Here is a 144,179-nt window from a genome sequence, read left to right on the forward strand (position 1 = left end):
TGTGGATGGACAGGTGTGTATGCGCAACTTACACAGAGAAGAGATGGCACCAAGATGTAGTATGGGAAGAAGGCAAGCCAGCAGAGACAGTGTGATGCTTTGGCCAATGTCCTTCTGGGAAACCTTGGCTCCTATCATTCATGTGGATGTTACTTCACGTGTACCACTTACCTAAGCATTGTTACTGAGCAATCACGCTCCTTCATGGAAACAGTATAACCTGATGGAAGTGGCCTATTTCAGCAGAATAATGCACTGTAAAAATGGTTCAAGGATGGTTTAAAGCCTCGTACATGCAGCGTCCCACTCATGACACGTGGGAACTGCAAATGTATTATTTCTTTGTCATCGCTGTATTGCATGTCATTTTGCATTTGACATTTGTTAATCCCTGTTCATAGGCTGGTCAAGTGTGCTTCATACTTCCCACCACAAGATGGGGATAGCACCACTCTGGGATATCTATCCCAGCTCAGGTTTATCTGTGGTCAAGTGTTCAGTTCAGGAAGTGAGTGTACAGAGAAGAATGCAGAATGTAGAGGTTAGTGAAGGTCAGTCCTAAGAAGGGACAAATTGGAACTGCTAAAATCAAAGGGTAAAAGCCACCAAACGGCAGCAACTGACCTTTGAGAATAAAGGTGAAGGATTTCTTAGCCACTGGCAATCTCACCAATTTCACTGGATTCAAAAGGTACCAGAAGCCAAATCAGAAACAAGTAAGCATTATACTGAACCACAGCCTGAGACAAGACCTACCAAAACCTATTAACAGTGGATCAGCAGAATTCCTCTATTTACCCAGAGACTGTATTCTATCTGGATGTTTGTACTGCAATCAAAACCAGTCACAGTAAAAGTTGTGAGTTGTATCTTACCACTGTCTACCTCATTCTTCACTATTGCTATTACAACTGGTTGTACCACCATTAACGGTACTGGCGTCACGACAAATACCAACAAGGGACCCAGCCACCACAAGCACTCTAAACACCCCTGTCATCACGGGCACCTCAACCACCATCTTGGCTGGCATTTCCCTATCACAGAGTGTGCCCCGGAGGATTTCGTGCTGTCTTCCTCTTCACTGTGCGACCGGCCCAGGGAGGCTTTCTGCTAACCGTGAGTAAACCGATGAACTGTATTATTGCTGTCTCTCATCGGCCAACCGTGCACCTCACGTGTCACCCCTGTGGTTCTGGCTCGTCGCATAAAAATTTGGCGTCACGAACAGGATATTAACCCCTGCGCCTTATCTAAAAGACTGTTGCATCAGAATAAGCCCCTTTGCTTTATTGAGAGACTGTTTACTTATTGCATGCTGTGTGGGGCCACAGAACTGTTTAAACTGTTTCAAAGTCGCATGGAAGTGTTTTCCCAGTTATCAGCATAAAAATCGCAGCATCCAAAGTGAGAAAATCAGACGTTTGTGTCAACAAAACTGCTTGCTGTATTTGAATTGACTGTTTCTATTCACTTAAAATGGCCGCCGGAGGCCTTCTTCTTCAAAAATGTCTGTGCCATCACTGTGGATAAGTTAGTGACACCCCCTGGAAAGCGGGAAAGTTTGGTGCCACCCATTTATGCAAAATTGTCCAGCCAGCCCGCCTTACCTTTGCTGTGTCAATCCTGGGAGTAGAGTGTGACAAGCGCACGCCACAGAAGTCGCGAGACTTCGCATGCGAGCAAAAGAAGAGAAAATAATCGCATTGCTTGCTGTCCGAGCAGTAATCGCAACCTGTCAGCTGCCTCTACTAACTATAAGGAGCACTAATAGCAGGAACTCTGCCAGAGACCCAAAATCAACATTGCTGCAGCATTATATTGAGCCAGCATTCAATTCTTAAAGGGCCATACACCCGCAAGACAGCAGTCGCCCATAGCAACACCTTGCAAAAAGTGTCTAAAAACGCATTTGACTTACCTAACTAGAATTCACCTGCTGTTACCATGTCTGTGCAGGAAGATAACATGCAGCCTGACCTCAGCGGACCCCCTGCAGCAGCCGCAGTCGGTCCCAGCGCAATACCAACTGCTGCAGCACCAAGCTTAATGCCTTTAACCATGCCTTATTATTTTGGGGCCCCCTGGTTCCCACGATATTCTGGAGAAACTCATACTTTAAGGGACTTTAAAGAAAAAATTCTTGCTGTGTTCAGATTGTACCCTGTATCCTCAGAGCAACAGATGGAGATTCTTCTTGCTCAATTGGAAGGAGCTGCGCTCAGAGAAGTGAAATCTTGGCCAAGCTCAGAGAGAAAGACCATGGAGCAAATTTTTGAACGTCTCTACACCACCTTTGAACCTAGAAACGTGTCAGAGGTCAAGATGAGGTTCTTCAGCAAGAAACAGCAATCTGGTGAGTCACTCAGAGACTTTGCATTATCTTTGCAGGAAGCCCTTAGAGCTGTTGTCCAAGTAGACCCCCGTGAGGCAGAGAATCAGGACAAAACCCTAAAAGAACAATTTATTGAAGGCGTCAATACAGACAATCTAAAGAGCCAACTAAGAATGTTAGCCGCCCAACATCCAGGAGCTACCTTCTTAGATTTTAAAGAATTAGCTATCAGCATACTGGGAAAAAGCCCACCAACAGAACCTGTTAGATCTGTTGAAGTGCCTGTATCACAGCTGGTTACCCCTGTAAAGTCCTTACCTATAGTCAGTCAGGCAACCCAAGCTCCAGTTCCTAACGCAGTTGCCGCCTTGACTGAGCAAGTCCATTTCCTGACTAAAAGTCTGGAGAAAGTCCACCAAAAGTTGGAACAATGGGAGAAACCATTAATGCTAGAGGATGAGAAACCTGTGTCCAGAAGACTCTTCCCCTCTAATTATAGAGAGACTTATTCCAGAAATTTTGGCGGACGCCCCCCTGACCGCACTAGTACCCCTAAGCGGCCTATCTGCACATACTGTCACAAGCCAGGCCATACAGAAGCAACCTGCTGGCGGTTAAACAGGGAAACCCCCGAGGCCAAAGACCACCCCTCGGGAGGTGAACCAATAGGTCCAGAAGATCCCCACTGGATGCCAAGATACGTAGGATCCCGTCCAGAAGTGACACTTCAAATAAATGGAGTTCCTTTTGTTGCCCTACTTGACACCGGATCCCAAGTCACCACCATTCAACAAGCAGCCTTTGAAAAATACTGGGATCAAAATCAGCTTACTCAGCCTCCAGAATCCTGGCTGAGTCTCATAGCCAGTAACGGCAAACCCGTACCAGTCCATGGTTATTGGGAACCTACCATTCAAGTAGGAGGAACTACACTACCTCGACAAGGCCTTATTGTGGTACGAGTCAGAGACAATAACAACAACCCACCAATTGTCCTAGGAATGAATGTCCTCAGGAACTGTTATGTTGAGATGCTAGAAGCCTTGAACCAGTTAGTGCCTACTGCCTCTCCTGATTCTAAGAAGGTGATCCAACAAACCATCCGTGTACTAAATGCGCAACAGAGATTCACCAACGAAAAAGGAGAAATTTGCTGTGCCCGCATCCGGGATAAGCAACCTGTGATCCTCAAACCCAACACCGAAACTCTCTTGTGGTGCCGAGCCGTAGTCGGAATTCAAGGTCAAGACTACCAAGCCCTGGTAGAGCCAGTTGTTTTGGAAGACTATCCTCTAGTTAGAGCTGCAAGAAGCCTAGTAACCGTCTCTGAAGGTAAAGTGCCTATACGACTCCTAAACTTGAGTGATAGCAGTGTAACACTAACAAAACACCGTCCTATTGCACAGCTAATCCAAGTCACTTTTCAAGATGTCATCAGTGTGGCTACAGCTACCACAGAGCAAATTACCAAGAGCCAGAACCCACAGGACCAAAATGTAAACACATCCTGGTGGAAAGAACTTCATGTGGGAGATGCTTCCACACCAGCAAACCAAATTGAGGGAGTACTAAAAATTGTGAAGGAGCTTCACTGTGCCTTCAGTAAGCATTCCACAGACTATGGAGAAGTGGATATCATCAAGCACTCCATCCCTACAGGTTCACACCCACCGATCAAGGAAAGATATCGGCCTATACCACCAACTATGTACCAATCCGTAAAGCAAATGATCCAAGAGATGAAGGACTCCAATGTCATTAGAGACAGCCATAGTCCATGGGCTGCACCTCTAGTCCTTGTCCGTAAAAAGGATGGTAACATCAGATTCTGTGTGGATTACAGAAAAATTAACCAAATCACCCACAAGGATGCTTACCCTTTACCACGCATAGAGGAATCTTTGACAGCTTTAGGATCTTCAGCCTACTTCTCTACCCTTGATTTAACCAGTGGATACTGGCAAGTACCAATGGCACCTGAAGATCGTGAGAAGACTGCATTTACCACTCCTATGGGCCTATTTGAGTTCAACTGCATGCCTTTTGGACTTTGCAATGCGCCCGGAACTTTTCAAAGATTAATGGAGCGTTGCTTAGGACACAAAAATTTCGAAACCGTCCTGTTGTACTTAGACGATGTCATCATCTACTCCAAATCTTATGAAGATCACTTGAAACATTTGGCCGAAGTTTTTCAAATCCTCATTAAACATGGACTCAAAGTCAAACCATCTAAGTGCTATCTACTAAAGTCAGAAGTCAAATACTTAGGGCATATTGTAAGCTCTGAGGGTGTTAAACCGGATCCAGAGAAGATAGCCGCAGTCCGAAATTGGCCTACTCCTACTACAGTGAAAGAAGTGAGGAGTTTCCTCAGTTTCGCAGGATACTACAGACGCTTTATTCCTCATTTTGCCCAAATTGCGGGGCCAATACTAGAACTTCTGAGAGGACATCCTAAGAGGTACCAAAAGTCTCCAATACCAGTTGAATGGAACACAGAAAGAGAAATTGCCTTCCAGCTCCTGAAGAAGAAGTTAACAGAACCACCAATCCTAGGCTATCCAGATTACCAGCAGCCATTTCATCTTTACACAGATGCTAGTAAGAAAGGTCTGGGAGCTGTCCTGTCGCAAGTACAAGAAGGAAAAGAAAGAGTTATTTCCTACGCTAGTAGATCTCTTAGAGGTACTGAAAGAAATGACCAAAACTATAGTTCCTTCAAATTGGAATTCCTCGCACTCGTGTGGGCTGTTACAGAAAAATTTAAAGATTACCTTGCCGCAACACCATTTGTGGCCTTCACAGATAACAACCCGCTAGCACATCTTAATACCGCTAAGTTGGGAGCATTGGAACAAAGATGGGCCTCGCGCCTAGCTAACTACGATTTCACCATAAAATACAGAACAGGAAAAGCAAATGAAAATGCGGATGCATTATCCCGTCTGCCTACCCAAGAAGACACTACTACACAGGAAGATGTTTGGGAAGAGGTAGAAATGCCAGCTTTTTACAAAAATTTTGCCCAACAAGACATTATCACCATCAAAGGAAGAAAAGTTCTTAACCTTCAACAACAAGTGGATCCAAGATCCCAAGTGGACAAAGAAAGGTGGATCAAGCTGCAAAATGAAAGCAGAGTGTTGGGAGAACTGCAAGATTTCTTCACCAGCGGAAGAACACCTGAAAGAATTCGCAGAAGAAATGCTGATCCAGAATTGTCAAAACTATGGAGGCACAGAAAACATCTCTTCCTACAGAAGGGCCTACTATTAAGAAGAACTTTAGACCCAATTACCTGGGATCGTCTATACCAAATCTTAATACCACGCCGAGATGCAAGAATCATTCTTGAGATGTATCATGACCAATCGGGACACTTTGGTGTGCAGAAGACAGAAGCTACCATCCGTAGAAGATTCTATTGGATTGGGATGAGAGGAGACATTGAACAGTGGTGTCGAGAATGTTCCACCTGTGCTGTTGGAAGAAATGAAAAACATGACCAAAAAGCACCCTTACATCCCATTGTAAGCCGAACACGGCTAGAAATAGTTGCAATTGACCATGTGAAGCTGGAACCAAGTCGCTCAGGTTACACATACGCCATGACCATCATTGATCATTATACCAAATTTGTTGTAGCCGTACCTGTCAAGGACTTGACTGCTAAGACAACTGCAGATGCCTTCTGGAAACATTTCCTATTGCCATATGGATGCCCAGAAAAAATCCTTACAGATCAGGGATCTGCCTTTGAGTCGCAACTCTTCAAAGAACTGTGTACACTTCACAATTGTCAGAAAATCAGGACCACAGCCTACCACCCCCAAGGGAATGGACTTTGTGAGAAAATGAACCAAACTTTAATTGAGATGTTAAGAGCAGTACCTCCTGCTACAAGAAGTGATTGGCCTACTCTATTGCCTCAATTGATGTACACCTACAATAACACCATTCACTGTTCTACTGGGTATACACCTTACTATCTCATGTTTGGCCAACAAGGTAAACTACCTGCTGACCATACTTTGGGCGTACAAGTGCCTGATGCAATCAACCCTCTACCAAAGACTGATTGGGTGAGTGAGCACCAAAGACGTCTAATTGATGCACAAGAAATTGTTCAACATCGCATGGAACATGCTCATGAAAAGCAACAAAAAGATTATAACCAATCTGCCAAAGCAGAACCTCTCAAAATTGGTGACCATGTATGGTTAAAAAACGACCATCGCACCAGCAAGTTAGATAGCAAATGGGAGAGAGAACCTTACACCATTACAGCTATTCTCAATCCAGAGACTCATACTTATGAGATCACTAAAGAGAACAAATCACGTGTAGTACATCGCAATCGCCTTAAGTTATGTCTCAAGGAAAGTACTCAAGAAGAAACTCTTCAAGAAGAAGCTGTCCAAGAGGAAACTCAATCCATAGAACCAGAGCCTACAAAATCATCTGATTCAGAGAATCCACTACAGTCTTTTGGAAAAGCATTATTAGACTCTGATCCTTTACAGTGGTTCCTTACACCATGGCTCAATATCTTAGTGCCTGCCAAGACCAATACAACCACACTTCAACCAGAGGAGCTATCTCAAGAAGTGTCTACTACAGCTCAAGAGACACCAAGTTCCCTTGAAACAAGGCCTGTAGAAACTCAGCCGCTACGAAGATCCGACAGGACTACGAGAGGACAACCACCTGTCCTTTTTAAGGATTTCCTACACCAGCAGCCGAGAAGACAACTACCAGCCCTGCCATCTCATCGTTGAATGCATCCTTACATCGTCTGAAGTTCCAAAGTGAGAAGACTTACTTGTGATGTCATGTTCATTTCCTTTAAAGGACTTTTTAAAAGGACTACTTACCTACTGTTTTGCAACGTTCAAGCTTGCACCCGGAGATAGACTTTCACGTACCTGAGCCTCTGTGATATTCTTCTTTTGACGTTTTCCTGTGCCCAGGGAACGGACTCATACCCTGTGAGCCTCCTGAGATGTTATTTTTGTTTTGTTTTTCCTTTTTCCATCTCATCGTGGACTATTCTGGTTTTGCCATACATCACCAGTCTTCAGAGGAAAAGCTACACCCCTTTTTGTCACCTTTTGACACATTTCGTTGTTGCCTGAGATATGTTTGCCTAACCCATTTTACTTGCAGATACAAGAAATACAAGATTTGGGTTATGTTGTTATTTCCTATGCATGCATGCTTTTCCCTTTCTCTTATATCTTACAGGAAGACACAACATCGAGTCAAAAGTGTGTCGAGGTCGACACACGTTTTACCATGGGGGTATGCAGCGTCCCACTCATGACACGTGGGAACTGCAAATGTATTATTTCTTTGTCATCGCTGTATTGCATGTCATTTTGCATTTGACATTTGTTAATCCCTGTTCATAGGCTGGTCAAGTGTGCTTCATACTTCCCACCACAAGATGGGGATAGCACCACTCTGGGATATCTATCCCAGCTCAGGTTTATCTGTGGTCAAGTGTTCAGTTCAGGAAGTGAGTGTACAGAGAAGAATGCAGAATGTAGAGGTTAGTGAAGGTCAGTCCTAAGAAGGGACAAATTGGAACTGCTAAAATCAAAGGGTAAAAGCCACCAAACGGCAGCAACTGACCTTTGAGAATAAAGGTGAAGGATTTCTTAGCCACTGGCAATCTCACCAATTTCACTGGATTCAAAAGGTACCAGAAGCCAAATCAGAAACAAGTAAGCATTATACTGAACCACAGCCTGAGACAAGACCTACCAAAACCTATTAACAGTGGATCAGCAGAATTCCTCTATTTACCCAGAGACTGTATTCTATCTGGATGTTTGTACTGCAATCAAAACCAGTCACAGTAAAAGTTGTGAGTTGTATCTTACCACTGTCTACCTCATTCTTCACTATTGCTATTACAACTGGTTGTACCACCATTAACGGTACTGGCGTCACGACAAATACCAACAAGGGACCCAGCCACCACAAGCACTCTAAACACCCCTGTCATCACGGGCACCTCAACCACCATCTTGGCTGGCATTTCCCTATCACAGAGTGTGCCCCGGAGGATTTCGTGCTGTCTTCCTCTTCACTGTGCGACCGGCCCAGGGAGGCTTTCTGCTAACCGTGAGTAAACCGATGAACTGTATTATTGCTGTCTCTCATCGGCCAACCGTGCACCTCACGTGTCACCCCTGTGGTTCTGGCTCGTCGCATACACATGCAGCGAATTTCCGCTGACCGGTCGTCCGTCTTTTGTCCAGAGTGGTGTCTGTTGGTTGGAATGTGCTCTAGACTGCACACAAATTTTCCCACACGCCAGAATTCTACTTCAGAAGTGATGTCATGTGTTGGATTGCTTTGTATGTGTTCTTTCATCTCTGAGCATGCCTAGTCTTGCTCATAAGATTTTTCCCCATCGAAATCTGTACTGAGACGAAAATCGGACGTGTTTTGACGGTCGACAAAAATTATATAGCCTGCACACCAGGATTTTTTCGGCCAAAAAGTCGGAGTCAGTTGTCGGAAGCATCATACTAACAAGCCGAAAATCGGCAGATCGGTCGTCGGATGAAATTTCCCGGCCGAATTTCTACTCGTGTGTACGGGGCTTAAGGAACACAACAATCGAGGTGTTGACTTGCCCTCCAAATTCTCCAGATTTCAATCCAACCAAGCATCTTTGGGATGTTCTGTGAAAATCAATCCGATCCATAGAAGCACCACTTTGCAACTTACAGACATAAAATATCTGCTACTGATGGCTTGGTGCCATACCTTCAGAGGTCTAGTGGCATCCATGCCTTGATGGGTCAGACTATTATGGGTGCAAAAGGCGAACCTACTCATTATTAGATGGGTGGTCATAAAGTTATGGCTGATTGGTGTCTATCCTAATCCTATTTAAAAACTATTGAAAAAATATTTGTTGGGAGAAAGCAAACCTCATCATATCAGGCAGCACGTATATTGAAGTTTATTATACACAGTGACAACAGGCAGAGCTACAGTATTAGTTCATCAGTACTGCAGAAAGGAAAGGGATCCTGCATTGAACTATACTATACTAGAATAGAAGTTACATGTATATATATTATATCAAATTGTATATAACTCTTAGATTTAAATGCCATTTAACATATGTATATTCATTTAAAAAAATCTTTACATTATGTTGCTGAGATAAAGAATTTGTTTCTCTAAATTCTCAATTTTTTTAATTAAGCACTCTTTTTCAAAAAATAGTGCTTTTAAATGATACGAATGTCCCTCTGAGTTATTTTGATTCTTCTGTGATTCAACTTCTTTCTCCAAGATTGCAGTCAGTTCAGTGTTCAGTTGGTCTAATGCCCCATGTAGTTGCTTCATGGTCATCCCATCCTGATTGTTTTCTTGATTTGTGATTTCACTAAATGAAATGAATATTTTTAATATTATTACAAGACATAACCAACTTTAATGGCTCGTTTCCACTGAGCTTTCTGGTGCGGTTCGGTTTGGTACGGTACGCTATTTATGCCGTTTCCATTATGAATGGTACCCTAATTCCGAACCGTACCGTACCACTTTTTGGTACCCTTTCGTTGGGGTACCAAGCACATTAGTACTGTACCAACAGGGTGGAGCTACACTCTGCAGAACTTTGATTGGTTGACAGAGAATCGTCTATCACAGCTTTCCTGCTACACCACGCCTATCATGAAAGGGTACTGTTGGCAGTGGAAACGCAATGTGTACCGTTCCGAACCGTACCGTACTGAACCGAACCGTACCGTACCACTCAGTGGAAATGAGGCATTGGTAAACAGAGATTGCAGAATAGCATTAGCAGAATATATGTAATAATAAAGGACTATGCAGCAAGAATTCTCTATCGGGGCTTAAAATGTATTTTTTTTCTGTTTTTTTTTTTTATAGGCTTGGATATTGTGTGTACGTTTAGAGTAATGAGGCTGCTTTATGAATATTCATAGGGGGTTGATTTCATAAAACCAGAGAGTGTAAAATGTGGTGCATCTCTGCATAGAAACCAATCAGCTTTTTTTGTCAATGCTTAATTGAACAAGCTGAAGTTAGAAGCTGATTGGCTACCATGTACAGCTGCACCAGGTTATGCACTCTCCAGTTTTAGTAAATAAACCCCAGAGTGTACATGGGTACAATATGAAAATGATGTATATCAATTATATGGCAATAGCAAATGAAATCCGGTATAAACCAGATGTCAAAGGATAAGTGAACTGGGGAACGAAATGTGATAGATACAGTACATACAGTATATCATTAGAAGGAGACTTTAAAACTATATATATATATACTGTATTTTCTGGCGTATAAGACTACTTTTGAACCTCAAAAAAATCCCCCAAAAATGGGGGGTCGTCTTATACGCCGAGTATAATATCTCCAAAGTAACCTAAGTATAAGTTTGACCGGTAGATGTAATCTCTCAAGACACTGGCTGTGTGGGAATCCTGTACCGCTATACCGTATGTACCGTAGCTTCGACTACATACAGTGTACCGCGCTGAGCCAATCAGGGAGAGCGATGTATTCTATTATTGAATGCAAAGCCTGCTCAGATTGGTGGAGTAAGATCAGCCCGCCTCTCTGACTCTGCCAATTCGAGCGGGCTTTGCATTCAATAATAGAATACATCTCTCACTGTGATTGGCTCAGTGCGGTATACTGTATGTAGCCGAAGCGGTACCGGTACAGGATTCCAACACAGCCAGCGTCTTGAGATTACATCTACTGGTAATACTTACACTTAGGGTACCTTGGAGATATTATGAGAGATTACATGTATTACAGTACTTGGGGTACCTTGGAGAGCTATGAGAAATCTGATGTTTTTCAATGGTGTGGCCTTGCTTCGGAAGGGGGGTAGTCTTATATGGCGAGTATAGCCCAAAACCCATGTTTAAACTTGAAAATTAGGGGGGTCGTCTTATACGCCCAGTCGTCTTATACGCCGGAAAATACGGTATATATATTTTTTTTATATATCTATATACAGTGCCTTGCGAAAGTATTCGGCCCCCTTGAACTTTTCGACCTTTTGCCACATTTCAGGCTTCAAACATAAAGATATAAAACTGTAATTTTTGGGAAGAAGCAACAACAAGTGGGACACAATCATGAAGTGGAACAAAATTTATTGGATATTTCAAACTTTGTTAACAAATAAAAAAACTGAAAAATTGGGCGTGCAAAATTATTCAGCCCCTTTACTTTCAGTGCAGCAAACTCTCTCCAGAAGTTCAGTGAGGATCTCTGAATGATCCAATGTTGACCTAAATGACTAATGATGATAAATAGAATCCACCTGTCTGTAATCAAGTCTCCGTATAAATGCACCTGCACTGTGATAGTCTCAGAGGTCAGTTTAAAGCGCAGAGAGCATTATGAAGAACAAGGAACACACCAGGCAGGTCCGAGATACTGTTGTGGAGAAGTTTAAAGCCGGATTTGGATACAAAAATATTTCCCAAGCTTTAAACATCTCAAGGAGCACTGTGCAAGCGATAATATTGAAATGGAAGGAGTATCAGACCACTGCAAATCTACAAAGACCTGACCGTCCCTCTAAACTTTCAGCTCATACAAGGAGAAGACTGATCAGAGATGCAGCCAAGAGGCCCATGATCACTCTGGATGAACTGCAGAGATCTACAGCTGAGGTGGGAGACTCTGTCCATAGGACAAGAATCAGTCGTATACTGCACAAATCTGGCCTTTATGGAAGAGTGGTAAGAAGAAAGCCATTTCTTAAAGATATCCATAAAAAGTGTTGTTTAAAGTTTGCCACAAGCCACCTGGGAGACACACCAAATATGTGGAAGAAGATGCTCTGGTCAGATGAAACCAAAATCAAACTTTTTGGCAACAATGCAAAACGTTATGTTTGGCATAAAAGCAACACAGCTCATCACCCTGAACACACTATCAAACATGGTGGTGGCAGCATCATGGTTTGGGCCTGCTTTTCTTCAGCAGGGACAGGGAAGATGGTTAAAATTGATGGGAAGTTGGATGGAGCCAAATACAGGACCATTCTGTAAGAAAACCTGATGGAGTCTGCAAAATACCTGAGACTGGGACGGAGATTTGTCTTCCAACAAGACAATGATCCAAAACATAAAGCAAAATCTACAATGGAATGGTTCACAAATAAACATATCCAGGTGTTAGAATGGCCAAGTCAAAGTCCAGACCTGAATCCAATCGAGAATCTGTGGAAAGAACTGAAAACTGCTGTTCACAAACGCTCTCCATCCAACCTCACTGAGCTCGAGCTGTTTTGCAAGGAGGAATGGGCAAAAATGTCAGTCTCTCGATGTGCAAAACTGATAGTGACATACCCCTAGCGACTTACAGCTGTAATCGCAGCAAAAGGTGGTACTACAAAGTATTAACTTAAGGGGCTGAATAATTTTGCACGCCCAATTTTTCAGTTTTTTATTTGTTAAAGTTTGAAATATCCAATAAATTTAATTCCACTTCATGATGGTGTCCCACTTGTTGTTGATTCTTCACAAAAAATTACAGTTTTATATCTTTATGTTTGAAGCCTGAAATGTGGCAAAAGGTCGAAAAGTTCAAGGGGGCCGAATACTTTCGCAAGGCAGTGTATATATATATATATATATGTATATGAGTAGCTGATAATACTGTGTTATTTGACCTGTGTTTTACCTTTTTCTTGACTTTAGGCCCCTTGCACTTGAATCTATCCAGTTGCAGTTCGTTCCTCCTAATGTTTTATTTCACCTGTGCAGCATCCCTTCCCACTTGCGGACAGCTTGTCCAAGACTATGGCAGGCAGAGGCTGGATTGGCTAAATGCTGTACTGATGTTTAGGGCCAAGTTCATTTAGGGACAAAAGTCCAGAATGCAGGAGACGTGTTTCTGGCCTGCATTTCTGAATGCACAGTGCCCTAAATTCCAGTACCATTTGCTACAGTATTTAGCCCAGGCCAGCCACAGCCTGCCATGGACTTTGACAAGGTGCCTGCAGCAGGGCTGGACTCCCGGGTGAACTAAAATGGCAGGAGGGACGCACTGCAGTTGGATGACCCTATGTGCAATGGGAATTAAATGGATACACCATAGTAAACCTATTCTACATTATAAGTACATTTAGTTTAATTATTTAATAAATGTAAATGGTGGTAATTTGATAAATGTTGCCTATCTCTTCTGCTGTGATAAAGAGAGACCAGAACTAAATTTAACAAGTGAACCCTAAGAGGTAGAGTTGATCCAAAAATGCTGAGGATGTTAAATTTGGACAGAATGTCATTGCTATTGTGGTTTGGATTTCAAAAGGCTTCTTGGAGCAAAAAAAAAACAAAAGCCGCTTTAACCTTTTCACTGCCAGGCCTTGCGCTAACCTTTTAAACTCTTTTGGCCAGACCATGTTTGCTAATTTTCCATTGCTTTTTTATTTTTCCTTTGAGCTTTGAGAGTTTGTGAAATAGCCCCCAAATTAAACATTTTTCTGAAAGCATAAGACCAGTAGAATAAAAAGAAGGCGCTACTGATTTTTTAGGCCCCACAACATTTGGGCAAATGTTTATCAAAATGCTATTTTTGCTAAAAAAATACACTAAAATTATTAGTGAATACTTACATGGCAAAATTTACAAAATTCCTGGTAAATTCCTACTAAATATAAAAGTTAAACTGTATCGAATTAATTAATAACAAATATATGTACATTTTATTTACGTCTTTTTAGGAAATGGTGAAAACGGTAGGTGCACAAAACAGTGGATAAAAACAATTTACTCTAAAAACCTGGAGGTTATCATTTTTCCCTTACAGCTTTTAAAGTTTGAGAAACACCCCCCAAACCATACATTTTCTGAAAGCACATGACCTTTAGAAAAAAAAAATGCTACTGATTTTTTAGGCCTCGCAATATTTGCGCAATTATTCATCAAAACGCAATTTTTACTAAAATCCTCACTATAATTTTCACTAAAATTATTAGTGCACATAAACACAACATACCTTACAAAATTGCTGCTAAATTGCTACTAAGGCCTTATTTACATGGTGCGAACTAAAGTGTATGCTTGTGGAGGGCGGTATATACCTGCACGGGGATGCACAAGTGTCCCGTGCATCTCAACGCAGGCAGTCCTATTCATATCAATTGGGATGCAGCAACTGCAGGGCATAGCCACTGCTCCCAATCTGACATCCATGTGGGTATAGGTGCATGTTCCTGAACACAGACCATATGAGCTCAGGACATGCACACGGACCCACATGGATATCAAATTTGGAGCAACGGCTGTGTTTGTACAGTTGCTACATCCTAAATGACATCAATGGGACTGCCTGCACAGGGATACACAGAACACCTCTCTATCTCTGTACAGGTAAACACGGCCTTGCAGAGCATATGCTGTAGTATACCCTATGTAAACTAGGCCTTACTATGTTTTATTTTATTTAGTGAGATATCGGAGGTCTAAACAGAACCTTTATGTCTCTTTTTTGAGACAAGGAAAGGGACTGAAGACAGTCCCTTTCTCTGCAGCCTCAGTTGCATTGTACATAAACGAATAGGAGTCTGTATAGGGATTTCTATTCATTCACAAAACTGAAGCATAGTAAACACTGTTTACAGTGCCCCAGTGATGAATAGACACAGGAACGATTGCTCACTGTGCCCATTCAAGGAACAGAAGGGGGATAGTAAACACAACTGAAGTGACCATGAGCTTATAGCAGAAGGAGGAATGTCAGGTCCTGGCCAGCTGGAAACAATGCTGTAGGTCCGTACGCCAAATGGTCCTAACAGCGACAGGGTTAAAGGCTGTTTTGCCTTGTATCTTTTGCTCTTGTCTGAGTACCCTTAGCTTACAGCCAGTGCCAAAATGTCTAGTAGAATTTTTCTAAGAACATTACTCCAGCTCATCATTCGGGGCTGCCAGGAGCTTCTCAGACTATTCTGAACAAATTTGCATCATTTGATGCTCTGGAATACAAATTTCTTTGGAGACTGGCTTGAATTTCAATTGACTTCAATGGTAGTTCAAGTTCAAAACCTCAAAATTCCGAAGGTTTTACTAATTTTTTAAAAATTTGGTCTGAACCACAACTTATCATACATTTCCAAAGTTCACTTGTCTTTATTGATAGGTAAGGCTGTATTTTAACAATTCAATTCAATGCCTATGGTGACTGGTTCTCCTTAATACTGTTCTACCATGCAAATACACATGTGTGACCTTACCAGGTTATCTTTCTAAAGCTGTCATTGAAAAAGTCTCTTTTCTTTTTAGCCAATTTCTCCTTGAGTATTGCTTCAAATTCACATCCATACAACATTTCGTCTGTCCTCTGAGGTTAGAAAATAAAAATTACATAAGGATTTTCATAAAAGCAGACCCAAGGTTTTATCCTTCAGAACTGTGTTTCTTAAACTGGGGTCAGAACCCAAAATGTGTCCTGATGTGTTGGAGATGGGTTACCATATGACTGTATAAATGTAGCCTAGTTTGTCCAAGCACACAATCATTGGCAAGTGATAAGTGATATAGCACACTTCATTTATCTATACTTCAAATCATAAACTACTACAATCTGAGATGTAGCATGTAACCTATGTGAAAAAATATAACAGAGAATGTTAATTTTTTTGGGGTATAAAACAGAATAAATATTACTGACCATAACAACACCAACCCACTTAAAAATATTTAAAACAATTAAACTAATATGATTGACAGCACAGACAAATATGGGGGGGGGGGGGGTGACAAAGTGTGTGAAAGGGGGGGGGGGTAGAGAAGGGGTGAGGACAATACACAGACAAATAATTATTCAACTTTTTAGGTAAATATTTTCTTTGTATACCTCTTTAAAACAAGCATGTCTGTTTGATGGGGTAAATTTCATTGATATAAACTCAGGAATGAAATTCTGGTTTTGTTTTTTCTTTAAATGGTCTTCTGCTTTTGTCAAAATACCATCATTTGCTGAGCTTGCAATATTAGACTGGGAAGGAAATGATAATTCATGTTGGGTAAAAAAGCCTTCAGTGAAGCAAACTTTTATTGCCTGAAAAAAAAAAAAAAATAGAAAATTTTTATTAACCACTTAAGCCCTGGAAGATTTTACCCCCTACCTGACCAGGGCCTATTTTGCGATTCGGCATTGTGTGACTTTAATGGACAATTGCGCGGTCGTGCGACAATGTACCTAAACTAATTTGGCATCCTTTTTTTCCCACAAACAGAGCTTTCTTTTGGTGGTATTTGATCACCTGTGTGATTTTTTGATCATGCGCTATAAACAAAAAAATAGTGTCAATTTTGCAAAAATAACAATATTTTTCACATTTTTTTTATGAAATTCCCCCCAAAAAAATGTAATAATCAAAATTTTTTAAGGTTTTAGGCCAATTTTTTTTTTTACCATATGTTTGGTAAAAAAAATCGCAAAAGGCGTATTTGGATTGGTTTGCGCAAAAGTTATTGCGTTTACAAACAAAGGGAAAGATTTTTGTCATTTTTGTTGTTTTCTTTCTTAGCGCGTAATGGCGGCGAACTGCAATTTTTTTGCGGGACTGCGACATTGCGGCGGACAGATCGGACCCTTGACTGACATTTTTGACACTTTTGGGGTTACCAGTGACATTACTACAGTAATCGGAAGGAATTGTGGTGGGGGACACAGTGGTTATTTAAATAATCGTCTATTGGCACCTCCCCCAAAAAGAACAAAAATTGTATGTAGGGAGTGAAGGCATGTGCTGGTCTACACACAGAAAGGGTGCAGTCCAAGCATCAGGCCTGGGGGTTTAAATGTGCCACATATACTAACAAAGGAAATTATTTTCACACTTCCAAACCATGTAAAAGGTAACAAATATAATTTTATTGGGTTTATGTTGACAACAATAGGAAATGTAAGAATAAAATGTGGTACAGCAATCATAAATACATATTATTACATTACATAAAGCCCCAAAGTGTCCGGGCTACATAGATAGAATGAAGAGCTGTTCCAGCTCTTCATTCTATCTATGTAGCCCGGACACTTTGGGGCTTTATGTAATGTAATAATATGTATTTATGATTGCTGTACCACATTTTATTCTTACATTTCCTATTGTTGTCAACATAAACCCAATAAAATTATATTTGTTACCTTTTACATGGTTTGGAAGTGTGAAAATAATTTCCTTTGTTAGTATATGTGGCACATTTAAACCCCCAGGCCTGATGCTTGGACTGCACCCTTTCTGTGTGTAGACCAGCACATGCCTTCACTCCCTACATACAATTACTACAGTAATCAGTGCTATATATATATGCACTGTTACTGTAAAAATGACACTGACAGTGAAGGAGTTAACTGTATTGGAGAGGGAGGGGTTAAGTGTGTCCTAGGGGCGTGCTTCTAACTATGATTGGCTGTGGCTTGATGTGTAAGAACAGTGATCAACGGTCCTACTTAGTAGAACCGTTTGATCATCATTCTTACACAGGGAGAACTGACAGGTGGCTTTGTTTACATTAGCCGCCTGCCTTTCTCCCGCTGTCACGGACGATCGCGAGTGCCCGGCGGACATCGGGTCCGCCAGGCACACGCGCGAGGGGGGTCCGTGACCGCGCGGGAGCGCGCCTCCGGCGGCGCGTGCTCGCTCCCAAAACCCTCACAGGCTAGCGACGTAGATCTACGTTACTCTGCCTGTGAGGGGCTGACTGCCGACGTAAATAGTCGTGCGGCAGTCGGCAAGTGGTTAAGGTCATAATTCTATCCAGGAAAAAAAATCAAAAAGTAAGCACCACTTTACGTAAAAAACAACATGGGTACAGAATTAAAATAAAGTTAAAAAAATTAAGGTGACCTGAGAGATTAGCATTTTATCTAAACTGATTATTTTCACTTAGTTTAGATATCTATTCATATTTTTTTTCAACTGAAAAGTTTTTATTTATCTCAAAAAGAGAAAAACAACACATATATAAAAAAAAATAATAAAAAAGGTACATTAAGGCACAAAGCTCAGTTTAGTACAATAGATATAGAAAATAATTCAAAATAAGCATTTTTACTGTATATTATGGGCTTCATCCAGAGATTATAGTATAACAATATCAAGTATGATCACCCAATTAGGTAAATTAAGCTAATCAGTATAGCTAGCTATGGGTGGTGGAGGGGGCAATAGCCTCATCAGGAAACGACTGTACCGTGTGTCGTAGCTGCAGGTAGTAAAGGAACATCTATGAGCGGAGTTGAAATGTGGCTTTTATACTATCAAAAGGTAGCAGACTTCCTTCTAGCATAATCTGCTGTATCTATTTAATACCATACCTGGCCCAAAGGCTGGGGTAAGGGATGGATTGGGGATGGATTGGGGATGTGGGGACCTAGAATTACCCCAGAATGGAGTGGCCCCACTAAGCACTGCAGTCATCTGTCCCCACATCCCAAAAGTTGTGCGCATCAGAGATGTCATCTCAGGGCACACCCTCGGGCCTCTAAACACCAAATTGCTTAATGCAGAGTATGAGCCCAGGATAGCTGCCTCTAGGATTACTATGGGATTTGTTTGTGATCGGGCAAACCACCAGCGCACCGTCACCAACCCAATAGTATTGACGAAAGCATGGTAACGCCAGGCCTCCAGGAGACAGGGGCAGTTGTAAAGCAGCTTTGACAATTCTAGGGTCAAAAGGAGGATTGAGCCAATGGAATATGACTTACCCTGACAATGCTCCATGTATGTAAATGTGGCATCTACTGCTCCATGTATGTAAATGTGGCATCTATTGCTAAAATATATAAATCTGCAGTGTGTGCTGCAGGTTAATGTATATTAGGTTGTCACACAGAGTGTTACTCTTCTCCAGACTTACAAATTTGTGGGGAAACCTAATACCTTGAGAACAAGTATTGTCTGTTTGCATGACAATGGACAAGGTAACTCTATTCCACCCAGTGGGAACTGCTTCACTATAGGTTGTGGTGTTTACGTGGTCAGAGGCATCCTCTTGGATGAAATAACTATTGACACATTTCAGCTTAAAAAATGTTTATGCACATCAAGAGAAAAGTGAAACTGCAGACTGGCCCAGGTCCATCTGTAGTATTTGCAGGATTAGGAACTGAGGCCTCTTCTTCTGAGCCAGACTTGCAGGATTTAGTCTACAAATACATTTTTTATAGATGAGAGACTCTACTCTAGTCTCTGCCAAGAATCGAGTTACGGTGTCAAACAGTAACACTGGGCGGATGTGCAGTTCCCCCATTTTGCTGTGAGTCATGATCTGTGTTACAGAGTCATCAAAAAGCATGATGAAGGGATTGAACAAGTGGTGGTATCTCAGTCTTTTAGGCACAAAGTGTTACATTTGGCTCATGCTCATGTACCGAGGAGTCATTTAGGGGCAGTTACAACTAGGACTGGATTTGCAAAGGTTTTATTCCCTTGGGGTAAACCAGGAAATTAGGCCTTCTCTGAGTCCTGCCTTACCTGTACACTGACTGCCCAACATCCCATTTTTGGAGTCCACTGGTAAAGCTTCTGATTATAAAAATACCCTTTGATCACATACCCATGTACTTGTTGGAACCCCTTACTTAATTAAGCTAGGGGGCACCAATACTTTTTGGTTCTTGACTTTGCCATCGGATATCTATCCTTTTAAGAAGTACCTCTTCCAAGGATATCACATTTGAGTTGTTTCCCATGTTCATGTGAACAGGGCTAAAGTTCAAGATCCTGATCTTTCAAGGCACCCTGTTTTGTCTAAGGTGTTGAATGAACTCAGAAAATTCTTCAAAATTAAGCAATTATAAACTTCAGTTTATAATTCACAAACTGATAGATTAAATAAACAGTTCAACTAAACCCTAAAGATGATACTCAAAAAAGTGGTTAAAGATTTGAATTGTTTACTGCCTCATGCATCCATGGGGTTCTGACCCTTTGAGTTGGTTTATTGGCAAAACTACCAAGGACTACTGGATGTTGATAAAGAGACGTAGGAACGAGATGACTATGCCCTATTGAAAAATAGTGGAACACATTGCACAAGTGCAAGACTGAATGGCACACATGATGCACATAGCAATGAAAAGGTTAATACTAAAGTCTGCCAGCCCACAAGGAGTAAGTCTTACTTAAACTACTACTACTTACTCACCTGATCAAAACCTGGATGGAAAGAGAGGCTTTCACACTAGACCAGAGAATGAGAGAAGATCCCGATTCCCAGATTAAAAAGTAGAGATAGCAAAGACCATCTCTCCTTCTCAAAAACAGGAGTTCTGGGAATTCTTGCAGAGAAAGCCAAAAAAGTTATTAAAGTTGCCAAGCCTAAACCCTGGGGTCCACGTAAATCTTAAATCCTAAGTAGGGATGAGTTTAAGGTTTGTTCAAGCTCAAGTTTAAATTGAATATTGGCTTTTTGGGCTTTTGGGGGGACGCCCAAACATTTACCTGTTCAGAAATCTCCTGCCATGTAAGTAAAGGGGAAGGGTGGTGGTGACATCACTGACAAAATCTTACCATAGCTATACACCAAATATGGTCATGGTCATATTTGGTCAGTATTAATTTCACCACAGTTCTGTCCCCTTGTTTACCTAATGATAGCTCCAGAGAGTTGCATTAGCGTGGTAGCCACAAGAGAGCTGATCAGCATATCGATGGGCTTTTTCTTTTGGTGATTGAGACATAATGCTGGATTTTTTTAATTTTTAATAAAAGACCTGTCAAAAATGAGTATGTGCTTATTTGGAGCTGAATTTTTTTGTTGTGCATGAGTAGGGACAAGTCCCAATAAGTACCCCCCCCCCCCACCCCCCCACACACACACCCACACCCACGTCCTCCTGGCTTTGGGTTGTAGGAAAGTGGTTTCTTTTCTCATCAATGAGGGACCCCCCCCCCACATATTGAGGGCATGTGGCCTGGTGTGGTTTCAGGCCTGTCAGGCTGTATGCTTGGATTAAGGGTTTGGTATGTAATAAGGGGGGACCATACCCATTATTTCTTTGCGCGGGGTTCCTACCTAAAATCTGAACCAGATCTGAAGGGTTCTAGTATGAATTTTAGGGAGGATCCCATGTCATTTTTGCATTGTTGTCCCTTATATCTATATCAGATCTAAAATGCCTGGTATTGATTTTGGGCGGATCCTATGTCACTAAAAAAGCCATTAATTTACTTTACCCTGGCAGCTTCCTTCATTTTTTAAATAATCTACCCCTTACTCATTCCAGATTTCAATAAGCCTTCCCTTACCCCCACAACCACTGGGTCAGGGTAGTGGGGAAGAGGTCCCTGTTTAGGGGATGTATCCCCCACATATAGGTGTGGTTCCTAGCTTGTCAAGCTGCATACTCGGATTAAAGGACCCTTTTTTTCCTTAGATTTCACACTTAAAATATGTATCTGAAGGGTCTGGTATTCATTTTGGGGGACCCCATGTCTTTATTTTTTCCCATAGTAGGGCCCACCTACCAGAAGGGACTGGTATTGATGTTTGGGTATTTCATGTCTTTTGTTTTTTTACACATATAGCAAAAGTGACACATAGAAAAAAAAAAAGCTGTTAATTCACTTTCACGCTGCAAACGGCCTAGTTTTTGGAAATAATGCAAAGGGTATCCCCCAAATATGTACCAGACCCTCATGCTCCTTGATAAGTGATTAGTGGATGTTTTGGGGAGTCTCCATTGCACTATTTGCTAAATAAAGGAAGCATATGGGGAAATGTGATAAAATGGCATTTTAAACAGCTTTTTTCCTTTTGTAGATGTCACTTTTGCTATACATCTTTACTAGTTTATGCGCAAAGCTTTGACTTTCGGCCCATCACAAAACACAATTTCCGGCAATGAAAATTGACCAAAAAAACAGCATGGGGCCCACAATCCTTTTTCAGCAATAAAACAGCGAACTTGATTTGTGAAACACATTTGCTGTTTGAGGCTTCTGTCTATTGTGATGTCATATTTATGGAGAAATAAAGACTTTTTATCCGATGGCACTGGAGTGCTGTCAACTAGTGTTGAGCGAACACGGACTGTATTATTCGTGTTCGTACCGAATAATTGGATTTTTTGTACCCGAACACGGACACGGACACTTTACTGTATGTTCGGGTAAAAATCCGTGTTCGGTCGTTTTATTTCCGGGTTTTGCATGCTTTGGCGCTCTTTTCATGGCGGGCTTTCAACAGCCAATCAACAATCGTTTAACTGGTGTGCCTTAAGCCATCCCAGCCATGCCTGCAAATGTCTCAGTAGCTGTGATTGGCCGTCTGAAGCATGTGACCAAGTCTTTATAAGTTCGAGGCAGCCGCAGCGGCGTCATTATGCTGCTTAGATTCAGGGACAGAGCACACATCAACGTGCTGGCTGCTGATTAGGGAAAGATAGGCAGGAAAAAACCATTTGTGTCCGGATAGAATTGAGGGACAGGTCGGAGTGTTTAGGCAGGGCGAGTTGTAGGCATTTTAGGGATAGAGTCTGCTGAATTATATAGGGTCAGTGTCTTCTACAAACTACAATCGATATTGCTGTGTGGGGGGTGGGGTCTGCACTCAATCCTGATCTACGATCTCTTCTCAATCCTGTTAGGGACAGAGTCTGCTGAATTTTAGGGAAACTGTGTTCTACAAACTACAATCGATATTGCTGTGTGGTGTGGGATTGGAGATAGGCAGGTGTCAGTGATCCACATCCATTTTTCTGTGTGTGAGCTGCAGTGAACACAATCTTTTTGGGCTGCAGTGAACACAATCTTTTTGGGCTGCAGTGAACACAATCTTTTTGGGCTGCAGTGAACACAATCTTTTTGGGCTGCAGTGAACACAATCTTTTTGGGCTGCAGTGAACACAATCTTTTTGGGGTGCAGTGAACAAAATCTTTTTGGGGTGCAGTGAACACAATCCTTTTTGGTGTGCAGTGAACACAATCTTTGTGGGGTGCAGTGAACAAAATCCTTTGTGGGGTGCAGTGAACACAATCTTTTTGGGGTGCAGTGAACAAAATCCTTTTTGGGGTGCAGTGAACAACATCCTTTTTGGGGTGCAGTGAACACAATCTTTTTGGGGTGCAGTGAACAAAATCCTTTGTGGGGTGCAGTGAACACAATCTTTTTGGGGTGCAGTGAACACAATCTTTTTGGGGTGGAGTGAACAACATCCTTTTTGGGGTGCAGTGAACAAAATCCTTTTTGGGGTGCAGTGAACAAAATCATTTTTGGGGTGCAGTGAACACAATCTTTTTGGGGTGCAGTGAACACAATCTTTGTGGGGTGCAGTGAACACAATCTTTTTGGGGTGGAGTGAACAACATCCTTTTTGGGGTGCAGTGAACAACATCCTTTTTGGGGTGCAGTGAACACAATCTTTTTGGGGTGCAGTGAACACAATCTTTGTGGGGTACAGTGAACACAATCTTTGTGGGGTGCAGTGAACACAATCTTTGGGGGGTACAGTGAACACAATCTTTGTGAGGTGCAGTGAACACAATCTTTGTGGGGTGCAGTGAACACAATCATTGTGGGGTGCAGTGAACTCAATCTTTGTGGGGTACAGTGAACACAATCTCATACTGAAGGTTTGAGGGTGCTGCCTGTTCCATACTCCCCCTACTCCTCATCTAGCCTTTTAGGGGTACAAACAATAGTAATTGGGGCCTAGTGTGGTTGTGTACGTGTGATATACATACACTTTTTTGGGATCATATTTTCTATTCCGCTATTTAATCAAAAACCTTTGGGGATCAGTTAAATTGGGGGATAGTCTGTGTTGGTACGTGTGAGAGAGATCCACCTTTCCAAGTTGTTGGGGTTCATCTCATACTTCTGAAGGTTTGAGGGTGCTGCCTGTTCCATACTCCCCCTACTCCTAGCCTTTTAGGGGTACAAACAATAGTAATTGGGGCCTAGTGTGGTTGTGTACGTGTGATATACATACACTTTTTTGGGATCATATTTTCTATTCCGCTATTTAATCAAAAACCTTTGGGGATCAGTTAAATTGGGGGATAGTCTGTGTTGGTACGTGTGAGAGAGATCCACCTTTCCAAGTTGTTGGGGTTCATCTCATACTTCTGAAGGTTTGAGGGTGCTGCCTGTTCCATACTCCCCCTACTCCTAGCCTTTTAGGGGTACAAACAATAGTAATTGGGGCCTAGTGTGGTTGTGTACGTGTGATATACATACACTTTTTTGGGATCATATTTTCTATTCCGCTATTTAATCAAAAACCTTTGGGGATCAGTTAAATTGGGGGATAGTCTGTGTTGGTACGTGTGAGAGAGATCCACCTTTCCAAGTTGTTGGGGTTCATCTCATACTTCTGAAGGTTTGAGGGTGCTGCCTGTTCCATACTCCCCCTACTCCTAGCCTTTTAGGGGTACAAACAATAGTAATTGGGGCCTAGTGTGGTTGTGTACGTGTGATATACATACACTTTTTTGGGATCATATTTTCTATTCCGCTATTTAATCAAAAACCTTTGGGGATCAGTTAAATTGGGGGATAGTCTGTGTTGGTACGTGTGAGAGAGATCCACCTTTCCAAGTTGTTGGGGTTCATCTCATACTTCTGAAGGTTTGAGGGTGCTGCCTGTTCCATACTCCCCCTACTCCTAGCCTTTTAGGGGTACAAACAATAGTAATTGGGGCCTAGTGTGGTTGTGTACGTGTGATATACATACACTTTTTTGGGATCATATTTTCTATTCCGCTATTTAATCAAAAACCTTTGGGGATCAGTTAAATTGGGGGATAGTCTGTGTTGGTACGTGTGAGAGAGATCCACCTTTCCAAGTTGTTGAGGTTCATCTCATACTTCTGAAGGTTTGAGGGTGCTGCCTGTTCCATACTCCCCCTACTCCTAGCCTTTTAGGGGTACAAACAATAGTAATTGGGGCCTTGTGTGGTTGTGTACGTGTGATATACATACACTTTTTTGGGATCATATTTTCTATTCCGCTATTTAATCAAAAACCTTTGGGGATCAGTTAAATTGGGGGATAGTCTGTGTTGGTACGTGTGAGAGAGATCCACCTTTCCAAGTTGTTGGGGTTCATCTCATACTTCTGAAGGTTTGAGGGTGCTGCCTGTTCCATACTCCCCCTACTCCTAGCCTTTTAGGGGTACAAACAATAGTAATTGGGGCCTAGTGTGGTTGTGTACGTGTGATATACATACACTTTTTTGGGATCATATTTTCTATTCCGCTATTTAATCAAAAACCTTTGGGGATCAGTTAAATTGGGGGATAGTCTGTGTTGGTACGTGTGAGAGAGATCCACCTTTCCAAGTTGTTGAGGTTCATCTCATACTTCTGAAGGTTTGAGGGTGCTGCCTGTTCCATACTCCCCCTACTCCTAGCCTTTTAGGGGTACAAACAATAGTAATTGGGGCCTAGTGTGGTTGTGTACGTGTGATATACATACACTTTTTTGGGATCATATTTTCTATTCCGCTATTTAATCAAAAACCTTTGGGGATCAGTTAAATTGGGGGATAGTCTGTGTTGGTACGTGTGAGAGAGATCCACCTTTCCAAGTTGTTGGGGTTCATCTCATACTTCTGAAGGTTTGAGGGTGCTGCCTGTTCCATACTCCCCCTACTCCTAGCCTTTTAGGGGTACAAACAATAGTAATTGGGGCCTAGTGTGGTTGTGTACGTGTGATATACATACACTTTTTTGGGATCATATTTTCTATTCCGCTATTTAATCAAAAACCTTTGGGGATCAGTTAAATTGGGGGATAGTCTGTGTTGGTACGTGTGAGAGAGATCCACCTTTCCAAGTTGTTGGGGTTCATCTCATACTTCTGAAGGTTTGAGGGTGCTGCCTGTTCCATACTCCCCCTACTCCTAGCCTTTTAGGGGTACAAACAATAGTAATTGGGGCCTAGTGTGGTTGTGTACGTGTGATATACATACACTTTTTTGGGATCATATTTTCTATTCCGCTATTTAATCAAAAACCTTTGGGGATCAGTTAAATTGGGGGATAGTCTGTGTTGGTACGTGTGAGAGAGATCCACCTTTCCAAGTTGTTGGAGTTCATCTCATACTTCTGAAGGTTTGAGGGTGCTGCCTGTTCCATACTCCCCCTACTCCTAGCCTTTTAGGGGTACAAACAATAGTAATTGGGGCCTAGTGTGGTTGTGTACGTGTGATATACATACACTTTTTTGGGATCATATTTTCTATTCCGCTATTTAATCAAAAACCTTTGGGGATCAGTTAAATTGGGGGATAGTCTGTGTTGGTACGTGTGAGAGAGATCCACCTTTCCAAGTTGTTGAGGTTCATCTCATACTTCTGAAGGTTTGAGGGTGCTGCCTGTTCCATACTCCCCCTACTCCTAGCCTTTTAGGGGTACAAACAATAGTAATTGGGGCCTAGTGTGGTTGTGTACGTGTGATATACATACACTTTTTTGGGATCATATTTTCTATTCCGCTATTTAATCAAAAACCTTTGGGGATCAGTTAAATTGGGGGATAGTCTGTGTTGGTACGTGTGAGAGAGATCCACCTTTCCAAGTTGTTGGGGTTCATCTCATACTTCTGAAGGTTTGAGGGTGCTGCCTGTTCCATACTCCCCCTACTCCTAGCCTTTTAGGGGTACAAACAATAGTAATTGGGGCCTAGTGTGGTTGTGTACGTGTGATATACATACACTTTTTTGGGATCATATTTTCTATTCCGCTATTTAATCAAAAACCTTTGGGGATCAGTTAAATTGGGGGATAGTCTGTGTTGGTACGTGTGAGAGAGATCCACCTTTCCACGTTGTTGGGGTTCATCTCATACTTCTGAAGGTTTGAGGGTGCTGCCTGTTCCATACCCCCCCTACTCCTCATCTAGCCTTTTAGGGGTACAAACAATAGTAATTGGGGCCTAGTGTGGTTGTGTACGTGCGAGATACATACACTTTTTTTGATCATATTTCCTATTCCGCTATTCAATAAAAACCTTTGAGGATCAATTGAATTGCGGGATAGTCTGTGTCGGTACGTGTGAGAGAGATCCACCTTTCCAAGTTGTTGGGGTTCATCTCATACTTCTGAAGGTTTGAGGGTGCTGCCTGTTCCATACCCCCCCTACTCCTCATCTAGCCTTTTAGGGGTACAAACAATAGTAATTGGGGCCTAGTGTGGTTGTGTACGTGCGAGATACATACACTTTTTTTGATCATATTTCCTATTCCGCTATTCAATAAAAACCTTTGAGGATCAATTGAATTGCGGGATAGTCTGTGTCGGTACGTGTGAGAGAGATCCACCTTTCCAAGTTGTTGGGGTTCATCTCATACTTCTGAAGGTTTGAGGGTGCTGCCTGTTCCATACCCCCCCTACTCCTCATCTAGCCTTTTAGGGGTACAAACAATAGTAATTGGGGCCTAGTGTGGTTGTGTACGTGCGAGATACATACACTTTTTTTGATCATATTTCCTATTCCGCTATTCAATAAAAACCTTTGAGGATCAATTGAATTGCGGGATAGTCTGTGTCGGTACGTGTGAGAGAGATCCACCTTTCCAAGTTGTTGGGGTTCATCTCATACTTCTGAAGGTTTGAGGGTGCTGCCTGTTCCATACCCCCCCTACTCCTCATCTAGCCTTTTAGGGGTACAAACAATAGTAATTGGGGCCTAGTGTGGTTGTGTACGTGCGAGATACATACACTTTTTTTGATCATATTTCCTATTCCGCTATTCAATAAAAACCTTTGAGGATCAATTGAATTGCGGGATAGTCTGTGTCGGTACGTGTGAGAGAGATCCACCTTTCCAAGTTGTTGGGGTTCATCTCATACTTCTGAAGGTTTGAGGGTGCTGCCTGTTCCATACTCCCCCTACTCCTCATCTAGCCTTTTAGGGGTACAAACAATAGTAATTGGGGCCTAGTGTGGTTGTGTACGTGTGATATACATACACTTTTTTTGGATCATATTTTCTATTCCGCTATTCAATAAAAACCTTTCTAGGGCAAGATCTTAAATTACAGAAATATGAGGAGACCGTCAAATAAGGGCCGTGGCCTGGGTCGTGGTGCTGCTGGTAGAGCTCCTGTTGCAAGGAGAGGACATGGTCGATCTGTGCCAGCTACACGCACAAGTGAAACACCTTCCTCAAGTGTGAGTAGGCGACAGAACCTGCATCAGTATTTGGTAGGGCATCAAACGCCCCTAGAAGTGATGAGGCCAGAACAAGTTGAGGCGATAGTAGATTGGTTTGCTGCTGACAGTGCCTCCAGTTCCTTCACATTGTCTCCCACCCAGTCTACTGCAGAAAGGTCAGAGTTGGCACCTGCAGCCAATGTCCAACCGTCTTTCACCTCACCCCCTTGCAAATCAGGCCAGCAGTCTGAGCCCCAAGCCATACAGCAGTCTCTTATTCTTTTTGAGGACTCTGTCAGCAGGGTTTCCCAGGGCCATCCACCTAGCCCTGCCCCAGAAGTGGAAGAGATTGAGTGCAGCGATGCCCAACCACTTATTTCTCAAGATGAGTACATGCAAGGATCATCGCAGCACGTCTCCGATGATGACGAAACGCAGGTGCCAACTGCTGCGGCGTTCAGCATTGTGGAGACCGACAAGGAGGGCAGGGGTGAAGACTGGGTGGAAGATGATGTGGAGGACGATGAGGTCCTCGACCCCACATGGAATGAACGTCATGCAGGTGAACTGAGTAGTTTGGAGGAAGAGGCGGTGGTCGCACAGAGCCACCAGCACAGCAGAAGAGGGAGCAGGGTGCAGAAGCGGAGCGGCCGTGCCCTAGACACTACGCCCGCTACTGCTCAACGCAGCAAGGGAACGAGCGCACCAAAGTCAGCTCAAAGGAGTTCTCTAGCGTGGAAGTTCTTTAGAAAATGTGCTGATGACAGGACACGAGTGGTTTGCACCCTGTGCAATCAGAGCTTGAAGCGAGGCATGAACCTTCTCAACCTGAGCACAACCTGCATGATCAGGCATCTAAGTGCAAAGCACGAGCTGCAGTGGAGTACACACCTTCAAAACCAAGAAACGTCTCTGGCTCATCCTGCTTCCTCTTCTGCTGCAGTCTCGGCCGCTCCAGCCACATCTGTAGTGATACCGGCACCTGCCACCCCGCAAACAGACGATCTGTCAGCAACACCACCACCTGGGTCACCAACAACCATCTCCACAATGTCCCGTGGAAGCGTTCAGCTTTCCATCTCCCAAACACTTGAGAGGAAGAGGAAGTACCCCCCTACCCACCCGCGATCCCTGGCCCTGAATGCCAGCATTTCAAAATTATTGGCCTTTGAAATGCTGTCATTCCGTCTGGTGGAGACGCACAGTTTTAAAAACCTTATGTCGGTGGCTGTCCCACAGTACGTCGTGCCCAGCCGCCACTACTTTTCCAGGCAAGCCATCCCTTCCCTGCACAACCAAGTGGGGGAAAAAATCAGGTGTGCACTGCGCAACGCCATCTGTGCCAAGGTCCACCTAACTACGGATACGTGGACCAGTAAGCACGGTCAGGGGCGTTATATCTCCCTAACGGCACACTGGGTAAATGCAGTGGCGGATGGGCCTGAGGCGGATAGCAATTTGGCGCATGTCCTTCCACCACCGAGGATTGCAGGGCGCTTCAGTTTGCCTCCTGTTCCTAACTCCTCCTACTCCGCTTCCTCATCCTCTACCGCCTCCTCATCCGGACAGCGTAACACCACCAACTTCAGCACGGCCAGGGGTAAACGACAGCAGGCAGTTTTACAACTTGCCTGTTTGGGGGACAAACCACACACCGCGCAGGAGTTGTGGAGGAGCATGGAACAGCAGACAAATGAGTGGTTGCTGCCAGCGAGCCTCAAGCCCGGCCTGGTGGTGTGCGATAACGGGCGAAATCTCATAGCAGCTCTGGGCCTAGCCGGTTTGACGCACATCCCTTGCCTGGCGCATGTGCTGAATTTGGTGGTGCAGAGGTTCCTTAAAAACTACCCCGATATGTCAGAGCTGCTGCAGAAAGTGCGGGCCGTTTGTGCGCACTTTCGGCGTTCTCACCCTGCTGCTGCTCGCCTGGCAGCGCTGCAGCGTAACTTCGGCCTTCCCGCTCACCGCCTCATATGTGACGTGCCCACAAGGTGGAACTCCACCTTGCACATGCTGGAAAGACTGTGCGAGCAGCAGCAGGCCATAGTGGAGTTTCAGCTGCAGCACGCACGCGTGAGTCGCTCTGCGGAACAGCACCACTTCACCACCAATAACTGGGCCTCCATGCGAGACCTGTGTGCCTTGTTGCGCTGTTTTGAGTACTCCACCAACATGGCCAGTGGCAATGACGCCGTTCTCAGCTTAACTATCCCACTTCTATGCCTCCTTGAAAAAACAATTCGGGCGATGATGGAAGAGGATGTGGCACAGGATGAGGAGGAGGAGGAGGATGAAGAGGTAACATTTCCAAGGCTTTCAGGGCAGTCATTCGCAAGGGGCTCCGAGGGTGGGTTCCTGCACACGCAAACGCCAGGGACGCAATTGTCCAGCAGGGGCACAGTTCTGGAGGATGAGGAGGATGAGGAGGAGGAGGAGCTGGAGGAGGAGATGGAACCATGTTCACAGCAGGGTGGCACCCAGGCCAGCTCATGGCCATCACTGGTGCGTGGCTGGGGGGATACAGAGGACACGGACCATACACCTCCCACAGAGGACAGCCTTTCGTTGCCTCTGGGCAGCCTGGCACACATGAGCGATTACATGCTGCAGTGTCTCCACAACGACCGCCGAGTTGCCCACATTCTAACTTGTGCTGATTACTGGGTGGCCACGCTGCTGGATCCCCGTTACAAGGACAACGTACCGTCCTTAATTCACTCACTGGAGCGCGATCGCAAGATGCGCGAGTACAAGCGCACGCTGGTAGACGCCATGCTGCTGGCATTCCCATCTGACAGCGGGGCCACAGTGGAAGCACAAGGCAGAGGAGGAGGAGGAGGAGGTCGCCAACGCAACCAGGGCACCGCCAGCACCTCAGAAGGCAGGGTTAGCATGGCCGAAATGTGGAAAAGCTTTGTCAGCACGCCACAACAAACAGCAGCACCAGCAGCTCAGATGGAACGTCTTAGCAGGAGGCAGCATTTTACCAACATGGTGGAGCAGTATGTGTGCACACGCCTACATGTAGTGAATGACGGGTCTGCCCCCTTCAACTTCTGGGTCTCCAAATTGGGCACATGGCCTGAGCTTGCCCTTTACGCCTTGGAGGTGCTGGCGTGCCCTGCAGCCAGTGTATTATCTGAACGGGTATTTAGCACGGCTGGGGGCGTTATAACAGACAAGCGCAGCCGCCTGTCCAGAGACAATGTGGACAAGCTCACGTTCATTAAAATGAACCAGGCATGGATCCCACGGGACTTTTCCGTACCTTATGCAGAATAGCAATGGATACCGACCTTACCCACCCATTGTTCCATTTTTGCTCTTTCTCACTCTTTTGGGGTGTACCCTCATTTAAAATTTGTGAAAAGAAGCAGTGTTGGCTACCTCGTCCTCCTCCTCAGGGCCAGATTAATGTAGGGGCTATTGGAGCTGCAGCTCCAGGCCCCTACCTTTTATATAGGCCCCGGGTTGGCCATATTCACTGTTACCGCTCTTCTGTCACTTGTAAACACAGAAGTCTGGCTTCTATGCTCGCTTCCCCAGGCAGCACCCTCAGAACCTCCCCACACAGCGTGAAGGCCGGACAAGGAGGGACAGTTGGCGATGCATGGATGTGTTTATGGGCTTCAGAGACAGCATCCCATGTTGAATTAGGCATGCATGGCTGCACCCTTCCTCCTCTGGGTGCATGGCAAGGCACGGCCCTAAGGCCCTTCAAAATCCTCAGCACCAAGCCCATGATGCTGTTAATCCGGCCCTGGTCCTCCTCCACCGCCGCTTCCACCTACACCGCCCATAGGTGTGCGCAGCCTATTGCATTAAGGTGTGCACCCCAAAGTTGAAATACACATGCATGTGTTTGCCAGCAGGGAGAGTAATGTATCGGGGCCATGTACCTGTAGGCAAGGAGAAATAGAGCAGAGCAGGTCCCAGGGAGATCTTTCCCATCTCCTCACTGGCAATGCTATGTGCCCTAGGTGATTAGGGTGTGCCCAGGCACACCCAGCACACCCTGTGCGCACGCCTATGTCACCGCCACATCCACCACCACCTCAACCTCCCTCCTACTCCATATGGGCCTCGTCCTTCAGAGATGAAGAAGAACATTGTTTTATTTTTCTGTTTTTTTTTGTTGTTTTAAGTTATTTCCCTATCCACATTTGTTTGCAGAGCACTTGCCATGCTCTTAATTACGTTTTGCTGCCATTTGCAGCACTCTAGCCCTTTCCTTTGGTGTTTTAGAGCCATTTTAGTGCCTTAAAGTTCGGGTCCCCATTGACTTCAATGGGGTTCGGTGTCCGGGAAAAGTTCGGTAAAAGTCCGGGACACGGACCCGGACTTTTTTTTAAAGTTCGGCCGAACCCGTCGAACACGGACATCTAGGTGTCCGCTCAACCCTACTGTCAACCCATTTTCTACAAAGCCCCCCAATCCAAACTAGGCCCTTTGGGTCTGGTATGGATTTTAAGGGGAACCATATGCCAACAATAAAAAACAAATGGCGTGGAATTCCCATCAAATCCATAGCAGATCTAGGACTGGTTTGAATTTTGAGGGGAACCCCCACACCAGAATTTAAAAAAATATGGCGTAGGGCACCCCAAAATCCATACCAGACCATACCAGACTTATCAATGCATGCGGCCTGGCATGCCAGGAAAGGGGGTGGGAACGAGAGAGCACCCCCCCTCCTCAACCATACCAGGCCAGATGCTCTAAACATGGGGGGGGGGGGTGTTTCGAGGCAGGGGAGTCTTTGCCCCTAGCACCTTTCCCCATGTTGGTCAGTGCATGCAGCCTGGCAGGCCAGGAAAGGGGGTGGGAATGAGCGAACACCCCCCTCCTGAACCATACTAGGCCAGATGCTCTCAACATGGGTGGGTGCTTTGAGGCAGGGGGGTCTCTGTCCCCCCCCAAGCACCTTGCCCCCATGTTGATGAGGACTGTGGCCTTTTCCCTACAACCCTGGTGTGGTGGTTGTGGGAGTGCAGGGGGTGCAGGGGGGGATTTATCAAAATCTGGAAGCCCCCTTTAACAAGGGGAGCCCCTATATCCCAACTCCCCACTATGTGAATGAGTATGGGGTACATTCACCAAAAAAGTGTGGAAAAGTAAATAAAAACAAGTTCTGTATTAAAAATACTAAAAGCAATACCCCCCGGAGTTGATTCATCATTAATCATGACTGACGTGGGCTGCTGACCCGAAAAAAAAAAAAAGGTTGATAACGTCAACACTTTGTTTGTTTAGTGGAGAGCGGCGGCGGAACTGTCAAACAGCAGTAGCCTTCGTTTTCAGGGGTCTTTTTTAGGGGTCAATGGCCAGCGTTCATCATGATTGACAAAAGATCTTCATCAAGGGGAACATTTTTTTTTGTTTTTTTTGTATTTTTTAATATAGGACTTGTCAAAAACTGTGTGCATGTTTTTATTTACTTTTTAAAAAATTTTGGGGGAATTAATAGGGGTAAAATGTACCCCATGCTCATTCATATAGGGGGGATTGGGATCTGGGGGCTTCCAGATTCCGATAAGTCTCCCCCCCGCTTCCCCATGCTCACTCGTCCCCCCTTTCCTGGCCTGCCAGGCTGCATCCTCAGACAAGGGTCTGGTATGGGTTTTGGGGAGCCCCAACACCATTTAAAAAAAACATGTGGGGGTTCCATATGAGGGTCTGGTATGAATTTGGGGGGGGACCCCACGCCATTTGTTTTTTTTTTTCTTTTTGGTGTGGTGCTGTTTTTTCTCAATTTTTTAATTTTTGCTGGCAACTGTGTTTACATTTAGCTGTCAGCGGGGAACCCCACTGACAGCTGATAAATCATCTGTTGTTAAGGATGCGGCTTAACAAAAAGACTACCACTCTAAACACTTTTAAAAAACGCTCCTAAATCCTGCAAAAACACTGGCAAAAAATTCTAAATATAAGCGTTTTTTTATCCAGCATTTTTTTAGCTGTTTTTGAGCATCTAATGTGCATGGAGCCTAACTGTCCAACCCTCCCTACACTTTTTTGCCAATCCCTTGGCAATACTAGTGTTCAAAATTGAGAAAATGTATTTAACAGATTAAGTTCCCTTTGACTTCAGTGGGGATCAAATCAAATTTGAAACTTTGATTTGTTCACCCCAGGTGTGTTCGGCTCATCTCTAATCTTAAACCATACTATATTCCAAAATCCAATTAAAAGATTGTATCAATGGAGCTTAAAAATATGTTGGGCCTGGGAATTGATGAAAAGTCCTTAAGTAATTGGTCAAATTCCTTTAATCGTAGTCCCTGAGCCAAATGAAAGCTGGCGGTTCTTAATGATTTTTGAAAGTTAAATAAAGTCTTCACGCTGGATGCCTATCCAGTGCCTCAGGTAGATTATTTAACTGAAACATTAGCATGGCATTTGCCACACCAGTGGGTTTGTGACACTATGCTAGAATGCAATTTGGATTGCATGAGCCACTGGCCGTCTTTCAGACACCCATGTTCAAATTCCTGAAACCTCATAAGGAATTCTTACAGGCTTACCTTTATAACATTTTCATTTTTAACCCGGGGCTGGGAAAGTCCTCTAAAAAGGTCAATCCTGGATGCCCTGTGGTGCCCTACACTCTATTGTTAACTTTGAGAAAAGCATGACTGGACTTGAGAAAGCCAATCATTTGGGGTATGTGATAGACAGAGGCATTGAACAAAGTGGAAGCCAACCAAAAATGTCCCTTCCCCTCACAAAAAAAATCAGGTGCACTCCATTGTTGGCATGGTGGGATATTATCTCTGTATTATATCTCTCACCATCCAGCATCTTCCTGGCTGATCTCTGCAGAACACCAGCCGTTTGCCTGCTGATCTCTGCTAGAGATGTCAAGACCTCCACAGATGACAAGCTGATATTTCCTCCATTATATGTAAGTGCAATATTTATTCATTACCTAAAAGCTATTCCCAACACTCTACACTCAGATAGAGATGCCCTCTGTTTTTTTCTGTTTTCATATATTAGGGCCTACATGGGGGAGCTGCCTCTTCCCTCTGAATGTTGATCTTTTGAACTGTTTATTCCCCTTTCATCCCTCACATGTATTTCTGGTCTGGCTACAGCAGTGCCATAGTGTTTTCCTATGGAAAGTGAAAAGTATGTAATGAGGTACAGCGCCAAATAGCAAATACTGAAAAAAAACACAGATTATAGGTTTTGCAAAGTCCAAATAATTATGTGAGAAACATATGGTATCCTTCATCAAACAAATGGTAATAAATGGCAGCCCTCATGCAGACACGCCTCCAGCCGCGGCGACTACAACTGGTATTACATGCTGTTTTCATTTGATGCCATGTGAGTTTTATTCCTTGTTTTTAACCTTTCAATAAATGTACATACTTCACCATTGTAGCCTCATTTGTTTTTTGGAGGGACTACACCATCCATTATCCAAGGCCATTAAACCTTTGAGGATACCATTTGTTTGATGAAGTTTACTGGTGGATCTGGTGCAGGATTCTGAGTGGACCTATCCTGGTGGTTATTTCTACGTTTCTGGCTTGGTTGACCTTCCTTAACAGGGGGTCTACAGTTTTGTTAAGAGCAATACCTCATTTGTGCACGTGGTGACCGTCAGGATTGTGTTCCTGTCTATGGTGTTGGACTTTCCTGCATTCTTTTCTGCATCTCAGCAACTGGTCTCACATAATTGGACTTTGCAAAACCTATAATCTGTGTTTTTTCAGTATTTGCTATTTGGCGCTGTACCTCATTACATACTGTTTCTTTGGTTTAATATCACCTTTGTACTGGCAGCCTATATTATTTATTTGTGTATTGTAGCGCAGCTATCTTCCTTCTTTTTTATGGAAAGTGAAAAGCCTTTACTGTCATTCACTGGAGTTCTGAGCCAGAAGCAGCATTCTGGCAATTGAAGCAGACTTTATGCCAGGAACCAGCCCTTAAAGATTTTCAGAAACGTTTGTGGTAAAAACTAATGTTTTAAAACAGGGCCTAGATGTGCTCATGACCCAGCTAAATGTAGAAGAGTGGTACCCAGTTGTGTTCTTGGCAAATTACTGAGGCAAACAGACAGACACCGTTTGTGTGACTTTCAAGATGAGCATAAAGTTTTTACTCTGGATTTATTTTTACCTTTCTAATTTCTTCATTGTTTATTATTTTTAAAATCTTAACATTAGACTTGGATATTGCTTTCTTATTTTATTTTGACATCTTCCCTTTCCCTTATTAGTTTTCTTCACCATGTATGATCACTATTTTTTCTGTTTAAAGTTGTCTGCACATTTTCAAAAATGTAAATTTTTTATGCGAATATCTAAAATATTTCTGACATAAACAATATATTATATACATTTTAGGTGAGCTAAATGATTATGTAGTTTTACTCTATTAGAAATGTATATTATAAACCACCACTGGTAACATGAAAAGTACCTGGTAGAAGGTCCTCAGGAAGAAAGGATTTGAGTCATCCTCAAATCCATCAGAAAGGATGTGAGATATGCAGTGAACAAGTAGAAGAGTAAAGCTTCCAACAGATTGAAGGTACTCTCGAGGAACAAAGAGTTTGTTCTCAGCTCTCTGTAAAAAAAAAAAAAAGGATTGGATCTTATAGTTATGCATAGTCTTGCGTTAGACTTACAATTTCTGTTTTTATTGTGTCAGAAGTACAAAGATAGAAATAACTAGTCTTGTTTAATTGCCTGTGCCTGAATTCTGAGATCAAATAGTTTTAGTCTATTAGCAAACAAATACATTTATTGTATGTAGCTTTCTAATGCTCAGCCTAAAGCTGGCCATAGATGGATAGAATTTCAAATAAAAATTCTAAGGAAAAGACTTAGGAAAATTTGTACTAAAATTCTCAGAACATTTAAATGTAATTTGAAGGATTTTGTTTGCATTTAACATTTGATTATGGAATAAATTGACTTTAATTTTAGAGGATTTGCTTTGTAAAGTGCTACGCCAACTGTTGCTGCTAAATAAATCCTGTATAATAATAATGATGAAAAAGTGTGTGTATCTTTGGAAAACATGGGCAATGAAGTAGTTGTGAGCTTGAAATCCATTTTTGAGTATTGCATCATGCTTCACTGTATACAGTTTTTTTTTTTTTATTTAAGTAAATAAATTTTTGTGAATCTGTTGCAACATTTGTTTTACTAGGGATTCCTGCAGTAAGAGCACATTCTTTGCTGGCAACACTAAGCAGCTGCCTCTCAATTAATAGCAGTTTTGTTTAGTCTATCTGACCTGCTTTGGCCTGTGTGTGAACAACATGGTCTCTGCCCATGAAGCTTAAAATGTAAAAATCATCCTTTAGTTTTTCCAGGTTGGTTTCCTGTTCTTAACCCCTTAAAAATGATGTGTTTCTCAAATAGCCCAATTACGTTGTAAGGAAATGTGTGTGGGTGCATGTATTGTATGTGAGGGGGGTATGTGGGGCATTTGCACTATGTTACATGTTACACCCTATATACGGGGGTAACAGGTAACATGGTGCAATAGGTGAACTTATCCTTTAAGCAGAAAATTATAGTAGTTTGTTTCATATATCTAAATTTGTTCAGAACTGAAGAAGAAGCTGCAAAATATCTTCAAATTTACAGAACAAGTTCAGCTATATGTGACTAACTACTGTTCCCTATACCATGACCTGGATGAATGAGAACCTTCACAGACATAAAAGGGAGGTTCTCCATGAAGATAGAAGGGGAGTTTTAGAAAAGGTGAATATGAGATACATTATAATGTAATGTATGTACTGTAAGTGGCAACTACATGTTTTTAGGGCAGTTCTACTTTAAAATATTAATAAAAGTGGGGGTTTTCCTAAAAATAAAGTTCTTACACTATGGAATTCTGTACAATAAGTAAGGCATCATTTATAAGTTAAGTGCTCTAAAAATATTGCGGAGTTACTTACCAGATAAAAGAAAGATTGAGTGAAGGCATTGCCTTGATAATTATTATTTGGCAAAGAAGAGGCCATTTGCAAAGAGAGATCTCCAATCTGTAGAAGTAATTACATGCCATATTAATAAACTACACCGATTCAGCCAAAAAAAAAACTGAAATCCTAAGCGTCACACGCACGCCGGGACGTAGCGGCCATCTTTCTGGTTAGAAACAATTGGTTTCTTGGAAACCACAATGCTTTTATGCTGTGCTTAAATGTGAGTGTATAGATTCGATGACTTTTAATAAATGTGTTTTGGCTTGAACGTACTATCCCATGAGTATCTCCTCGTTGCACTTTTAAGATAATTTCACTTCTGGATTCCTACGAGGAGACTTTGTGCAATCTGAGGGAGTATTATCATTGAAGAATCAGGCTTGATGCTTTAACCTTTGAGGATACTATTATGCCAGTTTGATGTGGCGTTTGGGTAAGAGGCAGTGTGTTCGGTGTTGGTGGTGGCTTTACCTGAATTTCTGCCTGACCGACTGTAGTATGTGCACCTCTGCTTGCAAATTAATTTTAAGAGACTTTGGTCTTTTTATTTATTTATTTGTTTCATCTATAGCGCTGAACTTTCCTATATATTTTTTTTGCAATTTATGTTATTAATCCCACATATATGTGCTAGCAGCTTACCTTCAAAGGTTATTGTGATGATTGAATTTTATTTTGATTTAATTTATTCAGGTTAGTCTAAGTGCAGCTTTTTTGATACATTTATTTAATAGAGAAAAATGGTCATGAGCAGTGTTGGGATCTAGAACACTAGGCAAAAGATGCAGGGCTTATGCCCAGGTGTGTGGCTTGACACCAATGGAGGAGGTGGAATTTGGACCCCCTTTTTCCTTTCCCTTATCTATGCCCCAGTGCTCAGGAAGCAGTTGCTGCACATAGAGAATGGGTTGATAATCATCTTCCCTGTGTAAGCTCCAACTGGGACATAGCCCACACAGGGCTTCTTCTTCTCACTCCTGGCATTGAAAGGAGTGGAAGGAGAGTGAAGGATAGATAAGTACAAGATTTTGCTTATAAGTGAATCTGTTTATTTGATCTTCAAGACTTTCCACTTTAGGTAACATTAAGGGTAATGTTTGCTTCACATTCAGAAAATGGTTACTATTGCTAGGTATAACGTTCCCTATTTGATCACCATAATTTTGCAGTAAATTTCTTCCAGTGGCCCTATTGGGGGAGCATAATGCAAAACCCATATAAAAACATGTGGCATATACAAAACAGAGACACTTACATTAAAATGTGATTTTAAGAGCTGTAAGATATGAATCCCATATTGGTATATTACAAACTCTCTGCCTGATAGATCTTCAAGCTGAACAGGACTTAGATCTCCTTCACAGTTTACCTGTAAATCCTCTCTATCTCTGAATGCATTTCTCAGCAATGAATTCTTATCTGTAGAAATAAAATAAATGTTTGTGATATGTGGCTTGACCACATGGCAATAAAAAAGTAATATTCTACTTCCAAAATATACTATTACTTTCTTAACATAAAACAAAAAGAGTTTGTAACATACCATTTGCTTCAAAACTAATAGTGCACTTTAAGGGGTGTATCTAGTTTATAACCCTTCTGCATAGCTGTTTATCCATTGAAACTGCATGTAAATTTGTTTTGTGTGAATGGGGCAAAATCAAATTCTTTTAGGCTATATTCTCTGCAGCTAATATGTTCATTATAACAAAAAGCAGTGTGAATGGGGAAATACTGCATTATGGCCATTAGATGGTCGCTGAGTATCTTAGGAAATAAGAATGCTTTACTGACTATAATGTGGTACTTTCCCCATACACATTACATTAAAATAAACATACGAGCTGCAGAAAATATAGCCTGAGAACATTTGATTTGAGCATTGAATAACATTCATTTGAACAAATAATAACATTCGGTTTGCAAAGAATAAAGCGTAAGGACATTTGAATTTTTACATGCAGTTTTGATAAAAAAAACAGCTATGCAAATGTTATATAAATACACTCCATTGTGATGCTACAGTTTATTCATAAAAACATCTGATAAAAGCCTAACTCAAGCTTTACATAAAAATAAAAACATAAAGTGCTCAAGATCTAAAATAAAGATTACTATTGTGGTTGATCCCCTGGTCAAAGAACATTTCCTGTATTTTTCCTCTCAGGTTCATCATGGTAATATAGTTGATTTTTGCTATTGCAAGGGAGCTTCAATCTGCCTGGTCCTTGGTATATTTATTTAATAATTAAAAGGCACATCATAATACATATGATACATCAAAATCAACTTTCCTACCTAAGCTATTGTTGACTCCTGTTAGCTTAGTACTCTGAACATTGGCTTTCAGCTGATTGTCTATTTCCTTCAGAAGAGTTAGCAACAGTGAGGATTCTTGAAGTTTGCTTGTATTTTCATCTGTTCAACCAGGGAAGGAGGAGTAATGATATTTAATTAGTGACAGATATTGCTATTACTATGATAAATGTATGAAACTTTTTGATAAAATGTTTTACACACAGAAAACACAAAAGTAAAATTTAAGCTTGTTGTGAACATAGTCATATAGAAAATCAGTTAAATTGTGGACAAGATCAGATCTAAAGGTCCTAGCTACATTATGCTAATTAAACTGGAAAAATTTACAGGAAGCAGACATCGGCTGCATTTGAGTGTTCCTTTACACAGCAATGATATAATATCAGCTATGTATTGTGATCAACCCAGAGCTCTGTAAGATCCAGGTACTTTCCACAGTGTGATGGACCAGATGCTAGAAGAATTCTAACAAAAGCCTAGTGGCACATAACCATGACTATCTTTGCTAGAACCACTCCATTAGTCCAGTCCCCCCCCCCATCTTAATAACTCCCTAAGCCCTCATTCACATTAAATGGGGCTTTGTCCACGAACCAAGGCTTAACCTACTAAAGATAGTGGAATGGGAAGGCACTGGACTCTTATAGGGACCATTTGGGATGAAAAAGAGAGAATAAGTTTGTCTATAAGAAGCAGTTGCTAAGATATTGGCTCTCACATCCTGTACCACATCCAGGTGAGGGAAGTAAATTTCCCTATGATTAACTGGAGCAGGACAGTGGGACAGAAAAATTGTGTCCTGGACGAGGGTAAAGGTTAAAACCACTTAATGAAGTCTGGGCAATAACACCACATTGCCCTTGTGCAAGACTCAAAAGGGTTCTTAGCAGTATAAGAACACTACTTTAGACACTTGCACAGGTGATAGCTACAAGAAACACCACCTGTGGGTGACAGTGGAAAAAGGAAGGGGGATTTATAAAGGGTGGAGTGAACCAGATCCAGATCCTAAAGAGTTACAGGAGTACAAACAGGGTAACCACATGAGAGACACCCTAAACAAAAGTCATAATCAAGAAAAGAAAAGCCAATGGTCTCTGAGGCAAGATAGCAAAAGTAGAGATCCGACAAATACTGTACAAACCCAGCTGCAGGAAGGAGAGCATTTGTCCCTCAAAAAATCCCCTATAGTAGAAACCCTAGGTTCATCCTAAGTGAAATATGCCATCCGCATATGATGATAAACTTTGAGAGAAGTTGAGGTCCTAGCTGTAAGCAGGATGGTAAATCAGTCCTTGAGAAAGAAAAACCCAATGATCTGAAAGAGCCCTTGAAGAATCTGCCAAGAGCCTTATCGGGTCAGAGTACCACATCTACCTGTGCCAATCCTGAGTGATGAGAATCACTGGATCACACTCCATTTCAAATCTATGAAGGAAAGAAGAAGTTTTAAAGGGAGAAATGCTCCAGAATGTTGCTCAGGAGATGAAATTCCACTGATATCCAAGTTCCCTGCACAGGGAGTGCTTAGGACTCTATTCCAGCTCAATGGTCTGGCATCTGTCTTGACTGTCTTGAGGATCTTACACAAGATGGGAAGGAAGGACTTGCCTAATCTAAGGGCCAGACTCCTGAGCCATCAAGCCAGGGACACTTGGTTCATGATACCAGATGAATTGGCCAGTCCAGAAAACAAACTGCCCCACAAAAGTAGAATGTTGTGTTCTAGGGGGTCTGACATAAACCTGGGTAAATAAAAGTGCCTTGAATGACGCTACCAAAAAGCCCCTGGCATCTCCTTAAAAAAAAAAAAAAGCAAAGGCAGGCAATTCATGAACTTAACCACTTGCCGACCAGCAACGTACCCGTACATTGCTAGATTTCAACTGATTATACCTGGATGATGCCTGAGGCATCATCCCAGCACCGTTTTGAGTGGGTGGTTGGCTCTCTTGTAAAAAGAAGTCCTAGCAGCTTCGCCTTTATTCAGGTTGGCTTTGTTTGGCTCCTGGCTTTGGTGACATGGCATCACTTCGGGTTTACCCGGATGTAAAAGCCACTATTTAAAAAAATCAAAAAACATTTAATCACACCAATCTTGGTGTGATCAAATGCTTATAAGGGCAGAGGAGGGATTTTGGGGTCTTAGAGACTCTAGATCTCTCAATAAAGAGTACCTGTCACATGCCTATTGCTGTCACAAAGGATGTGTACATTCCTTGAAACAGCAATGAAAGTGATAGAAGAAAAAAAAAATGAAAGCGACATTGTAAAAAAAAAAAATTAAAGTGCCCTTGTTACCCGTGCTTGCGTGCAAAGTTGAATGCACACATTGATCCTGCATGCACTCAAACAGCAATCCTCCCCCACGTGTGAGTTATCACCACCAATGTAAGATCATTGGCAGTAATTCTAGAACCACACCTCATATGTACATCTAAAGTGGTAACCTGTAAAGGTTTTTAAAACGTCATCTATGGATAGTAAAATTTACTTTGTTTGTCACCATTGAATGTGACATGTTTGGTATATTTTTACTTGGCATATCACCATCTTTAAGATTTTAACAAAAATTGGGTTATGTATTGTGCTTTTTTGCTTAAAATTCATATTTTTCCCCAAAAAATTGCGTTTGAAAAACTGCTGCGCAAATGACGTGTGATAAAAAATTGCAAAACCCACCATTTTTTTCTCTAGGCCCCCATATATAATGTTTGGGGGTTCTACCTGATTTTCCAGCAAATAATATGTGTCTGCATAAGAAGATGCAGCAGCATCCTTGTGGCCTCTGTGCTTACCATCAGCACACAACTGAAAGATTTGGGACATAAAATCATGCATGACTGAAGTAAAAACCTCCTTGGACAGAGCAGAGGAGACAGTCATGCCTGACAGAGTTAGGGAAGTCTAAAATATGGCACAAACTCTAGGAGAAGATGGCACAAAGATTTAAGGCTACCGATGCTGTTCGCATCAGTAGGCACACTGCAAGCAGCACTGGAGTCTTTAGTGGGGTGTGAGATGGAGGTGTCTGGAACTTCTCTGATGCTGTATATAATCAGATATGGGGCAAGCACTTGGCAGTGAAGCATGGTAACTCCGGATATGTGGCAAGGCCTGAGGTACTCACAAAACTAATAGCAGGTAGCAGGTATATGGTCAGATTGCTGAAGGTAACCAAGTCAATGCAGGCGAGCAACAGGAATGAATCGAGGATTGGAGTTTTATGTGGTGGAGCAGCAGTGGGGATATGCTTCCTTAATGCTGAATGCATGTGTGCACAACAATCTATCCAGTCATTGATGTCAGTCCCTCAGTATTACCCCTTCTGTGGTAGGAACTGGGGATTCAAAGGTGCCAGTGATCTGAGCCCAGTGCCCCAAGGTTACTTTCAGTCTAGACAAAAATTGGTTATGCAGTTTCTGGCAGAGCCAAACAAAAGATGTCCTTACTCATAGGACACTAGCAAAAAAACTGAGGCTTGCTGGTAGTAGGAGTGGGTTATCCTAGGCTGGGTTACAATTTTTTATTGTTTGTCAATGTCCATTCCTTCTTGCAACTTTATCTATCTTTAAAACAAAAGAAGCTGTTCTAGTATTTTCCTGTGTTGCCATGCGATGGATCACATTATGCGAATAGTCATGTATGAGCAAAGAACAGTGATGATATGGTTACACTATATTTGGGGGAAAGTTAAGACTTCTGAGTCTTTTCTTGTGGTTGGTTGTTTTTTGGTGTTTGGTCTAGGAAATGGTTAACGAGTATCTATTGTCAAACTATAAACGCATACATTTATTTTCACATTGTATTTCAATTATGTCTAGCCTACTCCTATTACTATCTAAATGATCTTGAGGTTTGTAAACTTAATTTGTGAAGATACCCACATATTTACTTTATTGAATTCTGTGACACATATTCACTATGCCCTGCGGGTAGGCACTGCTGTATTACATAATTCACTAAGTCTGCCTTCTGAACTGAAGATGTGCTAAGAGGAGGAATCTCAGGAGGCAGAGTCAGTACAGCAATCATTGATTGCAAGGTACCATGGGATATGTAGTCTTAGTAAATGGAAAGTGAAGAGCAGAGGAGAAGCTGCAAAGCATGTAGGGAATCCAAAAAGTAAAGTTGTGAAAAGAGAGTGCAGACGCACTTACAACATTAAAGGAGATTTTTAACGGAAGGTATGTAGAAGAGAATAAAGGGCTAGCCGACTGCCTTAATGAATACTTCTGTTCAGTTTTTACAGAAGAAAAAGAAGGAAAAGGACCTCCACTTGAAAGGATGACTAATGAATCGTTTGATGCATGTGTCTTTACAGAGGAAGACGTTCTAAGATTGCTGTCTAAAGTGAAGACAAATAAGTCACAGGGTCCTGATGAGATACACCCAAAATTATTAAAAGAGCTTAGTGGTGAGCTGGCAAAACCATTAACAGATTTATTTAACCAATCATTAGTAACGGGAGTCGTCCCGGAAGATTGGAAATTGGCAAATGTCGTGCCCATTCACAAGAAAGGTAGTAGGGAGGAATCGTGCAACTATAGACCAGTGAGTCTGACATCAATAGTAGGCAAATTAATGGAAACCCTATTAAAGGATAGAATTGTGGAACATCTTAAATCCCATGGATTGCAAGATGAAAAACAACATGGGTTTACTTCAGGGAGATCATGTCAAACAAATCTTATAGATTTTTTTGACTGGGTGACTAAAATAATAGACGGTGGAGGTGCAGTAGACATTGCATATCTAGATTTTAGTAAGGCTTTTGACACTGTCCCACATAGAAGACTTATCAATAAGCTACAGTCATTGAGCATGGACTCCCATATTGTTGAGTGGATTAGGCAGTGGCTGAGTGACAGACAACAGAGGGTTGTAGTCAATGGAGAACATTCAGAACAAGGTCATGTTACCAGTGGGGTACCTCAGGGATCTGTACTGGGACCAATTTTGTTTAATATCTTCATAAGTGATATTGCAAAAGGCCTCGATGGTAAGGTTTGTCTTTTTGCTGATGACACAAAGATATGTAACAGGGTTGATGTTCCTGGAGGGAAACGCCAAATGGAAAAGGATTTAGGAAAACTAGAAGAATGGTCAGAACTCTGGCAACTGAAATTTAATGTGGATAAGTGCAAGATAATGCACCTGGGGCGTAAAAACCCAAGGGCAGAATATAGAATATTTGACACAGTCCTGACCTCAGTATCTGAGGAAAGGGATTTAGGAGTAATTATTTCAGAAGACTTAAAGGTGGGAAGACAATGTAATAGAGCAGCACGAAAGTGCTTATGCCGCTGTACAGAACACTGGTGAGACCTCACTTGGAGTATTGTGCGCAGTACTGGAGGCCATATCTCCAGAAGGATATAGATACTCTAGAGAGAGTTCAGAGAAGAGCTACTAAACTAGTACATGGATTGCAGGAAAAAACTTACCAGGAAAGGTTAAAGGACCTTAACATGTATAGTTTGGAAGAAAGAAGAGACAGAGGGGATATGATAGAAACTTTTAAATACATAAAGGGAATCAACTCGGTAAAGGAGGAGAGCATATTTAAAAGAAGAAAAACTACCACAAGAGGACACCGTTTTAAACTAGAGGGGCAAAGGTTTAAAAGTAATATGAGGAAGTATTACTTTACTGAGAGAGTAGTGGATGCATGGAATAACCTTCCTGCAGAAGTGGTAGCTGCAAATACAGTGAAGGAGTTTAAGCATGCATGGGATAGGCATAAGGCTATCCTTCATATAAGATAGGGCCAGGGACTATTCATAGGATTCAGATATATTGGGCAGACTAGATGGGCCAAATGGTTCTTATCTGCCGACACATTCTATGTTTCTATGTTTAACTATTGTTTATATTGCTATTACAATTCTGATGATAAAATGAAAGTGCATGCTTTGATCATAGATTTCCATTATGTGTTAGGGTCATTTTACGGATCATGTTAAGATTAGGAGTCAGTGACAGACCATATTTTTGTCTTTTTAATTTACTTTCAGCACTAAATGTCCTAGAACTACAGTAATTACCTAAAAACCAACGTGCCAAGAGTTAATGATTCATGAACACGCCCACACGAAGTAGCTTCTTAAGTTTTACATTAAACCTCAATTATGCCAGAGTAACAGAAAAAAAAAATCATACTATACCTGCAGGAAAAATTGAATTATACATATGATGAACTAAAAGTGTAGCTCTGGCAGCTGCAATTTGGTCAGCTTTTTGAAATATACTTATATCTGCGCAATACAAATATAGACAAAAGCATGGTTAAGTTATTTAGAAATGAAATAGTGACATATTTTAAAAATATACAGTACACACAAGTAATGAAAAAAAAAAGCTAAGGAAAAAGGAGGATGAAGAAATTAATATAAACAATTTACCTCAATAAAGCACTTTTTTGTGAAAAAAAAAAAAAAAAACAATTTGGGTTAACTAAGGATTAAAAGGAGGTTACGTAGAAACTCCTTATTTAATTAACTGTATTTTGTTTAACTTTTTCAGAGTTGCTTAAACAGGCATTAAAGCCTGTTTTCATTTTGGATAGAACAAGGTAGGACTATACCCACTGTCAGATTTTTTTCCACCATCTATGTCCCATTTCAAAGATTTCCCTTGACTTCCTGTCCCATTGCAAACAGGAAGTAAGAGGAAATACTTGAAAATTATGGAAAATCCTTTTGGGTCCCCTATGTCACTATAACTAGTGTCCTTATTGGAAGATTTCCCCTCCATTACTTTTCTGTGGACAACCCCAAAATGTGGGATTTTCTTTACTTTCACTTTCAAAAAAATGTTAAACAGGACAAATAGAGAGGCTGACGTTCCTTAATGGGGCACAAATAGCAATAAAAACTGAAAGGGGTTCGAATACTTCTCTATCCAGAACTAAACCAAAATATTTGCCTTTAGTTATACTTTAGGTGCAGATTAAAGAACAATACTTTGATTGCATAAAAGCACTTGATTATGAAAAATGAATAGCATATTCACTTTGCAAGGGAGTTTTTCCTCAGCTAATAGTACAAATGTGATTAAAGGTCAATCTGCAAAAATACTCAATTACATGCAGGGAAAAATTAAAATAACAGTGCTTTTGCTTGCACATAATTGGATGATAAAAGTCAGCAGAGCTTCATGTCATTCACTAAGGAACAAATTCCCTAATAAACTGAAAATTCACTTTGCAAAGTTTGCAGCCTCTTTGCCTTAAGTAAAATAAACTTCTATGTTAATTGCAGCTGTCAGAAGTCTTGATACACAAAGCGGCATGTGGTCTGGTATGGTTCATGATGAGAGGTTCACGATCATCCTCCCTTTCCTAGCCAGCCAGGCTTCATGCTTGGATAAGGGTCTGACATGGAAAGTACCCCACACTTCTGTTTCTTGTCTTTTGCTTGGAGTTTCTCTTAAACTCTATACAAGACTCTAGACTTGTTTTGCTTAGGGTCTTCTTTGAAATCCATACAAGACCCTCATTAAGTATAAGGCTGTGGAATGCATTTTTATGGGGAAGCCCATGCTGTTTATTTATTCATTTATTTTTGTGTGTGGTGTCCCTCATTAACATCTTTACCAGACCCTCATTAGGGATATGGGTCTGGTATGGATGAAAAACGTGTAATATTCCCATCGCACATATTCTTGGAGCAGATACCAACTGAAGAGTGGTGACACCATGGATCAAAGTATATATAGCAACCACACCATGGATCATCAAAATTAATGTCCAAATATTTATTTAAGAAGGTCACAAGACAGTGGTAAAGTGCAGCGTTTTAGGGCCACGCAGGCATGTGTTAAGTGCAATATAAAGTAAAAACTATTTTAAGAACCATCCACTTATCAAATAGAGAAAGGAACTGCCCCATACCTCTGACATCATATAGCAGCAAAAACAATTTGCACCATCTGGCATCATATGACATCATAAATCCCCTAGATCCCACCAAAAATAATGCAGACATCCATTTACACAAATTAACACCAAGAACATGTTCCAAAGAGCTTGCCTATTTCACATTTCATAAGGGTCTCAAGTATCTGCTCCGATGACAGTGACAGAAGAAATTGTACATGATGTATCACAAATTTCTGCCATGTGTGTTTTCTGCTTCCCTATTTCTCTCTTCCCTTGCCTCCCCTCCCCTTTTTTTCTCCCATCCTCCTCATCCTTGTTTTTCCCCCTTCTCCTCTCCCCCCTCCCACTACTTTTTTTGTATCTGGCCCCTTTTTCCCTCTGTTCCCTTCCTTTGACCCTTTTTTCTGAAGTCCTACCCTTTTCTTGTCTCATGTTGTTTCTTTGCTCCCCTTTCATCTTTGTATCCCTTGTTTTTTCAGATTGCCTCCAATTTTATGTTTCTCCACCAGAAGCCACCAGATTCCACCCAAAATCCAGCTTTGAGTGAATTTGCACTACATATAGGGGCAAAGTATTTAAAGATCCACAAAAGAGGCAATGCCATGTGACTATTATTTGCATACAGATGTGTGATCCTAGGTTAGGAAGTGTGGCTATTGTAAGGTTATTTTTTTGCAACTGCAATATAATACATGTACATACTGTCTACCAATAGAGTAAGAATCTTCTGGTCACTGTTCTGTGAGTTGGGTTTTCTGTGTGGCGTATCCAGATCTGGATTGCTGGACTCTTCAAGTTTTTTCTTTATCAATAGTTCTTTTTCAATTTTCATATCTAGCATCTCAAGATTGTGCTGAAGAGCCTTCTCTAGAAAAGTGATAGTTTCATCGTGTTCCTTAACAAGTTTCTAAAATATAAGCAACAGTAAACAATATTAAGGCCCAAACAAACTGTTATATTAGGTCAGCAGTTTTTTTTTTTTTTTGGTGACTGCACATAGCAGAAATACTTCTACAGAATGGTCTGATTGTTTCTTCAGAAAAGACCAGGCTAGCAGAAGATTCCTTTACAAAAAAAAAAAAAAAAAAAAAACAAATATATCAGAGTAATAGATTCATATGTAATGTAGCATTGGTCCAAGCTGTATATGAAAAAAATTTACTATAAATAGTTCTGTTCTTGTGCAAGATTTTTTTTTTTTTTACTTGGAGCTACTCTGACCCCCCCCCCCCACACACACACACACACTTTCCCCCCACAGCAAAAACAATTACGTTAATGATCCCAACAAAAAAACATACAAATGAAATTAAGTAACCTAAATCTTTACAAAAAAAATCAAAAGCACAATCCTTTTATAACCCTATAAGCCCTAGGGTTCTCTATAGAGGGACCTACTATATATAATGAAAGTAGGAAATAATTAATTAATAAAACCTATATTGCTTGCTAGCTTTAGGGGAAAATATCAAGCATACTGAAAGCTTACATATACATGGAAATTTATATTTTCCCAAAATAGGTTCAACAATTTTTCTTTAACCTAAAATTCCAATAGTCTGAAAAATGTCAATAATGTGATTTTTTAGCAGCATTGGTATGTTTTTTTTTTTTTTTAAACATAGAGAATTTTTTTTTTTTAAACATAGAGAAAATTTCTAAATCTGTACTAGCTTTCCTCATGGTCCTCCTAATTTTCTAGATAAATCGTAGCTGTGTATATTGAGAGTCAGGGAGGATGGCTGGGAAAACATTTGGTAAAATCTGAACTTGTGGCTAGGCAGTGCAGCCAACTTTGCCTGACCTCTTTCATCAAATGACTCAATTCTCCTCGTTCCAGCTGGTCCTGGAGTTTCAGGCTTTCATCTAAAATGTGTTTTCTGTGAGCCTGTTCCACTTCTGCCTGCTTGGCTTGCTTGAATAATGCTTGTTCATCTAATGGAATGTTCCCTTTTTGTTCTGGTGACACCATTTTGCACTGTAACAAAATATATACATTGTCAAGGAACTTAAACCTATTCTCAAAAGTAGGAGTTTGGAAATTACCATATTGTAAAAAATACAGTAAACAATAGTTAATTAGGTATAAAGCGTGTTTAAAGATCAAACAAAAGAACACAAATGCTAGAGTAGCTTTAGAATAGTAATGACCACTAACTGCTAATATGAATTACATTTTCAATAGTCATTTTTTTAATTTACCAAAAATATTTTCTAAGATTAGCTTACAGTACAAGTAAATGTATATATGCCGAAATTGTGATCAGCGTTTGGCCAGTTTTACATAATATGGGCAGCAGACCTGGATCTCTGATGGAACTAGATTGCCTTAACAGCTATACATTCTCAGAATTAAAGAATTTTATTTATTTATTTTGCAGTGATATAGATGTAGCCAGGATATTTACACCAAACACATATTTTACATAACAAATTGAACATTAATTATTATGCTGTTACAATATAATTTTATCAAACAATGCTTCCTTCTCTGGTCTGCAGCTTTTCTCCTCTTTCGTCATATGTATTTTTTTGATATGGAACATATAATTACCTGTTCGCTAAATTGGGTACTCTCGGATAACTCTTTAAGCTCCTCCTTCAGATATTTCAATTGCTGCTCTACAAAGGCCTGAAGTTCATATTCAAGACAACTTGCTTCCTCCAAACATGCAAGAATGTGTACCTGTCAAATTAGGGTGTGCTAGTTATATTTCATTGGTTGATCTGAGAGAAGTATTTCAGAACACAGATTAAAAACATTGATAAAACAAAACTGATCATTAATTTTTTGATATATAAATATATATATATATTTATATATCTATATACATATATATATAGATATATATCTATATCTATATATATACTGTATAATCATAAAAATGAAGTCTGAATTTTTATCCCAAGCCGCCAGTGCAACACCAACTGATCCTAACTTGGCTTTAAATATTGTGTAGTTTAGCTGATTGTATATTAGCTATATTGGTATGATAGTTATACAGGGAAAATCCAGATCTGCTATTTTATATTGCTACATTTTATATACATTGATTACATTATATCCATGGATTTAACTTTATCAAAATCCTCCAGGAATAATCAATTCTTCAATTAATATTTCCCCCACTAATTTCCTTCCCTTTTCATTTCATTATCTACAAATCAAACCCTACAGTACAACTTGTTGACCCGCTATCATATATGGAATATAATTATTCTAGCAATTCAAATACAAATATACGGAATCATTTGAACAATAATTTACCCGAAACTTCTCCCATCTGAAAGGATCACTTTTTTTAAACAAATCTTGTTCTTGTTTTACTGGTTCAAACCTGACTTAAAATATTGTAAAAATATTGTGTATTAGCTTTTATAAGGGGGCTGGATGAGCTTATCTTGGGAAAAAATGTGTGGCTAATAACCTTAAAGAAAGGTGATTGTCCCTTTCTAGCCCATATGTACAGGGCTACTTGGACTAATGGTAAATCCAGCCTTAAACCTAATCTTGGATCTAGGTGGTGTCCTGCTTCCAGTATTCAGTTCACCAAAGAATGATGTATTTTTTATATTTGTTTTTTTGTAAATGTGTTACCTATTCTGTTGGGTATGCAATTAATGTAATATCGAGTCCTTAAAAGAAGATTTGTCCACCTTTAATATCCCACTTGATCCCTTTCATTATCCACTTGCCAATCAAGCTTTTTCTGACACTTTTTATTTACAAGTTTAAATCAGTATTTCTTCCTAGAAAAATACTTAGAACCCCCTAACATTATAAATATATTTTTTTTTTAGCAGAGACCCTAGAGATTAAAACTGCGATCATTGCATTATTTTATGCCACATGGTAATTGTGAAGCGGTTTTTCAAATGCAATTTTTTGGAACAAAATATACTTTAATTAATTAAAAATAAAAAACATAATATACTGTATATCCCAATTTTTTGTAAAACGTGAAGGATGATGTTACGCCAAGTAAATAGATGCCTAACATGTGATGCTTTAAAATTGTGCACGCTTGTGGAATGGCCACAAACTACAATAATTATTATGTCACACGGTATTTGCGCAGTGGTTTTTTTAACGCAACTTTTTTTGGAAAAAAACACATTCATGAATAAAAAAAACGAATCAGTAAAGTTAGCCCAATTTTTTTGTATAATTTGCAATATGATAATAGGTCGAGTAAATAGATACCTAACATATCATACTTTAAAATTGCGTCTGCCCGTGGAAAAATTCTCTATAGACGACACTTTAAACGCCTTTACAGGTTACCAGTTTAGAGTGGCACAGGAGGTCTGGGGCTAGAATTATTGCTCTTGCTCTGACATTCGTGACAATACCTCACATGTGTGGTGCGATCTCCGTTTACATATGCGTGTGGGAGTAACATATGGGTTCGCATTTGCGCGTAAGCACAGTGAGACCGGGCACTTTAAATTTTTATTTATTTATTTATTTATTTCATGCAAAAATTATTTTTTTACACGTTTTAATTTTTTTTTGTACAAACTTTATTGCTATTACAATGGATGAACAGCATCCCTTGTGATAGCATGGACCTTGACAGGTCCTCTTTATGGAGAGATTTGGGGTTTATTAGACCCAAAATCTCTCCTCTGGCCCCCAATGCAGCCGATCGGACCAAGATTGGTCCGATCGGCTGCTTCTCTGGCTGCTGGTGGCCAGGTAAACAAAGGAGCAGAACTGGAAGTGATGAATACTCATCGCTCCCAGTTTCCAAGGTTACAGACAGAGGGAAACAACGTCAGTTCATCTCTCTCTGTCCCAGGCAGTCATCACCGCCGGCTGCATCTCTCCCAGCCTATGCAATGGGACCTGAGAGCCTGGGAGAGGTGATGGCGGGAGTGGGGTGGGACCCCTTTCTGCCACCCACAGAAGTGATCGAGTGGCTAACTAGCCACTTAGATCAATTCTGATTTGCAGAGAATTGCCGGCTGCTAATAAAGGTACAGGGATGATTCCTGTAGGTGCATGCATCATCCCGGTATAACCACTCAAACCCAAGGACGGGCATGTCCTTGGGTGGGAAGTGGTAAAAATAAATAAATAGTTTACTCCTGCCCTAGGTTGCTCCAGTGCTCCAAAACCATAAAGACAATCAAGTCGCGTGACTCAGCAAGCTTGAGATACCGTAAGCTTGAGAAACACCAGCGAGTGGTGGGAGGGGGGCCCGCCTGCTGCTTCTGAAAGCGATCCAGTGGCTAATTAGCCACTCGGACCATTTTTATGAGAAAGCCTGTCACCAGCTGAAACAAACAATAATGGGGTTATGGCTGATGGCTTCAGTCATAACCCTGGTAAACCACTTGCAAATCGCAACAAATAAATACGTATTACGGACAGCAAGTGATTATATTACTCACTCTGCTGCTCATCTAATGAAATACCTTGCCTTGAGCCAGAGTTTTGTTTTTAGTGCTCTGCTGCATTTCTGTCCAAGGCAGGCCTTGCACAGTCAAAGCTTTGGAAAAGGCTGTCTCCAAGGACTGGAGATACACAAGGTAAGTAAACATTACTATTCCCCCATAGGGAAGAGAGGCCACTCATGAATCCTAATGTTATGAATAAATCCCATATTTTTTGTTTAGGAGATTATGGTATGAGCAGAGTTGATGGGGAGCATCAGGCTGCATTAAATTATGTGTCTCCCTTACATAGCCTACACAAGGAATGTCCTAATATTTCTTCCATGGTAAGAGTGCTCACCTTTTAAAGCAACATTGCCCCCCCATGATCAATGTCTGATGCAAGCACTGGGTATGGAGAACATTTACAAACAAACTGTAACTTTAAAAAAATCTTATTCATCATTCTGTGTGATGCAACCCATGTAATTTTCATACACTCCATTGTTTCAACCATTTCAAACACCATGGAGAAAGAAATGAATATAACAATATTACATAGGACATAATACTCACTTTGTCAGAGCAATATTCCTTCAGTTCACTGGCAAATTCCTTTAGATGACGTTCCCTTAGTTGAACTCGTTTTAAGACATGCTGCAAGTCTGTAAATAAAAATCTGACTTCTGTTTTGTTGTTAAATAGATGGAATAAATCTTCTTGGTAAGGCATCTTAAAAATATAAAGATGGATAACAGAATTTGATGATGCACCTATTTCATCATGCATGTTTATTATTACAATGAATACGTAAATTAAACATTTTTTTTTCCCACGTGTGTAGAAAAAAACAAAACTTTCATTTATGAGCCCAGTGTGTTTTTTACATGGCTTTATCTTAAATAACATGACCTGCTCTGGCAAATGCACATTTTTTTTACATCACATTGGATTTGCAGAGGGGTATGTGGGGGTTTCTTTCCTAGGCTGTAGTACAATGTATTCCTTAGTAGTGTTGGGCGAACGGTTTGGCCGGGGCATGAGTTTGGTCCGTACATTGGCTGTTCACACCCAAATTTGCACAGCGCATTCTGTCTATGGGCTTCCCTGCTGACAGCTGAAATTAAAAAATAAATTTTCTGGTAAAAAAAGAAAAAACAGTGTTCCCCGATGTAAATCCATCTTCAATCATGACCCCCGCCGCACCCGAAAAAGAAAAAAAAAATGCTCCGCACTTATTGCCCTCCGCACTCATTGGACTGCTCAAAGCCTCCTCCACTGTTTAACAGTTCTTATAAACTGGCAACGTCACTTGGTGGCACCGCCCCCTTGTAACCTCACCAACCCAGCATGCACTAGTCTGTGATGTCACAAGGGGCGGTGGGCGGTATGATTGGCAATGGATTTTAATCGGGGGACACTGTTTTATATTTTTATTTTTTAATAAAGAAGTTGTCAAAAACTGTCTCCGTGTTTTTTTTTATTACTTTTTGATACTTTTTTGGTGAATGGGTAGGCCATACTTATTCACATAGGGGGCACCCAAGGCATTGTTGAGAGCATGTGGCTTGGTAAAGTTCAGAAGGGGGGGCACTCCCTCGCCCCCCCATTTCCTGACCTGCTAGGCTGCATGCTTGGATAAGGGTCTGTTATGGATTTTGGGAGGAACCCCATCCCATTTTTTCTTAATTTTTTTTTAAATAGCTGGGTGCTGGCAATTGCAACCGAGAGTCAATTTAGATGTGATTTGGCTTGTTTTTTTTTTTTTTTTTTTAGAAATTTCATTTTTGCTGCAGTATGTTTTAAACATGCTACAGATGAGACACTTTACAGGCAGACTAAGGGGACCCCCCAGGCACTATATTTTTATATTTTAAATTTTTATTGTTGTACTTTAAGCATCATTGAAATCGCTGCTCCTTCAAAAGTGTTTTAATCACTTCCGGACTGCCCACTGCATATATACTGCAGCAGGGTGGCCTGGCTTCTTGGGGGGTTCTCGGGGACGCCCCCACACCACCAGAGACCCTCTCCTGCTGTGATTAGACACAGCGGGAGCCAATCAGTGGGACCGGCGGGCACCCACGATCATGCAGGAGAATGGCAGAATGTAAACAAGCAGACGCCTGTTCTGTCACAGAGGAAGAGTGAGATCTTGTGTTTCAGCTAAGCTAAGCTGAAACACAGATCTCTCTTTTCCTTTAGCACATCTATCCCCCACACAGTAAGAAAGCACTCCTTAGGAGCACACTTAACCCCTTGATCACCCCTAGTGTTAACCCCTTCACTGCCAGTGTCATTTATACAGTAAAAGTGCATATTTTTTCAGCACTGATCACTGTATTGATGTCACTGGTCCCCAAGAAGTGTCACGTAGTGTCAGATTTGTCCGCCGCAATGTCGCATTCCCGCTAAAAATCGCTAATCGCTGCCATTACTAGTAAAAACAATTAAAAAAAATAAAAATGCCATAAATCTATACCATAGTTGGTAGACTCTATAACCTTTACACAAACCAATCAAAATACACATATTAGTATTTTTTTACCAAAAATATGTAGCAGAATACATATTGGCCTAAAATTTTTTATTGGGAATGTTTTATAGCAGAAAGTAAAAAATATTGTTTTTTTTTTCAAAAATTTTTTTTTTTCAAAATTGTCAGTCTTTTTTTGCTTGTACATGATTAACCACTTTAAGACTGGAAGGGCCCCCTTAATGACCAGGCCCTATTTTGCAATTCGGCACTGTGTTATTTTAGTGGCAATCGTGCGATGCTGTACCCAAATAAAATTGACGTCCTTTTTTTCCCATAAATAGAGCTTTCTTTTGGCGGTATTTGATCACCTGTGCAAATTTTTATTTTTGCGCTATAAACAAAAAAAACAATATTTTTCACATTCTACTATATAACATCCTCAAAAAAAATGTAAAAATCAAAATGTTTTAACATTTTTAGGCCAATTTGTTTTCTGCTACATATTTTTGGTAAAAAAAAAAAAAAATCGCAATAAGCGTATTTTGATTGGTTTGCGCAAAAGTTTTTGTGTCTACTAACTACGGGAAAGATTTATGTCATTTTTATTTATTTATTTATTTTTTTACTAGTAATGGCGGCGATCTACGTTTTTTGCGGGACTGCGACATTGCGGCGGACAGATCGGACCCCTGACTGACATTTTCGACACTTTTGGGGGTACCAGTGACATTACTACAGTAGTCAGTGCAATACATATGCACTGTTACTGTAAAAATTACACTGGCAGGGAAGGGGTTAACAGTATAGGTGATCAATGAGTTAAATGTGACCCTAGGGGAGTGATTCTAACTGTATGGGAGTTGAACTTGTGAAATGATCACAGAGACATGCAATCCTATATAGAAGGATCACATGAGCTCTGTGATCATTTCAGGGAGAAGGACGGTCAGCTGTGTTTACAACAGCTGACCGACCGTCCTCTCTCAGCGGGGAACTATCGAGAGTGTCAGGCGGCAATTGGAGCCGTCTGACACACGCATCTGCTCCCCCGCTGCCGAGTGTGGGGAAGGAGCGCGCGCTCGCCCCCTAGCTCCTCCCAGGCGAGCGACGTATCCTTACGTCGCTTTGCCTGTACGAGCTAGCCTGCCGCAGTAAATGTACAGGAGGCGCTCGGGAACTGGTTAAATGATGGAAGTCAGCAGAGCATCAACTCATTCACTAAGCTCTGGGACAAATTCCCTTGCACAGTGCAACTTCCCTTGCAATGTGACCAGCCTATTTGCCATTAGTAAATCAACACCACAGAATTACACAATCCTGTGTGAAGGTTAATTAATATTACTAGGTTTTTTATTGCCCTGGGACTGTGGTGCTTTTTTGATGGTTTTTACACGAATTGTCCCTTTAGATGAATATTTAGTGCAGTTTCCAGCAAGTATATTATCCAGATTAAAGAGAGATAAAAGAGCCCAAGAGCATTTTAATTGGAGGTAAAAAAAGTCATATAAAATCATCCAACGCATTTCAGGGGCAGCACTAAGCTCAATTAATCAGGGTTCAAAACAGGACAAAATTCGTATGCTTCATTGCTGTTTTCAAGTCAGGAAACCATGTGGAGAATTCAATATTGATTCTAATATAGATCTGTGAAGTCCCATAGTCCCAGAGTTCATCCAAATTTTATCTTGTGCTGAGCCCTGATGAAGGAGGAGTGATGTTGCTCCCCAAACACATTGACTGTGTTTTATATCACTTTTTTTTACCAACAATACAATTATCTTGGATGCTTTTATTTAGTTCTGGCACTCATTTCTTTATTTCAACAGTTTGAGTTACTGTTGGGTGTCCAACAAGGGAAGCCTTTCTGTGTGGGATCCACCTTGCCAGAGCTATTGAACTCGAGTATTCCCTCATTTGACTACACTTGCAAGTCTAAGTTTCCAGAACCTCTTTGAAGATGTTCTAGAATCCAAATATCCTTCTAGCAGAACTCTGTCACCAAGTAGGGCAATGAGGTTTGAGCATTATGATATAAGGTTAAGAAAACTGTTTAAATAATAATTTACTGTGTTGTCATTGTTCTATTTAATAATAGTTGATTTATTTAAAATATTTTGTGTATGGCAGGTGTCATCATTTTCACCTTTTCTTTTTAATGTACAATAACTAAAAAGCCTTCAGTCCGTGCGCTGTGTCCAGAATGCGATGCGTTCCATGGGCCGGAAACACGAGGCCGGAAATGATGTGATAGATGATTCTTTACGCATTTCGGCAGAATTACATCATCAGGAGCAGCTGCTTTTTACTCATTGTTCCTCTGTAAGTATATTTCCTTACTTTTACCACTACATTTTCATATTATGGGTTTACACTAAGAGATGCCTCTTTTATTTATATACCCTGTGATGGGAGTCCCCAGTGATCTGACCCATTGAGGTGGAGGAGGGGGATATACGATTGCCCAGTCATCTATTTGTTGGTGCCTCTGACCCCTGTTGGGGTTCAGTCCTCTGGTGAGTGTGGACCTGAGAGGGGAGAGCACGAGTAGATTCACCTTTGTGTTTCATCAGCATGCTTGCACTCATCATGAATGGACTGTTTGGACTATTATTTGAGATTTTATCTATTGCACATCTTGCACTGAAAGCACTTTTATATTTCTTATATGGTACAGTATAATTAGTTTTTTTTCATATTTTTGCCACTATTGGATTGCTTGTTATGTTTTTTATGTTTGTATTATCATCTATGCACTAATGTTAGAGTTTTTTTAAAGGGAACATATCCTATATTATTATTTTTCAAATGTTTTCGTTTTCCAGCAGAATCACTGATATGTTTGGATTACAGCCATGATGCAATATAGAAGTAATTAAGAATTTGTTAATGCGTGACGGCGTGCCTTCTATTGTTTGTACTTGAAAATATGTGACCACAAATCTGTAGTTAGATTTATATTTTTTATTTGTACCTTTTTTTTTATAAATTTTATTTCGGAGTTCATATTGTCTGTTGTGCCAATAATAGTCCCCTTGGTTACTTGGAGGGAAATTCTTTCTCTGTATATATTGGGATGATGGCACTATTCCACAGCACTCCAGCATGACTGAGCATTAAGTAATACAGTAGGGGTTGCCAAGTCCAGAAAACAATAAATAATATAGATATTATTATTCTTGCTGATCTTGCTTTAGAGTAAGCAGACATGGTAGATCCTTGAAAACGAATTCAACAGGAAATCTAAATCTTGCAATTTATTACAAGTAAAACTTACCGTGTTGGTGGAGTCATGCAAGCTCCATTTTTTGAAGATTTTCTCTTGATCATGTTTGTGGGCCTTAAAGCACTCTTGTAGCAGTATAACAGTCTGTCGCAAATGCCTTTGACATAGCATAAAACATATGGCAAAATCCATTTTACATCTGGTTTCAGAACACTTTGCCATCTCTTCTAACGATAATGTATCTTTCTCATGTAGCTAAAAAGAGGTAGGAATATTACTCTTTTTACAGCTAAGTGTGTGTTATAGTAAACCATCACTGAATTAAAAAAAAAACACACAAATTACCTTAAAAAATAAAATTTGTAGAACTAAAATGCACACTCTGTACGAATGGAAATTTAGTTAGACCAATTGTTAAGATGTATATCAAGAATTACAAAGCAGAAATTGAGGGACCCATTTGGCCTTTTAACTTATCATCGTATGTCATAAACCTAACTTGAAGTATACTTAAAATGCAAATTCTAATAATTATCACTGCACAGAAAAAAAAACTAAAAGCTTCACCTACAGCAAACCAGCACACTCTGTGATAACATCAACAAATCAAATGAAGCCAATATATACTGTATATAAATAGTAAAACAACTAGATCTATATAACATACTCTATAAACCCTGTGCGAATTTAAACCGTAATCAAGTCTAGTACCACATTTTTACTGATCTGGATATAGATGCATTGTTGTCTATGGAGCCATGCACACAGCTGCATCAAGATAGAACATTTTATATTTAAGTGGAGTAATTTATGCTCGTACACATATTTTTGCCAGAATATATGTGTATATTGCAATGCTGGCAATGAAGAAGAATATTATGCTTGTATATGCTTTTTTATGCAAGGTCTTTATTGAGCATTTTACAGAGAATCTTTTTGTCTACAATATCCTGAGTATAAACATCAGTAAATTCTTACGTCCGTGTACGTCTGTGAATAAAGAGAAAGAAGTGGTGTATAAATCTTCTTAGAAACTTCTGCTGTGTCTGATGAACACCTCCCCATACTGCTGGGAACCTGCTCACTTCAGTGTTGACTTCTAAGTTATAGGAGATCTAAACGGGCTCAATTGCAATCAACTGTATGATGGCAACATACACACCCACAAGCAGAAGTTGTTACACCATGCAATCCACAATGCTCTCTTCATAGTGTTCCCCCAAGTAATACAGTAGAATAAAAACCAATCTAGTTCTCTCCTTTTAAAAGGAATGTAATAAACAGTACATTGGTGGTTGCAACTGGATACTAATAACCCCTCCTCAATGCTAGAATCGGCTATTCTACAATCACTTGAGGCACTGCAGGTTCTCCTGTACTGGGAGAGAGAAGCTCCTTATCCCCTGACACTGTCTATGAAGACCACACTTAGGACTTGGAACATGGGACTTAGGTTTAAGTCCGCACCCTATTTACCCTCTCCCTAAACACCTCCCTGTGGAACAACCCATCTCTGCCCCACTACTATTTTCTCCTTGACGCAAAATGTTTAGCAAAATTTAAGATCAAATCTTTTGACCATATTGTAATGGCAGGTCACCTCCTTTCCTTTGATAGCTTCTGCACAAAATACAACATTCCCCCTCAGTATTGTTTTAGATACCTGCAGACTTCACATGCCTTCAGATCTCAGTTTCCTCAGAGTCATATACAGTAAACCTGTCACATTCTGCTTTAGAATCTCTTCTTTATAAGGACTGCCTCTCAAAACTGGGGACTGTGAGGAATTTTTGGACAGGCCCATTAAACAGCTTGCATCCATCAGAGTTTGCCTAATACAAATTCGGATTTTTCACCATGCCTGCCTTATACCGCACAGACTTCACAAGCAATTTCTTCCTCCTACTGGTGCTGTAACTATCCAGATGGAGATTTTTTCATGCTTTCTGGACCCTCTATCTCCCACTATTGGAATAATATTGTGGTAAATAATAATGCTGTTGCTCAGACTTCCTTCACTCCTTTACCTAGAATATGCTTATTCAGCCCCGAAGACCTGGTTCCCACGAATGTGGAACATACACTTCAAGGCCTTTTTGTTATTTCATATTCAGGAAAGCCATTGCATTACACTGGTAAAAAAAAAAACTACTCTCCGTCTATCCACTTGGAAGCAGCTAGTGAACTCCAACTTACTACTTTTATCAGGACATCTACAGTAATAGAATATACCTCAAAAAAATTACTAGTGTATGGGCACGTTGGCTTAGGGGCTTTCAGAGCTCCTTCTTAATGACACCTGTTGATTCACTGTTGTGAATCAATATTTATGTTGTGGTCATATTTATTTTCCTATTTCATCCACATACTATGCCCCACGTGGGAGACCCCAGTATGTTTCTTTCACAGACATCTTTTTCACTCTCCTGTACTTATCCATCTAATCTATGCGAGCCATGAAGCATCCGAGTTTCTTTTGTTTTAATTGTTTTTTTTTCTGCAGTATTGTATTCTGCTGAGTGGCCTAACCCTGCATGGGCCAGGCCACTCGACCTCTGTTTCTACTCATATTAAATAAAAAATAATGTTAAAAAAAAAAGGAATTGATTAACCACTTCCGCTCCAGAAGGTTTTACCCCCTTAATGACCAGGCCATTTTTTGCGATACGGCACTTTGTTGTTTTAACAGCTGTGCAACACTGTACCCAAATGAAATTGATGTTCTTTTTTGGCCACAGATAGAGCTTTCTTTTGGTGGTATTTGATCACCTCTGTGGTTTTTATTTTTGCGTTGTAGACAAAAAAATACTGACAATTTTGAAAAAAAAAATAATAAAAACAATATTTTTTTGCTTTCTGCTATACAACACATCCAATAAAAAAAAATTAAATCAAATTTCTTTATAAGTTTAGGCCAATTTGTATTCTGCTACATATATTTGGTAAAAACAAAATACCAAAAAGCGTATATTAATTGATTTGCACAAAAGTTATAGTGTCTACAAACTATGGGATAGATTTATGGACGTTTTTTTAAAATTGTTTTTACTGTATTAGTAATGGCGGCGATCAGCGATTTTTTCGCGGGACATTGTGACAGACAAATCTGACACAAAGTGACACTTTTTGGTGACTAGTGACACCAATACAGTGATCAGTACTAACAATATGCACTGTTACTGTATAAATGACACTGGTAGAGAAGGGGTTAACATCAAGGGCGATCAAGGGGTTAAGTGTGCTCCTAGGAAGTGCTCTCTAACTGTAGGGGGAATAGACTGACTGCAGGAAAAGAGAGATATGTGTTCCTTGTAAGTAGGAACACAAGATCCTTCTCTTTCGGTCTGACAGAATTGTGGTCTGCCTTGTTTACATAGGCAGACTGCCGTTCTGTCATTCTCCTGAATGAATGTGGCAATGCTGAGCAGCTATTTTGATAAGCGTGATGACGTCAATCAGTAGGCTCCACTCCTATGCATTATGTCCCTGGGAGGAAACTTCATCAAAGGGACTTGCTTCACACACACCAGCATGCACACACACACCATGGTTTTCCTGCTAAAATTGGCAGTGGGTTTAACTGCACTAATGATGCTTTTCCAGTTGCATTCAGCCGCATCTACAGGTCAGACTTTTTAATTGTCAAAATATTCAGAAGGAAAAATGATAAATCTCCAGGGAGAACTTCACTAAGCAATAATTATAACTAATATGACCACCTTACAACCCCCCCCCCCTATTTGTTTTAGAAACCAAACTGACTTTTAAATGTGAGCAATGCTTTTAATAATAGGTAGCTTTGCCTAGCTTTTTTTTGTTCTTGTATATATGTTGTATATATCCTGTATACTAAACATTATTGTACATTTAAACAGGACTTTAAAAAATGCCCACTATAATGCAACTTGCAGTTTTCATAATTTTTTTCCAAGTAAGAGTTGTACTGGTACTGTGAATTACATGATGCAGTTCTAGAGGGAAGGCACACCACAAGCTACAGAGTAAAGTAAGTTGTAGTATTGTTCTGTCCTCTTTACATGCAGAATTATTAGCTTCTGAGTCTGGTTTATCTATAAATAATTGACTTATAATTTTTCTAGGGGAAGAAAAGAAAATCACTAGATTACATCAAAATGTGAACACTTTGGTTTAGTATTACCAAACTATCCATTTATCACGTTTATTGTCAAAATTCCTTCCATAATGTTTTTTTTTTTTTAAATATAATTTTCATTTAGATTTTTTCCCTTGATGTTCCCTTAAGATTAAAAAAAAAAAATGTAACCCAAAACAAAACTATCCAAATGGGCAGATTAATTAAATAGTGGGAGAAGACAATTACTCATCTGAAGTATTTACTGCTAAAACCTAAATCACTGATGACAACATAGTAAAACTGTCAATAATAAATTTAATAATGCATAAGGGGGTAAGAAAACATCATGAGCTTGACTTTGTAGTATAAGAAAATATTGTTAACTGTAATGTGGAAATGGTGGCAATGTTTACCAATTTTTCTGTCAATGCACAATGCTCCTCTTTTAGCTGTGACTTCATTTCAGCCAGCGGTAGTGGATTCTGTTTTTCATTGTAAGATTTCTTTAAAAAACTTATCAGCTTTTCTATATACTGCTTTTCCATTATGTCTGCGGCTTCTTCTGCAGCTGCTTTTGCAGAATAAGACATGCAGGGTAATTTGGACATGATCTTCTGTACTTCTTCAGCACAGTTACTGATCTGCTTACAGAAAAGATAAATCCAATTATTAAGTATATTATAAGGTCTTCACCATTATTCTAGATATAATGATGTGGATTAAAAAAAAAAAAAAAAAAAACAATAAAGTTAGTAAAGAATTATAGCTCTTCCCACAAAATGTTAATTAAATGATTACAACAATAAGATAATCTATTGTGACTATACCAAGTTACCATCTTGACCAAGCCAATTTCTTCTTTTCAGCGCTGTCTTAATGAATTATCCATGTAAATCTATAAATTATTTTTTAAGTTAAAAATAGGTCTTTCTACCTGAACTAAGTTTCATTAACATGTGATTCTTTTTATAGTAATTTTACTACCCTAATTTTTACAATAATAGTGCCCTTCAATAAATGTATTTAATATTTTTTAATGTGTGCTTATTGTATAAATTAATAATATATCTAAGATCTACAGTTTTGAACAATCTACCTCCACCTAAACCCTGCTAAAAATATACAGTAAGTAAAATATTTACATATAATATATATCATTTTGTGTGTGGAAAAAGGTGCGCTGATCTGTGATACCAGAAAAATGGATAAGAAGGTGTAAAAATATGGTGCGCTAAATCCAACTGAACATATTCACATAAAATGAATTAGGTGCAAAAAAATATATAATCATAAAGTCCAACAGTCCAAAGAATAAATTCTTTCAATCGGTGATATGATGATGTGAAAACAGGTGTGAAGTTCAAATAATATTATCAAGTTGATAGTGGGGAAATCCCTCCACCTGGTGAATTTCCTCCTTACCTGGCGGACGATAGATAAGTGCAATATATAATAACCAAGATATACTCTTCATGTGACCACACCAAACGACTGTGCTTTTCACCACTGGTGCAAGAACCAAAATAGCCTCTTACCAGAACAATATATTAAACACACTCTGGAACAACCCTTGTGCCGATATTCTGCTCCCTTCCCTTCAAACCGGGCGTAGCAGGCTCTCCAAGGTATGTCCTCACCAGAAGCATTTAAATGTCCTCCACGTTAGAGACATGCAATAAATAATGGCTGATAGTGCATTACCTTTAACAAAACTTTTTATTAAAACAAATAGTGCACTTACATGACAGAAGTAAAATCACGCTTGGAAATTACATGGAGCAGAGAGGAGACTCTGGGGTACTCGCGTCCGGCTGCAGCACGGACCTCGAGTGATGTAGTGACGGCACGCCTCCTTGCTGACGCGTTTCCTCCAATAGGACTTCTACAGAGATAGGAGGTGTTCGCACGCCGTCACTTCCGCCCTTTTATACCGAAGGGAAACCACTACACTTCCAGTGTTTGCAAGGAAAAGCCTCAGAAGCCGCTAATGGAACCTTCACAAAGATGTGCAAATTCGTTCAGATTTTTATAAAAATAGTTATATAAAAACAAACTTTAATACATGAGAATTTGAATAATAGATTATTCCTTATTGTTAGACTAAAAATGGAATAATAATTATTTAACCCATGACGACACCGAACATGGTCATTAAAAATGTATATATATTAAGGCGTTAAATAAAAAACCTTTTTTAAATTAAATATGAGATTCAAAGGTCATATTTCTCTTATGTTGGATGTGATTAAAATTTAAATATTTTACATTTCTTATTGACCCTTAGTGACACCGGAAGTAGCCATTTCCTAATATCCTATATTGGTACCGCAAGGAGCACATATAGGATATGGTGTTACATGAATTTTATCAAATTTGCATAAGTATCATGAATTGTAATCCATATAGGAGTCAATAAATTTCATATATGAAATTAAAAACAATACTTTTACATTTTCAATAAAATACTTGCATTTTAAAATTATTAAAAAGTAGGTGCGGGTATTAGCTATTATTAATATGTGAGTTGATGTCCCATTCAATGTTGTGGCCCTGACGTCTGGAACATTTCAATTCATAAATCCAGAAAGTTTCCCTTCTGGAAATAGACCTTTTAAGGTCACTTCCCCTCCAATGGGGAACATGTTTCTCTATGGCAATAATTTTGAGTTTTTTTGAGTTTTTGTGGTGGCACTGTGCGTAATGTTGGGACACGCTATGCCCTGGAAAACCTTTGTGGATATTTGTTAAATGCTCTCCTATACGTATACATGCCGTACGTATGGTTCTTCCTACATACTGTAGATTGCATTCACATTGTAGGAGGTATACAACACCTTTTGTGTGACAAGAGATAAACTCTTTAATGGGGTATTCCTTCCCAGTTACGGTAGAAAAAAAATTGTTTGTCCTGATAGTATTGGCCTCTTTACATATTCTACATGTTTTGCATGGGTAAAAGCCCCTTCATATCTGGAAAAATTCTTGTCATGCTTGGTTTCTCTATAGGGTTTCGGGCTACCAAATGCTTGATATTGGTCGCTTTCCAAAAATAATTTGAGGTTGATTAGGTAGTGCCGGCCCAAGAATTTTGTCTTCCTGCAGTACATCCCAGTATTTTCTGAAAAGGTGATTCAACCATTTATAATTACTAGAAAATTTGGTGGTGAATGCGTATTCAAATTGGGATGGTCTACCATCAGTGTCATGGGTTAAATAATTATTATTCCATTTTTAGTCTAACAATAAGGAATAATCTATTATTCGAATTCCCATGTATTAAAGTTTGTTTTTATATAGCTATTTTTATAAAAATCCAAATAAATTTTCACATCTTTGTGAGGGATCCATTAGCGGCTTCCGAGGCTTTTCCTTGCAAACACCGGAAGTGTAGTGGTTTCCCTTCGGTTGTTCCAGAGTGTGTTTAATATATTGTTCTGGTAAGAGGCTATTTTGGTTCTTGCACCAGTGGTGAGGAGCACAGTCGTTTGGTGTGGTCACATGAAGAGTATATCTTGGTTATTATATATTGCACTTATCTATCGTCTGCCGGGTAAGGAGGGAATTCACCAGGTGGAGGGATTTCCCCACTATCAACTTGATAATATTATTTGAACTTCACACCTGTTTTCACATCATCATATCACCGATTGAAAGAATTTATTCTTTGGACTGTTGGACTTTATAGATTATATATTTTTTTTTGCACCTAATTCATTTTATTTGAATATGTTCAGTTGGATTTAGCGCACCATATAATATAAATCATTGCTACACAAGCCATTTAGTCATTTTATGAAATGAAATAATAAAATTTATATTTCAGTTTAGATCTGCAGCCAGCAGTTTCAAGAAATGAGAAAGAATTTAAATTTTCACCATTTGCAGACTCGCTCTGTTTCTTTTCACATTTTTTTTACTAGTGTACTAAATTATATAGGTGGATCCAGTTGCATTCAGCCCTACCAGCTTTGCCAATTAGCATAGATGGTGAAGGACTTGAATGGGAAGGCTGTGCCACATGATACCCCATTCTCCCTGTCTTTTGGTGAAATCAATAGAGATGTTTATTGGATGTCAGGTATCGCTTGTGGGGATGCAGTTTACAGGAGCAACACAAACACAAGCTCAGGACTGTGTGCGTATTTTATTAGCAGGCCAAAATAAATGTGGACAGTTTGAAAGGTCTTCTGTTGGAGAACAATTCTGTAGGCTGGGTTGAAATTTCTTCCTATTAGCTCACCGCTCCCTCTACATGTATATAAATAATATATATAAATAATAAATAATATATATATATACAGTTTAATTAATGTAGGAATGCATGTGTTTGTTGGAGAGAAAATATCCAATGGTCAAATGCACTGTAAATGTCCAGCTTCCTTTTTTGATCTATGTTCAGCTTAAAGCTGATTGAAAACCTTTTACTGCCTTGCTAATCAATAAAGCATACTATTGATAAAGCCCATGTAATAACTTTCTGCAACTCTCTGTGGCCTTTGGCAGAGGAACTTTTTAACAAAAGATCGAGATTTGTTTTCAGCAGAATCACTAATTGGTTGTCAAGTTTACTGAGATTTCTGAACTAGAGATCCTAGGTCTGCACACATGCTTTCACTTTTATGAAGATTTTCTACTCTCCTTGTAGGATTTTTATTATTTTATTTTTTAAGTTTTTTTATTTTTTAACAAAAGAAGACGTAGAAACAGTGTGGATATATCAAAAAGAAAAAAAGGTACAATGCTGAGCAATAAAGCTTGTGGAAAGATTTGTATAATCCACATACTGTAAATACTCATCTGTTATAAGAGTCAGTATGGAATATACAATAAAGGTTTTTTATTATTTCCTGGAACAAGCAAAACCCCCGGGTGAACTGGAACAAGAGTTATATTGTAGCAGGAAAAGCGTATTCAATAAATATAACTAGCCTGGGTTGGCTAAGCTTTCTAGGCTCCACCTATAAAATAAAATACCATCTTTGGGCTGCCTGACTATATAAATAGCATTAGTATTTTAGGATAGACATTATGGATGTAACATTTGGGTGGCCTACATTTTTGACACATAATTACATGAAAAGAATCTCTCACAACATTTGTCAATTTATAGCTAAACAGTTAAGTCTGTTAAATACATTCACCTGCACCGCAGCGTAAGTGTCGAGTATATTATACATGTGAATCTGGATGAGCAGCTCTTGTCTTACAAACTTTGCAGATATGGTCTGTAAAAGTACATTCTGGGAATCTTTATTATCTGTAAACAATTTACTTTCCATTGAAGACATTCCCTGGCAAACACAAAAGGTTAAAATGAACTTTTTCCACCATAAGCTATTTAACTGCTTAAAATATCAAATAAGTCCATTACTTTGTAAATTCAATTACTTTGTAAATTACTTTTTCAAACACAGGTTTCTATATAAAGAACAATAGGTGAATAAAAAAGAGTGGAATAGGCATAAAGTCTGTGCCATTTTTCTAAACTGAGAAAATGCAGCAGATCCTGCTCCTAACAAAGGCGGCATTTCCGTTTGGTAACTATGAGCAATCTGTTCTGTTTTCTATGCCATGTCTGTGCCAGACATTGCTTAGAAAGAAGAAGAACTCCCTATGCCCACTCCTCCTGTTCAGGAGAGTGGGAGAAGGAAGGCTGTTAACCCCTGTATGCCAGGATTAACAAACAGGTACATAGGCAGGCAGTGCCGAGACAAGGTCATTCAGCACCCAGGGCAAAGATGCCAAACTTTGCCCCCTCTTCCCTTAGGTTTAGGGTCAAGGCCCCCCTCATTCCTGCAATAAACCATTGTTCCCAGAGCAACCGTCCCTCCTGCCCACCCCTATACTGGCCCTGTAGGCAGTCTCTGCCCATGTAATGTGTTCACTGCATGGGCAGAGAGAGGCATGTGAGCTATCTGCAAGGTTACCAGCAGTCATTTCACATTCCATAGGCCAAGTCCATCTGTGGCAGTTTTCTATATGAAATTAGTGTGGAACCCATGCCACTTTCACTTTAACTGGGAAACAGGTCTATCTGCTTTGTAAATGTAACACTACTTACACTAGTGTCCTGTGCCATTAAAATGGTGCAGGAAGCTTTGTTAATTCCCCACAAATGTTTTGTAAAGAGGTCCCATTGGCTTCATTTTCTCACCTACTTTGGACTATCACCACAGGTTTCTATCTCAAAATAATTGAATACATTTCCATTAATTTAAAAAAAAGTAACATTATTGGCATGATTCATTCCCATTGTTCAATTGTATTTTTCTTGAATGTGAATTGTTCATATTCCACATCGCACTGTTTATTTTATTTTGTTTGCTAAAACTTCAATAAAAAAAGTAACATAACCTATTTATTAATATCAAGAATTCTTTTTCTTATTTTTCTTTTAAATCAAACTCCTGTTCTCCTGCTGAATAATCAGTACCTGGGATTTGTCACAAAGAAGCTGTTGATAAGCTGTGAGTATTTCCATAGCCAGCTGTGAAATAGCAGCCTTAACATCTCTGTTAAAGTAATCCTCAGGTATCACTGCGTTTGGATTAAGTGCCATAGTTTTTACTTCCTCTTGATGCTTCTCATATAGAGCTTTGAGAGCTGTTCTATGTGCTTCCGTTAATTCCTCCATCAGTTTTTCCCATTCTACATTCATATTAATTTCTGTGTCATTTTTCGAGTGCTTAATTGAAAAAGAAAAAAAAAAGTGATGTTTCTTGTTAAAAAAAAAAAAAAAAAAAAGTATCACAATAAACATATTAGCTTTGTTGATAATATATACCTGCTAATTAAATGCAGACTACTCTGTGGAAGTGATGTCAGCTAATAGAGGAGTGGATACATTTCACATTAATGAGGTTTAAAGAAAAGTACACTACTACTTTATATTTGTTACATGTCCCCATTCCCATAGTATAACTTAAAAAAAATATTTAAAAATTGCAGCTTACCTTTTTTAAATGCTCTGGACCCTCAAGCAAGAAAAATACTTGGCAGTTCTCTTTGTTCATGAGGAGGCTGGGTAGCCGTGTTTGCCATAATTAAAGCCCAACTCTGGGCAACTAAAAAAAGATCTCTTACAGTTGGGCTGTGCCCACACTGCAAGGGTTAATAGCTCATTTTGTTTAGGGGAGAGGAAAAACAGTTTTACTTACCTTATCCTCTGCTTCCCCCGGAAAAAATGGCATTCTCTCATGCTCCAGCCGTGGACTGTTCCTATGTGTCATAACGCCTAATGCAGGGTTGTAGACCCTGATTTGGCCTGGATTATTTTAGGACTCTAGACTGCGTGAGCATGGGGAGAAGATGCTACAGGGAATGGTGTAGCTGTGGGGTAGAGCAGAGAATCGGGTAAGTAAACCTTTTTTTGTTCTGCTAAACCAAAACAAGCAATTACCCATTACAGCACAGGCACATTGCAAGGGTACATTTTTTAGTTGCCCAGAGTTGGGCTTTAACCCTGTCTTTACTGTTCAGGCAGGTCTGCATTATCAGTTGTAACAAGATTTGAAGACTGCCTGCCCTAAAAAAGTGTTAAAGGTGCAGAGGATGGGCTTCTTGCATTGTCTGTTAATGAGGACAGACTTGGGAGAGGCTCCCTTTACCATTGTTCAGAAAACTTTGCAGTCAGCCATGACACCTCCTCCTGAGAAATGTAAAAGTTAAGATATATATTACAGCTTACAAATTCTTAGATGTGATGGCTGTATTATTTTTATTTTTTAGGTTTTCTTTTCCTTATTTGCACCTGGTAATCTGGCCTGTACATCGGTTGTTTTTAAACAGAATAAACATGCCTGTAAATGTATTAGTTAAAAGTGTTGGGTCAAACTATTTGAAAGTGGGGGGTGTCATGGCGCTCTTCTAATATCCCAAGATGGTACAAGGAATGTGGGTGGATGGGAGGGGGGGGGGGTTATGGGGCTGCGTGGGGGGGGGGAACAAAGTTTGGTACTGTAGGGAAGCTATAGTCTGCGGCAGCCGGCTGAAGCGTGGAGAAGCCCTGAGAGATGCAAGAAAGGAGAGAGCGGCGCCAGCTTAGTATAGTACAAGTTTATTTAACACTGTTAAAATTGGTGACTCACTGTCCGAGGTTGGGTGAGACCGGTACACAAAGACTGTTAGGGTCATCCATCTTCCTCTTCCAGGATAGTGGTCATAGGAGAAGGTGGTGAGGTTCCAGAGGTATAGCCGAGCCGCTGTGGGGCTGCTAGTTGTCACTGGCCGCGGCAGAGCATGCACAACAGGGCTCCGGCTGCCGACTTCTGATCCCTGATGACATCACTTCCTGGCAGGAGAAAAATAAGGGTTGCACGCGTTTGGAGCATCAGGCGATCCTAACGAAGGAGCACGGATGCTCCGAACGCGTGCAACCCCTATTTTTCTCCTGCCAGGAAGTGATGTCATCAGGGATCCGAAGTCGGCAGCCGGAGCCCTGTTGTGCATGCTCTGCCGCGGCCAGTGACAACTAGCAGCCCCACAGCGGCTCGGCTATACTTGTTATTTGAAATTACTGCAAAGTCTGCTAAAAAATGCCACATACAGTGGACTGTATTTGATTCTTCTATGCTAGTGTAAATCATCTCTTTGATGTTCAAGATACATTTTCTTATTATAAATTGTATAATGTATTGCTGTATGTTACCTGGTTATCTATATCTTGAGGAGCCAAGGTCCAAGAGTTCGTTTTCACTTTGTAAAATTCATAAAAACTCCAGATTCTGCTCATCTCTTCACTCAACAACATGCACTCCAGATGGACAAGTTCACTTGCTTGCTTCTCCGTGAGAAACCTAAACACATAAAACAATTACCATCAATATAGTAGCAGATGGTATAAAATGCAGTATTACAGACTAATTCTGGACTCAGATACTCTTTGTTTCTCAATAGCCATACATTTTATATATATTTATTCTTCAAAAAGTCTCCAACCTTTTTTCTTCTAAGGTATGTACTGTATATATATATGTATATATATATATATATATATATATATATATATATATAAAGTTTTTTTTTTGTGCATGAAATATCTTTTCAAACCCAACCCATTTCTTGTATTTAAACATCATTAGGTTAGCTTACATTGTAGTTCTTCTACAGTTGTCAGGAGTGTATTCTCTTATTAGATGACAGAATACTAAAATTTGTTTCTCAAATGCCTTTATAATAAAATCTCTGTGCCTCCCAGAGCACATTATATTCTCCCTTTCACTCTTGCGATGGATCTGAATTCTATGGCCATTAAGAGCATGTACAAATTTTCTTTGTAGGATTCCCACATCATAGAACATTTTTAGGGGGAATATTTCTATGATAAGAATATATATATATATATATATATATATATATATATATATATATATATATATTTTTAAATGGGAGATTTTAGAAAATATGAATTTCCTTACAAAATTATTTGCTTACCTTAACAAATAGCTTTGATGTCTATGAATCATTTTTGCGCTGTCAAACATAGGAAGGTTTGTTGTATGTTTAGGCTTTTTGGCAGCACTGGATAACATCTGAAGTTTGTCTGAATTGGCAGCTGATGCTTTTAGAGTGCTCCTTGATGAATAACCTGCAATAATGTGGTAAGGATTTTTAGCTCTTTTGCAGTGCTAAAGTTGTATCAATAGAATTCTAGGAAAATACAGGCTAATACACCACATAACCTGTTTCTCGTATGACATCAGAGCACTAAAAGGAGAACTCACTCACTTCAAAACTACCAGTAACTTTATTATATGGTTACATGCATACCTGTGCACTGGGGGTGTGTCAGTGTGCCTGAGACACACCCTAATCACCCTGTGCAGTGTAGATTTACCCAAAGTCCACTGTTTTACTGACTGACACCTTCCACTGTCTTACTGACATGTCCACTGTCTTACTGACATGTCCATTGTTCTACTGACACCGTCCATGTTTTAAATGAGTTTGTTTATTTTTTATAAGAGTGTTTGTGTCTGTGTGTGTGTGTATATAGTATATACAGTATCCCACAAAAGTGAGTACACCCCTCACATTTTTGAAAATATTTTATTCTATCTTTTCATGTGACAACACTGAAGAAATGACACTTTGCCACAATGTAAAGTAGTGAGTGTACAGCTTGTATAACCATGTAAATTTGCGGTCCCCTCAAAATAACTCAACACACTGCCATTAATGTCTAAACCACTGGCAACAAAAGTGAGTACACCCCTAAGTGAAAATGTCCGAATTGGGCCCAATTAGTAATTTCCCCTCCCTGGTGTCATGTGACTTGTGGGTGTTAAAGATCTCAGGTGTGAATGGGGAGCAGGGGTGTTAAATTTGGTGTTATCGCTCTCACTCTCTCATACTGGTCACTGGAAGTTCAACATGGCACCTCATGGCAAAGAACTCTCTGAGGATCTGAAAAAATGAATTGATGCTCTACATACAGATGGCCTAGGCTAAAGGAAGATTACCAAGACCCTGAAACCGAGCTGCATCAAGATGACCAAGACCATACAGCGATTTAACAGGACAGGTTCCACTCAGAACAGGACTCGTTATGGTCAACCAAAGAGGTTGAGTGCACGTGCTCAGCATCACATCTAGAGGTTGTCTTTGGAAAATAGACGTATTAATGCTGCCAGCATTTCTGCAGAGGTTGAAGGGGTGGGGGGGGGGGGGGTCAGCCATACGCCACACACTGCATCTAATTGGTCTGCATGGCTGTCTTCCCAGAAGGAAGCCTCTTCTAAAGATGATGCACAAGAAAGCCCGCAAACAGTTTGCTGAAGACAAGCAGACTAAGGACATTGGTTACTGGAACCATGTCCTGTTGTCTGATGAGACCAAGATAAACGTATTTGGTTCAGATGGTGTCAAGCGTGTGTGGTGGCAACCAGGTGAGGAGTACAAAGACAAGTGTGTCTTGCCTACAGTCAAGCATGGTGGTGGGAGTGTCATGGTCTCGGGCTGAGTGAGTGCTGCCGGCACCGAGGAGCTACAGTTCATTGAAGGACCATGAATGGCAACATGTACTGTGACTTACTGAAACAGAGCATGATGCCCTCCCTTTGAGAATGGCCACAGGGCAATATTCCAAAATGATATGGACCCCAAACACACCTCCAGTTGACCACTGTCTTGTTAAAGAAGCTGAGGGTAAAGGTGATGGACTGGCCAAGCATGTCTCCAGACCTAAACCCTATTGAGCATCTGTGGGGCATCTTCAAATGTAAGGTGGAGGAGTGCCAGGTATCTAACATCCACCAGCTCCATGAGGCCGTCATGGAGGAGTTGAAGAGGACTCCAGTGGCAACCTTTGAAGCTCTGGTCATCTCTATGCCCAAGAGGGTTAAGGCAGTGTTGTAAAATAATGGTGGCCACACATGATGTCCAATTTGGACATTTTGACTAAGGGGTGTACTCACTTTTGTTGCCAGCTGTTTAGACATTAATGGCTGTGTTTTGAGTTATTTTAAGGGGACAGCAAATTTACACTGTTATACAAGCTGTACACTCACTAATTTACATTGTAGCAAAGTATAATTTCTTCAGTGTTGTCAAATGAAAAGGTATATTAAAATATTTACAAAAATGTGAGGGGTGTACTCACTTTGGTGAGATACTGTATATATACTGTATATAAATACACTGTATACACATGGGAATGTGTGTTTGAGCTTAGTTGTGCACACCCTAATGCAATAGGCTGTGCACACGCATGGTTACATGTAGTTACATGTTGATATAAGTATACTTGCTTAGAGAGACACTTTCATGAGAACTGCTTTACCTGATAAAAGATTTGAAACACGGTTGAAGCATCCCTGCTAGACAACACAGTCAGGCAATTGATCTCCTTGCAGCTAAGCAAGACATTCTCTTCCAAGACCTGCCAAGTATGTGAGGGGAACACTGAAAGAGCAGAACCACACTGATGCAATCTCTGTGCTCTATCCTGGTGTAAGCATGGTCCTAGTGTTACCGTTTAAATCTCGGCTGATTTAGCAGAAACCGGCCGATATTTGAACCATTAATGGGCAGGTTGAATGTACCAAGTTTATCGATTGAGCCTGCCAAATTCTCTTGCGATTATCGCTAGTGCCTCCTATAGCCACTAGCTATAATCACTGTCTTCTCCCAGCAGGGACGACTTCCCCCCTGCCAGGAGCAGACAATGCTCAGCAGATAGGATTCCCCTGTCAGCACTGTCTGTGTTAATAGGGGGAATTGTGCAAATTTCTTTCCTGCAGCCCGTGGTTGCTGGAAAGAACTTTGCACCGTGCATGGCCAGCCTTAGACTGAGATCATCAAGCAAAGCAATAAAGCTCTGACTGGAGCGATGACCCTTATTGTTGTTCAAGAAATTTGATATCAAGACTGATTAGAGTTTTTATGTGCTTCTATGCAAATAAAAATTTAAGAAATGTGTTTAAACATATAACTTAATAAAATGTGTTTTCAATAATATGTTTGCCTGTTGAGCAGCTTTAATTATACAGCACCATTTACATAGTTACATAGTTACATAGTTAGTGAGGCTGAAAAAAGACACAAGTCCATCCAGTTCAACCTATGATGTGTGTGTGTGTTTGCTTTTAACCGTACATTGTATACCCCTGTATGTTGTGGTCTTTAAGGTGTCCATCCAATAGTTTTTTGAAACTATCAATGCTCCCCGCTGATACGACTGCTTGTGGAAGAGAATTCCACATCCTTACCGCTCTTACAGTGAAGAACCCCTTACGCACTTTAAGGTTAAACCGCCTTTCCTCAAGTTTTAGTGAGTGGCCACGTGTCTTATTGTATCTCCTTTCTCTGAATAGTTTGTTCCTTATGCTAGGGTCGCCAGTACAGTATTTGTACATTGATATCATATCCCCCCTCAATCGTCTCTTCTCCAGAGAGAATAGGTTCAGTGCTTGTAGTCTTTCCTCATAGCTGATGTCCTCCATTCCCCTAATTATTTTTGTTGCCCTTCTCTGGACTTTCTCCAGTTCCAGCACATCCTTCCTGAGGACCGGTGCCCAGAACTGGACAGCATACTCCAGATGTGGCCGGACCAGAGTCTTGTAGAGTGGAAGAATAATCTCTTTATTTCTGGAGTGAATCCCCTTTTTTATACAACCCAGTATTCTGTTGGCTTTGCTTGCGGCGGCTTGGCATTGCATGCCACTGCCAAGCCTGTTGTCTACCAGTACCCCCAGGTCCCTTTCCATCCTAGACTCACCCAGAGGTTCCCCCCCCCTAGTGAGTAGCTTGCTTTCTGGTTTCTGGCCCCCAAGTGCATTACTTTACATTTTTTTACATTAAATCTCATCTGCCATGTAGTTGCCCACCCCGTTATTTTGTTCAGGTCTGCTTGCAAGATTTCCACATCCTGCATAGAAGATATTGGCATGCCTAATTTAGTATCATCCGCAAATACTGAGATTGTACTAGATATCCCCTCCTCCAGATCATTTATGAATAAATTAAACAGGATTAGTCCCAGGACAGAACCCTGGGGGACCCCACTTTCCACACCCACCCAATCCGAGTACTCCCCATTAATCACCACCCTCTGTACTCTCCCCTGGAGCCAGTTCTCTATCCAGGTACTCACCTTATGGTCCATACCTACCTTCCTTAGTTTGTACAGTAAGCGTTTGTGGGGAACGGTGTCAAAGGCCTTTGCAAAGTCCAGATACACCACATCCACAGGCTTACCTTTATCTAAGTGGCAGCTCACTTCATCGTAGAAGGTTAATAGATTGGTTTGGCATGAACGATTTTTCATGAATCCATGCTGATTACTACTTATAATACCGTTTTCATTACTAAAGTCTTGTATGTGGTCCCTTATCATCCCCTCCAAAATTTTGCAGACTACTGATGTTAGGCTGACCGGCCTATAGTTATCCGGGATATATCTCGGCCCCTTTTTAAATATTGGTACCACGTTGGCTTTTTTCCAATCAGCTGGCACCATACCCGTCTGTAAACTATCCTTAAAGATCAAGAATAATGGTCTGGCAATCACCTGGCTGAGTTCATTAAGAACCCTTGGATGCAAGCCATCCGGTCCCGGGGATTTATTTATGTTAAGTTTCTCTAGTTTAGCTCTAAGTCTATCCTCTGTTAGCCATGGCGGCACTTCCTGAGGTGTATAATTTAGTTCGGCCTTACAAGCGGGGTTCGTGTAGCCCCCCGATTCCTTTGTGAAGACTGAAGAAAAGAAATTATTTAACACTTCTCTGTCCTCTGTGGCCATTTTTCCTTTATCATCTTTTATGGGGCCAATGTGCTCTGGCCTCGCTTTCCTACTGTTTATATACTTAAAGAACTTCTTGGGGTTCTTTTTACTCTCCTCCGCTATATGTCTCTCGTGTTCTATTTTAGCCGCCCTGATTCCGTCTTTACATTTCTTATTACACTCTTTGTAGTGCTTAAATGCTGCCAATGACCCCTTAGTCTTGTATTTTTTGAAGGCCTTTTCTTTAGCTCTAATATACATTTTTATGTTGGAGTTTAGCCACCCAGGGTTTAGTTTTGCTCTTTCAAATTTATTTCCCTGTGGAATGCACTGGCCCACCCCCTTGTTAAGTATGCTCTTGAAGCACTCCCATTTTTCCTCCGTGTTCTTTGTTCCCAGGGTTCTATCCCATTTGATATTTTCTAGCAGCGAGCGCAGTTTAGGGAAATTGGCTCTTTTGAAATTCAGTGTCCTTATATTACCCTTGTGTTTCCTATTACTGTAATTAATACTGAAACCAATTGACCTATGGTCACTGTTCCCTAAGTTGTCCTGTATTTCTATATCAGTGAGCAGGTCTGTATTGTTGGTAATCAGTAGGTCAAGTACCACATTGTTTCTTGTCGGTGCATTCACCATCTGACCCATGAAATTGTCCTGCAAAACATTTAGGAACTGCCGAGCCTTGGCTGAATGCGCGGTTCCTTCTGCCCAGTCTATATCAGGATAATTAAAGTCCCCCATTATAATGACATTTCCCATCCTTGCTGCCAATCCTATCTGTAACATGAGGTCCGCCTCACCCTCCTCCCTCTGGTTGGGGGGCCTATAGCATACGCCCAATATTACCTTCCCCACCGTGCCTTTCCTTTGAAGCTCTACCCATAGGGATTCTGCCTCGTCCATAGCTCCATTATTAATATCATCCCTCATACCATCAAATTTGGTCTTTGCATATCAAGTTTGCTGCAGCAGCTGGTGTGGGATTACTATCTTGGAACTTCTATCTGAGTTCTTGGCATACCTGATACAGGCGGCTGTCTCCCTGTCAGTGATGTAGACTTTTTACTTCCTTCCATGACTTCCATTAGGTGTTTCAACATAGGAATTATCATTTGTCCAATATGTCTGTGGTCTTTCCTGGTCACATCCCAGTAGGATCTTTGCGGATTGATATAATGTGGTGATGACCCTAGCAAATATGACTAAAAAAAAAAAATGACGTTATTGCTAATGATAGCCTTCCCCTGAGTATAGCATTTAACTAGGCTAAACATAGCTGAAACTTTGTTTCTCTTCTAAAGCTTGAAATGTATTTTCAGTGGATCATCAATGTCATTGGTAATACACTCTCCTATAAAATATGGACACAATTGCATCAAATGTAAAGCACATACATACAAATGAAAGCTGCTTGCTGGATAAAGATGATTGATGTTGTATACATAAAATGAAAGCTGCAAGCAGTTAACCCAAGAATAAATTACCTTCATGGCATAATATTTACTTCTGACATAATCTAACTATTACAATATTTAGTAGCTTCTATAAGTGGTCTATACCTTGGCCAGAAGCCCTTGAATTTTATTCTGCTCTCTCACATATTCCAGCCTACAACAGGCAGAGTCTACTCCTGACAGTCTTTTCATGATGTGATCTTCAAACTCATCAATGTATTTCACCAGGACCTGCAAGAACACAAATAAACCATTACATGCATTACAGCTAAATGTATGCCCAGGTTTAGAAGTAGACAAAGTAAAAGATAGAAGCCACAACTTGTGTGGGGGTCAGCCCTCCTCTACTGTCTGAATTTGAAAATGCATGTAAATATATTATTTATGCACTTTCATCCCCCAGCTGTTGGCTTTGAAGCCCCAGAAGAAGGAAGTGGTGAGAGAAAGAAAGTCTCAGCCACATGTTCTGTCCATGCTGCAAAATCCTCTACCAGAAGAGACTAGGGATTGACTAAAGCACAGAGTAAGTCAGCTGACTCTGAGTTCCAGTGCCACACCACAGTTCCTGCCAGTGAGAAGTCCCATTCCAGGCTTATTGGACAACAGTTGGAGGATACCCCTGTGTCTGCTGATTTTGCCTTCAGGTCTCTGACACAAAGACAGACGCTGAATCATCCTCAGGGGTCTTGGCAACTGGACTTTGTTTCAACCTTCATATGGATACATCTCTATGAATAACTATATATACATAGGTATATTGGCAAAATTCCACCAGTCCTCCTATTGGGCCCTTATAATAACTGTTTGTACATTGGATGTATTCACTGGTATTATATCTCTTCTTATATAAATCTTGTAATATTTTCATACATGTGTGCATTTATATGCTTATGGTTAATGTTAAATGCTGGTTGTAGTAGTTCATCTGCACTCAATTACTTTGTGTAGATAACTGATTCATTTCCCAGTAAGGGAATCCCCTCTGTTCATAGAGGCTCAGTCCTGGGTGGAGGCACAGCCAACTTTATTATCAACCCCACTCCTCCTCTTAACGAAAATTCTGGTTCTCTTACAACGTATTTACCTACAGGTTTTGTGCAATATCATGTTTGGGGAGAGAAATTTCTCATAACCCACAAAAGGGGGCTACATTTACATTTTTATCACTTTATAAAGGCATCTAAGTACCCTACCAATTCAGAAAATAGAAGAATGACTTTCTTAAATATCAGTATACAGTATAGCAGGGAAATGCAAACTGTGGCCCTCCAGCTGTTGCAAAACTAAAATTCCCATCATGCCTCTGCCTCTGGGTGTCATGCTTGTGGCTGTCAGAGTCTTGCTATGCCTCAGGGGACCTGTAGTTCTGCAACTTTTGGAGGGCCACAGTTTGCATATCCCTGCATTATAGCATATACAGTATATGTGGGTTTACAAGAGCTGTTTTATGCCTTTATACTTTATTTTTCCAAAACAATTCACCATATCTTCCTATACCACCAAACGTGCTTTAGAGGTATGGCATCTAAATAGCTTGATGACTCTCATTCGTCTGATTGCCTAGAGCGGGCAAGTCAAACTTAACCCCTTCACGCCTACCTAACACAAATATGCGGCCCCACTGAACTGGGCTTTTTTCTGTGGAACCGCATATTTGTGTAGTTCCTTTTGTGCTGGGAGCGTGCTGTACAATGCACTCCTAGCAGAGAAACAGGGGTCTTACAGAGAGCCCTGGGACCTGTACTAATGATCCGGGAACCAGAACTTCCAATTCTAGGTCACCTGATCTCTGTGATAGCCTCTGATTGGCTATCAGTAACAGTAATCAGTCACCATGATTGGAGTGACTAGGGGGTCCAGAGGCCAATCATTAGTGAATACGCCCCCCAGTATATAAGATAGCCCCCGCCAAATTCCTAGCATTGTAAAACAGGGACATGGAAGAGAGTGGAAGCAGTTCTGTTACTTCTGCTTCAAAGTGTCATTTAGCAATTATTAGTGTGAGGAAAGGGATATCTAGTGTAGTTAGGGTGCTATTTTCCACTTTAGTTAGCTTCAAAAATCAAGTTTCTGTAGGGAAAGTGTTAGGTGCCAGGGTGACCGTAGTGTAGTGTAGGGTGAACTGAAACTGACTGCTATGGCAGGGTGACCAAACCCTTCCATTTCAGGGTGACCGCTATAGAGAAAAGATCGTTTTCTCTTATGCGACTTTCAGAGCAGCGATATGGCTTCTCTCCGGTCAGCCTGCTTTTTGCTGCAGGCGTTTATAGGGCTTTTTTGAGGACAGGTTTGGAGTCAGGCATGACATCTGAACTTGTGTATAGGGGTATATATGCACACACATGTATGTATATATACACCTACACATATATAGGTGTGAAAATAGCAGAACCCTATGCTTGCGCTAATGAAATAATTAACAGGCATATGGCTCCGCTCCTATCACACCTATATGTGTGTATGTGTATAATACATATAAGTGTGTGTATATATATACCTCTATACACAAGTTCAGATGTTTTGCCTCCCTCCAAAGACTCCCAAATGCCCAGAAAAACGCCTGCGCCAAAAAAAAACGCCCAGGTGTTTTATTGCAGGCCTTTTTTTGGGGTCTTTGGAGTCAGGCAAAACATCTGAACTTGTGTATAGGGGTATATATATATACACACACTTATATGTATTATACACAACACACATATAGGTGTGAAAGGAGCGGAGCCATATTGGTGTTAATTATTTTATTAGCGCAAGTATAGTGTTCTGCTACTTTCACACCTATATATGTGTATGTGTATATATACATATAAGTGTGTGTGTATATATACCCCTACACAGAAGTTCTGATGTTATGCCTGCCTCCAATAACCCCCAAAAAATGCCAAAAAAAACGCTTGCTACAAAACCGGCAAGGTGTGAAAATAGCGAAGCCATATCCCGGTTCTATAAGTGACCTAATATAAACAATCTTTTTTTTTCTGGTTCTGGACATGCTACAGAGCTGAAAATTCACAGGTACACTTTTTAGACCCCCCCCCCGACACTAAATCCAAAGTCAAAATCAAAAAATCGCATTTTTTTTTTCAATAATTTTTTCAATAATTGGCTCTCTATCAAAAATGACAATTTTTAAGAACTTTTTTTTTGTGTGATTAATAGTCTCTGGGGCATGACCCAGAACCCTAGGCACTTTTTAGGGCCGTTTTAGGGCTTCAAAATTGGTTTTTTTGATTACTGAAGTTCGGGTCCCATTGATTTCAATGGGGTTCTGAAATCCGAGCCGAACTTTCTGAAAGTTCTGGTGTTCTGGTCGAACCGAACTTTTGAAAAGTTCAATCATCCCTAGCTGCTGCATCTGTAATATGTTACATGTTACACCATGAATATGGGTGTAACATATAACGTGTTACGAAACATGAAATTATCCTTTAAATTCTTAAACAGCTGAGGGTCCCGCATGGCTCAAAAAACACTGCAGTAATGCAGCCTGAAAATCAGCATCTGTGCTAATATCACTTACAGTGGTTTGTCTTGCTTTAACTACAGCTTCACTAGCTTGTTCTCTACTCTTCATCCACTCCCTCAGTTGGTTGATCTGTCTCTCGGACTCCTGCTCAATTTTCTTAATGAATTCCAATAATTTTTCTGTTGTTTTCTTAATAACTAGTGAAAATATTTGCTGTTGTTCCTTCTCTTCAGTGCTGCCTTCTGCCAAAAAAGAGAAAAAAGACACTATTTGACAGTTTTGCATACAATAGTCCAAAAGTAAAATGTTGGAAGATGAACAGTGTTTAATCCTGGCATAACCACCTGTTTTCAGTAAACTTCTCAATATCTTTATAAACCAAGGCTATCATCCATAAATAGCTAATGATTCACACAGATCCACACAGGGGCGTAACTACAGGGGTTGCAGGGGTTGCAATCGCTACCGGGCCCCATGCTCCAGGGGGCCCGGTAGCAAACCAGTGGGTGAATTTCCAGGATCGCAAAGATCACACTTGCAACCGGACCCTGGCATTGCACCTTTGTGGGGAGGCCCCAAGATTGCAGGAAGTGGGCCCACAAGATTGCAGGAAGGGGGCCCACTGCAGAACTTGTGAAAGAATCCTGCTGCGGGACCGTAATAAAAGGCCATGCAACGAGTGTAAAGAGCCCCAGGATTAGTGGGAAGGGCCCTGGGCTTGAAGGTAAGGGCCCCGGCCAGGGGTCTGGGGGGCCCTTCATGGTTTCTTGCATCAGGGCCCTGAAGGTTCTAGTTACGCCTCTGGATCCACATATATAACCAAGACCGAGTTGCAGTTGTAGCTAGTAGTTACCTATAATCCACTAAATAAACACCCTAAGAATAACGAAGAACTTGCAACCCACACTTCATAGGGACAATCAGCTGGAACTCATGTGTAGAAGCAAACACACACACACACATCATAGGTTGAACTGGATGGACTGATGTCTTTTTTCAACCTCACAAACTATGTAACTATGTAAGAAGTCCTAGTTCTAACAAAGTGACACCCACTTACCTCTTATTGGCAGTTGACACATTTTGATGACTAAATTGTTTAGGTTGGAGCATGTTCTTCTCTGGAATTCTCTCAAAGAATCTTCTTCCAACGATTGGCAAGATTCGTCCAATAACGCTATTCTTTCTTTAAGCTTGATCTAAATAAAACATAAACATACAATACTTAATGAATTTGTCCAGTCTTTGATGAAAATGTATGTGAATAAACCAGAATAAAAAATATACACTTTTAATTATGTGGTTATTAGTCCTGGGGTGGGTTCTTCTGGGCTATGTTAGACACTTGGGTTTGGGTCACTGCCTTACACATGGGTTACCCTACCTTGAACAGACGACTGAAATCTAGTAAACTCTCTTGGTTTAATATACACCACCAAGGTCTCTGATGCATTTAGGAGGTGTAAGCAGAGCCAATGCCCTCTCCACCTAACCAGCCTATCTCCGCTACCTCACTCCCAGTAACAGAATAGAGCTCTGTTATGGACTTAGCGCTGACTCCATGCGGGCACTCACTTAACTCCTCCTCTCCTGTACCTGTTCACTGGCTGAGGACCTCTGTGGTGCAGATCTGCTCCCGATACTATGGAATATGTACCTGCTTACAAATAGAGTGCCGACAACAGCTCCTCCTGCAAGAAGCTATCCCACCTGTCATATCTACACGTTTATGACAGGCTGCTGAAGAAATAACTGTGGTGAATGAGACCTGCTATGTTTTTACTCAGTATAACAAAAGAAAATTCACACATGACATTAATGCCCTGCTAAAGTTTATTGGTGAAAAGCCATAATTAGCACAATGAAATCCAGTAGTGGAACATTGACACTCAAGTAGTAATATATTGCTGCTGACCTTATAGTTCATAAGCCTGAAAAAAGTCTTAAGGTTCAAAACATGTATACCATTGGTGAGCTGCTTTAAATATTTGTTTTGTCATTCTGTTGCATTTTCCAAGCAATATAAAACCACATATAGTTCCGTAGACCAGTCAAATGATACAGTATGTTAGAGTACACAATACCTTATGTATTTTCCCTTCTCTGGCTACATCAAGAACATAGAGAGCAATAGCATTTAAATCTTTTAGAAGTTCTTCTTCCTTTGTCCATTGACCTTGCCAAAATCTCTCTCTCATAAGCAACTCATTCTGTAGGGCATCCAACTAAAATACACAAACATTTATTTTGTTGGAATTCAGTTGACTATTGCAGTGTTTAGTCAGCAGAGATGTATAGTAACTAAGTAGAACTACTTCACTACTGTACTTTTTTAAATTCTTTTTATTTCAATATGTGCATAAAAACAAACATTCCAAACGTTCTTTCAACAAAGGGACAAAACAATATAGAATAAAAAAATTATACAATATCCAAATAATTATCTGTTTACTTAGTATTCATAATCTCTTTATGCCAAGGTATATCCATTTAGCTTAATTGATCGCCGTTGTCCCGGTGTGCCCCAACCCCTTGCTCCATTGCATTCATAGATTTATTTCCTCATCATACTATGTGCATCCCTCTATATCCTCTTAGTTATCTCTTTATATTCAACCATTGGTTAATGTTGATTGACTCCAATTATCCCAAATTTTATTATATTTCGTTGAGCATCCTCTATGCATATACAATACTTTTTCAAATGTTAAAATCTGATTTACCGCTCTTATCCAGTTCTTAACCACTTGCCGACCGCCGCACGACTATCTACGGCGGCGGTCAGCCCCTCACAGGCAAAGTGACGTAGGTCTACGTCGCTCGCCTGTGAGGGTTTAGGGAGCGAGCGCGCGCCGCCGGAGGCGCGCTCCCGCTCCCGCGTGGTCACGGACCCCCCCGCGCGCGTGACCGGCGGACCCGATCGCCGCCGGCCACTCTGCGATCGGCGGGGGAGAGGGAGATAGTCAGGCAGCTTGTGTAAACAAGCTGCCTGTCATTCTCCTCTCTGTATGAGAGCTGATCACATGGATCTACTATGTAGATCCATTGATCACTCTGCATACAGTTGAAGCCACAGCCAATCACAGTTAGAATCACGCCCCTAGGGACACACACAGCCCCTCCCTCTCAAATAAAGTTAACCCCTTCACTACCAGTGCATTTTTACAGTAACAGTGCATATGTATAGCACTGATTACTGTAGAAATGTCACTGGTAACCCCAAAAGTGTCAAAAATGTCAGTCAAGGGTCCGATCTGTCCGCCGCAATGTCGCAGTACCGCAAAAAAAATCGCAGATCGCCGCCATTACGCGTTAAAAAAAAAAACAACAAAAATGACAAAAATCTTTCCCTTTGTTAGTAAACGCAATAACTTTTGCGCAAACCAATCAAAATACGCTTTTTGCGATTTTTTTTACCAAACATAGGTAGCATAAAACAAATTGGCCGAAAATATTAAAAAATTTTGATTTTTACATTTTTTTTTGGGGGAATTTCATATAAAAAAAAGGGAAAAATATTGCTATTTTTGCAAAATTTACGCTCTTTTTTTGTTTATAGCGCGTGATCAAAAAATCGCACAGGTGATCAAATACCACCAAAAGAAAGCTCTGTTTGTGGGAAAAAAAGGACGCCAAATTCGTTTCGGTACAGCGTCGCACGACCGCGCAATTGTCCGTTAAAGTCACGCAGTGCCGAATCGCAAAATGCCCTCTGGTCGTTTAGCAGCCAAATCCTCCGGGGCTTAAGTGGTTAACAACAGGGGGCTTCACTTGAATCCACTTAACTGTGATTGTTTTCCTTGCCATAAACAGTGTTTTTCTAAGCATTATCTTGTGATATTTAGACCATGTTATTTCATCTAATATACCCAGCAAACAGGTTTCTGGGGTCAAAGGTACAGGCATATTCAGGACAGAGGATAATATTTGAATTATTTCCTGCCAGAATCTTGATATCATTGGACAAAACCACATAATATGTATAAAGTCTGCCCGCTTAGCACTGCATCTCAAACATTTAGGAGATGCAATGCTTTGCATTGCATAAAGTCTACTTGGAGAGAGATATGATTGATGTAGCATATAGGGATGTAACGATATCAAAGATATCGCGATATCGTATCGTCGTGGTCGTCTCGATATCGTCGTGGTCGTGTCTCGATATCGTCGTGGTTGGGTTACAATATTAAAAGGACAGGTGTCCGTCAAAAAGCAAGAGGAATAAACACAGTCCCGCGGAACAAATCATTGTTAACTACATAGACCAGAGTTTAAGGATTTTTTTTACTGTTTTTTTTTTTTTTCTTGCAATGTAGATATTTTGATCTTTCTGATGAAAAACGTGAACATAAGCTAAATGATAGGTCAGTGTTTTTTTTAAAGGCTTTTTGACTGACTATTTTATTTAAGTTTAAGTTATGTTCCTAAATACCAGTTTTAAAAGGCTGCCTTTATTTGCCTTGCACATTTAAACCTGACTTAACTTGATCTTTGTTTGCACTTAAAGGGAATTGCCTATTGTTTGTTTACAATTGTTCTAGCTGCTTCTTAACTTGAACATTGCACAGAAGAATCAGTTATGCAACCAAATATTACTATACAGAATATTGATGTTCCTGACTACAACTTGCACTTTAAAAGCACTATGTGATCAGTGTTTTATGTTGTCATGGATCCATAAATACAACAATAAATTGCCTGTTGACTGGCAAAAGCAGAATAAATGTCGGTATTTTTTCGCTATTATCATCACAAACACTATCATGAGCTATTTAACAATACCATGAGCTTTTCCACAATATCGCAATAAATATCGTACCGTGAGGTCAATATCGAAATTGTATCGTACCGTGAGATTTTGATATCGTTACATCCCTAGTAGCATATATAATTGTATTAACCTATTGTTTGCTGCTGGCGATACATATAAATGGGATGAACAGGCTTCTTTCCAATCTTCATCAGTTAAATTGGGAATTATTTCCTGCCATTTTGTTCTTATTGCCAAGGTATTCATTCCTGAATTAACCCTGGTTAAATGTGCATATATTTTAGAGATTAATCCTTTAGGGCCCTGGGACCTAAGGATACCAATCATTGGATATCTAGAGATCCCAGGTCCCAAAACTCCAAATTGCGCTTGTAACGCATGTCGCAACTGTAGATATCTATATAATGAGGTATGTGGTATATCATATTTCATTTGTATATCTGAAAAAGAGTACATATGTGTTATGTCATATACGTCTGCAAGGACTGATATCCCTTTTTGTTCCCAGAACTGATACTCTACCAATTGTTTCAGTTGATTAAACATTGGGTTTCGCCATAGTGGGAGATCCATGTTTATTTGTGTGTTTCCCTCTATACGTTTTGCCTCTCTCCATATTGTACGAGCTAATGTTAACATTGGTATTTGCTTATATTTTAATTTATTCAAAGGTGCTTCTAGGGCTATAAGTAAATTATCGATTTGTAAAACATGAGCCAGGTGTGATTCTACCATCTGTAGGGTTACTGGTACTATCCATCCTGTGAGATGTTTAAGTTGTCCAGCGAGATAGTATCTGTATATTAGGAAGTGCCATACCTGCTTCTGTTTTAGCTCTCTGAAGTGTGGTTAACTTTATTCTATTTCTACCCTTTCTCCAAATAAATGTGGTAAATAGGGAATCTATTTTTTTTTATAACTATAACCGACATATGTGAAAAAATGTATAAACATTTCGGTAATAGGACCATCTTGATTAAATTTATTCTCCCTGCAACTGAAAGTGGTAATTTAGCCCAAGTAGCTAATTTAGTTTTAATTGTTGTCATGAGTGGATTAAGCTTAGCCTGTAAAGCTGCTTGTGGTAATCTTGTAATATTTATTCCCAGATATTTGAAAGAGGACACTACCTTTAATAAACTTGAATCCTTGCTTAGTGTGAGTAGTTGTGGCTGCAATGGCATGAGAGGATTTTTGCCAATTAATTTTAAGGCCTGAATAAGAACCAAATAGTTCTATTATATGCATAGCTGCTTCCAATGATCCATGTGCATCATTTAAATATAAAACAAGATCCTCAGCATATAATCCCACTATATCTATCCTTTCTGCCAATGTAATGCCCCGTACAGAAGGGGTTTGCCAAAGTCGAAGTGCCAAAGATTCAATAGCTACTGAAAATAAGAGTGGTGATAGAGGGCATCCCTACCGGGTGCCTCTATATAATTTTATGGCCTTGGTTAAAAAGCCATTTACCAACAGCTGAGAAGTTGGATTTAGATACATTATTTCCACCCAAGTACAGAATTTCTCCCCAAATCCAAATGCCCTAAGCACTGCCTGCAAAAAGGGCCATTCAATAGAATCAAAAGCCTTTGCTTTATCAAGAGAGGCCAAGACACTTGAGTCTGGTAGTTGATCTCTAAGCTGAGCTATAAGTTGTGTTCTTCGAAGATTTATAGATGTGGATTTTCCTGGCATAAATCCAGTTTGATCTGGATGTATAATATTAAGTATTACATTGTTTAATCTATCTATTTTGCAAGAATTTTGTAGTCTGTATTTAATAATGATATGGGTCGGTATGAAGCACAGTCTGTTAAATTTTTATCTGGTTTTGGAATTAGTACTACTGTAGCTAAATACATGGATTCAGGAAGTCTTTTTACCCTGAAAGCTGCATCAAATACTTGAACTAGCACTGGGGCAAGAATATCCACGTATTTACTATATACTTCTAATGGAAGTCCATCTGGTCCTGAAGCCTTTCCTATTGCTAGACTTGTTATTGCTCTTCTTACTTCTTCCTCGCTTGGATTTTCCTCTAATAATTTAATCTGCTCGGTCGTTAAGGCTGGAAAGTGTATTTCACTCAGATAAGTTGAAATTTCATCTGCATTATACGTAAGAGAGGTGGCATACATATCAGTATAAAACGAGTGAAAGCATGACATAATACCAGCCACATCCCTTACGCATTCCCCGTCAGGGTGCTGTATATTAGTTATAACTAAACTTGTACTTTGTTGCTTAGCCATATGTGCTAAAAGACGACTTGAAGTATTCCCTTGTTCAAAGTACTTCTGTTGATATTCAAATTGTTTGTATTTAGCTATTGCTGCTATATGTGTAGTATATTTTCTTACTGTCATTTCCCATTTTTCCCTATTTATTTCAGTTGGTGTTTTCAAAAACGCAGCTTCTGTATCTCTACATTGCTCTTCCGTTTCCTGCCTGGTGGCTCTTTTAATATATGATATTGTTGATCTAAGTGCCCCCCCCCCCCCGTAGATATGCTTTCAAGGTATCCCAAAAGATCAAATCTCTTTGGGATCCATGTATTTCTAAAAATATCTGCAATTGTTCAGGTATACAATCGTGCGTTCCAATCTGTGATAACCAATATGGCTGAAATTTCCAGTTTTGCTTCATTCCCTCAATTCCTATTGCTATATTTACCAGGAGTGGTGAGTGATCAGATACTCCTCTAATCAAATATTCAACAGAGACAACCCTAGAAATAATTTTATCATTTCCCAGCGCCAGATCTATTCTTGACAGACATCCCCTTCCTGGGATGGCCCAGGAATAAGCCCTGGTCTGGGGATTAAGCATTCTCCACAAATCTCTCCATCCAAATTCCTCCCCTAACTCACGAAGCATAAGTGGTTTTTGACTTTTTAGGGGGGGTCCATGCCTGTCCCACAGAAGATTAAAGTCTCCCAGGCATAGCACTAATGCCTCTGGGTCAGGGCCAGATTAACGTAGGGGCTATTGGAGCTGCAGCTCCAGGCCCCTACCTTTATATAGGCCCCGGGTTGGCCATATTCACTGTTTCCGCTTTTCTGTCACTTGTAAACACAGAAGTCTGGCTTCTATGCTCGCTTCCCCAGGCAGCTCCCTCAGAACCTCCCCACACAGCACGAAGGCCGGACAAGGAGGGACAACAGTTGCAGATGCATGGATGTGTTTATGGGCTTCAGAGACAGCATCCTATGTTGAATTAGGCATGCATGGCTGCACCCTTCCTCCTCTGGGTGCATGCCAAGGCACGGCCCTTAAGGCCCTTCAAAATCCTCAGCACCAAGCCCATGATGTTCTTAATCCGGCCCTGCTCTGGGTATAAACTTGCAAATAGCCTCTTTAATTACACTTAATGTAGCAGGTGGTGGATTATATATACCTAAATTAACAAATGGTATATCATACACTTGAGCTCGTACAAATACATATTGCCCTTCAGGGTCTACCTTTTTTTGAAAGCACTTCCATGGTACCGACCTATGGACAAGCAATGAAACCCCCCTTGCATATGTTGAATAGCTTGAGTGTATTGACCATTGGATCCAGGGTTTACACAATTGGTTTGTTGTATCTGGGATCATATGTGTCTCTTGCAGGCATATAATTTGTGCTTTAGTTTGTAATATATTTGTAATTACCTGGGATCTCTTCTGGGGGGTCCCTAGACCCCTAACCATGATAGGAACCCACATTTTGTAGTCATCGTAGAGGTTTTTTTCTATATATAGCTGTAGGTTCACTTCCCAAAAGGGATCCCATATCTAACCGTCTATCTATATATGACATTTATCATGATAATACCCCATAGCAATGTACTCCTTATATTTTATACCAATATAATTATTGAGGTCAGTTGGGCACACCAGGACACAGCGATCTTCAAAAGTAACAAGAAAAAATATGAAAAAGAAAAAGAGAAAAAGAAAAAAAAAATCACAAACAAAATTACCAAAAAAATAAAATATTTAAAAAAAAAAAAAAAAAATCATCATGCACATATAGCAAAATTTTGAACAATAGGTCTTACTCAAAAAAAAAAACAATGGGACATTGCCCGAGCATACAAACATTTACATGCAAGGACAATATAGCTGTGGCCTCCACTCAAGCTCCCACCTTACTCTCAGAAAAATTTCATGTTTTCCTCTGAGAAATGAAAAAGGAATTTTGCTAAGCCATCAAAAAAAAAAAAAAAATGGCTCAAAGAATTACCCATAGTTCCTTAACTCCCAGTCCCTCTACTCCCCCCGCCTCGTCATTCCATCATCCACATGCTTCTTTTTTTTTTCCTTTTTCTTGTATCCTTCACCAGGAAAAAAGAAAAAGTTTTCATTACAAGGAAAAACAAAAAGGAAAATAGCAAGATTCTTCTTTCCGTTCACTTTATAGTTCCTTTCAAACAAAGCCATTCTTGTACACTCTCCGGAGTATTGAAGAAATATATTTTCCCATCTTCCTCCACCCTCATCCTCGCAGGGTATGCCATGGAGTAGATAATGTGTCGTTCTCTTAATTTTTTTTTTAACTTCAAAAAAGGTAGCTCTCAATTTTTGTAGATCTATTGAAAAATCAGGGAAAAAAAACACTTGTGCGTTTTCATATTGAATGGTGCCCTTTTGTCTTGCTTTCCGTAGTATAAGATCCCGATCTTTACAATTCAAAAATCGTGCAAGTAAAGGTCTTGCAGGGGCTCCAGGGGCTGGTGGTTTTGCAGGAATTCTATGGGCACTTTCTACTGCAAATGCTGTGGAGAAAGTAGTATCAGGAAATAGGGTTTTAATCCATGTCTCCACAAAATCTCCAGGGTTCTTCCCCTCAGCCCTCTCCGGTAAACCCACAAATCTGATATTATTACGTCTTAATCGATTTTCTAAGTCATCAACTTTTTGATTAAGGTATGTTACTTGCTTTTCAGCTGCTAATATATGATTTGGCACTGGAGTGTAATTATCCTCTAATGAGGATATCCTTTTTTCAGCCTCAGCCATCCGCTCTCTCACAGCCTGCCGATCATGGTGTATTAAACCAATATCCATTCTAATTTCCTCCATTTTACCAGTCAACATAGTACTACTTGCAGTTATAGCAGCCATAAGTTGAGAATGTACCTGTTCAAGTGAGAGTTTTGCTGGTTTTTCCGCCGGCATGTTGCTCTGTGTATTGCTGCTGCTTCCTCTCCTCCGTGTGTTTGGTGGGCTCCGACCTACTTCCTGCTTTCTCGGTCCGCACAAACTCAAACGTTCTGTTGCCGTAGCAGGACGTTCCTTGTCTCCTTACTCATATTGCCCGGTATGTATCGCAAGCTGCCGCAATATTCGCATGGATGTCTGGATCAAGGTGGGTATCAAGGTGCACTGCATGGAGCTCGAGTGGAGGCCTGCAGAGCTTCGATCACATGCAGCCAGCCATCTTGCTGGCTAGCCACGCCCCCTTCACTACTGTACTTAAGTACTGAAAGGCGGTATCTGTACTTTCCTAGAGTAGAATTTTTTTCTCCTACTTCCACTTTTACTTCACTACATTTTTTCGATGATTTCAATACTTCTTCTCCGATATTTTTTTTTTGTGCTGCAAAGTTACTCGTTACTATTATAAAAATTACCACTGCCAGAACAGTAGATGGCAGGTTTCATGAATCTCAAAACATGTGTATTATCAGCGCATACGAAAATAAATGCTACTGTATGTATAAATAAAAGCTGCATTTGAAATAATAAAAAACAATATGATGTTCAAACTTTTGACTTCTTTCTTTAATAACTACATAACACAGTACTTGTACTTTTACTTTCAGTACTTGAGTAGCATTTTTTTTTTCAAAACTACTGGTACTTTTACTTTCAGTACTTGAGTAGCAAAATTAAAAAAAAAAACTACTTGCAATACTTAAGTACAAAAAATGTTGAATACTTTAGTACTTCTACTCAAGTCACTTTTTGATCGAGCACTTCCACTTCTACTCAAGTCACTTTTTGATCGAGCACTTGTACTTTTACTCAAGTATGGGTTTCGAGTACTTTATACAATTCTGTTAGTCAGTCACAATTTTAATTCTCAAAACTTACCAGGTAAGCATCCTTATCTTTCAGTGGCCCCGTGAGTTGCATAACTGGAGTTATAATTCCTGTCACTGGGCTAGTTTGGACACCTACTACTGTACAACCGCTCCCTGTGATTGGATCAATTGTTCTGGCTCCAATTCTAATTGGAATAAGTCCTTACAGAAACAAAATATTTAAAATTAAGTATTGAGTTGTACTGTACTTTTTAACAAACACAGCATTTGGAATGCTTAAGCCCTTCCTAAACAAAAGTGCTTTCTGCAGCAACATGAGGGACATTTTTTAAGTATATCTGAACCCAAGAGCAAATATGTAATGTATTGCAGCTTATCTATCCTCAGATGTAGTGACTATATTTGTTTATTTTTTTTAGGCTAACTTCATTTTCTGCAAGTGCTCAAAAATACATGTTGGTTGTATTACAAAGCCAATGTTCTTGCAACTGTACATTCTTTGAACTGCAATCCTAAATGAAGTTGTTTGCCTTCACAGCTACTTTCTGTAAACTATAGAACTCCACTCAAGTTATGAAATCAACATCCCACTTTTTCATAAATACAGTACATATGGTGAGCATTGTCACTCTAGGGCACTGGCTTGATCGTCAGGTGAAAATAAGGGACAAAAAAAATGAAAAAAAGCTAATACAGTCACCACATCTAAGATATAGTAGGCTGCAATATATTACATTTTGAATTTAGGCTTAGATATGCTATAATTTATACCATTTCCACATTTCAGATATTGGGCTTTGTGTGCAAAAACAAAAATATAGCAGAAACAGATCTAATGGCAGGATCAACAGGTAATAAAACTATGTTACAAGGAGGACTCATAAAGCTATAAACTGGTATGTTATGCTATTGACATATTGTTAAGCTTTAAATAAAGACACAGTGGCATAATAGTAGCCTTTGCAGTTCACTTAGCTGCTATGGGGCCTGGGGTAAGAGGGTGCCCTATTGGAAGGGTTGTTAAAGAAAACAAAACTGTTAAGTTTTCTATAAATAGTATAAATAGTAGGACTAAAGTAAGAGCTCAGGATCAACTTTGCTAGTCGCAGATCACCCTCTGTGTGTACGCAGATGAGGGCAAGTGGTTTAAGAGACCACTGATTTTCTTGAGGAGCAATGGTGCCACTCCATTGGCCAGTTCCAAAATCCTGTGATCAAAAAATGACTACTTTATTTACTCTTAGTAGAACTTATGTGTCCTCTGCCATTGCCTCCAGATGCCATCTCGAGAGAGGCTGTGTCTATTTTTGACACAGTTTTTGGCAGCCATTTTGAGACATGGATGTGTTATAAATGGCATATTCTAGGGGTCTAGGCATTACCAAGGGGTCTTAACAGTTGGTAAGTGTTAGATAGGGACAGGACCCTGTTGGTGACTGATAGATAGTTTGGGCTGCATTTCTGCAAATTAAGTTGGAGATTTGGTCTGAATCAATGGTGTCCTCAATGCTGAGAAATATAGTCTGATACTTATCCATCATGCTATGCCCTCAGGGAGGTGTGTGATTGGCTCCAAATGTATTCTGCAGCAGGTCAATTACCCCAAACATACAGCCAATGTCATTAAGAACTATCTTCAGTGTAAAGAAGAACAAGGAGTTCTTTCAGTATTTTATATATATATATATATATTACACACAGCATGTATATATATATATATATATATATATATATATATATATATATATATATACATACACAGTACATAGGATGGTTGTCTTTCTCTGGATGTCCCCCTTCTTTTTTCTTTCCAGGAATTGAAAATGAACCCACAAGTTGATGTGTATGTTCAAATCTTGACAAAGATATAGACATATGCTTGACTCTCATTTAGTTCTTTTACCTCGACCATCTGAATCCTCCATTGTTCCTGCCAATGGAATTAAGTGACCTTTAATATAATCATGCTCAACTCCAAGGATTGGAACCATCAAATCTGAAGGTCCAGGATCTGGGATTTCCAAACCAAGAACCGCTGGAATCCACAGCTCTGTCTTATGATACTTTATCATTCCTGAAACATCCAACAAGAAATGAAGTGTAATTTACTGAACATAACTGCTTCAATGTCAAACTGTAGTATATATTGGATTGGTGTTGGATTGCCATGAAGAAATAGGTTTACTGATTTATACAAAAGTTATGTCATGAAGCTGTTTTGCCCATCCATACAAGGGGCTGCTTTTTTTCCAAACACGATTTATTGAGTAAACATTTTTGAACATACAGTACAAAAATATGTCAAGCATATTGTTATACACTCAATATGTTGCAACAATCAGTTAGATATGTAACAGGTACAACAGTTTGCCTGCCTATGGGCTATTAGTGCCCAAAGTCAATGAAAGCTGTAAGTAGTTAATGAACTTCAAACAATCTTAACCCAAACAATGAACTTTGGGTTAAGCCCAAACCAGTAGGTAATGAAGAGGGTATTTAAGGGACAAAAAAGAAGGGGGGGTTGACGCTTTAGGTTAATAGATAATAATAAAAAAGGAGGGAAATAATGAGGGATGACAGACATGCTGAAGGTAGGGAGAGAAGATGGGTAGTCCATTGTGAGATCTCTCCAGCACGGGACTGTTCAGATCTTCCCTCCTCAATACATGGGGGTTGCACATGGGACAAACCTATCATTCACCCATTTGCAGGTTAAATCTGGGGGTGGACCAGGCTTTTGTAATGATCAGTGATTCGATAATGAAACCAATTGGCGGGGCTGCTTTTTTAATTGAAAATATCCGAGTGCTGCACAGCAGAATCCCTATTCCTCTGTCAATAATCTAAAGCATTATACATAAGCACACTTATGAGAATACACTGTATATATTCAGATAAAATCCACAGGCAGTTATGTGACAATCTGATTGTATATGGGTGCAAGCAATAACAAGAGATGGGTGGCAACTATTAGAGTGTAATGATTACGGTATATTACTTTTCTGCAGGGACTTCAGTGGATTAAACAGTCAGATAAATGTGCAATACTGTATAAGCATATTAAGTATTTTTCTATCTAGTTAGCAGGTGTTCCCCTCATGTTTACCATTCCTATGCCTCATTTTGGTAAAATTGCCAGCTCAAGATAAAATTGAAACACTTAAAATAATACGTCAGATCAGACAACTGTGCCGTCTCTTTAGCAACCCCATAACTCTGGGAATCATTTGTCATGTTATAAATGTTTATTTGTAAAATTACAGAAGTGTTTGTGTAAATATAAATGTAAAACACTAAATCTGTAATGGCAAGGGCTAGAAAACTGACAGGTAATATTACTTGTGCCCAGGTAAATAAACAGAAATGTACCAGCACCCTACAAGCTCCCATATGGAGTGCTTACCATTACCCAGTAGATGTGAACATTGAACAGAAAATCATTCATTTCAGGGTATGAACATTCGTCCTATTTATCTTGCACAACCCCAGGGTATGTATATACCAATTAGATCTACACGACATTTTATTTTCTCTACTGATATAGAATGATCATTTTCTGAAATAACTTTAAAGAGACCATATTACTAACAGTAGGAAATGTCTGTGCTTGAAGTTAAAGCTTAAGCTATCTTAAAAAAGGACACCTGCTATTTCTGAGAACTAGAAATTGAAGTGGAGTTACAGAATAGGTAATTTGAACATTGTAGGAACATGACTCACCTAAATTTCCACCATATTGTTTAATCTCTTCTGCCATTTTGAGCTGACTTGTAACATTGTAAACTCTAGACATCACATACTGGTTCCTTATTGAAAGGGCTTTCTTCTTTGTTTCTAAAACCTCATTTAAAACTGCATGAGCCTGCTCAAAGTCTTCTTTCACGAAAGGGAGATCTTCTGAGAATAGTTCCCTGTGTGATTTCAGAGCATCGATGACAGCAATCTGAGCCATCATCAGATTGGAATCTAAAAGAGCCAGATATCCCCCTCCATGGGGCATCACTCTGTCCTGCTGGAGAACAGCTCCTTGTGTTCTGGATTTTTTACCACTCAGTGGCTCACAGAAAATATCACCCAGAACAGATACTGCACCCGAAGCAGACACCAGACCTCCCAGTGGAATGACATTACCTATCAATGGACAAACAAAACAAATAATGATAAAATGTTTAATTCGTTTTTTTACATCTTCAATAAGTTTTAAGTATATTTGGCTCTCCTGGTGGACACTACCACATTACAGATTACCCTCCTTTTTTCTAACGCATGCATGGGTGTTCTCTTTGGGCCCTCAATCCTGCTGTCCTTTTGGAGGGACTTTGTCAAACACACCCATGCCTTAATGGGGGTTGATTTGTTACACTTACATGTTGAGAAATGCTGTGGGTTGAAAGGCAGAAGGATGAGTAAAACAATCTTCTTTGGACCATACACTCCACCAGATATGTTTTCCCCAAAACACATATTTTAATATGCATTACATGGTGTTTGTAAACCAGTTTTAACCATTTTCAGGCACAAAAACAGCTGTATGGATTAAGGCACAAAAAAGTAATGCATTTGACCTTATATATTTTCATAAAAGCATAAACGGTGCTCGCAAATAACTATAACTAAGAACAAACACATGACCAGCTGGGAGATCTCTCCAGCAACTCCAACCTGTGGCCAACTGCCAGGTAGATATGAACAACATGTGTGCTTGATATGGACCCATCAATGGTGTTACCAGTATTGTTACCCCTGATCAACTAACATTTCAGTGTATTAAGCTTAACCACTTGCCGACTGCCTAACGCCGATCTACGTCGGCAGTCAGCCCCTCACAGGCAAAGTGACGTAGGGCTACGTCACTAGCTTGTGAGGGTCTAGGGAGCGAGCGCGCGCCCCCGGAGGCGCGCTCCCGCTCCCGCGTGGTCACGGACCCCCCCGCGCGTGTGACCGGCGGACCCGATGTCCGCCGGTCACTCGGCGATCGGCGGGGGAGAGGGAGAATGTCAGGCAGCTTGTGTAAACAAGCTGCCTGTCATTCTCCTTGCTGTTAGGATACTGATCACTCGGATCTAGTATGTAGATCCGTTGATCAGTGTCCATACAGCTCAAGCCCCAGCCAATCACAGTAGAAAGCACGCCCCTAGGGATACACACAGCCCCTCCCTCCCAAATAAAGTTAACCCCTTCACTACCAGTGTATTTTTACAGTAACAGTGCATATATATAGCACTGATTACTGTAGAAATGTCACTGGTAACCCCAAAAGTGTCAAAAATGTCAGTCAAGGGTCCGATCTGTCCGCCCCAATGTCGCAGTACCGCAAAAAAAATCGCAGATCGCCGCCATTACACGTTAAAAAAAAAAACAACAAAAATGACAGAAATCTTTCCCTTTGTTAGTAAACGCGATAACTTTTGCGCAAACCAATCAAAATACGCTTTTTGCGATTTTTTTTACCAAACATAGGTAGCATAAAACAAATTGGCCGAAAAAGTAAAAAAATTTTGATTTTTAAATTTTTTTTTTGGGGAATTTCATATAAAAAAATGTGAAAAAATATTGCTATTTTTGCAAAATTGACGCTCTTTTTTTGTTTATAGCGCGTGATCAAAAAATTGCACAGGTGATCAAATACCACCAAAAGAAAGCTCTGTTTGTGGGAAAAAAAGGACGCCAAATTCGTTTAGGTACAGCATCGCACGACCGCGCAATTGTCCGTTAAAGTCACGCAGTGCCGAATCGCAAAATACCCCCTGGTCGGAATGGGGGTAAAATCTTCCGGGGCTTAAGTGGTTAAAGGATGCCATCAAAGTTCCAAATGCGTATACTGTATATACTTAATAGACAAATGTGCACAATTTACATATGAAATGCAGATGTGTATAACATACATAAAAAAAAAAAAGAAAAATTTGAAAAATAGAAAAAAATGATAAAAGTCTATGTGATAAAAGTCCTCTTATTGAGTGTTCATATCAGAATAAAAGTGATTGTCCATCACCAATACGTTGGAGGATCTGTGCATGAAAACCGCCACCTCAATAGTAAAAATGCAATCTAACCAGCTATAAATGACCTTCTAATTAAAGAAAGGTCACAAAGAGCTCATGGGTAACAACTGCAGTTTTTTCTGCACAGACTTGATTGTTTTTTATATATTGGATAATACCCATAATATTAGATATCAGTCACTATTTATTTATTTAATTTTTGCACTATGTCAATTTGAATCATCCTATCATACCTTCTAGCGCAGCACATATTGTTACTGAATAATAATTATGTTAGTTTACTTCAAAATTCTTATATGGCTAAAGGAAATTTGTTTTACCTGTGCTGCTGTCCAAGCCAACACCCAGAATTGGAAAAATCTTCTCTCTGGCACCTATCAGAGGACCTCCAATTTCTATTGGTGAGAGTGTGTTTGTTAGAGGATGGAGGTACGCGCCTCCTACAGCCAACCATTGGTGTGTTTTAGGGTGTCTTGTTACAGCAAGAATGGGAACCTCCAGGCCAGATACTGGATCAACCATTAATGAGAAGTTTTGATACTGAGCTTGATGTATATCAGGAAGTTTACAATCCAATGGTAGACCTGTACTTGAACTTAGAGGGTATGTAATAAATGGCAGTACAGGTACTCCTGTTTTCCAAATGTCTCCTGTAAATTAACAGAATATATAACAAATAATTGTTAATCCTAAAAAACATATTAAAAACAATAAAGTATTGCAATCAAATATGTTTTGACTTGTGAGCAGTAGCCAAAAAGACATAGCAGCTTTACGTAAAGCAACCTTAGAGCTTTTTATGATGTGCAAAAGGCTAAAAGATGGAGATTATGAGACATTCAAACTTCAGCACTCAAAAAAAAGGTAAGGGTGTTTTAACTTCATTGTTGTATCGTGCATAGAGTAGGATTTAATTATACGTGTTTATCATATTTACCATAAGATGAATCTGCAGTTGAAATCAATTGAGAGGTAGTAGGATCATAACCAACATTCCCAGCTATAGGAAGGACCTTTCCAGTGTCGCTGTGTACAAAGTAGTTGCCTGGAACTGGTGTCAGATAATGACTAGAAAGCAGCATAACGCAATGTGGCGTTGGAGTGATTAGTCCAAGTACTGGATCCAAACACACAATGTCACTCTGCTGCAAAGATCCATCTAAAGCTTAGAGAAGAAAACAACATTTAAATGATCACTATTCCAAAGTGATAAATGCAATTATTTCCAGGCAAAATGGCTTTCTAAGAAACTTTAAATACTATATTACCAAAAGTATTGGGAAGCCTGCCTTTACATGCACATAAACTTTAATGGCATTCCAGTCTTAGTCCATAGAGATCCCATAGGGGAATATTGAGTTGGCCCGCCTTTTGCAGCTATAACCGCCTCCGTTTTTCTGGTAAGGCTGCCCACAAGGTTTAGGAGTGTGTCTATGAGAATTTTTTTTTTTTTTTTACTATTCTTCCAGAAGTGCATTTGTGAGGTCAGGCACTGATTTTGGACAAAAGGCCTGATTCGAAGTCTCTGGTCTAATTCATCCCAAAGGTGTTCTATCGGGTTGAGGTCAGGACTCTCTGCAGGCCAGTCAAGTTCCACCACCCCAAATTTGCTCAACCATGTCTTTATGGACCTTGCTATGTGCACTGGTGCTCAGTCATGTTGGGACGGGAAGGGGCCATCCCCAAACTGTTCCCACAAAGTTGGAAGCATTAAATTGTCTAAAATGTTATGGTATGCTGATGCCTTAAGAGTTCCATTCACTGGAACTAAGGGGCCAAACCCTACAACTGAAAAACCCCCCTCCACCAAATGATTTGGACCAGTGCACAAAGCATCACGGACTGTGGAAAATGTTGCATTTTATTTGCAAATCAAGGTCCCAGAGTCTGGAAGAAGAGTGGATAGGAATAGAATCCAAGTTGCATGAGGTCCAGTGTGAGGTTTCCACAGTCAGTGATGATTTGGGGAGCCATGTCATCTGATGGTGTTGGTCCACTGTGTTTGATCAAGCCCAAAGTCAGCGCAGCCCTCTACAAGGAAATTCTAGAGAACTTCATGCTTCCCTCTGCTGACCAGCTTTATGGAGATGTTGATTTTATTGTCCAGTAGGACTTGGTACCTGCCCGCACTGCCAAAAGCACCAGTACCTGGTGTGCTGATCATGGTATCACTGTGCTTGACTGGCCAGCTAACTCGCCTGACCTAAACCTCATAGAGAATCTGTGGGGTATTGTCAAGAGAAAGATGAGAGACACCAGACCCAACAATGCAGATGAGCTGAAAGCCGCCATCAAAGCAACCTGGGCTTCCATAACACCTCAGCAGTGCCACAGACTGATTGCCTCCATGCCACGCCACAATGATGCAGTAATTAATGCAAAAGGAGCCCCGACCAATTATTGAGCGCATAATATACTGTACATGGACATACTTTTCAGTAAGCCAACATTTCTGTATTAAAAATCCTTTTTTTGTTGGTCTTATATAATATTCAAATTTTCTGAGATACCGAATTGTGAGTTTTCACTAGTAATACACCATAATCATCAAAATTAAAATAAAGAAATGCCTAAAATGTATCACTCTGTGTGTAACGAATCTATATAAAATATCTGAGTTTCACTTTTTAAATTGAATTACTAAAATAAAAAAACTTTTTGATAATATTCTAATTTTATAAGATCCACCTGTATATATCACATCACTATGGATTGTGAAGCATCCTATTTGTTGTCGGTTTGCTCTTCAAATACTGTAATTGAACAGTAATAGGAATAAAGTTATAACCTTTTAAAATAATTCTTAACTAAACCCCAGGGAATGTAGAGTAATTAAATATAAGTTCACGTTAAAAATAAATAAATAAATGCACATTTGTGCAAAATGCACAATATTGTGCATTTATTATTTTTTTGTAGTAGGAGCCTGGAAAGCATTGCACTAGCGATCAGTAGATCACTGATGCCATGGAGGTCTCATGCATATTGTCAGTGTATTTTCTTACTCGTCCATCCTGTATGGGTAAGCCCATACTCCCTGACAGGGAGACTCAATGAACTACCACAGCGTTCCACAGCACCATGATAGTTCATTGAGAACTACAAGCCAACAGCTGCTAAGGATGTCAGGGCATCTAGTTCAATCAGATACACAGAGCTGTTTTCAAACAGTGACAGCTAGTACTGGGAACTTCTCCCCATACTGCTGCCATGGGGGAGGAGGGATAAGGGGGGGAGGAAGGGGGGGGCAACAGGTGGCGGCCACAGCACTGGGTACATGTTACATGATCCACCCTAAAACTGTAATATGTAACATGTTCCCAAAAGTGAACTTATCCTTTAAGGATAAACTCCAGGCTGAAAAACACTAATTTATGAAAGTATGTGTTCATCAATAAATAATGAAAGCAGAGTTCCACCCAAAAGGGAAAGTTCTGCTTTAAGCACTCCCCTCCCCTTCCCCTGCCACATTTGGCATGCATGAGACTTATTTGGGGGTAAGTGGGTACCTAGTTTTGATAGAGTCTGGTTTGATGAAGCACGCTTAGTCGTGTGAAACGCGTCATCCTTTTGTCCCCTGCATGATGCCAGTTATATCCTGTGCCTTTCTTTACTTTAGTAATAAATTCTGATTGCATCCTATGGGAAGTAAGACCATTCCTCTACTCTTCTTACAACTGGAATCTGCAGCAGTGGCAGGGTGTGCACCCCAGCAGGATTTTGTTCATTTCAGCCTATGAGAATCACCTGGAGCAGCGATTTCTGTCTTACTTTTGATAGATACCCGCTCCTAGGAGATCCGAGGGAAAGTTATTCTCTCCCCCTCCCTCCATGCAGTCTTTTGGGACACGTCACAGGTCCCAGAAAACTGCTGGACCATTCAGCAGGTGCAGCAACTCGTGCATGCGCAGTGCACATCCGACTGTGAAGCCGCAAGCTGTCACAGCCGGCTGCCCACAGTTGAAATACCGATGCCAGGGAGAGGGGAGGGACAGAAGCAACAGTTTGGGTGACCACATCAGTGGATCCTGGGACAGGTGAGTGTGTGTTCGGTAAAAGTCAACAGCTACTCTTTTTGTAGCTGCTGACTTTTAATAAACACAAAAATGACTAGAGCTCCTTTTTAAATGCATATTTTAAAACTACTTGTGTAAGTATCTGAATTTGACTTGGTATCAGCTTTTTGAATCCCCTATATAGTAAAGCTCAGACTGGCATATAAGGGTGCAACAAGTGTAGCCAATTATTTAAACTGCAATGATCATCTTCTAACAAAGTGCATGCCCATAGGAGGAGAGAGCAGACTGACAGAGAGGTCAGCTTGTCAGTCAGCTGCTTTTCCTTTACTGTTTAGTCACAGGCTGGTGCAGGAACAAGACCTAGTTGTATTAAAGTGTATATGAAAAATCAGTATAAGGCAATATCTTAATAAATATGTTTATTTATTTAAAGTCCCATAAAACAATTCAATGTCAAAAACGCAATGCAGGGGCGTGCTTTCCTCATGGAACTGTGAGGACGCGTTGGTTGAGAGCTCTGCCAGAGGCTGCTATCTAAGTGTCTCAAACTTCCCTCCACACTAATTGCTGTTTTCTGACAAGCATGGCCAAATATTCGGTACGCTCCCTGCCCACTAAGGGTTCGTCCTCCGGGTCCAGAAAACGATTTTTGGCCCCGGAACCAGAGGATTCCTAGGACACTGGTGAGCTGATCCATTCACAGCATGGGGCGGCTCCGCCTCTCATCATTGCCAGTCTTCCCGCCACAGCTCCCCTGCATCATCCTGTGACAAAGACAGCAGACATTTCTCACCCAGCAGAACAGAGGTGGCTTCCCTGGTCAGTGGACTCCCCACCAAGCTTGAGCTAGCCTCCATGCTCCACTCTTTCCACAGTATTTCTGCACTAATGTACCTTTTTAATTCTGTGTTGTATTGATGTCGGGTTATATACCCTAATGCCATATATGTTTTTTAAGTTGTACCAATAAACAAGGTTTTTTATATATAATTGATTGTTGTTTTTGATCGTCCTTCTCCCAATTGGCCTAGAAATCCCCAACTTTTCTTTCTATGTTGTCATGCTCCAGTCTCTGGAACTCTCAATTAAAAAAGAGGTTTCTGCAGTCAGAGCAGATCTGTCACAAGTTATCACAAGTTATCAGTGGTGTACCGCAAGGTTCAATGTTGGGACCCTTACTTTTTAATATCTTTATAAATGATATAGGGTCTGGGATTAAAAGTAGCATTTCAGTCTTTGCAGATGACACCAAGCTTTGCAGTGGAATAACTTCTTTACAGGATGTCTCCAACTTACAAGCTGACCTCAATGCACTTTTTCATTGGGCAACTATGTGGCAAATGAGGTTTAATGTTGATAAATGTAAAGTTATGCACTTGGGGGCTAAGAATATACATGCATCATACATACTAGGTGGAGTAGAACTGGGGGAATCCATAGCAGAGAAGGATCTGGGTGTTCTGGTAGATCATAAGCTTAGTATAATAATAGCATGCAATGCCAAGCTGCTGTTTCCAAAGCAAGTCATTTCTTGTATTAACAGAGGCATGGACTCCAGAGAGAGAGATATTAAGGGGGGATATGATCACCATGTATAAATACATAAGGGGTCCATATAGTGAACTTAGTGTTGAGTTGTTCACTTTAAGGTCAACACAGAGGACAAGGGGGCACTCTTTACGTCTAGAGGAAAACAGATTTCGTCTCCAAATATGGAAAGGTTTCTTCACCGTAAGAGCCGTGAAAATGTGGAATAGACTCCCTCCAGAGGTGGTTCTGGCTAGCTTACTAGATTGCTTTAAAAAAGGCTCGGATTCTTTCCTAGGTGTACATAACATAAATGTGTACTACATTTTTTTTTAGGTAAAGTTGATCCAGGGAATATCCAATTGCCTCTCGGGGGATCAGATAGGAATTTTTTCCCCCTGCTGTAGCAAATTGGATCATGCTTTGCTGGGGTTTATTTTCGCCTTCCTCTGGATCAACAGCTGGTATAGGATTGTGTATATGGGATTGTATGGTTGGGTTTTCAATACTGTTTTTTTTTTTTGGTTGAACCGGATGGACTTGATAAAGCGCACAGCGTGAAACATGTAGTCATGGCAACCATATAGCTTGTGGTCCAACCTGGTTCCTGGTATTTCCCCGCAAGTGGCTCCTGTCCGGCTGATGTCACCGCTACGGAACTACAGTAGAGTCCTTTCATCCTCACGCCGGCTGGTTTCTGGCTTTGTGCACACACTGCTCAGCAGTCTTGGGAGACTGACCTCCTCGCACTCGTGTTGCTTGCTGCCAGGTGCCCTTGTCCACTCCAGCCCAGGGGGATGTAAGCATTTTATGTACTTTGTTTTTCGGTTATCAATACCAATAAACTGTTAACCCTTTCTATACTGGATGTTCACCTGACTTCCTTATCCATTGCATCCCGGTGTGGTTCATGCGCTGCCTTCCTCATGTACTTGTGTCTTTTTTCAACCTGACTAACTATGTAAGTTCTCTCCAGGGTTGAAGAGACCGAGCACAGTCTCGACACCCACGTGGCTGCGATTAAGGACCTTCAACTGAACCAGAAACCGGCAGCTATCGCTCAAAGGATGGCCCTTTACAAGATTGAGGACCAGGAGAATAGAAACCACCAGAATAATATTCGGGTCTGCGGCCTCCCCGAAGTCATTAGAGATGAAGACTTCCCAGCCACCATCCGTGGGATCTTTATTAAGCTGCTGGGTAACCCCGCCGACCATCCCCTGTGATTGGATAGAGTACATAGAGCCCTCCGTCCCCGCAACTTGTCCACTGACAATCCCTGCGATGTGATCTGCCGGGTACACTACTATAAGGAAAAGGAATTGATAGTGTGGAGGGCGAGAGAGGCTGCCTCCCTGGAGTTTGATGGGGTTACTTTGGCCCTCTTCCCAGACCTGGCGAGGGAGACTCTGGACTGCTGCCGTGCACTGAAACCCCTCACTGACAAGCAGCGACAACTTAACATCCCATACCGCTGGGGTTTCTCCTCGTGCCTCATAGCCACACAAGATGGGAGATCTGCTACCCCTCGTTTCCCTGAGGACCTTGACAAGTTCTGCATGGACATTAATATCACTGTTCCAGAGCTGCCCGGCTGGCAGGAAGACATCCCCATCTTGGAACCCTCTGTGGAACCTGTTTGGCTCAAACCTGCTCATCCACCCATTAATCCTCACTTAAACTGGGTTAAACATCCTTCATTCTCCACCTTCTCCTTCTTTATTCACCTTCTACAGGTCCCTTGCACCAGAGCCTTACCATCCTCATCCTCATTGATGACTGTTGTACGCGCTCTCCCTGCCTCAACTACCGTTTTATACACCACGGATATACGGGTTTGGTAAGAGAGGGAGATGTCTGTTTGAATGTTCTTGTCTTTGATTGTTTTGCATATTACTCTGCTATGCGTTGTACCTCTGTACTGTACTGGTGATATGTTCAATTTAATGAAGGTGTTTCTACTAATGTTTTGGCATCATTGCAAAGGGACGTTTTTCTCAACGCAGCAATGCCTCCAGCGGGCTTTTGCTTCCCCTACCAGGCGCACTTCATATCCTGTTTTAGCCTATTTTCAGGATATGGCTCACATCTCTCCACAAAGGGATACACCCGGTCCTGGTCTTGTCTAGTCGGCGCCTCCTGCGGATCACCGATGGTCGAGATGCGGGACACGGGCAGACCCACATTGATGGCACTCAGTTGCAGCGGGTCTCCCCTGCGTCAGCAGATGCCTGGCGTGTTGTTTGTTTTATTTCTGACCTTTTTTTTTTCATTCCTTAGCCTTTACTTTCTCCCTTTCTTCCTTCTCTTCCTTCCACATCAGGGGTAAACTTATTGAAAAAGAGAGCGCCTGTCCCAACATGAGTTCCTCTTAAAGGATATACGGGCATTAGAAAGCTCTCTAAACTTTCTTCCTCCAAAACCTTATTACACCAACTCTCACAAAAGAGAGAGGCATTAAAACAGCTATACCACACTGACTGCAAACGCACCTTCCGAGGGATATCGCAAAAGTTGTATGAATGGGGAATAAACCCAGCAAAATTTTGGCTAGACTTCTCAAACAGCAAAAAACAGCCTCCTATATATCTAAAATTAAATCTTCGACTGCCATGAAACTAAGGTCATTGCTGGAATTTTTCGCTCATTCTATCAACAATTGTACCATGTGGACCAAAACCCCACCCGCACACCGGATAAACATACACGGATTCAAAACTATCTGACTAAAGCCAACCTCCCAAAACTCCCTGATTCCACCCTCATTGCCCTTATGGCGGCACTCACTCCTGATGAACTGTTCAAGGCTCTCGCCTCCATGACTCCTGGTAAGGCCCCAGGACCAGATGGTCTGTCGGTTTTTTACTATAGGACATTTCAGGATGTCCTTATCCCTCACCTCACCTCCTACGCTAATTCACTAAGACTTGGTGGTCCCGTTCGCCCTGAGATGCTTCATGCCCACATAACAATTTTACCCAAACCCAGTAAAGACCCTACTATTTGTGGCAGTTACCACCCTATTTCCCTGTTGAACATTGATGCCAAGATATATGCGAAGGCCCTCGCAAACAGACTGCTTCCTCTGATCCCACAATGGATTGCCAATGACCAAACCGGTTTCATTCCTGGATGGGAAGTCCGGGACAATTCCCTGCGTACCCTGTCCCTGATCTCATACGTGCGTAAGACTTCCCAGCCCACCCTCTTGTTGTCCACAGATGCAGAAAAAGCATTTGATAGGTTGGACTGGGAATTTCTTCAGGCTACACTGCTTTCCCTGGGAGTGGGTCCACACATGATGAACCTGATCAACGCACTCTATACCTCCCCGACTGCTCAACTTCGCATCAATGGCACCTTAAGCGACTCTTTCACGCTTTACAATGGTATAAGACAGGGATGCCCATTATCTCCCCTCCTCTTCACCATCTCCCTTGAGCCTTTCTTAGCTACTGTCAAACAAAATCCCAACATTCATGGCATTCAGATCGCTGGCCATGACATGAACATAAGTATGCCGCCTACGCAGACGATATTTTATTTTACATCCAACAACCCCGAGCTCTTCTCACTTACATTAGTTGTCCCGTCCAGATAGCATGTCTCCTCACACTCCCAGCCCTTCCGTTGTCAGTGGGAAGTACAGCAAAGGTGGAGGTGGAGCAGCTCAAGACAAGAAGTTACAGCTTCCTTATCCCGGGGTCTCCATGCACCTGATTGGTTGCTGGGATGCTAGACGGGCCCAGCAACCAATCGTTTTGACAGGCGGGACTTGGACGTTCTGGGAGCTCTGCCATTGATGCAGGCATTTACCCGAAGACTATCAGACTGTCCCTTAAGCTGCCCGGGCCCCCCTGCTGAGCTGAGGACACAGGGCCGGTATAACAGGGCCAGTTGTACTGGCCTATCAGCGGCCCTGGGTACTGTAAATATCTCCTAAACTTGCACCGTTTAGAGGATAATTACATTGCATGCAGCCGATGACTTGGATTGTGAAATGTTTTCAGGATTACAGAACACGTCCAGTTAAATGTGACTAACTACTAGCTATAGCATGACCTGGGTAATTGAATAAATCAACCTCACAGTATGAATAAAGTCTAAAAAAGAAAAAAGGTTGAGCTGGAGGTAACATAAAACCTCAATCTAACCTATAACAAACAGATACCCCTAAAACTATACCATATATATTTGACTGAAAAAGGTAATATTTTCACAATAAGTATATTAATTGTACTTCAATAATACCACCAACATAGCATCAAAAGTTTCCATGCAGCCTATACCTATGTAACAGCAGCCAAAAGGGTTGCCCAGCTGCATCTTTTCGCTAATAAATTGCCACTCATTTCCATAACAATTGAAAAAGTGTGCAAATCTTTAATCATCAGATACTGTATATTCTATATAGTATAGGTATGTTTTAAGTTTGTTGGCTAGTCAAAAATTCTGAGTGATTTATAAAAGACAGTTGATTCTAAAATGTTTCACTGCTGTTTTTTTACTAACATAAAGCAATGTGTTAAAAGATGTGATTAACAGTATCACACATTTAAAAGATTAAAAGAAAAAACACAATTGGAGATAAGCTTACCTATAAGATCTCTTTTGGAGAGCAGTCTAGTTCTGTCCTTATTGACAAGGTATGCTCCGGTCCCTTCACCCAACACACCCCACAGTTTGAGCCTGTTGCTTTCCTTCATCACAGTTGTGTACATTGTATTGCAGGCTGTGTCAAATTGTGCAAGATACCTACAGAACAAGTATGCTGAACATTGCAGCATGAATAGCATTTAAACATTTACTATTAAGTGCCATTACAAATGCATAAATTCTTGGAAATTGAGTACAGTCCCCATTTAGTTTAGGGGCCAAGCAAACAGACTCCCTAAAGCAACATATGCTGGACATTGCAAAAAGAAATGACACACAGACATTGGGGTCTATTTACTAAAGGCAAATAGTCTGTTCACATTGCAAGGGAATTTCCTCCTGAGTTTAATAAATGTGGTGCTTTCATTTTGCAAAAAATACCCAATCATGCACAAAATAAATGAAAATGAAAAAAAAAAATGTATTTTTGCTTGCATGTGAGTCGATGCTGGAAGTCAGCAGAGTTTCACCTAATTCTCTACGCTTTGGGGCAAATTCGCTTGCAATGTGAACGGCCTATTTACCTTTTGTAAATCAAACACCAATAAATCAAGCTAGGAATACCAGAACATACCCTGCCAGTGCCCAAATATCCCAACAAACTTAGTATTTTCCTGTATTACAGAGAAAAGTAGGTCCCCTAACTGCACCCCCCCCCCCCCCCATGCAATGCTCACATCCCACAATGTGGGTCAAATAATGCATAAGCTGCATGTTGGCTTGAAGCTGGATTGGAACTCAAACAAAAAATGTTATATTTCCCTTTCAGATTCCCAACGTTAATTTGATAAAATAAAACAATTCAGTTTTAAGTGGCTGATACAATATGGTGCCTACTGTGGTCAACATGTATCATTTCTGTTTGTGATGTACAGCTATAGGCTCACTTTGTGTCCACTTAATGAGGTTTGGTAAATACAATTTAATGAGGTTTGGTAAATAAAAATGACCATGTATTGAAGTGGCTGTAAACCTGTGCTTGTAAATGAAAAGTGAACAATGCATATCCTCATATAGTGTGTACTTGCCTTAGTACATATCACCTAGTGGGGATCCTGGCTGCCCTCTCCTTCCTCTGCTATCTGCATTAGTCACTTCAGACAGTTTTTACTGACACGATGCAACACCATGTTAGTTTCTGCAGTTTTTGCAGGTGACACTACTTCACCACCACCACAAAAACATGAGTTTGCCCCACAACACTGGGAAAATGGTAACAGACAATGGATTCCCCCTGAACATAGACTCTCTGTTCTTCAAATTTTGCTCATGAGTACCAAAAGGGCACACAACCCAGTCAGGAAAAATAAACAGCATATAACATAATGCCAAAAAAGATGATCCAAGTTTATTTAATAAGGCCTACACTCACAAACAATAAAAAAAACAAAAACTACGCTAAAGTGCAAAAAAACCCTCAATTACATAAAAAGAAAGAGCAGCGCTTACTAACACCAAGGTACCAGTGTACAATTTAAATAGTGAAACAAACGGTATTGTGCTGCCTAAATGTGTTAAAAAAGAGCCTATCCATTTAAAGTGATATCAAGTCTTTAATGTTTTGTTTTTCTTTTTTGTTAAAAATAACAAACATAATAAACTTACCTGCTCTGTGCAGGGGTTTTGCACAGAGCAGCCCAGATCCTCCTCTTCTTGGGTCCCTTACCAGCGCTCTTGACCCCTCCCTACTGTCGAGTGCCCCCACAACAAGCAGCTTGCTATGGGGGAACCTGAGCCAAGCCACTACTCTGTGTCCATTCAAACAGGGAGCAGCGGCTTGGTTCTGCCCCCCCCCCCTCTCTCCTCATTGGCTTACTGACTTTGATTGACATCATTGGGAGCCAATGGCTGATTCTGTTGACGCTGGAAACCATTGTCTAAGGAAGTTTCCAGCGCATAGAAGGTCACATTTGTTCACCTGGACTCGGCTTGGGAATGCTAAGCATGCTTAGACCTCCATGTCATTGGGGTCTGGGAGGCACATTAGGTTCACTATTACAAGACAGAAGATCTACATGGTTGTACATCTATGGGGCATTATTTTGTGTGATTTATTCACCTGTGGGAATTCATTTACATTTTGGAACTAGTGTTTCACAATCTTAAATATTTGCTTAAAATATGAAGTATTATTGTTTTTCGTGAGCTACTGATGGAATTAAAATTGGATCTTAAAGGAATAGGATCATTTTTTAACACAATGAGGCAGCACAACACAGTTTGTTTTACTATATACTCACAAACAGCAGCAAACAACAAACACATTGTATCATGCCGCTCAACACATGTGCATGAAGATGTCAGATCACATGCCCCATCTTACATGATTCATCAAAACTGATAGCTTCAGGGGAACCTGAACACAGGTTCTGACCACAGTGGTACACACAGTGGGTTGCAGTTTATTGGTACAACTATCCATAGTTTAGAAACCAGTATACTGTAGGTGAAAATATCAAAAATATAAAAAAAGGTTTTAAAGGCCATAGCCAGTTCCAGCATTATGTCTTAGCACACAATAAAGATCTCACAGGCCTTAAGGTCAATTGTGTCACATAACTTAGAATCATTGGAGCAGATTTGTCCCTGCAAAAATGTCCCTTCGTGATGTACTAATCCATCTGGGCTGGTGGCAGCTGGTGTAGGTCAAAAAAGAATTGCCAGTAGTTGGTTTTGTATAATTTTTAGCCTGAATGGTGGAGTCCATATGGTAAAGTTCTAGGTCTAAAAAGCCTAAAGAATGGTTGTTATGAATGAATGTAAAGGAAAGGCCTAAGGGGTTGTTGTTGCAGTATCTGACAAAATCCTCCACCTGGGTTGAAGTACCACCCCAGATGATAAGGATGTCATCGATAAAGTGACCATAAAAACAATATTGGCAGTAAAGGGGTTGTTCTGCTAGATGTGTTTTTCCTTCCAAAAAGCCATTGTCAATTTGGCATAGGAGGTGCAAAATATGCACCCATAGCAGTGCCATGAATCTGCAGGTAGTAATCATCATCAATGGTGAAGTAATTGTGTGTCAGACAAAAGGATGTGGCTTCCAGGAAAAATGTGGCCTGTGCTGTATGTAACAGGGAGTCTTGAAACAAAAAGTGTTGTATGGCAGTAAGGCCGACCTGATGGGGGATGAACGTATATAAGGAATTCATGTCCAAAGAAACCCAAAGGTAATGGCTCTCTCAGGAATATGGTCTAAGGAGTTCCAGGAGGTGGTCCCCATCCTTAATATATGAGTGTTGTTCTTGTACTAGCGGTTGGAGAAAAAACGCTAGTAATGCTATCTATGGTGACAACTATGGGTCTACCAGGAGGGATGGTTTGATGTTTATGTACTTTGGGCAGATGGTAAAAGTAGGGTGTTTTTCAGTTCTTCAGCTTCTGCCTTAAATTTAGGTAATGGAACTTTGGTACATCGCATGCTCGGAAACATGTTGCCTTCTGGTCCTGAGCCCTGCCTGCATCATTCTGCTCCTAGCTGTGTTCCCCGCTGTGCTCCACCTGCTTCAGAAAGGACTTTGGCCGGCTTTCTCCTCCATTCAGGGACTCATGTCACATTCCACCTGCTGGTATTCTGGACCTACACTCTTTGATGTGCTTGTTTTTTACCTATCTATTGTAAGTAGCACTGTTGTGGGGTTTATTAAAATACATCATCTTACTGCACTTATAGGCGCTTGTCTGCTTTTGTTTTCAGCTTTGTCTTTATCCCACTGATTGGACAGTGAAGGAACATAACTACACCAATGAACTCATTACATTGCTTTCTCTTCTTGTCAGCAAGTTCATAGTCTTAGATTGTCAATATTGTACAGTAGAATCTCAAAGCCCTATCTCTCCATCTTCCAGTGTAGGTCCTACTGTACAGGGGTATACATGAGGATAACAAATATCTTTATTGATTATGTTACTAAATTACATGGTCATTTTTTTTTTTAATCAGACCAGCACAATTATAAGCTTATTTAACAACAAAAATGAAATGTAAAGATATTTGGAATCGTCTTCTGCCTCCAAAAACCTTGACGTCCCAGTGCTGGACCTATCATGGGTTTCTGCAAATTCTGTTCTGAAGGGTAATGAGTAAGTTGTAAAATGTTATCACTGGAAGTAGAGGTAAATGTGGTTATATGCATTGCCTCTATGATGATGTTTAATGAGGTGAAATATTACCTCTTTACTCACCTTTGCCATCTTATTGTACATTGCGGGTCCCTAGAGACTGAGCTCCCAGTTTTATCTTTCATCACCTCCAGTAGCCTGACAGATTCCCTCAGAGCTGAATTAAACATAACACAATGTTCCTCGTGAGATTTCATGTCCTCCTGTAAAGCTCGCAGCTGTTTTTTCAAGATTTCTTCGTATTCAGCACCCAGCCTCCTTCGTTTGGCTATCTCTAATTCTGCCTGATTCCAGAGTAAAAGGAGAGATGTTCATGAGATGTAAAATATTATCAATAAAGTGGGTTTGCAATGCTCCTTAATAATGCTATATGATCAAGATCCTTCATTATTTTTCTCTGGCTATGTAAACTCATTGTTAGGTAGCAGTTTACTAAAACCACATGAAAATGTTTACATGCAAAACGTGTAACAAAAATGTAATAGTGAGTGAATTTTGGCTGGTTCATCGGCGGGCATGCATGCACTATTTTTTACATGCAATTGGAAAATACTTGCATTATTAAAAAATAGTTCTATTTCAAATTGTATATTTAACATATTTAATTGCGGCATCATTCATGGGTTTGTGGTAAATAAATGCAAAGTATCTTTGTCATACATGTATAATCTGCAATGCGCAGCCTATAGTCAAAATCCCTACTGTCCCCTTTACAGTGTTAAAATAAAGAATGGACCGTTTGGACCTCTCTATAGAATTCTAAGTTTAAAACATATGCATACCTCCTGTTTTTTCTGAATATAGCTTTCCACTATTGAACTGCTGTATCGGTTTGGGTAACCAATCATGCTCAGTCGCTTCACGAAAGTCTCTTTTAAGGTACTCACTTCATATACAAGTTTTTCATAGAAACCCTTTACCTACAAAACAAAACATAGATTTATTTACATCTGAGCTAGGTAGAACTCACAGGAGAAAGTCTGTTGTGGAAAAAACAAAATTACATATAGGGGTTGATTTACTAAAGGCAAATAGGCTGTTCATTTTGCAATGGAATTTTCACTTTGTAGGGTTTTTTTTACCTTAGCTTAATGAATAGGATGAAGCTTTGCTGACCTTTATCATCATGCAAACAAAAAATACATTTTTTTTCCTTGCACATTATTGGGTATTTTTGGGTAAATTTTAACCACATCCACGTAAACTTAATGGTCTGTTTGCCTTTAGTAAATCAATGCCATAAACTCATAAACACACACAGACCCTCACAGATTATTTGTATGTTTACAATTATACTGTGTATGTATTTCACAGAACAATTTTATGAATTATTTTATGAATTATGTAATTGTCATGAATAATGATCACATAACAATAGTAATATTAATAAACATTATTTTATATAGCACCTTTAGAGCCCATTCACACTAGCACGACTTGTGAGGCGACTTGTGTAGCCCCCAGGTCGCTTGACATAACAAAAGCAATGTTAATCAATCAGTGCCGTCTTAATTGGCACTACTGAAGTCGCTCCGACTTCAGAAAAGGGTCCTGTACTACTTTGAGGCGACCTGTGATCCGACTGTCCCATATACTTCAATGGGAGTCGCCTCCTTATCTTAATTGAAGCGACTTGTTATCAGACTTTCCAGGAAGAAGAAAGAGATTAGCCAGGCATTCCCCACAGACAAAGTCGCCTGTCTCTTCAAAGTAGTGCACAAGTCTCTTCCAAGTCTCTTCCAAGTCTCTAAACAAGTCTCTTCAAGTCACGGGGCGACTTTCTGGTAGTGGTAGTGTGAACCGGCTCTTAATGGTAGCTTCTCAAAGCGCTTTACAAGAAAAAAGTTTGTCTAAAGAAAAATGTTTTTAGATTTGACTTGAATGAGTTTAGAAAATATAACTCTCTGATGTTCTTTGGAAGTAAATTCCAGAGTTTTGAAGCATAGCAGAAGGCTCTGTCTAACTAATCTTTATAATATCAGCATTTGTGTTTCTGCTAAATACACACCTCTTCTTTAAGCTGACCAAGCTTGAATGTGACCAAATGGGATTGCTTCAGTAGGATATCATAGAATATGTGTGTGTCAAAACTTTCCATATCCACCTGTTGTTCATAATCCCAAAATTCTTCATCTTCAAGGAATTCTAAAAATGGAAATTTACACATGAAACTATTATTCAGTATAAATTTAATTCAGTGTTAACCCACTTTCCCCATTTATCTGAAGTAAGGCTTTCCATGCAATAGATGATTTTGTTGCCAGTCTACATCTGTCTATTAAATTCTATATATTTGCCTTTAACAGTCTGTGTCAATGAGGCGGATTTAGGAAAAGGATTGAGAATTTTCAAACAATAAATTATGTAAATATTCACTTCAGTTATCCAGCAATGTTAAAGCAAATTCAAATTTCATATTTATCAAATAATTGGGTGTTCAAAGTGAGCAGGAATTTGCATTCCACAGGATTGGAAAACTGAAGTTTTACACTTTAATTTTGAGAAGATTCTTAACTTCTTTAGCAAATCAGCAAAAATGTGTCTTTTCATGCCAGATCATTAAAATCTGTAGGAAGGGTATATACAGACATGCCAACCCATTTGTTGAAGTACAGAATAACATTTTATTTGTAATTTACAAGACTATCCAATATGTTTCAGAGGTTACAAGTGTCCCCCTTCTATAGGGCTGAAGGGGTGCGGTCTGGCCTGAAATGTCCAGTCCACCCCCCAATCTTCTGTTTTTTCCTTTAGCCTTCAAAAGGGGGAAGTGCATCAGCATGTCTTGTGGATAACAAACAAAACTGTATTCTGAACCTTCACAAGTGGCATGTCACTTCTATCCTGCACCCCTCAACGTGTTTCCATAAGGACTGTGTAAACTAAAAGCGTTCTAGGACTAGTAGAGCTTCCTACTAATCTTCACATGGTACTTATGAGAAATTATAGCATGCTTAGCAGCCCAGTGCTCCTCACTTTTACCATTGTGTGAAACATTATAACCTTTTCCCCATCTGAAACAACCATCTATCTTTCTAACATAGTTTGGTGCTTTAATTCAGCTAACACCAATCCTCTTTGATTTCTAAAATCCCTTTGAATGTCAATCTAATAGACCTATGTAGGTTGTAATATCTAGAAAAGTGCAAAGTCTCTTAAATAACACGGTGGGACAATTCTGTCTGAGATGGTGGCTACCAGTTATTCTAGCACCAACATTTTACAACAAAGGCAAACAAAGGAAAACTAGACTACAGAGTCGATACAATATGTTTGATTTAGTAATAATAAGTCAGACATTGGGATGGAAATTATTAATAACGTTATCTAATAACTGTTCCTATAAATATAACATATTCTGCAAGGTACAGGGGAGCCCCCACACTCTCGGATGGGATTTTCATTATATATTAGGTAGTGATATGATAGTTCATTCTTTTTTCCGCACACATGCAATGAGTAAACAATATATCCATTGTGCAAAATATAAAAGAATATGTTTAAATATGCTACAGCAAACCATCATGTGTTTACGAAGTCCATTTAGAACTAATTATTTAGAACTTTTTTTCATATATTGGTATAAACATATGTAGCGGACCCCCAGAACCCCCTAGGGCCTAGTGATGACCTTCAGAGGCAGAGAGGGCTACATACCTCCTGTGGGTGTGGATTGTCAGGCATGGTGGGTAGTGATGCGGGTAAAATAAATGTTGGGCGCCAGTCACTTTTATGCTGAAGTAAAGGAATAGTTTATTTCTTCACAACAGGACAAGAATAAACCGGGGGAGAGAGGGGTAGGGTCCAGGACACCCTTTAAGAACAGTCTATTAGGCAGACTCCTATTGCAAAAGACAGGTTATTCAGACAGCAGTACAGGATAGCAGACCTTGAGAACTATTAGGCATCCATGAGCTTCAGATTGATCTGGGAGACATCTTCTCTCCACTAGACACAATCCCTTTTTGTGGTGGTCTGTACTGTCTGGACAGCTATCCTCCATAAGATACAAGCAGGTTACTCACACAGGTTACTGGATGTCTGTGGATGATCTTTCCCTTGTGGGTCGCTGGCTCTCCTCAGCAGAATCCCAGGTATCTGACTAGGCCTCAGGCTTCAGGCCTAGTCAGCAGCAACAGCAGCACACACCCTTCCCCAAGGGGGGAGGGCGGGAAGAGAGCGATCATTGGACCTCCCATCCTTTTTATAAGATCCCCCACAATGCCGTAGTGACACTGTGATTGGTTGAGGGACACCTGAACATTAACAGTTTGTTTAACTGTAATTCTCACTCTAGTGCCAGAGGCTACAGTGCCACCTACTGACGGAAGGGAGAAACGCAGTCAAACAGATTAGAAGGGAAGTCCAATTAAACCACAGAATAATTACAGCCAAGCTAAGTAAGGCTCAGCAAACTAAATTTAACAGCAACCTTGCATAAAGACAAGGGTGCTACACATACCAATAAAGTAACGAAAACTTTAGTAAGCCCTTTTAGAAACTTTTTTCAATTTTTGTTTAATATACTATCGGTATAAATGTATATATTTAGACAAAAACATTTAGTCATACAATGCTTTGGTAATGATAGTGTTATTTCTTCACCAGAAGTTTTTTTTTCTTCCTGGACCAGATTTTAAATAGAGATATTTATTGCAAGTAAATGTGTATTGACCAGATAAAGTGTCTCCTCAAAATGCATCATGACTATAAATTTTATATCACATTGGTGGCCATGTTAGAGAGTGTTTATTCTTCTAATATGATGATGACTGATAATGGCCAACCTTTGGGGATGAAGTGGGGATATCCACAGGCAGACTCTACAGTTTCTCCTTTTTAAATGACTAAGCAGCCCTTGTCAAGACACTATATAATGTGTCTAATTTACTTTTATAGGTTAGTGATTTTAATTTGGGCATACTAAACACATGATGGTTTAGTGAGGTACATTTAAATGGGTTCTCCTAAGTTTTTCACTAAGGCCCCGTTCACATAGGGGCGATCCGACTTCGGGGGGCGACCTCCGAGGTCGCGGTGCGAGCAGCACGCCGCGACCTCGGAGCGGCCGCCATGGACTTCATAACATTGAAGTCTATGGCGGTCGCCTCCGGGTCGCCCCAAAGAAGCTCCGGACCCTTTTTCTAAGTCGGAGCGACTTGTGTCGCTCCTATTAGAACGGGTCCGCAGCTTCCCTATGGAAGGCGACCTACGGCGACCTGTGAGGCGACCAGGTCGCCTCACAGGTCGCCTTAGTGTGAACGGGGGCTAAAGCTTATCTTCTATCCGTGTTTATTATTACTTTTTCTCTTGGAACTATCAACAGTATTATAAAATAGAAAACATTTAACTTAACTAAATAATTTTGGTAATACAGAATAGCCAAACAAAAAATTCTACAAAATTCCCAAGTCATGTAGCAAATTGAGCTTACTCTGGCATTTCTGCTTGCTGGCCTGTTCCCATTTTTTGTCCACATGACCTTTTATTTTTGTCTTTGGGTGAAGTTTCTTAGCAGTCATTACTGTTGATCCTTTTGATGAATAACTGTCTAAATTATATTTGAGCTGCAGTTTTCTAAAGCGAGGGATGGTGATAACCTTTTCTGTCCAACCCAAGTCTTGAAACCAGACCTGTCAAATACAACAGATGAAAGCAAGTAATATGAAAAAAAGGATAAAATAATATTCTATAACTGAATGTTCTAAGCAAAGTAAGATAAAACTCTTTTAAAAGTAGCCATACTCCCCACAGATACTACCATTTGTGGAAGCGAGTTCCACAATCTTATTGCCCTTACTGTAATAAAAACCCTTTGCATAGCCTGAGGTTAAACTGCTTCTCCTCTAATCGCATTGAATGGCCTCGTGTTCTCTTGCACTCCTTGCGACTGAATAGTTTTTTTTCTATGCTGAGATCACCGTTGAGGTATTTGTAAATCGCTATCATGTCCCCTCTCAGGCGTCTCTCCTCTAGGGAGAATAAATCGAGCGCTTGTAAATGCTCCTCATCATTTAGGTCCTCCAATACCCTAATTAGCTTAGCTGCCCTTTTTTGGACTCTTTCCAATTCCAGCACATCCTTTCTGAGGATTGGCGACCAGAACTGGACAGAATACTCCAGGTGTGGCCGGACCAGAGTTTTAAAAAAGTAGAAGGATTATAGATTTATTTCTGGAATATATCCCCTTCCTTATGCATGCCAATATTCTGCCGGCTTTGGCAGCTGCAGCTTGGCATTGCATGCTATTGCTTAGCCTATCTTCTACTAAGACTCCCAGATCTTTATCCATTCTTGATTCCTCCAGAGGTCCCCCCATGCATATTTTCCGTTTATGTTTTTAGTCCCCAAGTGCAATACCTTACACTTCTCCACATTAAACCTGATTTGCCACTTAGTTGCCCACTCTGTTATTTTGTTCAGGTCATTCTGTAAGATTTCTGCATCATGATGTGAAGTTATTGCCCTGCTTAATTTTGTGTCATCTGCAAAAACTGAGATTGAGCTAACAATCCCGTCCTCAATGCTTTTTCTGAATAGATTGAACAAATTTGATCCCAGGACTGAGCCTTGGGGCACCCCACTTATCACTCCAGACCAGTCTGAGTACGCGTTATTTATTACCATCCTTTGGACACGCCCCTTTAACCAGTTTTCTATCCAAAGGAAACCTTGTGGCCTAAGCCTGCAGACCTTCGTTTGTAAATTAATTGTTTGTCGTGGACTGTATCAAATGCCTTAGCAAAATCCAGATACACCACATCCACAGGTCTCTCCCTATCTAGCTCACAGCTCACCTCCTTGTAGAATGTTAACAGATTGGTCTAACAAGAACGTCCTTTTGAAAACCAGTGCTGATTACTGCTGATGATACTTTTGACTTTAGCAAATTATTGGATATAGTCCCTTATCATCCCTTCTAGTAATTTACATACTATTGACTTCAGGCTGACCGGCCTATAATTGCCCGGGATATGCCTCTGCCCTTTTTTGAATATTGGTATCACGTTAGTTTTCCTCCAGTCACCTGGTACAGTTCCTGTCAAAATACTATCTGCAAAGATCAGGAACAGTGGTCTAGATATAACCTTACTGAGTTATTTGAATACTCTCGGATGTACGCCATCCGGTCCTGGTGATTTATTTGTGTTAATATTATCCAGCCTTTTCATGATTTCACACTCTGTTAGCCATAGCGGCAAGTCCTGTGAGGTACTGCTAGCCATACAGTCATGGTCAGTATACCCCTCCTTTTCCTGTGTAAAGACTGAGGAGAAGAAAGCATTAGGCACGGTTGCCTTCTTTGTGTCCTCTGTAACACATATAAGTTTACATTAATGGCATTCATAGCATGTCATTTATAATTTATCTAGGGACTTACTGTATTAGTAGGTTTTTTTTATGTCATAGCAAGCTCTGCCTTAGAATACGTTCATAACAAAATACCGTATATACTCGAGTATAAGCCGACCCAAATATAAGCCAAGGCCCCTAATTTTACCACAAAAAAATGGGGAAAATGATTGACTCGAGTATAAGCCTAGCAGCTTTTGGACCCAACTGGACCACCACGAGACCCAAAACAGGGGCTGCGGGCATGGTACAGGAGAATGCAGGGCTGTGGGCATGGTACAAAAGAATGCAGTGCTATGGGCATGGTACAGGAGAATGCAGGGCTGTGGACAAGGTACAAGAGAATGCAGTGCTGTGGGCATGGTACAGGAGAATGCAGGGCGGCAGACATGGTACAGGAGAATGCGGGGCTGCGGGCATGGTACAGGAGAATGCAGGGCTGTGGACATGGTACAGGAGAATGCAGGGCTGTGGAAATGGTACAGGAGAATGCAGGGCTGCAGGCATGGTACTGGAAAATGCAGGGCTGCGGGCATGGTACAGGAGAATGCAGGGCTGCGGGCATGGTATAGGAGAATGCAGGGCTGTGGGCATGGGAATGGTACAGGAGAATGCAGGGCTGTGGGCATGGTAATGGTACAGGAGAATGCAGGGCTGTGGGCATAGTACAAGAGAATGCGGGGCTGCGGGCATACTACAGGAGATGCAGTGCTGCGGGCACGGTAGAGTCTCTTGTAGTATATCCACAGCCCCGTATAATGGCAGGTAGTTCGGTTGTGGAGGAGTCTCACTTACCTGTTCCTGAGGCACCTTAGATTTAAAAATGGTGCCGCCCGGCGCCAACACATCATTGCGCATGCGCTGTCAGCGCTCGGGAACGCTCGTATATGTTCCGCTATTCCTGGGAATAGCCGAACGTGTACGGCCTTTGCTGAGCCGTGGTGGCGCATGCGCGGTGACATATTGGCGCTGAGCGGCGACATTTTTAAATCTAAGGCACCTCAGGAGCACGTCGGGCCGGCCGGGGACATTTTTTTTTTATGACTCGAGTATAAGAGGAGGGGGACGTTTTCAGCACAAAAAAATGTGCTGAAAAACTCGGCTTAAACTCAAGTATATATGGTACTGTATATTTGTATTTTTTTTAGGGACAGTGTATAAGAGCAAAGATAAAAAAATGCTGTTGCAGCCAATTGTATGGCAGCTGTCAGAGAATACAATTCTGGCTAGCTGATGGCATTTTTTTATAATTGAAGGAATTGCAGGCATATATAATTCAACCTGTATATGATTACCATGGACAAGCGGTTTTAGCCTACAGTTCATGTATTCCTAAGGGAACGAAAAGAAATTACCTTGAAGTGTAACTCCACTTTCATGGGGAAAAAAATTGTAAATAAAGAAAAAATGAAACAGTGTATATAATTATGACACAAGTCATATTGTTATTGAATGTTATTAAAAATGACTAAACAATATAGAAAAAAGAAAAAATAAAAAAATAAAAAATTACCTTTCCTTTTCTATCTGCAGCCACTGTAATTTTCTGAAAATGCAATATGGCTACCTGGAGCTGTTCTGTACACAGAATGTGTACTGACCACACCCCAGAAACATACTTTCCTGCTGGTGTGATTGGCTCACCAATTTTCCCAGAAGTCTGCCTAGTGCCTAAGATACAAGTCAGATTTCTGGCATTCCCCGCAACAAAAGTGTCATTTTTGGTGAGATACTCCCAATAGGAACACGTTTAAAGTGATGCAGGCCTAGCAGATTTCCTCATTAGTGCCCTGCAGGTGCACAGCTGATTGACAGTTAAGAAGCCACTCCCATTACACTCATTTTCCCACAGAGGCACAGAGAAACCCAGCGGGATTTCTTCAGAATAACAAAAGGTAGGAATCTGCAACAAAGGTTGGTATAATCCTTGCAATGTACAGAGATCACCCAGAGGGGAATGTTTTTTTCTCAACAAAAGTGGAGTTACGCTTTAAGTAGAAGTCTATCCAAAACCTTTTTTACATTGTATAAGATGAGGAAGGGTTATCCCCATCAAGAAGATTTATCCTTTACTTCCTGCCACCCAGACACAAAATGAAGTAAGTTTCATTCTAGTTATTCTAGTTCTTTGGCCCAGGTTGAGTCATGGACAAGCCTTTGACAAGTAAACAGATAATTATTTTTTTCAACCTTCCTGATCTACATGCTTATTCCGGGTCATTTACTCTGGAAGTACTGAAGCCAGCATGTCAGAATTACAGCCAGGCAACTATAATTCTTAGAGAGAGGTCTGCAAGGGGAGCCCCCATAATTCTCTGGTGACAGGTTAACTATTAACTCACTGAATTTTCTGTTATTCTAAAAGTATATGTACCATTAATTTAATGTTACCTTATTTAAATCTATTTTCTTTGAATATTAATTTATGTTTGCTGAATGATTGTGCTGCAGAAGCGTCTACATATGTGCAGAAGTGCATATTTATGTAGGCATATGTTTATTATATTAAAGTTGAGTTCCAGGTATTGATTATAATGCATAGTTAAACTGGTCCAGCTTGGACTAATGTATATATGCATATGCCATACCTGTGGGATCCCTATGGAAGCTGATAATCACTGTAGTAATCACTGCTACTGCAGTCATTGCCACTGTCTTCCAGGTCCTGTGTCAAGCAACTGCTCGGCTGTATGGTAAACACTGTGAATCGCTCGCTCAGCATGGGTGCCATTCACAAAATGCAATGTATTTTCCTACATGAATGCAAAGCGTTCAAGGTGGAGATTGTGACAACACAACTCAGTTTCCCCACCTCGACCAATAAGAGAACGCTCTTCATTCAGAAAAATGCAAGGCATTCTGTGAATGGTGCCGAGACTCAGACGACAGCAGTAATCAGTATATTAACAATGAATCCTACAGTGTTTATTTACTTTCAGAACCAGTTACATAAGTAGGGCTAAGGCCGCTTTCTCACAGGGCAGATCCACCCGGGGGACTCAGGTAGCTCAGCAGAGATCGCTCGGTTAATCACCGCTGAGCAGGTGGAGGACAGAGTCAGAGTCCTGCTCTCCTCTATGGGGAGATTGGATAAAAATGGACAGCATGTCTGTTTTCATCCGATCCCATCTGATCCGACCCGCTGGATGGATGGCGAACATATCGCCATCCGTCTGTTTTAAGCGGATCTTGTCGGATCGGATGACAGATGTGTGTCAGCGGACACATCTCTGCTGACATCTGCCTCCCCATAGAGGAGAATGGGTGGCCCGATCAGGTCTGCCTGAAAAACCACAGGTGAACCTGATCGGTCCAATCGTGTGAAAGGGGCCATACACATGTGCATCAGCTTTAGAAAGTAACTCCACTTTTGTTGAAAAGAAAAAAAAATACCCTCTGGGTGAGCAATGTGCAACGCAAGAATATTAAAAAACTTTGTTGCAAATTCCTATTTGCTTCTGTTTTAAGGAAATAGTGTTTTTTTTTTTTTTGTGTGCACAGAAAATCTGAATGGCAGTGATTTTTCACTATTTCATTATTATTATCAGCTGATGCATGCTCAGTGTTCTAATGAGGAGAGGAGCAGCTTCTGCATCCCCTTAGCAGTATTGTATTTAACCGCAAATGAGATTTTTATTGTAGAGGATGCCTGAAATCTGACTTGTATCTTAGAGCAGAGGTCTAGGAAATTTAGTGTGCCAATCACACAAACAAAAATGACATTTTGAGAAAGTTCTGCACACTGAGGACAGAAGGCCTCAAATTTTACTGAATTTTAAAGAAAATTACAACATTTCAGACGAAGAAAGAAAAAGTAATTTTTAATAACATTAAATTACAATATGGCTTGTGCAGCAGTTGTAAATGCTATGTAATTTTTTTTTTTTTTATTTATTATATTTTTTCACATGAAAGTGGAAATACTCATTAACATTGCATAAACAGATTTAGTTCAAGCAAATATAAAAGCAACTTATGAAACAAATGCACTATCGTGCTTGGAGTCATAGAATCAAAAGTAGCTGGCACACATTTATGATAATTAAATGAACAGCAAAAAACATATACTGTATGTATTGTGCAGAGCTAATCACAAAAACAGTGACATGATATGTATACAAAATAAAAGTTAAATAAGGTAAACAAATGAAAATAAAAAGTGGAAATATTATTTATAAAAGTTCCAAGGTGCTTAAAAAAACAAGACGTGCTCTGCACACCACTGTGATCAAGCAGCTTACCAGACATGGGCGTAGTGTCAGGGGTCACAGAGGTCTCTCAAGAGGGCCCGTGCGACCTACCTGTCACTTAGCATTCAATATACTCAGCAGGAGTCACCATCACCCGGCATCTATCCCTGTATTCTTACCTCGCCTTCCTACCTCAGTAAGCAGTGTGCTAGATCTAGGTTGTGGTGCAACTCTCCCCCCCTCCTATGGATGCTGTGCTGTGTGGTCGGTAAGCTCTTCACCCAGCCTCAAAGTCAGACTGCACTCAGTCACACACAGCATATGCAGCACGGCTGCTCCTACCTGTGCTGCACACAGCTGAGCTCAGATACTTGTACAGACATTCTGCAGAGTGTGTAGCTGGCTGAATTCATGTCTGACCTGCTGAGAGCCCTGCCAGCAATGACCCCATCCTCTGCCCTGCTGATCCCATTCTCTGCCCTACTGACCCCTGTCTAATGCTCTGCCAATGGCATCCTATGCATCGCTGACCGTTGTCCTCTTCCCTGTTGACCTCATCCTATGCTATGCTGGCCTGCCCTATGTCCTGCTGACTCCATCCTATGCCCTGCTGACGCCATTCTTTGCCTCGCTTACCCCTGTACTCTACTTTACTGACTTCATCATATGCCCTGCTGACCCCTGTTCTCTACTCTGCCCACCTCTTCCTATGTTTCGCTGATGCCATCCTATGCCCTGCTGATGCCATCATATGCCCCGCTGACTCTTGTCCTCTTCCCTACTGGTCCCATCCAATGCCCTGCTTACCCCATCCTCTGCCCTTCTGACACAGTTCTCAGCCCTGCTGACCCTGTCCCCAGCCCTGCTGACCCTTATCCTATGCTCTGCCAACACCATTCTATGCCCCGCTGACCCCTGTCCTCTTCCATGTTGACCTTATCCTATGCCCTGCTGAGCCCATCCTTTGCCCTGCTGACCTCTGTTCTATGCCCGGCTGACCTAATCCTATGCTCTGCTGACCCCTTCCTGCTGATCCCTGTCCTGTGCCCTGCTGATGCCATTCTATGCCCTGCTGACCTTTGTCTTCTTCCCTTCTGACCCCTTCCTCTCTCCTACTGGCCCCATCCAATGCCACTCTGCCCCTGTGCTATGCCCTGCTAACTCCATCTTATGCCCTGCTGACACCTTTGTCCTCTGCCCTGCTTATGCCATCCTATGCCCCACTAACCACCTTCCTGTGCCCTTCTGACCCCGCCCAATGTCCCACTGGATTGGTCTTTTGCCCTGCTGGCCCTTGTCCTATGCCCTGCTGACCCCATCTTCTGCTTTGCTGACCCCTATTTGTTGCCTTGCTGACCCCTGTACACTGCCCTGCTGACATCCTTTCCTCTGCCCTGCTTGACACTGTTGACCACCTTGTTGTACCCTGTTCTCCACCCTACTGACCCCTGTCCTCTGCTTTGCTGACCACTGTACACTGTACTGCTGACCTCCCATTTTCCACCCTGCTGGCCTGCTATACTAATGACCCTTCAAACCACTGACCATATACTCTGCCCTTTTGACCTCCTATCCTCTGCCCTCCTGACATATTTATCTGCACCCCCACATCAGACAGACTAGATTTAGGTAGAGCAAACTCGTTGGGGGCAGTTTTCTCTCCTACTATCGCACTACTCGCGTAGATGTGTGGCAACAGGGATCCCTTCCCTCCTCTCTCCAGAGGCAGGCCACACTCTGAGCTGCCAGGTGAAAGTGGTGGGCTTGTATGTGAATCTGGAAGTCAGAAAGCCCACTGAGTTTCCTCTTTTACATACAAGCTCGCCACTTTCACCTGGCAGCTCAGAGTGTTGCCTGTCCCCCCACCATGTGTGCATGTGCAGCCGGCAGCAACTTGGAGGATCTTGGCGTATGGTGGAAATAGTGGGTGGCAGCAGGGGAGCCAGATTAACTTTTGAATCGAGGCACAAGCTTCAAGTTACACCCCTGTTACCAGATATGTAGGACTAAAAATTATAATGGCCATACAAACATGTTGCATCTCTAAGGAATATTGGCTCCATCAACAGGATTGCCACCCGACTCCATATCAATACCAGCAGATTATTAATAATTAATATTATGTCACTGTTTTTGTGATTAGCGTGGCACAATACATAAAAATATAAAAATCAATAAAATACGTGTGAAAGAAAATACATTAATAAAATCCTCATTGTTTGATCATAATGAAAGAGCAGAAAACAGGAGAATGTTCAATCTACTTACAAGTAATATAATACAGGTTACCAGAATTAGCATTAGGCCAGTTATGATGCCAGCTATAGCAGGCCAGTCAGGCTTTAAAATAAGCGGAGGTGCTTGTGCAATCCCATTACGGATGACATGCCTGGGGGCTGTGGGGAAAAACGGTCCTTCTTCATAGCACTGGCCTCCAGCAATCATGACTCTAATATACTAGAAAACAAATGCCAACATATTAGCAGAAGTGTATAGTAGAGTTCCTTAGAATGGAACTCCAGCCTTGTAAAGTATAAAGTATATCAGTTTTACGCTATGGGACCATCTATTTTTTTTTCCATATATGTGATCTGATGATGGATGTCCCCAATACATGATTTTGGTTCAAGCCATAGTTCTGGAGGTGTAGTGAAGTCTCTAGTCCTGGGGCACCTGGACATTTGGAGACTTTGGGTGAAAAATCCTCCCCAATTTGGCGTTTATTATAATAACTTCTGTTAAGCAGTTTGTACCACTGGTGGCGGTCACTACACTTTTGGTGGAGTCTGGTTTTCATCCGAATCATCTACTACCTTTGGGATTCTTCACGGCTTGTGTGATACACTTTATGCTCACTTTCTTTTACGTTTGTAAGTGTTTCTCCTCTATTACCCTATATTGTTTATCAGTTTTACGCTATAGGACCATTTATCTTTTCTCATATGTATGCGGTCTGATGTTGGATGATCCCAATACACGGTCCAAGCCCTGGAGGTGCAGTGGAGCATTTGACTTTGGAGTGTGTTGTCTTTTGGAGACCTTGGGTGTCAAATCCCTTTGCTTGTTTGGCTTGCATATAATTGCATTCTGGTAAGCAGTTTGTACTATTGGTGGCGGTCAATTTACACCTAGTGAAGCTTGGCGATTATCAGAATCTTCACTTTGCTTTTGGGAATTTCCTGATCAAGAGACTTTATGAACTTTTTTCAAATGTATGTGTTATACATTTTATTTTCTTCTACCTTACCATAGGGGGATACATTTTTATAACACAATACAATCACTATTTTTTTTATAATTTTTTACTATAAGTTTTGATATGATGTTTGATTTCATATGTGTTTGAATAACACTGTCTCACTTTAATAGCGCAGCTTGTTTAACTCTATTATTTATTGGGTGTTGTCACACTTGAAGCTGCTGCTTCCCTTTCTTTATATTTCACTCAGCGCGGTTATTTTCCCTTTTATAGGTGTGATAATCAGTCTTCAAAACCAGAACCAGTGAGGAGGGAGACTACAGGACCATGGATTAAGATAACTACTGTTATATTTTCTTTAAAATTGGCTGCCAGAAAAACTTTAAAGGGAATCTTTCACAAAGCAAAACACTTATTTGAAAAGACTCTGATGGAATTAATCATTTTTTCATTAATCTTAGTCTTACGCTATTTCTAGAAAACATTCCGCTTCACTTCCAGTAAATTCTTTGATCTGTTAATACCATTGTTACACTGGTAACCAGGTTAAAGAAACCAAATCTCCACCTAAAGCTGGCCTTAGATGGTTCATTTTTCCTTGTTCAGCCAGTAGGCTTCATCCACACAAACAAGATCAGTAGAGGAATCCTCCCCGCCAGGACATTGCATTCTGACAGCAGCACCCAGCGCTTTCAGAATACACTGTTCAGCAGCTGCAGTTTATTGGCTGCAGGCACCAGATTACAATAGTTTTCCTACAGGTCCGTTCAACAGAAAATGATCAATCGTCATAGTTTAAACTGAGATAGCCACACACTGATTGGAATTCAACCGGTTTCTGCTGTACTCAATGAATTTTGTTGTCTTCATAGCCTGCTTAAGCTCAGTCCTTGTAAACTCCAGCAGTTTTAGTTCAGAAAATAGAAAAATAAAACTCTTTTGAACCTTTACCTTCCAGAAAAAAATAGGAGTATTGTATGACATACTTACCACAATTTTCCTTTCCTGGTGTCAATCCATGGCAGCCTGCATGTGATAGTATACTGCCATGTTGGTGCAACGAAAATCCTTCTTGACCCCAGAAAGGCAATTTAATATTTTCTTTACATCATTCATTTACATATTTCAATATTAATAAAAACATAGAAAAATCCTTGTTTAGATTAGTTATAATAGTGGATTCCACTATTTGTGGGTTTCACGTTCATTATCTTATGTGATAGGGCATTCCACAATTTACTGTACACTACTTACTAGAAAGAATCCTCCCTTGAATGATAGCAAAATCATCTTTTTAGGTGACCCTTGTCTTTTATACAACTGCTGTAAAGATTGTAATGCATCTTATAATTTAAATATAAAATGTAAAATTGTTATAAAACTACGTAATAAATATAAAGATTTAAATTGATCTTAAAATTGATCTTGTATATATTTACACATAATTATATTACTTCTAAGGTGCTTTTATTTTAATTTTTTTAAAGAAATTCAGTTTTCTAACCTCTTGTTGTGAGCATTTTCTTAATTTAACTACCTGCCTGTGGTCCATCTCCACATTTCTTCTTAGGTACACTTCTGAACCGGAAGGTTTTACCCCCTTAATGACCAGGCCATTTTTTGCGATTCGGGACTGTGTTATTTTAACTGACAATTGCCAGGTCATGCAACGCTGCACCCAAAAAAATTGATGTCCTTTTTTTCCCCCCAAATAGAGCTTTCTTTTGGTGGTATTTGATCACCTGTGCGATTTTTATTTTTTGCGCTATAAACAAAAAAAGAGCGACAATTCCGAAAAAAAAACCAAACATTTTTTTTCTACTTACTGCTATAAAACATTAATGGTGGAAAGAAAAATAGGTGCGCGAACCTTAAATGAGAAAGAAAGTGGGAAAAAGCAGCACTGAAATAATATAAATATGTGAAAAGGTTGTAACAAATGAAAAACATCAATTACAAAGTGCGCTAAAAATTATGGAACACAAATATTCACAAAAATGGTGATTGCTGATGTTCAGCTAAAAACAAAGTCTATATTCCAAATGGTGAGACTGTGCAAAGGTCTTGAAAATCCAAAGAATATAGTGAGGTTGGGGAATGATGGAGGATAAGGGTAACCTCTTCCCAAACGGTGATCCAGACAGTCTGGATCACCGTTTGGATCACCGTATGGGAAGAGGTTACCCTTATCCTCCATCATTCCCCAACCTCACTATATTCTTTGGATTTTCAAGACCTTTGCACAGTCTCACCATTTGGAATATAGACTTTGTTTTTAGCTGAACATCAGCAATCACCATTTTTGTGAATATTTGTGTTCCATAATTTTTAGCGCACTTTGTAATTGATGTTTTTCATTTGTTACAACCTTTTCACATGCTATAAAACATTCCCAATAAAAAAATTTAAAAATCTAATTTTTTCATAATTTTAGGCCAATATGTATTTTGCTACATATTGTTGATAAAAAAAATTCCAATAAGTGTATATTGATTGGTTTGCTCAAAGGTTATCGCGTCTACAAACTAGGTTAAAGATTTATGTCATTTCAATTTTTTTTGTTTACTAGTAATGCCTGTGATCAGCAATTTTTAGCGGGACTGCAAAATTGCGGCGGACAGATCGGACTGACCCTAACTGACATTTTTTACACTTTTGGGGGGACCAGTGACATTACTACAGTAATCAGTGCTAAAAATATACACTATTACTGTACTAATGACACTGTCAGGGAAGGGGTTAACACCAGGGGTGATCAAAGGGTTAAATGTGTCCCTAGGGTGTGCTTTCTAACTGTGGGGGGATGGACTTGCTGGATGAACACAGAGACCTGTTTTCCTAAATAGGAGAAACACATGATCCCTGTGTTCAGTACTGGCAGAACAACGATCTGCCATGATTACATCGGCAGACCGCCGTTCTGTCTCCACCCGGTGCCCCCAGTAGCTGTCCCGCGAAATTACATACAAGTACAAACCGCCGCAGTATAAGTATGGTGGCTGGTCAGCAAGTAGTTAAGTTGCCGTGTAGTGGTTTTTGCTAATCTTTTACCTGCATCACAGGTTTGTATATCCATCACTGTTTTATTTATGGCATCCAAATGCTGCTCAACGTATTGTTATCTTGTAGCCCTAGGGTCATTGGTTCAAATCTCAACCATAACACCCATAACCTGTAGAAAGTTCCATGTACTTACATGGCTTTCCTCCCACACTCCAATACCATGCTGGTAGGATAATGGGCTCCTGTCTAAATTGGCCATTGTATGTGTGTGAGATAGGGACCATAATATGTAAGAACCTTGGGGGCAGGGACTGATTTGAATGTACAATCTATGTATATTGTCAGCTCTGTACCAATACATGTAATAAATAACTGTGTTTCCAGAACCTTGCCCAGCAATTTACCACTATTTAGGATGTGGTCATACAAGTGATTTTTACAGAGGGTGTTCTATAACTGCATGACATGATCTATATCTTGTAAATATTCATTTACTAGCAATTGCAACTTGGCAATAAGGACTGCTCAACTTAATATTTAGCAGTATTTCGCATAGACTGTTTTTTCTTTAATACACAGAGCAATTTACTGTACAATCTATGAGTCATAGCTTAGCTGTTTTAAAACATCCTGAACTTTAAGTGGTTAAAACAAGCTAATGGCAATGAACTTGGTATCATTCGTTTCAGCTGTTGATTGGCTATTATGTAAAATTGATCCGAGTGGCTCTACAGTTGCCTAATTATTTTTGTGATAGTAAGAAGGCCTACCTCCCCGCAGCAGCCTAGCTCTTCTGCTCCTTTGGGAAGCTGGGGACTGCAGTAAACTGCCCCAATGATGTGAACAGGAGGAGATTTAGGAACAGCAATTACCTAATCTTCTCTGCCAGTAATGAAGCTGAAAGCAATCAGCATTTTATCACTTCCAGTTTCAGTGCATTCATTCCCCACCTACTGTAGCTGGGGAAGTAGCTAATCAAGCACCATATGTGCTAGATTAGCTGAAGTGAAAGGCAGGGGGATGTTGGGGGTGTAACACACTCCATAAAAATAACCTGCCCATGCTATCACATAGGGGCTTTTTAGCCCACTTGCAATAACAATAATGTGAAGTGAAATAAAAAGCTGTTAACAAAAATTAAACTAAAATAAATTAAAATATTTAAAAAAATAATAAAAGCACTCCTGTCACCCTGTGCATACATGCAAAAAAATAAATAAAATGCAAGAGCAGGTGATGCATGTATATGTAAAAAGCCATTGCGCCATACATCACCATGAACTTCAGAGCAAAAGCAATGATTCTAGAATCATAAGTTATGATTAAAGCCTAGTACACCAGCTGATATTCGGCCCATGTGTACAACAGCCAGTCTGACAGAAGCCAGTTTCTGTTGAAGGCTCATGACTGAAAAAGGTATGCCGTTCGCCTCCCAATCATCGCTCTCAGCCAATGGCTAAGAGCGCTGACCAGAGTGTTCTGGCAGGGGGGGCCATCACCCTGTCAGATCACAATAGCTCAGCAGGGGAGATCTGACCTGAGTGTGTAGGAGGCTTAACTCTAAACTGATAACCTGTAAAAGCTTTCATGGGCAGGCATAGTTTATTATATAGTTTACAAAAAAAATGGGTATTATATCGTGTTTGTGTGCATTTTGGTGTATTTTTCCTACAAATATGCGTTTGATAAACAACTGCGCAAATATCGGGCAACATAAAAAAATTGCAGCTGTCACAACAATATTCTCCAGGTTCTCTGCATTTAGAAAATATATAATTGTTTAGGAGCTCAGTGTAAATTTATTGCAGAAAATACAGATTTTAACATGTTTGTGAAAAAAAGGAAAAAAAAAAAAAAAAAAAAAGATTCTCCGGACACAAAATGGTCCAATAGCTTGCTACAGTTCTCTGTTCTTTCTCAGTAGTAGTGTTCTGCATCATTAGCCTGCTGTTTGTAAAGCTGTACCACAGTGCCATCTTGTGGTTATTTTAGGTTATTAAAGAGAAAATGGGAACCATACATTTGCTGGCAATATACAGTTCATGTATGTGTATATATATATAGAGTATCTCACAAAAGTGAGTACACCCTCACATTTTTGTAAATATTTTATTATATCTTTTCATGTGACAACACTGAAGAAATGACACTTTGCTACAATGTAAAGTAGTGAGTGTACAGCTTGTATAACAGTGTAAATGTGTTGTCCCCTTAAAATAACTCAACACACAGCCATTCATTTCTTTTTTCTTTTTCAAAAACATTAATGTCTAAACTGCTGGCAAAAAAAGTGAGCACAACCCTTATTGAACATGTCCAAATTGGGTCCAATTAGCCATTTTCCCTTCCCGGTATCATGTGACTCATTAGTGTTGGGGTCTCAGGTGTGAATGTGAAACAGGTGTGTTCAATGTGGTGTTATCAATCTCACTCTCTCATACTGGTCTCTGGAAATTCAGCATGGCACCTCATGGCATAGAACTATCTGAGGATCTGAAAAAAAGAATTGTTGCTCTACATAAAGATGGCCTAGGCTATATGAAGATTGCCAAGACCCTGAAACTGAGCTGCAGCACGGTGGCCAAGACCATACAACGGTTTAACAGGACAGGTTCCACTCAGAACAGGCCTCACCATGTTCGTACAAAGAAATTGAGTGCACGTGCTCGGTTGTCTTTGGGAAAAAGACTTATGAGTGCTGCCAGCATTGCTACAGAGGTTGACGGGGTGGGGGGTCAGCCAGTCAGTGCTCAGACCATACACCACACATTGCATTAAATTGGTCAGCATGGCTGTCGTTCCAGAAGGAAGCCTCTTCTAAAGATGATGCACAAGAAAGCCCGCAAACAGTTGGCTGAAGACAAGCAGTTTGCCGCGTTTGGGGTGCCAGTGCAAGTCACGAGAATGCACTGGCACAATGAGTTCTCCTAATCCCCCTGTGCAGTGCCCTGCTGACCCCATGTCCTGCTCACCCATTTCCACTGCCCTACTTTTCCCTGTACACTGCTCCCCATACTACTAACCTCTGTACACAGACCTACATCTTCCTGATCCCCCTGTACCTTATCCTCCTAACCCCTCATGTACTGTGTCCTCCTGACACCCCAGTGATGTGCCTTCCAGACCCCCCCTGTATCATGTCCTCCTGGCACCCCAGTGGTGTGCCTTCCTGCTGACACCCCCTGTACCATGTCTCCCTGACACTTTAGTGGTGTGTCTTCCTGACCCCCCTGTACCGTGTTACCCTGACCCCCCCGTACCGTGCCCTCCTGTCCCCTCTAGTGGTGTGCCCTCCTGAGCCCCTAGTATCATGCTCTCCTAATCCTCCTGTGAAGTGCCCTGCTGACCCACGGTTCTGCTCACCCCTTTCCATTGCCCTACTTTTCCCTGTATACTGCTCTTCATATTACTAACCTCTGTACACTGACCTACATCCTACTGAACTCTATATACTGTCCTGCATGCCACTGACATCTGTACACTGCCATACACCCTGCTGACCTCTCTAAACTGTCATACACCCTTCGGACCTCTGTACACTGCTGTACACCCTGCTGCCTCTGTACACTGCTCTACCCCCTGCTGACTTCTGTACACTGTCCTGCATATCACTGACCTCTGTATACTGCCATACACCCTGCTGACCTCTGTACACTGCCATACATCCTACTGACCCTTGTAACTGTCCTGCATACCAATGACCTCTGTATACTGCCCTACACCCTGCTGACCTCTGTACACTGCCATACATCATGCTGACCTCTGTACACTGCCATACATCCTACTGACCCCTGTACACTGTCCTGCATACCACTGACCCCTGTATACTGCCGTACACCCTGCTGACCTCTGTACACTGCCATACATCCTACTGACCCTTATACACTGTCCAGCATACCACTGACCTCTGTATACTGCCCTACACCCTACTGACCTCTGTACACTGCCATACACCCTGCTGACCTCTGTACACTGCCATACATCCTACTGACCCTTGTACATTGTCCTGCATACCACTGACCTCTGTATACTGCTTTACACCCTGCTAACTTCTGTACACTGCCTTACACCCTGCTGAACTCTGTACACTGCCCTACACCCTGCTGACCTCTGTACACTGCCATACATCATGCTGACCTCTGTACACTGCCATACATCCTACTGACCCCTGTACACTGTCCTGCATACCACTGACCCCTGTATACTGACGTACACCCTGCTGACCTCTGTACACTGCCATACATCCTACTGACCCTTGTACACTGTCCAGCATACCACTGACCTCTGTATACTGCCCTACACCCTACTGACCTCTGTACACTGCCATACACCCTGCTGACCTCTGTACACTGCCATACATCCTACTGACCCTTGTACACTGTCCTGCATACCACTAACCTCTGTATACTGCTGTACACCCTGCTAACTTCTGTACACTAATCAACAATATCTCTCCTGCGCTCAAGTGGTATGCGGGAAAGTGAATCTTCTAGGCGGTTTTATGACACAAAAGAAGTGGTCTTGCTGCCCCCCTCAGGACCAAGGGTATCCAAAAGGCCACTGGCGATTTTGGCTCTGAGGAAGAGGGTCCTCCCTCGAAACGCGTAAGCCACATCAGGTTTTGAGGACGCCATCACGCTATCCAGCAGTAGAGAAGTGTCCTGGAAGCGAGCGGTGCCCATTTCCTATATGCTTGTTCATATGCTACGTTTGTGAGTATATTGTACGCTACCCTTCTTTGATTTTAATAAACTTTTAAGTGGTAATGCACAAGGTCGGTGCGCCCTTCTCTTGTTGTTTTCTTGTAGTAACTTCTGTACACTGCCTTACACCCTGCTGAACTCTGTACACTGCTGTACACCCTGCTGACCTCTGTACACTGCCATACATCCTACTGATCTACACACTACTTACATTGGCCAGAACTCAGAGCAGTCAGCAAGGCCTGAAATTAGTCCAGCAAGTCAGCCAGCAGTTCCAGTGTTCTGCCTTCATAATAAACTCCTGTATCAGACTGGTGGGGATCCCTGAAGCTAACTTTTAAGGTAGGCTAAGCTTATAATATATAAAATATAATAATGCATTTTATTATATTGTTCCAAGTTTTATTTGTGCCGTTCTTGTCCTTACTTTTTAATTGGGGGCTTGCTGGTTAACTCCTTATAAAAAAAAAAAAAAAAAAAATGTTCCCGCACCCTGGTGATCTTTGATCTCTATCATGTTGTCCAGATAGACCTCTGCCTCTCAAAGGTTCTTTTTCCATGTACTAAAGTATATCATTATAAAATTATATTTTTATCCAGGTACTTGATCTGGATGCCTTTTTTCTATAACTTAATTACATGCCTTTAAACCATGTATGAAAACTCTTGTTTTTTTTAGCAATGTTTTGCCCAGTCTTGTGTCCATGTTCTAGATGTGGCCTTATCAGTGCAGAATCAATACTTTATCATTATTGTGTGTTTTTATCTCCATAAAGCACAGATAACATTATAATTACAGGTACTTACTGTATATAGTGCCGACCATTTATGCAGCACTTTCCATATATTGTACATTCACACCGGTCCCTGTCCTCAGGAAGCTTACAATTCAAGGTCCCTAACTTACATTTATACATATACAGAACATACTAGGGTCTTTGGAGCGTATGAGGAAACCAGAGTACACGGAGGAAACCGACGCAGGCACAGGGAGAATGTGCAAATACCAGGCATGTAGTGTTGTGGTTGGCATTTGAACCAATAACCCTAGTGCTACCATTTGGAAGATCCAGGCCCACAGCACAGTGGCTAAGTGGAACTGTATATAGAACTACAAACACAGTAAATAAGCAAATAAAAAATATATATAACCGCAAATACTTTGTAAAATCTCTCACATTAGAACTGTCAGCATCCAGTTTTGAAGTCTTGTCTTAAAAATGATCATGACAGTTAAATACTACCTTTCACAAACACATGCTGATTGCTCTGCTATTAGATTTTTTTTCTACTATATACAGTATGTTTGTGTCTGATCTTAGATTACCTTAACAATTCCTTTTTAAAAATCATAACACTTTTAAATACCTTATAAAAAGCAAAATATGGCCTTGTATACTACTTATATCTAAGTTCCAGGCATAACTTACCATCTTTTTGTAATGATTACTGCTTAGTTTTAGGACATAGACTCCTGGCTCTTGAAACTGGAATAAGAAAGAAGAGGGGGACTTTGAAGACAGCCATGCTTCCTCTGCTAGCGTTCGGAACGGACCCCAGTCAAAACCAGGATTAGTGTTGTATAAATTATTTCTGCAGCACAAAAACAATACAGGTTACATGTATAGCCTTATTTATAAAAATCTGAAAAAAAACTGCACTTAAGGAGGAATTTCGGCACAAAAACTTTTATATAAATATAACTGTCAATGGCCCCAAAATATATACGTTTACTTTGAAGGAGATGCCTTTGCACAACAAGATATTACCTTGTTAAAGTAGCAATGGCATTATCACAGATCCGCACATAGCCTGTGTTGAGAGCAGATCTTCTTTTAAGTGCATGATGAAATGTTTTTGTAAAATAGGACCAACAAGACAAGCTTGATAAATACATTTCATACCCTACATTTATCTGTAGCACCCTCCTAGGTAGGTGCTAGGCAAATACATAGGTGGCCCTGTCTGCTTATCAGGGGGGCTTGAATTGTTAGCCAGCTGTCACATGTTTCCAGGTGAGTCTTGGGAGTCTCCCCACTATATCCAATGAGGGAACTTGTTGGTCAGTGGAGGAAACCTAGCCAATAGCACACCAGGGTTTGTGACTGTCTCAGTGGGCAGGGTTGCACCATGGGATTGGACATAAATCTGTGGGGAGCATGTGACGCAGTGTCTTTGACGGGAAGCAGAGTCCCAGGAGGAGGCTGAGGACTGTCCCTCCTCCTGTCAGAGCAAGCGAGGGTGTCCTGGACGGTCAGCCTAGAGCAGTGGTCCTCAACTCCCGTCCTCGGGGCCCACTAACAGGCTAGGTTTGCAAAGTAACTAAATTACATCACAGGGGATCTCATTTGCTGCTCAGTGATTGCAGTATTCTAGTCTGCATCTCCCCAAGGTAATACTTAAAATCTGGCCTGTTAGTGGACCCAGAGGACCGGAGTTGAGGACCACTGGCCTAGAGGACCGGAGGCTGAGCGGGGCTACAGGAAGGATCCAGATTGCTGTGGACCGAGTGGAACTGCTGGGCAGACGTTTCCTGGAAAAACAGTGTTGTGAGTACTCGAAACTGCCCAGGGGTCTGCCTGAGAGAGGGGACCACTCCAGAAGGTCAAAGGAATCTGGGAGCCAGCTAGCCAGTAGTGGTGGCTTAGAAAGGGGGTGCCAGTGTCTAAGCCCTGAAGATTAGAGAGAGAAAGAGGGCACCGGTGCGGGCCCTGAAGTGTTCAGCAGTGCAGCAGTGTATTCAAGTGGCTACCTCAGCAGGAGTGCTTAGGGGGAGCTGGAAGAGGACTTCTTTAGTCAGAAAGCAGTCCCAAGTCAATTCAGCGTTAACAGGCATCCAGCCAGCGTTAAAAGGCATCCAGCCAGTGTTATCCAGCGTCAATTCAGCATTGATAGGCATTCAGCCAGCGTCAAGTCAGTGCCAAACAGCGATATTCAAGTGTCTCCACCTAATGTGCCTAGTTTAGTTCCAGGAGTATCCCACTCATCCCTTCTCCCATCCAAGTTAACAAAAAAATACAAAAACCCAAAGATACTGGACTGGTTATTGTCTCAGTGCTCACACTTGGAGAACATGCTTAAATGTGCTGTTGTTGCTAGCGGTAATCCATGGGGACCCATATCCAGCTACATATCAATACCAGAATTGACTTTAGCAACATTCTTAATTTGTTTCTGTATTAAAAAGAAATCACATGGTGGATTAAATAGTGAGATTTAAAGTGGAACTTCACTCTCTCAATTAACATGCACTATTTCTAATTCTTATGCTGCCGGCATCAGTAAATAGATAGAAAAGTAGATCATATTTACTTGTTTTACACTTTTTTTTAGTTACTTCCTGGTTTCCATGCCTAGGCAAATGAAGTCATACATCCCAGGAGTCTTCAGTAGGGGAGGGAGGGTTCTCAGCTCAGCCAATGTCTGAGACAGATTCAAGGAAGTAAATGTCACATGAATCATCTGCCCTTATTCAAAATGGCCATGGCCAGAAATGCCAGGGGCATTTTTCAAAATTATTTCTCAGCAAAATAAAGCATGGAGACATGGATTGATGGGGGAGTTTGCTTTAAATACGACAAATAAATGAAATAGCGTTTTTGGTTTGTGGTGCCCAGATGCAGTGCAGTTCCACTTTAAGTAGGAAGGCCACCTTAAGGTGTTTGTTTCTACCTTGTCCAGGCCCCATGACCACCTGATTTACCACTTCAGCACCCTTATAGTATACAGTATTAAGGCAGGGCCTAGGAATATGTACCCAACACAGGAGAAACCACTACAAAGTCATATAAGCAAAGAATTTATCTTCTATTGATTGTGACGCAATTACAACAGTTCTAGTAATTCACTGAAGAGAGAGGTGCAATTGAATAGTTATCACAGAATGCCTAGTTTGCTTGGATTGTTTCTCAATTACAATTACTCCAGGAGTGCTTCCCCTGGAGGGGTTGTCAAATAGTACTATATTGAAATGAAAAAAATCCGCGCTTAGGATAATAAAAGTTGATGCTGGCTGCAGCCCACCTGTACACTATATTCCTAGGAGTATAGTAAAATGAATGATGCAAGAACAGGTTGATGGCGCTGCCAGTATATACCTGCTAATACGTTCGCTTTCTAATGATGCTAAAATAAATGTTAGGTATAGAATTGATAAAGTGTCTTGTGCTTCATAAATAAATATTGAATATGAAATAAAGTGTCAGGTGCTTCATACTAATGAAAAAAATCTGGGGTTAAGTGCAAGAAATAGGTGATCCAATTCTGTGAAAAATGTACAATCGTACTGGTGCAAGTTCCAAATATAAATAAATAAATTGGTTCCTAAGTGAGTGAACCTTAAAAATGAGTAAGCCAACCTAAAAAGGATTGATAAAAATATATTGAATCAACCTAAAATCATATATTAGTACATACGTGAACTGTGAAATCTTTAAAAAGTGAAAACCCTAAAAAGTGCAAGCTCTACAATAAGAAGCATCAAATATTAAAACGCAGGTATATAAATAACCCCCTTTGATAACGTCTTCTTGGACGAAACGCCGTCAGGTCGCGGCGTGCTGACGTCATCCCGGAAGTTATCCTAGGAGCGGATGTGCCTTGCCGTCCGGCCGGCGGCTCCCATCCATTAGGATTGCGATTTTATCTACTATGCTTGTGAGTGTTCTTCTTTTAATTATTAAACCAGTCATTATTTTATTACACTATTGGCGTTTTTCTTTCACTCGGGCTGTATCTTGGTACTGAGTTCATAGTTAACACCATTGATGCTGTTGGTCCCGGAGCTTCACGTATGATGGGAAAGCATTATTAGATCTACTGCTTGGAATATTTGTCATCTGGTAAGAGGCCAACAGGGCTTTTGAGTGACGTTTCTGGTTTCTTGGCGATCTGGATTTACTTATTTGCTCATTTGACTCTATTTTTGGTAAGAGGCTTCACAATTGGTGGTGGTTTGTTCCACGTTTCTCTCTTTACACTGGGCTATTCACGCTATACTCATTATTCATTTGGTGAGCTGCTGCACGATTGATAGGGATTCCCTATTGGTGGTGGATATTTTACATTACGGTATCACACTATGTAAGTTTTTTTCTTTTGCATATCATTCACAATATTCGCTGAGGACTCTGACAACCTCCATCTCCCGGATCTGTGACTATATCTCGGCATATGAATTTTGCAGACTTTTAGTGGCTATCCGGTAAGCACATTTCCTACAGAGACTGTGGAGTGTGATCTATGTCTTCAGCGTCAATCAAGTTGTTATATGGGACATTGATTTTTGTTTGGACATTAATTTTTGTTTACCCACTTCACGCAGCGCGGCTTATTTTTCTATATATTCTATACTATATATCTATATAAATAAGACGCTAAAAATGTAACATCAGAACTACAGGTACTGGTAAGTCCGAAATGGCTAAAAGTCCTAGAAGAGAGGTGAGTCCCACTATGGTGAAACACTCCCTGGATTAGGGGTGCAAAAAGTGACTGGTGCAGGTGCTCTGGCAGAAATTATGGTGATGCTCGAGTGCCGGTGACCATTCAGTGCTCCCCGCACCCCTTGGACCGCACTCACCAGATTTGATCACCCCTGCAGGGGTATCAAGCCTTGGATAAATAATCCTGGGGGTCCCCTTATTACTGTATCGCTAGTATGGTCCAATGTCCTGCCCGAGTCCTCCGTATCGGGGTCCTTACAGTTAGGGTCCACGGGTATATATATGGGGGAAGAAGGCTTCACATAGAGTAGTACCGTTTTTGTCAAAAGGCTTTATTACATCAAAAAATGGGTACTTAAAAATGGGTAAGTACCCATTTTTTGATGTAATAAAGCCTTTTGACAAAAACGGTACTACTCTATGTGAAGCCTTCTTCCCCCATATATATACCCGTGGACCCTAACTGTAAGGACCCCGATACGTAGGACTCGGGCAGGACATTGGACCATACTAGCGATACAGTAATAAGGGGACCCCCAGGATTATTTATCCAAGGCTTGATACCCCTGCAGGGGTGATCAAATCTGGTGAGTGCGGTCCAAGGGGTGCGGGGAGCACTGAATGGTCACCGGCACTCGAGCATCACCATAATTTCTGCCAGAGCACCTGCACCAGTCACTTTTTGCACCCCTAATCCAGGGAGTGTTTCACCATAGTGGGACTCACCTCTCTTCTAGGACTTTTAGCCATTTCGGACTTACCAGTACCTGTAGTTCTGATGTTACATTTTTAGCGTCTTATTTATATACCTGCGTTTTAATATTTGATGCTTCTTATTGTAGAGCTTGCACTTTTTAGGGTTTTCACTTTTTAAAGATTTCACAGTTCACGTATGTACTAATATATGATTTTAGGTTGATTCAATATATTTTTATCAATCCTTTTTAGGTTGGCTTACTCATTTTTAAGGTTCACTCACTTAGGAACCAATTTATTTATTTATATTTGGAACTTGCACCAGTACGATTGTACATTTTTCACAGAATTGGATCACCTATTTCTTGCACTTAACCCCAGATTTTTTTCATTAGTATGAAGCACCTGACACTTTATTTCATATTCAATATTTATTTATGAAGCACAAGACACTTTATCAATTCTATACCTAACATTTATTTTAGCATCATTAGAAAGCGAACGTATTAGCAGGTATATACTGGCAGCGCCATCAACCTGTTCTTGCATCTTTAAATAGTACTATATAGCTGGTGACACAGCTCCCTGCAACATGAGGCTATCCACTTGTACTGTCCCTTCTTGTCTGGAAGCTCTCCCTGTTCTATCAATCCTGATCTTGGGCAGTAGAGCTCCGTTCCTATCCTCACTCATGCTCCAGGAATGCCCCAACAATGTGGGACACCCCTTTTATAAAATCCCTGGCTGCGGAAGATCTTGTGGGATTCCAGCATCCAATTGAACAATTGTCCTCCCCAAGATGGCTGCTGGATCCCACAAGGGAGAGATTGAACTCCTCTCCACCTAAAAAAGCTGAGAAATGCCACCTACAGGCTGGAAGAATATACAGCCTGCACCTGCCTACATAAACTTCCACATATTCAGCCAAATAGGGATAACAACAATTTTATATTTGTTACATGTCCTCATTCACATAGTATAACGTGAAAATGTTTGCCATAATTCACCCTGTCTTTACTGTGTAGACAGATGTTATTTTATTAGTTGTACTAGATCTGAACACTGTCCTAGCAAAAAGGTTTAGTAGACAGGCTTCATGGAAATAAGAACTGGAGTAAGCCATTCCCCAGACTTTCTATTGGGACAGTTTACAGAAAACTATTTGAAAAAAATACTGAGACAACACAGTATTTGAAATCTATGAATGTGGCTTCCAGACCTGGTAAAATTCACATGCTGCAGAAGAGGGGACTACTGCATGGAGATGCCAATAAGAAATATGCTTTCCAGTTTTCTTGAAAAGTCACTTAAATAGTTTAAAATTGCGGTAAACATTAATTGCAAAAATACAGCACATGTAATACATACATGAATAAAACATTTAGGCATACTTAAAAGTTTACTTACACATCATACATGGGAAAGTTGTGTTTGGAGGCTATAAACATAATGAAGTCATTGACATGTATGCAAGTGGTAGGGTTTAATATTCCAG

The 144,179-nt window shown here is 40.7% G+C and overlaps 2 protein-coding genes across 4 annotated transcripts; both read right to left on the minus strand.

Annotated features, from left to right (window-relative positions):
* Positions 1–9,503: 9,503 nt before the first annotated feature.
* On the minus strand, positions 9,504–97,864 carry LOC309568492 (uncharacterized protein). 3 transcript variants are annotated; one of them, XM_082274171.1, is made up of 26 exons: positions 97,488–97,864; positions 95,671–95,841; positions 93,817–93,968; positions 85,041–85,181; positions 84,017–84,155; positions 83,011–83,198; positions 79,599–79,724; positions 79,061–79,241; positions 73,248–73,401; positions 72,511–72,610; positions 70,249–70,500; positions 68,957–69,106; positions 64,229–64,456; positions 59,771–59,974; positions 54,594–54,749; positions 51,193–51,324; positions 50,443–50,616; positions 49,341–49,545; positions 46,924–47,013; positions 40,736–40,855; positions 39,693–39,856; positions 38,408–38,494; positions 36,913–37,059; positions 16,217–16,420; positions 15,594–15,700; positions 9,504–9,749 (listed from the first exon to the last, which is right to left on the minus strand). In XM_082274171.1, the coding sequence occupies exons 1-26, from the start codon at positions 97,765–97,767 to the stop codon at positions 9,506–9,508; spliced, it is 4,296 nt and encodes a 1,431-aa protein (XP_082130297.1). In that variant the 5' UTR covers positions 97,768–97,864; the 3' UTR covers positions 9,504–9,505. The 3 variants fall into 3 exon arrangements, with proteins under 3 accessions (XP_082130297.1, XP_082130296.1, XP_082130295.1); XM_082274170.1 differs by having other exon boundaries at positions 49,341–49,500; positions 72,463–72,610; XM_082274169.1 differs by having other exon boundaries at positions 72,463–72,610.
* A 2,208-nt stretch (positions 97,865–100,072) lies between these two features.
* On the minus strand, positions 100,073–114,272 carry LOC309568921 (uncharacterized protein; the record flags this gene model as incomplete). The annotated part of the gene is made up of 4 exons (XM_082274693.1): positions 114,160–114,272; positions 109,916–110,073; positions 100,710–100,937; positions 100,073–100,422 (listed from the first exon to the last, which is right to left on the minus strand). The coding sequence occupies exons 1-4, from the start codon at positions 114,264–114,266 to the stop codon at positions 100,073–100,075; spliced, it is 843 nt and encodes a 280-aa protein (XP_082130819.1). The 5' UTR covers positions 114,267–114,272.
* Between the last annotated feature and the right edge of the window lie 29,907 nt (positions 114,273–144,179).

This window comes from Pelophylax lessonae (assembly GCF_965119305.1).
Source record: "Pelophylax lessonae genome assembly, chromosome: 12".
NCBI lineage: Eukaryota > Metazoa > Chordata > Amphibia > Anura > Ranidae > Pelophylax > Pelophylax lessonae.

What these genes read in the sequence shown, in the direction of transcription:
- LOC309568492 (XM_082274169.1), bottom strand. Translation starts at nt 97,767, where the DNA reads ATGCCCCATGGAGGGGGATATCTGGCTCTTTTAGATTCCAATCTGATG. An exon ending in TTAAAGCAAGACAAACCACT is followed by an intron (nt 79,725 to 83,010) that starts GTAAGTGATATT and finishes GTGTTCTTGCAG; the next exon opens with GTCCTGGTGAAATACATTGA. An exon ending in TGAGTCATTTGATGAAAGAG is followed by an intron (nt 49,546 to 50,442) that starts GTCAGGCAAAGT and finishes CTTATATTTTAG; the next exon opens with AAACTTGTTAAGGAACACGA.